Raw genomic sequence first — 143,868 nt, forward strand, 5'->3', positions numbered from 1 at the left:
AGCCTCCCTGACACTCCCTCTCTCTCCTTCTATCTCTGGATCTCTCCCTGTCTCTCCATCTGTTTTGTCCTCTGTCAACCCCTCTCTCCTTCTCTGTCACTCCCTCTCTCTCCTTCTCTCTCACTCTGTCCCTCCATCCGTCTTTCCCTCCCTGTCACTCCCACTCTCTCCTATCTCTGTCTTTCTCTCAGTCTTTCCATTTGAATTTCCCTCCCTATCACTCCCTCTCACTCGTTCTATCCCTGCCTCTCTCCCTGTCCCTCCATCTGTCTTCCCACACCCCACCCATCACTCCATCTCTCTCCTTCTATCTCTGTTCTATCTCTCTATCCCTCCATCTGTCCTTCCCTCCCTGTGACTCCATTCCTCTCCCTTTCTCTCTCTCTGTCCCTCCATCTGTCTTTCCCTCCCTGACACTCTCTCTCTCTCCTTCTCTCTCTCTCTCTCTCTGTCCCTACATCTGTCTTTCCCTCTCTGTCTCTCCCGCTCTCTCCCCCTCTCTGTCTCTCCCTCTCTCTCCTTCCATCTCTGCCTCTCTATCTCTCTGTCCATCCATCTGTCTTTACCTCTCTGTCTCTCCCTCTCTCTCCATCTTTCTCTGTCTCTCTCTCTCTGTCTTTCCATATGTCTTTCCCTTCCTGTCACTCCCTCTCTCTCCTTCCATCTCTGCCTCTCTCTCTCTGTCTCTCCAACTGCCTTTCCCTCTCTGTCTCACCCACACTCTCCTTCTCTCTCTGTCTCTGCCTCTCTCTCTGTCTCTCTGTCTCTCTCCCTCTGTCCCTCCATCTGCCTTTCCCTCCCAGTCACTCCTTCTCTCTCCTTCTATCTCTCTCACTCTCTGTCCCTCCATCTGTCATTCCCTCTCTGTTGCTCCCTCTCTCTCCTTCTATCTCTGTCTCTCTCTCTGTTCCACCATTTGTCTTTCCCTCTCTGTCACTCCCACTCTCTTTCTCTCTGTCCCTCCATCTGTCTTTCCCCCCATGTCACTCCCTCTCTCTCCTTCTATCTCAGCCTCTTCCTCTTCCTCTCTCTCTCACTCTCTGTCCCTCCATCTGTCTTTCCCTTTCTGTCACTCCCTCTCACTCCTTCTATCTCTGTCTCTCTCTCTCTATCCCTCCATCTGTCCCTCCCTCCCTGTCATTCCATCTCTCTCCTTCTCTCTCTGTCCCTCACTTTGTCCCTCCATCTGTCCTTCCCTCCCTGTCACGCCATCTCTCTCCTTCGCTCACTCTCCCTCACTTTGTCCCTCCATCAGTCTTTCCCTCTCTGTTGCTCCCTCGCTCTCCTTCTATCTCTGTCTCTCTCTCTGTTCCACCATTTGTCTTTCCCTGTCTGTCACTCCCACTCTCCTTCTCTCTGTCTCTCCCTCTCCCTCCTTCACTTTCTCGCCGTCCCTCCATCTGTCTTTCCCATCATGTCACTCCCTCTCGCTCCTTCTATCTCAGTCTCTCTCTCAATCCCTCCATCTGCCTTTCCTTGCTGTCACTCCCTCTCTCTCCTTCTATCTCTGACCCTCTCTCTCTCTGTCCATCTGTCCTTCCCTCTTTGTCTCTCCCTCTCTCTCCTTCTCTCTCTGTCTCTCACTTTGTCCCTCCGTCTGTCTTTCCCTCCCCATCACTCCCTCTCTCTATCTTTCCATCTCTGCCTCTCTCTCTGTCTTTCCCTCCCAGTCACTCCTTCTCTCTCCTTCTATCTCTGTCTCTCTGTCTGTCCCTCCACCTGTCTTGCCCTCTCTGTTGCTCCCTCTCTCTCCTTCTATCTCTGTCTCTCTGTCTGTTCCACCATTTGTCTTTCCCTCTCTGTCACTCCCACTCTCTTTCTCTCTGTCTCTCCCTCTCCCTCCTTCTCTCTCTCTCTATACCTCCATCTGTCTTTCCCCCAATGTCACTCCCTCTCTCTCCTTCTGTCTCTGTCTCTGCCTCTTCCTCTGTCTCTCTCCCTCTCGCTGTCCCTCCATCTGTATTTCACTTTCTGTCACTCCCTCTCACTCGTTCCATCTCTGCCTCTCTCCCTGTCCTTCCATCTGTCTTCCCACACCCCACCCATCACCCCATCTCTCTCCTTCTATCTCTGTCTCTATCTCTCTATCCCTCCATCTGTCCTTCCCTCCCTGTCACTCCATTTCACTCCCTGTCTCTCTCTCTCTGTCCCTCCATCTGTCTTTCCCTCCCTGACACTCCCTCTCTCTCCTTCTCTCTCTGTCTCTCTCTCTGTCCCTCCATCTGTCTTTCCCTCTCTGTCTCTCCTGCTCTCTCCCCCTCTCAGATGCTCCCGCTCGTCTTTTCCATCTCTGCCTCTCTCCCTCTCTGTCTCTCCATCTGTCTTTCCCTCTCTGTCTCTCCCGCTCTCTCCTTCCATCTCTGCCTCTCTCTCTCTACCCATCCATCTGTCTTTACCTCCATGTCTCTCCCTCTCTCTCCATCTATCTCTGTCTCTCTCTCTCTGTCTTTCCATATGTCTTTCCCTTCCTGTCACTCCCTCTCTCTCCTTCCATCTCTGCCTCTCTCTCTGTCCCTCCAACTGCCTTTCCCTCTCTGTCTCACCCACACTCTCCTTCTCTCTCTGTCTCTGCCTCTCTCTCTGTCTCTCTGCCTCTCTCTCTCTCTGTCCCTCCATCTGCCTTTCCCTCCCAGTCACTCCTTCTCTCTCCTTCTATCTCTTTCTCTCTCTCTGTCCCTCCATCTGTCTTTCCCTCTCTGTTGCTCCCTCGCTCTCCTTCTATCTCTGTCTCTCTCTCTGTCCCTCCATTTGTCTTTCCCTCTCTGTTGCTCCCTCTCTCTCCTTCGATCTCTGTCTCTCTCTCTGTTCCACCATTTGTCTTTCCCTCTCTGTCACTCCCACTCTCCTTCTCTCTATCTCTCCCTCTCCCTCCTTCACTTTCTCGCCGTCCCTCCATCTGTCTTTCCCCCCATGTCACTCCCTCTCTCTCCTTCTATCTCAGTCTCTCTCTCTGTCCCTCCATTTGTCTTTCGCTCTCTGTTGCTCCCTCTCTCTCCTTCTATCTCTGTCTCTCTCTCTGTTCCACCATTTGTCTTACCCTCTCTGTCACTCCCACTCTCCTTCTCTCTATCTCTCCCTCTCCCTCCTTCACTTTCTCACCGTCCCTCCATCTGTCTTTCCCCCCATGTCACTCCCTCTCTCTCCTTCTATCTCTGACCCTCTCTCTCTCCGTCCGTCTGTCCTTCCCTCCCTGTCTCTCCATCTCTCTCCTTTTATCTCTATCTCTCCATCTGTCTGTCCCTCTCTGTCTCTCCCTCTCTCTCCTTCTCTCTCTGTCTCACACTTTGTCCCTCCGTCTGTTTTTCCCTCCCTGTCACTCCCTCTCTCTCCTTCTATCTCTGTCTCTCCATCTGTCTTTCCCTCCCCATCACTCCCTCTCTCTCCTTCCATCTCTGTCTCTCCATCTGTTTTTCCCTCCCTGTCACTCCCTCTCTCTCCTTCCATCTCTGCCTCTCTCTGTTTCTCTGTCTCTCCAACTGCCTTTCCCTCACTGTTTCTCCCAATCTCTCCTTCTCTCTCTGTCTCTGCCTCTCTCTCTGTCCCTCCATCTGTCTTTCCCTCTCTCTCTCACCCTCTCTCTCCATCTATCTCTGTCTCTCTCTCTCTGTCTTTCCATCTGTCCTTCCCTCCCTGACACTCCCTCTCTCTCCTTCTCTCTCTGTCCCTCCATCTGTCTTTCCATCCCAGTCTCTCCCTCTCTCTCCTTCTATCACTGTCTCTCTCTCTCTGTCTTTCCATCTGTCTTTCCCTTCCTGACATTCCCTCTCCTTCCTTCCATCTCTGCCACTCTCTCTCTCTCGCTCTGTCTCTCCAACTGCCTTTCCCTCTCTGACTCTCCCAATCTCTCCTTCTCTCTCTCTCTCTCTCTGTCTCTCTCTCTCTCTCTCTCTCTGTCCCTCCATCTGTCTTTCCCTCTCTGTCTCTCCCTCTCTCTCCTTCTGTCTCTGTCTCTCGCTCTCTCCATCCCTCCATCTGTCCATCGGTCCTTCCCTTCCTGTCACTCCATCTCTCTCCTTCTATCTCTGTCTCTCTCTCTCTCTCTATCCCTCCATCTGTCCTTCCTTCACTGCCACTCCATCTCTCACCTCCCTCTGTCTCTCACTCTGTCCCTCCATCTGTCTTTCCCTCTCTGTCACTCCCTCCCTCTCCTTCTATCTCTGTCACTCCCTCTCTGTCTTTCTATTTCTGTCTCTGTCTCTCTCTCTCTGTCTCTCCATCTGTCCTTCCCTCACTGTCACTCCATCTCTCTCCTCTCTCTTTCTCTCACTCTGCCCCTCGATCTGTCTTTCCCTCTCTGTCACTCCCTCCCTCTCCTTCTATCTCTGTCTCTCTCTCTGCTGTCACTGACACTGGGAGAGAGACAGAGGGACGGAGGGTTGGATATGAAGGCATAGAGAGGGCCCGAGAGAGGGACAAACTTGGAGAGAGCGAGATTGTTGAGTTGGATGAAGAGGATAATGTAAGATACATTAACTTGATTTAATCCTTCACTGCTGTGTACACAAACATATTTGAGATAGGTATGGAGAGAAATAAAACATCGGGAGAGGGAGGAATGCAGATGAAGTTGGGGCCCAGGCGGACACTTTTGATGATCCAGAAGGAATAGCCTCCATTTTAAATATTCAGCCAGCTATTCCACTGTGGGAACCATCACACCCTCATGATATTGTTTGTGGAAATTTCATGCTGGCTTATTGGTTAATTTTTAAACCTGTGATTGATAGATTCTTGTTAACCAAAGGTATTAAGAGATAAAGGTCAAAGGTGGGATATATGGTGTTAGTTAAATCACAGATCAGCCATGATCTCATTGAATGCTGGAACAGGGTCGAGGGGTTAAATTGCCTCCTCATCTTCCTATGTCTGATGTTTTATTTCCTTCTTTCACTCTCAGACACCCTGTGTCTCCCTCTATTTCTCTCTTTCTGTCTCTCTCTCTGTCTCTATCGGACAGTGTAGAGTGAGATTCACTCTGTATCCACCCCATGATGTTCCTGTCCTGGGACTGTTGGATGGGACAGTGTAGAAGGAGCATTACTCTGTATCTAATCCATGCTGTACCTGTCTGGGGAATGTTGATGGGAGAGTGGAAACAGAGAGGTCTGGGACCAGGGTCCTCATGGGGAGGACTTAATGGTGCCTCCTAATTGACCAGTTAGCAATATTGGTGCTCCAGGGATGAAAGGGACATTGGCTGAGTGGATACGACATTGGCTGAGAGAGTGGACAATGGTTGTTTCAGACTGGAGGGAGGTATACAGTGGAGGTTTATATTAGGACCACTGATCTTTTTGATATATACTAATGACTTGGACTTGTGTTTACAGGGCATAACTTCAATGTTTGCCAATGTTTGTGACATCTGCAATGTAATAAACAGGGAAGGGACTAGTAGCAGACTTCAGGAGGAAAGAGGCAGTCTGGTGAAATGGAACACACAAGAACAAATGAATTAGGAGCAGGAGTAGGCCATTCGGCCCCTCGAGCCTGCTCTGCCATTCAATGGCTGATCTGATTGTGAACTCAACTCCACTTTCCTGTCTGTGTCCCATAACCCTTGACTCCCTAATTGATCAAAAATCTATCTAACTCAGCCTTGAATATATTCAATGATCCAGCCTCCACTGCTCTCTGGGGAAGAGAATTCCACAGACTGACCCCCCTCTGAGAGAAACACATTTCTCCTCATCTCAGTTTTAAATGGGACGTCCCTAATTTTTAAACTGTGTCCCCTAGTTCTAGTCTCAGCATCCACCCTGTCCAGTCCCCTCGGGACCTGAGATGTTTCACTCAGATCACCTCTCATTCTTCTAAACTCCAGTGGGTATAGACCCAACCTGTTCAACCTTTCCTCATAAGATAACCCCTTCATCCCAGGAATCAGCCCAGTGAACCTTCTCTGAACTACTTCGCATGCAATTACATAATTTCTTCAGTAAGGAGACCAAAAGTGTCCACAATCCTGCAGACGTCGTCTAACTTATGCCCTGTACAGCTGCAACAACACTTCCCTACTTTGATATTCTATTCACCTTGCAATAAACAACAACATTCCATTTGCCTTCCTAATCACTCGCTGTAGCTACACGGTAACATTTTGTGATTCATGTACCAGGACACCCAGATCCCTCTGTACCGTACAGTTCTGCAGTCTCTCTCCATTTCAATAATATACTGATTTTTATTCTTCCTGCTAAAGTGGACAAGCTCACATTTTCCCACATTGTACTCCATCTGACAATTCTTTGCTCACTCACTTAACTTATGGAAATCTCTTTGTAGACACTTTATGTCCTCTTGACAGCTTACTATCCAACCGATCATTGGACAGACACAGGGCAGGTTAACTTCAATGCTGAGAAATGTGAAGTGATGCATTTTGGAAGGAAGACTGAGTGATATAAACTAAATGGTACAATGTTAGAATGGGTGACAGGACAGAGAGATCTGGGATTTCATCAATATTTACCTGTTCTACCCAAAAGCTCAATATGGGGCTTGGAATCTGTGAGTTGAATTTAGCTTCATCCTGAAAAGTGTTAGCAAACGTGTTGGGAAATGTGTCAAAAGCTGTTTCCATTCAGACGTTCCTGCATTGTGGAAGTGTGAGTTATCTTTGCAGAGACAGGAAATAGAGTTGTTTGAATGGACCTGCAGGTTTTAGTTGATGCAATAAGGTGAGAATTTGAATTGTGTCCCTTCCAGATACACAGAATTGAAGGTATTTACAGAACACCACATGAAGTAGTTTACCAATGTCTGACAAACTTCAAAGACTTCAAACACATGGAAGAAGAGGAGAAGGGAACAATATACAAAACCTCAGTCAGTCAGACAACAGCAGGAGGAAAATGAATCTCTTTTTATGGGTTTTAATTTGAAGGCCTGAGCTGATGATTGAAAAAGTAGGAGTTCAAATCCCACACTGGGCTGTTGTGAATTTGAATTCTATTTTTTCTTTAAAAAAACATAAATGTGGAGTTAAAAAGCCTCTAGGTTGGAATGATTCACTCCTGTCTACTAGTGCAAAGCCCGTGTGTGTCTCAGTTTTGCTGTATTTATTAACGATTTAAGATGATGTGGCAGAATGCAACATACCCAAGTTTACCAATGACCCAAAAATAGGCAGCATTGTAAGCAGTGTAGCTGGAAGCAGAACAATGCAAAGAGATATCTGAAGTGAATGGTTAAAACTGTGGTAGATAGATTTCAATGTCAGTAAAAAAGACTAGAACAGAGTACTTTATAAATGGTGTAAAGATAGAAACACTGGAGGTCCAAAGAGACTTTGGGGGGGGTCCGTGTCCATTTGAGTGCAGTGTAGATTTACCAGAATGATAACTGGACTCCAAGGGTTAAATTACAAGGTGATATTACACAAACTGGGAATAATTCCCTGGAATTTAGGAGGATCAAGGTGATTTGATCAAAGTTGTTGAGATATTAAGGGGAACTGATGGGGTAGTTTGAGAGAAACTATTTCTGCAGCTTTGGAATATATGAACAGGAGTAGGCCATTCAGCCCATCGAGCCTGCTCCGCCATTCAAGACGATCATGGCTGATCATCCACTTCAATGTGTTTTTCCCAGACTATCCTCATATCCCTTTATGTCATTGGTATTCAGCAATCTGTCAATCTCTGCTTTAAACATACTCAATGACTGAGCTTCCACAGCCCTCTGGGATAGAGAATTCCTAAGATTCACAACCCTCTGAGTAAAGACATTTCTCCTCATCTCTGTCCCAAGTGGCTTCCCCCTTATTTTGAAATTGTGTCCCCTGGTTCTAGACTCCCGAACCAAAGGAGACATCTTACCTACATCTAACCTGTCTATCCCTTTAAGTATTTCGTATGTTTCAATAAGATCACCTCTCATTCTTCTAAACTCCAATGAGTATCGGCCCAACCTGTTCAACCATTCCTCATAAGATAACCCCTTCATCCCAGGAATCAGCCGAGTGAACCTTCTCTGAACTGGTTCCAATGCATCCAGGCCTGACCATTTATCCACTTTGAAAGTTGCCAAACACCTTAATATTTCCCTCTCACTCTGTTTATCCCATCCAATATTTCACACTCCTCCTCTTTAACTACAATATCTGCATTGTTCCCCCTCTTTTATAAAGATGGAGACAAAGTATTCATTAAGAACCGTGCCCACATCTCCCACCTCCACACACACATTCCCTTTTTGGTCCCTAATACTCTATCCTTAATTATCCTCTTGCTCTTCATTTATTTATAAAACATCTTTGTGATTTCTTTGATTTAATGGTAATATTATTTTCCGGCCATTTCTTTGCTCTCCTAATTTGATTTTTAATTTCACCCTTGTACTTTCGACACTCATCTCGGCCTCTGTGGTATTGAGCTCTCGGTATCCGACATAAGCTTCCCTCTTGTGCCTTATCGTACCCGGTTTGAACCTTGACATCCAAGGAGCTCTAGATTTCGGAGTACCACCCTGTTTGTCTTTGTGTGAACATATTTGTCATATACCCACAATACAGGACTGGGCAGATAATGGGGATTGTTACTGAGGTTGTGTTTGGGGATTTTTACTGACATCAGTGTGGATTTTAAAGTGTGTCTCCCCTTCCCTCACATCTAAAGTCTCTCAGTGTTGTTGTGTGTTGACAGCTTTTCCAGTGTCCAGTCCCTTTCAACTTTTAATAAAATCTGTGGAACACAAATAAATGTAAAGTTTCTCCCACAAGCAGTTTTGTCCTCCCTCTTTCACTGTCTTTCTCTGTCACTGCCCTATCTCTCTCTCTGTCTCTCTCAGGACTGGGCAGACACTGGGGATTGTTACTGAGGTTCTGTTGGTCATTTTTACTGACATCAGTGTGGATTGTAAAATCTGTGTGTGTGTGTGTGTGTGTGTGTGTGTGTGTGTGTGTGTGTGTGTGTGTGTGTGTGTGTGTGTGTGTGTGTGTGTGTGTGTGTGTGTGTGTCTCTGTCTGTCCCTTTATGTATGTGTCTGTGTGTGTCTGGGTGTGTGTGTGTGAGAGAGAGAGAATATCAGGGTCACCTCGCTCCATCTCTATCTCTCCTCCTCTCTCTGTTTCTCCTTCTCTCTCCCTCTCTCAATCCGCCTCTCTCATAGAAACATAGAAAATAGGAGCAGGAGCAGGCCATTCGGCCCTTTGGGCCTCTTCCGTCATTCAATAAAGATCATGACCGATGGTCTAATTCAGTACCCTGTTCCCACTTTCTCCCCATACCCCTTGATCCCTTTGACATTTAGAAATATATCTCTCTCCTCCATGAATATATTTAATGACTTGGCCTCCACTGCCTTCTGCGGTAGAGAATTCCACAGGTTCACCACCCTCTACCCCATCCATCTCTCCCCCTCTATCTCCGTCTCCACCCTCTATCTCCCTCTCCCCCTCTATCTCCCTCTCCCCCTCTATCTCCCACTCCCCCTCTATCTCCGTCTCCACCCTCTATCTCCCTCTCCCCCTCTATCTCCGTCTCCACCCTTTATCTCCCTCTCCCTCTCTATCTCACACATCCCCTCGATCTCACTCTTCCCCTCTATCTCACTCTCCCCCTCTATCTCACTCTCCCCCTCTATCTCACTCTCCCCCTCTATCTCACTCTCTCCCTCTATCTCACTCTCTCCCTCTATCTGTCTCTCCCCCCTCTATCTCACTCTCCTCCCTCTATCTCCCTCTCCCCCTCTATCTCCCACACCCCCTCAATCTGTCTCTCGCCCTCCATCTCCCTCTCTCCCTCTCCCGCTCTCTCTCCCTCTCCCCCCTATCTCCCTCTCCCCCTCTATCTCCCACTCCCCCTCAATCTGTCTCTCGCCCTCTATCTCACACACCCCAAATATCTCCCTCTCCCCCCTCTGCCCCCTATATCTCCCTCTCCCCGTCTCTCTCCCTCTGCCCCTCTCTCTCCCTCTGCCCCTCTATCTCACACACAGCCTCTATCTCACACACCCCCTCTATCTCACTCTCCCCCTCTATCTCACTCTCCCCCTCTATCTCACTCTCGCCCTATATCTGTCTCTCCCCCTCTATCTCCCTCTCTCCCTCTCCCGCTCTCTCTCCCTCTCCCCCCTATCTCCCTATCCCCCTCTATCTCCCACTCCCCCTCAATCTGTCTCTCGCCCTCTATCTCACACACCCCAAATATCTCCCTCTCCCCCCTCTGCCCCCTATATCTCCCTCTCCCCGTCTCTATCCCTCTGCCCCTCTCTCTCCCTCTGCCCCTCTCTCTCCCTCTGCCCCTCACTCTCCCTCTGCCCCTCTATCTCACTCCCCCCTCTATATCACTCGTCCTCTCTATCTGTCTCTCCCCCCACTATCTCACATACCCCCAATATCTCCCTCTCCCCCGATATCTCCCTCTCCCCCCTCTCTCTCCCTCTGCCCCCCTATATCTCCATCTCCCCGTCTCTCTCCCTCTGCCCGTCTCTCTCCCTCTGCCCCTCTATCTCACTCTGCCCCTCTATCTCACTCTCCCCCTCTATCTCACTCTCCCCCTCTATCTGTCTGTCTCTCCCTCTATCTGTCTGTCTCTCTCCCTCTATCTGTCTGTCTCTCTCCATCTGTCTGTCTCTCTCCCTCTATCTGTCTCTCTCCATCTATCTGTCTCTCTCCATCTATCTGTCTCTCCCCCCTCTATCTCCCTCTCCCCCTCCTCCTGACACTCACTCTCTCTCCATCTACCTCTGTCTCTGCCACTTTCTCTGTCTCTCTCTCTGTCCCTCCTTCTGTCTTTCCCTCTCTATCCCTATGTCTTTCTCCTTCTATCTCTCTCTCTGTCGCTCTATCTTAATCTCTCTCTCTCTGCCCCTCCATCTGCCTTTTCCTCTCTGTCTCTCCCTCTCTCTCCTTCTATCTGTGTCTCTCTCTCTCTCTGTCTCTCCATCTGTCTTTCCCTTTCTGTCTCTCCCTCTCTTTCCATCTCTCTGTCTCTGCCTCTCTCTCTGTCCCTCCATCTGTCTTTCCCTCTCGGTCACTACCTCTCTCTCCTTCTATCTCTGTCTCGCTCTCTGTTCCTCCAAATGTCTTTCGCTCTCTGCCAATCCCTCTCTCCTTCTCTCTGTCTATCCCTCTCTCTCCTTCTCTCTCTCTCGGTCCCTCCATCTGTATCCACCCCCCACCACCTGTCACTCCCTCTCTCTTCTATCTATGTCTCTCGCTCTCTATCCCTCCATCTATCCTTCCCTCTCTGTCACTCCATCTCTCTCCTTCTCTCCCTTTCTCTCCCTTACTCTCTCTCTCTGTCTTTCCATCTGTCTTTCTCTCCCTGTCACTCCCTCTCTCTCCGTCCATCTCTGCCTCTCTCTATCTCTGTCTCTCCATCTGTCTTTCCCTCTCTATGTCTGTCCATCGATCTCCTCTCTCTCTCTGTCCCTCCATTTGTCGTTCCCACTTTGTCACTTCCTCTCTCTCCTTCTATCTCTGCCTCTCACTCTCTGTCCCTCCATCTGTCTTTCCCTCTCTGTCTCTCCATCTCTCTCCTTCTATCTCTGTCTCTCTCTCTCTCTCTCCATCTGTCTTTCCCTTTCTGTCACTCCCTCTATGTCCTTCTATCTCTCTCTCTCTCTCTCTCTCTATCCCTCCATCAGTCCTTCCCTCCCTGTCACTCCATCACTCTCTCTGTCTCTCAGTCTGACCCTCTATCTGTCTTAGCCTCCCTGACACTCCCTCTCTCTCCTTCTATCTCTGTATCTCTCTCTGTCTCTCCATCTGTTTTTTCCTCTGTCAACCCCTCTCTCCTTCTCTGTCACTCCCTCTCTCTCCTTCTCTCTCACTCTGTCCCTCCATCCGTCTTTCCCTCCCTGTCACTCCCACTCACTCCTATCTCTGTCTTTCTCTCTGTCTTTCCATTTGAATTTCCCTCCCTATCACTCCCTCTCACTCATTCTATGCCTGCCTCTCTCTCTATCCCTCCATCTGTCCTTCCCTCCCTGTGACTCCATTTCTCTCCCTTTCTCTCTCCCTCTGTCCCTCCATCTGTCTTTCCCTCCCTGACACTCTCTCTCTCTCCTTCTCTCTCTCTCTCTCTCTCTCTGTCCCTCCATCTGTCTTTCCCTCTCTGTCTCTCCCGCTCTCTCCCCCTCTCTGTCTCTCCCTCTCTCTCCTTCCATCTCTGCCTCTCTATCTCTCTGTCCATCCATCTGTCTTTACCTCTCTGTCTCTCCCTCTCTCTCCATCTATCTCTGTCTCTCTCTCTCTGTCTTTCCATATGTCTTTCCCGTCCTGTCACTCCCTCTCTCTCCTTCCATCTCTGCCTCTCTCTCTCTGTCTCTCCAACTGCCTTTCCCTCTCTGTCTCACCCACACTCTCCTCTCTCTGTCTCTGCCTCTCTCTCTGTCTCTCTGTCTCTCTCCCTCTGTCCCTCCATCTGCCTTTCCCTCCCAGTCACTCCTTCACTCTCCTTCTATCTCTGTCTCACTGTCTGTCCCTCCATCTGTCTTTCCCTTTCTGTTGCTCCCTCTCTCTCCTTCTATCTCTGTCTCTCTCTCTGTTCCACCATTTGTCTTTCCCTCTCTGTCACTCCCACTCTCTTTCTCCCTGTCCCTCCATCTGTCTTTCCCCCCATGTCACTCCCTCTCTCTCCTTCTATCTCAGTCTCTGCCTCTTCCTCTCTCTCTCTCTCTGTCCCTCCATATGTCTTTCCCTTTCTGTCACTCCCTCTCTCTCCTTCTATCTCTGTCTCTCTCTCTCTATCCCTCCATCTGTCTTTCCCTCTCTGTCTCTCCCTCTCTCTCCTTCTATCTCTGTCTGTCCATCTGTCTTTCCCTCTCTGTCTCTCCATCTCTCCTTCTCTCTGTCTCTGCCTCTCTCTCTGTCTCTCTCTCTGTCCCTCCATCTGTCTTTCCCTCTCTTGCAGTCCCTCTCTCTCCTTCTATCTCTGTCTCTCACTTTGTCCCTCCTTCTGTCTTTCCCTCTCTGTCACCCTCTCTCTCCTTCTCTCTCTCTCTCTGTCCCTCCCTTTGTCTTTCCCTCCCTGTCAATCCCTCTCTCTCCTTACGTCTCTATCTCGTCCTCTCTCTCTGTCTCTCTCTCTGTCCCTCCATCTGTCTTTCCCTCCCTGTCACTCTATCTCTCTCCTTCTCTCTCTGTCTCTCACTCTGTCCCTCCATTTGTCTTTTCCTCCCTGTCATTGCCTCTCTCTCCTTCTCTCTCTCTCTGTCCCTCGATCTGTCTTTCCCTCCCTCCCTGACACTCCCTCTCACTCCTTCTCTCTCTGTCTCTCTCTCTGCTATCACTGACACTAGGAGAGCGACAGAGGGAGGGAGGGTTAGATATGACGGCATAGAGAGGGCTGTAGTGAGGGACAAATGTGGAGAGAGAGAGATTGTTGAGGTGGATGAAGAGGATAATGTAAGATATATTAATGTGATGAAATCCTTCACTGCTGTGTACACAAACATATAAGAGATAGGTATGGAGAGAAAACAAACATCGGGAGAGGGAGGAATGCAGATGAAGTTGGGTCCAGGCAGACACTTTTGATGATCCAGAAAGAATAGCCTCCATTTTAAATATTCTGTTAGCTATTCCACTGTGGTAGCCATCACACCCTCGTGACATTGTTTGTGGAAATTTCATGCTGGCTTATTGGTTAATTTTTAAACCTGTGATTGATAGATTCTTGTTAACCAAATGTATTAAGAGATAAGGGGCAAAGGTGGGATATATGGTGTAAGTTTGATCACAGATCAGCCATGATCTCACTGAATGCCAGGACGGAGGTGTGGGGTTAAATTGCATCCTCCTCTTCCAATATCCCCTGTTAAATATCCTTCTTTCTCTGTCAGTCACCCTGTCAGTCTATGTCTCTCTGTTTCTCTCTTTCTGTCTCTCTCTCTGTCTCTATCGGACAGTGTAGAGTGAGATTCACTCTGTATCCACCCCATGATGTTCCTGTCCTGGGACTGTTGGATGGGACAGTGTAGAAGGAGCATTACTCTGTATCTAATCCATGCTGTACCTGTCTGGGGAATGTTGTTGGGAGAGTGGAAACAGAGAGATCTGGGACCAGGGTCCTCATGGGGAGGACTTAATGGTGCCTCCTAATTGACCAGTTAGCAATATTGGTGCTCCAGGGATGAAAGGGACATTGGCTGAGTGGATACGACATTGGCTGAGAGAGTGGACAATGGTTGTTTCAGACTGGAGGGAGGTATACAGTGGAGGTTTATATTAGGACCACTGATCTTTTTGATATATACTAATGACTTGGACTTGTGTTTACAGGGCATAACTTCAATGTTTGCCAATGTTTGTGTCATCTGCAATGTAATAAACAGGGAAGGGACTCGTAGCAGAGTTCAGGAGGATAGAGGCAGTCTGGTGAAATGGAACACACAAGAACAAATGAATTAGGAGCAGGAGTAGGCCATTCGGCCCCTCGAGCCTGCTCTGCCATTCAATGGCTGATCTGATTGTGAACTCAACTCCACTTTCCTGTCTGTGTCCCATAACACTTGACTCCCTAATTGATCAAAAATCTATCGAACTCAGCCTTGAATATATTCAATGATCCAGCCTCCACTGGTCTCTGGGGAAGAGAATTCCACAGACTAACCACCCCTCTGAGAGAAACACATTTCTCCTCATCTCAGTCTTAAATGGGAGAGCCCTCATTTTAAACTGTGTCCCCTCGTTCTAGACTCCCCGACAAGGGGAAACATCCTCTCAGCATCCACCCTGTCCAGTCCCCTCGGGACCTGAGATGTTACACTCAGATCACCTCTCATTCTTCTAAACTCCAGTGGGTATAGACCCAACCTGTTCAACCTTTCCTCATAAGATAACCCCTTCATCCCAGGAATCAGCCCAGTGAACCTTCTCTGAACTACTTCGAATGCAATTATAGAATTTCTTCAGTAAGGAGGCCAAAAGTTTCCACATTCCTGCAGACGTCGTCTAACTTATGCCCTGTACAGCTGTAACAACACTTCCCTACTTTCATATTCTATTCACCTTGCAATAAACAACAATATTCCATTTGCCTTCCTAATCACTCGCTGTAGCTACACGGTAACATTTTGTGATTCATGTACCAGGACACCCAGATCCCTCTGTACCGTACAGTTCTGCAGTCTCTCTCCATTTCAATAATATACTGATTTTTATTCTTCCTGCTAAAGTGGACAAGCTCACATTTTCCCACATTGTACTCCATCTGACAATGTTTTGCTCACTCACTTAACCTCTGGAAATCTCTTTGAAGACACTTTATGTCCTCTTGACAGCTTACTATCCAACCTATCATTGGACAGACACAGGGCAGGTTAACTTCAATGCTGAGAAATGTGAAGTGATGCATTTTGGAAGGAAGACTGAATGATATAAACTGAATGGTACAATGTTAGAATGGGTGACAGGACAGAGAGATCTGGGATTTCATCAATGTTCCCTGTTCTACCCAAAAGCTCAATTTGGGGCTTGGAATCTGTCAGTTGAATTTAGCTTCATCCTGAAAAGTGTTAGCAAACGTGTTGGGAAATGTGTCAAAAGCTGTTTCCATTCAGACATTCCTGCATTGTGGAAGTGTGAGCGATCTTTGCAGAGACAGGAAATAGAGTTGTTTGAATGGACCTGCAGGTTTTGGTTGATGCAATAAGGTGAGAATTTGAATTGTGTCCCTTCCAGATACACAGAATTGAAGGTATTTACAGAACACCACATGAAGTAGTTTACCAATGTCTGACAAACTTCAAAGACTTCAAACACATGGAAGAAGAGGAGAAGGGAACAATATACAAAACCTCAGTCAGTCAGACAACAGCAGGAGGAAAATGAATCTCTTTTTATGGGTTTTAATTTGAAGGCCTGAGCTGATGATTGAAAAAGTAGGAGTTCAAATCCCACACTGGGCTGTTGTGAATTTGAATTCTCTTTTTTTAAAAATAAGCATAAATCTGGAATTAAAAAGCCTCGAGGTTGGAATGATTCACTCCTGTCTACTAGTGCAAAGCCCGTGTGTGTCTCAGTTTTGCTGTATTTATTAACGATTTAAGATGATGTGGTAGAATGCAACATACCCAAGTTTACCAATGACACAAAAATAGGCAGCATTGTAAGCAGTGTAGCTGGAAGCAGAACAATGCAAAGAGATATCTGAAGTGAAAGACTAAAACTGTGGTAGATAGATTTCAATGTCAGCAAAAAATACTAGAACAGAGTACTTTATAAATGGTAAAAAGATAGAAACACTGGAGGTTCAAAGAGACTTGAGGGGTCCGTGTCCATTTGAGTGCAGTGTAGATTTACCAGAATGATAACTGGACTCCAAGGGTTAAATTACGAGGTGATATTACACAAACTGGGGATTTATTCCCTGGAATTTAGGAGGATCAAGGTGATTTTATCAAAGTTGTTGAGATATTAAGGGGAACTGATGGGGTAGTTTGAGAGAAACTATTTCGGCAGCTTTGGAATATATGAACAGGAGTAGGCCATTCAGCCCATCGAGCCTGCTCCGCCATTCAATACTATCATGGCTGATCATCCACTTCAATGTGTTTTTCCCAGACTATCCTCATATCCCTTTATGTCATTGGTATTCAGCAATCTGTCAATCTCTGCTTTAAACATACTCAATGACTGAGCTTCCACAGCCCTCTGGGGTAGAGAATTCCTAAGATTCACAACCCTCTGAGTAATGACATTTCTCCTCATCTCTGTCCCAAGTGGCTTCCCCCTTATTTTGAAATTGTGTCCCCTGGTTCTAGACTCCTCAACCAGGAGAAACATCTTACCTACATCTACCCTGTCTATCTATAATGTTACCCCAGGGTCTCCACACAGCCTGTCTTCCCGTTCCCCTGCTTCTAAAGTGTCTCAGGGTCTCCTGGCACTTTCTATCTCTCTGCTTCTGTCTCTATCCCTCACTATCTCTCTGTTCTCTCTCCATTTCTATCTCTCCCCATCTCTCTGTTACTCTACCTCTGTTCCTCTCTCTCTGTCTATCACTCTCTCCCACCATGTTGGTTATCATTGGGGGTTGAGTTAAATCACAGACAAAATAAACACTTCACCTGTCTGCCCCGGAATAAATAGCAAAATTTGTGGATATTTTATGTCTGTATTCAGACAATATAGACAGGAGTGTATATTATATGATGGGATGCTGCAAATCGATTTACACTAGTACTGTCGGAAAAACAACTTAAAAAGAATTATTCACAAGTCGAGTCCAACTTAACGACAGATTTGACCCGATAAGGTAATAAATGCCAAAAGTCTGGAGTTTTTTGGAGTACGTTAAGCTTTACTCTGTCTGGCTTTCAGAAATTAAACATTACACATGCACTGCAAGATTAAAGATTATACATAGGTTAGGTTACATAGAATTTTGGAAGGACTAACAAGGCTAGGGAATATCCAATGAATGGTAGGAGCATAGGAAGTACCGAGTGTCAGAGGGATCTTGGTGTACTTGTCCATAGATCACTGAAGGCTGCAGCGCGGGTAGACAAGTTGATTAGGAAGGTATATGGGATACTTGCCTTTATTAGTTGAGGCATAGAATATAAGAACAGGGAGGTTATGATGGAGCTGTATAAAACACTGGTTAGGCCACAGCTGGAGTACTGTGTACAGTTCTGGACACCACACTATAGGAAGGATGTGATTGCACTGGAGAGGATGCAGAGGAGATTGACCAGGATGTTGCCTGGGCTGGAGCATTTCAGCTATGAAGAGAGACTGAAAAGGCTGGAGTTGTTTTCCTTAGAGCAGAGAAGGCTGAGGGGGGACCTGATTGAGGTGTACAAAATTATGAGGGGCATTGATAGGTTAGATAGGAAGAAACTTTTTCCCTTAGCGGAGGGGTCAATAACCAGGGGGCATAGATTGAAGGCAAGGGGCAGGAGGTTTAGAGGGGATTTGAGGAAAAGATTTTTCACCCGGAGGGTGTTTGGAATCTGGAACGCTCTGCCTGAAGAGGTGGTAGAGGCAGGAACCCTCACAACATTTAAGAAGTATTTAGATGAGCACTTGAAATGCCGTAGCATACAAGGCTACGGGCCAAGTGCTGGAAAATGGGACTCGAATAGGTAGGTGCTTGATGGTGGACACAGACACGATGGGCCGAATGGCCTGTTTCTGTGCTGTATAACTCTATGACTCTCACTGTCGTCATAGAATTCAGCTGAAAATTGATCAGTTACATTGTTATTTCAGTCCATATTTACAGTACACACGGTACCTTACTGTTGTAATCAAGTCATATAGTGTCTATTCATCCCACTGGGGCAAAATGTCACTGGCTCAACATTCTCACCAAATACTAAAGCATTCCACAATGCAAGACTCACAAATTCAACACAAGTTTCCTTTTCTGAGTCTCGCTGGTCTGTTCTGATTCTCTGAGGGATTACTGATGCTTATCCTCCACATGAGCAGTCGTCCTAATCCCGTGTGCCTGTCCTGCTCCCAAACCCGGCATCCACTTACAATAAGGCAAGTGATACAGGAGCGTCTCAGTGACTGAGGCAGGTGAGTCTTGAGGCTGAGCCGGGCACAGTGAGTGACCCGGGTTAATCCGACACTCCAGGGAATGTTTAAATGGAGCTTTACTCTGTATCTAACCTGTGCTGTACCTTCTCTGAGATTGTTTGATGGGGCAGTGCAGACGAGGAGAGTTATTCCTTACCCATTTTAAATATAGAGAAGTGAATATCCAAGAGATTGTTTTCAGTGTGATGAGGGTTTCTGCCTCTACCATCCTTTAGAGTCATGGAGAGATACAGCACTTATACAGGCCCTTCGGCCCACCCAGTCTGTGCCGGCCATCAACCACCCATTTTATACTAATCCTTTCAGGCAGTGAGTTCCAGACACCCACCAGCCACTGGGTGAAGAAACTATTGATGTGTTTCGTTCTGTTAAGTTTGATGTCAATGTTTCCCCAGGATGTTGATGCTGGGTGATTCAGTGATGGGATAATACTTTGAATGCCAAGGGGAGGTTGTTGGATTCTCTCTTGTTGCAGATGGTCATTGCCTGGCACTTGTGTGACGTGAATGTTACTTGTCACTGGTCGGCCCAAACCTGAATGTTGTCTGGGTCTTGGTGCATGTGGCTATGGATTGCTTCATTATCTGAGGCAAAATACTGTGGATGCTGGAAATCTGGAAAGCATCGAGCTGAATCACTAACTCTGTTTCTCTCTCCACAGATGCTGCTTGACCTGCTCAGTATTTCCAGTATTTTCTCCTGGGATCTCAGCTGAAGATGGTTGAGCCTCGGACACTACCCTGATGAACTCCTGCAGTGATGTCCTGGGACTGAGATGATTGACCTCCAACAACCAAAACCATCTTCCTTTGTGCTCGGTATGACTCCAACCAGCGGATTCCTACTGACTTCAGTTTTACTCGGGCTTTTCGATGTCACACTCGGTCAAACGCTGCCTTGATGTTAAGGTCAGTCTCTCTTCCCAGTAGCAGACAGGAGTGAATCGTTCCCTTTGACCCGTTGTACACTGAACAAGCTGTGTTTCTTCACAGCCTGATACAGGACTGTACACGGCCGATTAATGTAGCCCATCAAACACTCCCAGAGCAGCTTCAACACAGCTTAGGAACAGAGTACAGTTCCTTCAACATTCTCTCTCTGTCTCTCCCTCCTGCTATCTCTGACACGAGGAGAGAAACAGAGGGAGAGAGGGTTAGATATGAAGGCAGAGAGAGGGCTGTAGAGAGGGACAAAGTTGGAGAGAGAGAGATTGTTGAGGTGGATGAAAAGGATAATGTAAGATATATTAATTTGATGTAATCCTTCACTGCTGTGTGCACAAACATATAAGAGATAGATATGGCAGAAAAACACATCGGCAGAGGGGGAAATGTAGATGAAGTTGGGGCCCAGGCAGATACATTTGATGATCCAGAAGGAACAGTCTCCATTTTAAACATCCAGCAAGCTATTCCACTGTGGGAGCCATCACACCCTCATGATATTTGTTGTGCAAATTTCTTGCTGGCTTATTGGTTAATTTTTAAAGCTGTGATTGATAGATTCTTGTTTACCAAAGGTATTAAGAGATAAGGGGCAAAGGCAGGATATATGGTGTAAGTTACATCACAGATCAGCCAAGATCTCATTGGATGCCGGAACAGGATTGTGGGGTTAAATTGCATCCTCCACTTCCAATATCCCCTGTGAAGTATCCTTCTTTCTCTTTTAGTCACCCTGTCAGTCTATGTCTCTCTGTTCCTCTTTTTCTGTCTCTATCGGACAGTGCAGAGTGAGATTCACTCTGTATCCACCCCATGATGTTCCTGCCCTGGGAGTGTGTGATGGGACAGTGCAGAGGGAAATTTACTCTGTGTCAAACCCAACATTGTGCTTAGCTTGGGAATATTTAATGGGACAGTGTAGCTGGAGATTTACTCTGTATCCCTGGAATTTTGAAGGTTCAGGTGTGATTTGATGATTGTTTTCAAGATAATAAGGGAAACTGATGGGGTAGACAGAGAGTAACAATTCCCACTGGCTGCAGAGTCTAGAACATGGGGGCATAGTCTAAAAATATAAACCTAGTCTAAAAACCTTTCAGGAGTGAAATGAAGAAACACTTCAACACACCAGGTGTGGTATCAGTTTGAAACTCTCTTCCACAAACAGCAATTGATGCTGAGACACTTGTTAATTTTTAAATCTGAGTTTGATAGATTTTTGTTAACCAAAGGTATTAAGGGGCAAAGATAGGTACATGGAGTTAGATCACACATCAGCCATGAGCTCATTGAATGACAGAACAGGGTTGAGGGGCCAAATGGCCTCCTCCTCTTCCTCTGTCCTACGCCCAATATCCTGCGATCACTCTCTGTGTCTTGGTCTCTGTCTCCCTCTTTGTCTCTCTTTCTGTCTGTCTGTCTGTCTCTCTCTCTCTCTCCTCTCATCTGTGGAAATCCACACACATCAGTCAGCCATTTTAGGTTCATTTTCAGTGGCCATTTTATGTTCCCACAACACTGGGACATTTATCGCTGTCTATCCCAAACCGTCTCTCTTTGTAGTCTATTTGTGTCCTCCTCACAGCTTATTGTCCCACCTAGCCTAGTATCTCTCTCCTTTGCTCCGTCTCACTCACGCACTCTCCCCCCTCTCTCTCCCCCCCCATTTCTCTCTCCCCCCATTTCTCTCTTTCCCCCCACCCCCTGCAATCTCTCTTTAAGTGTCCTGTTATCACATCCTTTATTATAGATTCGACCATTTTCCCTATGACTGATGTTGGACGAACAGGTCTTTAGTTCCCTATTTTCTCCCTCCTTCCTTTTGTAAATAGTGGAGTTACATTTGCTACCTTCTAATCTGCCTCTCTCACACTGCCTCTCTCACACTGCCTCTGTCCCTCGCTATCTGTCTTACCCCCTCTCTCTCTCGCTATCTATCCCTCTCTGTCTTTTTCTCTCTCTCGCTCTATCTCTCCCTCTCTCTCTCTACCTCTGTCCATGTCTCAATTTGTGCCTCCCTCACACCATCTCTCCCTCTCTCTCTGTCTCTCTCTAGCTCTCTGTCTGCCTCTCTATGTCTGCCTCTCTGTGTCTCCTTCTCTCTCTGTGCCTCTCTCACTCTCTATCTGTCTCTCCCCCAGCTCTCTCTCTCTGTCTCTCCCTCTCTCTCTTTCTCAACCTCTGTCCATGTCTCAATTTGTGCCTCCCTCACACCATCGCTCCCTCTCTCTCTGTCTCTCTCTATCTCTCTCTCTGCCTCTCTCTCTCTCTGCCTCTCTCTCTTCAGCCTCTCCCTCTCTATCTCTCCCTCTCTCTCGCTGCCTCTGTCCACGTCTCAGTTTGTGTCTCCCCCACACTATCTCTCCCTCCCTCTCTCCCTCCCTCTCTCCCTCCCTCTCTCACTCCCTCTCTCCCTCCCTCTCTCCCTCCCTCTCTCCCTCCCTCTCTCTCTCTCTTTCTCCCTCCCTCCCTCTCTCTCTCTGTCTCTATCTCAGAGTTACAGCTCAGATGATTAACCTCTTTATCCATGTGTTATGAACACGGGACTTTGTCTCTCTCCCATTTTCCAGGATGTTGCCAGGACTGGAGAATTGTAGCTATGAGGACAGGCAGGGGTTGTTGTCCTTGGAACAGAGAAGGCTGAGGGGAGATCTGATTGAAATGTACAAAATGTTGAGGGTCCTGGATGGAGTGGAGGTGAAGGGCAGAGAACCATAGCAGAAAGGTCAGTGACGAGGGGGCATAGATTTAAAGTGATTGGTAGAAAAATTAGAGGGGAGTTGAGGAAAATCTTTTTCACCCAGAGGGTCGCGATGGTCTGGAACTCACTGCCTGAAAGGGTAGTTGAGGCAGAGACCCTCAACTCATTCAGAAGGAGTCTGGATAGACACCTCAAGTGCGGTAAGCTGCAGAGCTCAGACCAAATGCTGGAAGGTGGGATTAGAATAGGTTGATCGTTTTTCGGCTGGCACAGAGAGGATGGGCCAAGTGGCCGCTTTCTGTGCCTTAAAATTTCTATGTTGCCCTCGCCAACTCTATTTTTCCCTCTGTTACCCTCTGAATCCCAGTCTCTCCCTCTCTGTTACCCTCTGAATCCCAGTCTCTCCCTCTCCGTTACCCTCTGAATCCCAGTCTCTCCCTCTCTGTTACCCTCTGAATCCCAGTCTCTCCCTCTCTGTTACTCTCTGAATCCCAGTCTCTCCCTCTCTGTTACCCTCTGAATCCCAGTCTCTCCCTCTCTGTTACCCTCTGAATCCCAGTCTCTCCCTCTCTGTTACCCTCTGAATCCCAGTCTCTCCCTCTCTGTTACCCTCTGAATCCCAGTCTCTCCCTCTCTGTTACCCTCTGAATCCCAGTCTCTCCCTCTCTGTTACCCTCTGAATCCCAGTCTCTCCCTCTCCGTTACCCTCTGAATCCCAGTCTCTCCCCCTCTGTTACTCTCTGAATCCCAGTCTCTCCCTCCATGTTTCCCTCTGAATCCCAGAATCTCCCTCTCTGTTACCCTGTGAATCCCAGTCTCTCCCTCTCTGTTACCGTCTGAATCCCAGTCTCTCCCTCTCTGTTACCCTCTGAATCCCAGTCTCTCCCCCTCTGTTACTCTCTGAATCCCAGTCTCTCCCTCCATGTTTCCCTCTGAATCCCAGTCTCTCCCTCTCTGTTACCCTCTGAATCCCAGTCTCTCCCTCTCTGTTACCCTCTGAATCCCAGTCTCTCCCTCTCTGTTACCCTCTGAATCCCAGTCTCTCCCTCTCTGTTACCCTCTGAATCCCAGTCTCTCCCTCTCCGTTACCCTCTGAATCCCAGTCTCTCCCCCTCTGTTACTCTCTGAATCCCAGTCTCTCCCCCTCTGTTACTCTCTGAATCCCAGTCTCTCCCTCCATGTTTCCCTCTGAATCCCAGAATCTCCCTCTCTGTTACCCTGTGAATCCCAGTCTCTCCCTCTCTGTTACCGTCTGAATCCCAGTCTCTCCCTCTCTGTTACCCTCTGAATCCCAGTCTCTCCCCCTCTGTTACTCTCTGAATCCCAGTCTCTCCCCCTCTGTTACTCTCTGAATCCCAGTCTCTCCCTCCATGTTTCCCTCTGAATCCCAGTCTCTCCCTCTCTGTTACCCTCTGAATCCCAGTCTCTCCCTCTCTGTTACCCTCTGAATCCCAGTCTCTCCCTCTCTGTTACCCTCTGAATCCCAGTCTCTCCCTCTCTGTTACCCTCTGAATCCCAGTCTCTCCCTCTCTGTTACCCTCTGAATCCCAGTCTCTCCCTCTCCGTTACCCTCTGAATCCCAGTCTCTCCCCCTCTGTTACCCTCTGAATCCCAGAATCTCCCTCTCTGTTACCCTGTGAATCCCAGTCTCTCCCTCTCTCTTACCCTCTGGATCCCAGACTCTCCCTCTCTGTTACCCTCTGAGTCCCAGTCTCTCCCTCTCTGTTTCCCTCTGAATCCCAGTCTCTCCCTCTCCGTTACCCTCTGAATCCCAGTCTCTCCCTCTCTCTTACCCTCTGAGTCCCAGTCTCTCCCTCTCATTTACCCTCTGAATCCCAGTCTCTCCCTCTCTGTTACCTGACCAGAGCTTTATAAATGTTCAGCACACCCTCTCGGCTTTTGTACTCACTGTATACAGTGTAAATTGTGGTATTCCCCAGGGGTTTTCATTAGGACCACTGATCTTATTGATATATGAATGACTCAGACTGGGGTAAACAGGGCATAACTTCAACATTGTGCCATTTGCAATGTAATAAACAGTGAAGGGAATAGGAGTGGACTTCAGGAGGATAGAGGCAGTCTGGTGAAATGGTCAGACACATAGCAGGTTAACTTCAATGCTGAGAAATGTCAAATGATGCATTTTGGAAGGAAGACTGAGGAGAGGCGATATAAACTAAATGGTCCAATGTTAAAATGGGTGCAGGGACAGAGAGATCTGGAATTTCATTTGTGTCACTTTTTACATCTAAAAGATTCAATTTGGGGCTTGCAATCTCTAAGTTGAATTTAGCTTTATCCTGAAAAGTGTTAGCAAACGTGTTGGGAAATGTGTCAAAAGCTGTTTCCATTCAGACATTCCTGCATTGTGGAAGTGTGAGCTGTCTTTGCAGAGACAGGAAATAGAGTTGTTTGAATGGACCTGCAGGTTTTAGTTGATGCAATAAGGTGAGAATTTGAATTGTGTCCCTTCCAGATACACAGAATTGAAGGTATTTACAGAACACCACATGAAGTAGTTTACCAATGTCTGACAAACTTCAAAGACTTCAAACACATGGAAGAAGAGGAGAAGGGAACAATATACAAAACCTCAGACAGTCAGACAACAGCAGGAGGAAAATGAATCTCTTTTTATGGGTTTTAATTTGAAGGCCTGAGCTGATGATAGAAAAAGTAGGAGTTCAAATCCCACACTGGGCTGTTGTGAATTTGAATTCTATTTTTTCTTTAAAAAAACATAAATCTGGAGTTAAAAAGCCTCGAGGTTGGAATGATTCACTCCTGTCTACTAGTGCAAAGCCCGTGTGTGTCTCAGTTTTGCTGTATTTATTAATGATTTAAGATGATGTGGTAGAATGCAACATACCCAAGTTTACCAATGACACAAAAATAGGCAGCATTGTAAGCAGTGTAGCTGGAAGCAGAACATTGCAAAGAGATATTAATATCTTAAAGAGATGGGCAAAACTGTGACAGTTAGATTTCCATGTCAGCAAAAAAAGACTAGAACAGAGTACTTTATAAATGGTGTAAAGCTAGAAATACTGGAGGTTGAAAGAGACTTTGGGGGGTCCATGTCCATTTGAGTGCAGTGTAGATTTACCAGAATGATAACTGGACTCCAAGGGTTAAATTACAAGGTGATATTACACAAACTAGGGATTTATTGCCTGGAATTTAGGAGGATCAAGGTAATTTGTTCAAAGCTGTTGAGATATTAAGGGGAACTGATGGGGTAGTTTGGGAGAAACTATTTCAGCAGCTTGGGAACATAGGAACAGGAGTAGGCCATTCAGCCCATCGAGCCTGCTCCGCCATTCAATACGATCCTGGCTGATCATCCACTTCAATGCCTTTTTCCCAGACTGAGTTTCCACAGTCCACTGGGGTAGAGAATTCCAAAGATTCACAACCCTCTGAGTAAAAATCCGCCACTCCAGGCTAAAGGTGGTAGTAGTTTGGAACGTGTCTTCTGCACGCAAACATTGATGCAAAATCAATTGTCATTTTTAAATCGAAGGTTGATCTCATCAAATTCCTTTTGAAAATTGAAATATTCTTCTTTCGCGCTCTGTCCCTGAGTCACTCTGTTTCTGTGTGTGTGTGTGTGTTTCTGTGTGTGTTTCTGTGTGTGTGTTTCTGTGTGTGTGTTTCTGTGTGTGTTTCTGTGTGTGTGTTTCTGTGTGTGTGTGTGTGTTTCTGTGTGTGTTTCTGTGTGTGTGTTTCTGTGTGTGTGTGTTTCTGTGTGTGTGTGTTTCTGTGTGTGTGTTTCTGTGTGTGTGTGTTTCTGTGTCTGTGTGTTTCTGTGTGTGTGTGTTTCTGTGTCTGTGTGTTTCTGTGTGTGTGTTTCTGTGTGTGTGTTTCTCTGTGTGTGTGTTTCTCTGTGTGTGTGTGTTTCTGTGTGTGTGTTTCTGTGTGTGTGTGTGTTTCTGTGTCTGTGTGTGTCCATGTCTGTTTCTCTCTCCTCTCTCAGACCCTTTGTAAAGCTCCACATACATCAGTTTGCCATTTGAAGTCAGCTGCTTTTGGTTACACCGCATCTGCAGAGGTTGCACTTCCTTATGCAGGCTGGTAAAAAACCTGTATTCCGCAGTTGGCTCCAATGTTCCCGTGAAAATTTAGATGTTGTGCGTGCCCAGTTTTTTTAATGTGAGCTGTCCCTTGAAATCTTTGAAGAATCTTTGAAGACGTGTGCTATTTATTGTGGAACAGGATCTGCGTGGGACCTTTGAGGCTGCTGCACGCAGATTTGCAGGAACATTGACCAACACTCTCCATCCCAATCTCTTCCTCTTTCTCTCTGGTACTCTCTCCCCATTGCAATCCTTCCCTCTCTCTCTTATTCTCCATATCTATCCCTGTTCTTTCTCACTGTTACTCTCTCCATCTGGATGGAGGAGGAGTAAGAGAGGCATATACAGAGGCAGCTTTACTCTGTATCAAACCCCACAGTGTACCTGCCCCCTAGTTCTTGACTAGGGGGAACATCCTCCCAGCATCCGCCCTGTAAAGTCCCCTCAGAATCTTGTATGTTTCAATAAGATCACCTCTCATTCTTCTAAACTCCAATGAGTATAGGCCCAACCTGTTCCACCATTCCTCAAAGATAACCCCTTCATCCCAGGAATCAGCCGAGTGAACCTTCTCTGAACTGATTCCAATGCATCCAGGCCTGACCATTTATCCACTTTCAAAGCTGCCAAACGCCTTCATATTTCCCCTCTCACTCTGTTTATCCCATCCAATATTTCACACTCCTCCTCTTTAACTACAATCTCTGTATCGTTCCCACTCTTTTATAAAGACGGACACAGAGAATTCATTAAGAACCATGCCCACATCTCCCACCTCCACAGGTAGGAAGAAGGAGGAGAGGCAATCTAAACTAAAGGATATAGTTATAAAGGGGCTAACATTCTCTGCCTCTTCCTTTGCTCTAATATAATCCTTGATTTCTATCATTAACAATGGTTGGAACAATTAACTGAGGTTCTGTCAAGGCTTACTCACATTCTTTATCTGTGTCTCTCTGTCCCAGAGAGATGGTGAAGAAACTATTGACGTGTTTCGTTCAGTTAAGCTTTATGTCAATGTTTCCCCAGGATGTTGACGCTGGGTGATTCAGCGATGGGATAATGCTTTGAATGTCAAGGGGAGGTGGTTGGATTCTCTCATGTTGCAGATGGTCATTGCCTGGCACTTGTGTGACGTGAATGTTACTTGTCACTGGTCAGCCCAAACCTGAATGTTGTCCGGGTCTTGGTGCATGTGGCTCTGGATTGCTTCATTATCTGAGGCAAAATACTGTGGATGCTGGAAATCTGGAAAGCATCGAGCTGAATCACTAACTCTGTTTCTCTCTCCACAGATGCTGCCTGACCTGCTCAGTATTTCCATCACTTCCTGCTGGGATTTCATTATCTGAGGAGGTGTGAATGGAACTGAACACTGTGCAATCAACAGTGAACATCCCTACTTCTGACCTTACGATGGAGGGCAGGTCATTGAGGAAGCAGCTGAAGATGGATGGGCCGAGGGACACTACCCTGAGGAACTCCTGCAGTGATGTCCTGAGACTACGATGATTGACTTCCAACAACCACAACCATCTTCCTTTGTGCTCGGTATGAGTCCAACCAGCGGATTCCCACTGACTTCAGTTTTACTCGGGCTCCTCGATGTCACACTCGGTCAAACACTGCCTTGATGTTAAGGTCAGTCTCTCTTCCCAGTAGCAGACAGGAGTGAATCGTTCCCTTTGACCCGTTGTACACTGAACAAGCTGTGTTTCTTCACAGCCTGATACAGGACTGTACACGGCCCATTAATGTAGCCCATCAAACACTCCCAGAGCAGGTTCAGCACAGCTTAGGAACAGAGTACAGTTCCTTCAACTTTCTCTCTCTGTCTCTCCCTCCTGCTATCTCTGACACTAGGAGAGAGACAGAGGGAGAGAGGGTTAGATATACAGACAGAGAGAGTGCTGTGGAGAGAGACAAGGTTGGAGAGACAGAGAATGCAGGGTCGATTGAAAGGGAGAATGTAAGAGAAATTAATTTGATGTAATCCTTCACAAACATTTAAGAAGTAGGTATGGAGACAGAAACATCAGCAGAGATCTCTGTCTCTCTCTCTGTCTCTCCATCTGTCTTTCCCTCCCTGTCACTCCCTCTCTCTGCTTCTATCTCTGTCTCTGCCACTCTCTCTGTCTCTCTCTCTGTCTCTCCATCTGTCTTTCCCTCCCTGTCACACCCTCTCTCTCCTTCTATCTCTGTCTCTCTATCTCTCTGCCTCTCCATCTGTCCTTACCTCCCTGTCACTCCCTCTCTCTCCTTCTGTCTCTGTCTCTCCATCTCTCTGTCCCTCCATCTGTCTTTCCCTCCCTGACACTCTCTCTCTCTCCTTCTATCTGTATCTCTGCCTCTCTCTCTCGCTGTCCTCCATCTGTCTTTCCCTCTCTGTCACTCCCTCTCTCTCCTTCCAACTCTGCCTCTCTCTCTCTGTCTCACCATCTGTCTTTCCCTCTCTGTCTCTCCTTCTCTCTCTCTGTCTCTCCATCTGTCTTCACCCACCCCTCACTCCCTCTCTCTCCTTCTATCTCTGTCTCTGCCTCTCACTCTGTCTTTCTCTCTGTCCCTCCATCTGTATTTCCCTCTCTGTCACTCACTCTCTCCCTCTGTCCCTGTCTCTCTATCTCTCTATCCCTCCATCCATCCTTCCCTCTCAGTCACTCTCTCTCCTTCTGTCTCTGTCTCTCACTCCGTCCCTCCATCTGTCTTTCCCTTCCTGACACTCCCTCTCTCTCCTAATATCTCTGTCTCGGCCACTCTCTCTGTCTCTCTCTCTGTCACTCCTTCTGTCTTTCCCTCTCTCTCTCTCCGTCTTTCTCCTTCTATCTCTCTCTCTGCCTGTCTCTCTGTCTCTCTCTCTGTCCCTCCATCTTACTTTCCCTCTCTGTCTCTCCCTCTCTCTCCTTCTCTCTGTGTCTCTCCATCAGTCTTTCCCTCTCTGTATCTCCCTCTCTCTCCTTCTCTCTGTCTCTGCCTCTCCCTCTGTCTCCCTCTCTGTGCCTCCATCTGTCTTTCCCACTCTGTCACTCCCTCTCTCTCCTTCTATCTCTCTCTCTCTCTCTGTCTCTCCATCTGTCTTTCCCTCCCGATCACTCCCTCTCTCTCCTTCCATCTCTGCCTCTCTCTCTCTCTGTCCCTCCATTTGTCTCCCCCCCTCCACACCGTCACTCCATCTCTCTCCTTCTATCTCTGTCTCTGTCACTCTCTCTGTCTCTCTCTCGATCCCTCCATCTGTCTTTCCCTCCCTGACACTCCCTCTCTCTCCTTCTCTCTCTGTCTCTCACTCTGTCCCTCCATCTGTCTTTCCCTCCCAGTCACACCCTCTCTCTCATTCCATCTCTGCCTCTCTCTCTGTCTCTCCAACTGCCTTTCCCTCCCTGTCTCTCCCTCTCTCTCGTTCTTTCTCTGTCTCTCTCTCTATCCCTCCATCTGTCCTTCCCTCCCTGTCACTCCATCGCTCTCCTTCTCTCTCTGTCTCTCACTCTGTCCCTCCATCATTCTTTCCCTCCCTGTCATTCCCTCTCTCTCCTTCTCTCTCTGTCTCTCTCTCTCTCTCTGTCCCTCCATCTGTCTTTCAATCCCTGACACTCCCTCTCTCTCCTTCTATCTCTGTCTCTCTCCCTGTCTCTCCATCTGTCTTTCCCTCTCTGTCTCTCCCTCTCTCTCCTTTTATCTCTGTCTCTCGCTCTCTGTCTCTCCATCTGTCTTTCGCTCCCTTTCGCCCCCTCTCTCTCCTTCCATCTCTGCCTCTCTCTCTCTGTCTCTCCATCTGTCTTTCCCTCTCTGTCTCTCCCTCTCTCTCCTTCTCTCTATGTCTCTCTCTCAATCCCTCCATCTGTCCTTCCCTCTATGTCACTCCACTCTCTCCTCTATCTCTGTCTCTGCCTCTCTCTCTCTCTCTGTCCCTCCATCTGTCTTTCCCTCCCTGACACTCCCTCTCTCTCCTTCTATCTCTGTCTCTCTCTCTCTGTCTCTCCATCTGTCTTTCCCTCCCTGTAACTCCATCTCTCTCCTTCTCTCTCTGTCTCTCTCTCTCTGTCTCTCTCTCCGTCCCTACATCTGTCTTTCCCTCTCTGTCTCTCCCGCTCTCTCCTTCTATCTCTGTCTCTCTCTCTCTGTCTCTCCATCTGTCTTTCCCTCTCTGTCACTCCCTCTCTCTCCTTCTCTCTCTGTCTCTCTCTCCCTGCCCCTCCATCTGTCTTTCCCTCTCTGTCTTTCCCTCTCTCTCCTTCTCTCTCTGTCTCTCACTCTGTCCCTCCATCTGTCTTTCCCTCCCTGTCACTCCCCCTCTCTCCACTTCTCTCTCTGTCTCTCTCTCTGTCCCTCCTTCATTCTTTCCCTCCCAGACACTCCCTCTCTCTCCTTCTATCTCTTTCTCTCTCTCTCTGTCTCTCCATCTGTCTTTCCCTCCCTGTCACTCCATCTCTCTCCTTCTCTCTCTGTCTCTCTCCCTGTCCCTACATCTGTCTTTCCCTCTCTGTCTCTCCCGCTCTCTCCTTCTATCTCTGTCTCTCTCTCTCTGTCTCCCCATCTGTCTTTCCCTCTCTGTCACTGCCTCTCTCTCCTTCTCTCTCTGTCTCTCTCTCCCTGCCCCTCCATCTGTCTTTCCCTCTCTGTCTCTCCCTCTCTCTCCTTCTCTCTCTGTCTCTCACTCTGTCCCTCCATCTGTCTTTCCCTCCCAAACACTCCCTCTCTCTCCTTCTATCTCTGTCTATATCTCTCTGTCTCTCCATCTGTCTTTCCCTGCCTGTCACTCCCCGTCTCTCCTTCTATCTCTGTCTCTCTTTCAGTCTTTCCATCTGTCTTTCCCTCCCTGTCACTCCCTCTCTCTCCTTCTATCTCTGTCTCTCGCTCTCTGTCTCTCCGTCTGTCCTTCCCTCCCTGTCACTCCATCTCTCTCCTCTCTCTGTCTCTCACTCTGTCCCTCCATCTGTCATTCCCTCCCTGTCACTCCATCTCTCTCCTTCCATCTCAGCGTCTCTCTCTCTCTCTGTCTCTCCAACTGCCTTTCCCTCTCTGGTTGACTAACGGGAAGCAGAGAGTGGGGATAAATGAGTGCTATTCTGGTTGGCAATCAGTCACGAGTGGTGTGCCTCAGGGATCGGTGTTGGGACCCCAATTATTTACAATTTATATCGATGATTTGGAGTTGGGGACCACGTGTAGGGTGTTAAAGTTTGCAGATGACACTAAGTTGAGTGGCAGAGCAAAGTGTGCAGATGACTGTGAAACTTTGCAGAGGAACATAGATACATTGAGTGAGTGGGCAAAGGTCTGGCAGATGGAATACAATGTTAATAAATGTGAAGTTATTCATTTCGGTAGGAGTAACAGTAAAAAGGATTATTACTTGAATGGTAAAAAGTTGCAGCATGCTGCTATGCAGAGGGACCTGGGTGTCCTTGTGCATGAATCGCAAAAGGTTGGTCTGCAGGTACAGCAAGTAATTAGGAAGGCAAATGGAATTTTGTCCTTCATTGCGAAAGGGATTGAGTTTAAAAGCAGAGAGGTTATGTTGCAGCTGTATAAAGGTACTGGTGAGGCCGCACCTGGAGTACTGTGTGCAGTTTTGGTCTCCTTACTTGAGAAAGGATGTACTGGCACTGGAGAGGGTGCAGAGGAGGTTCACTAGGTTGATTCCAGAGTTGAGGGGGTTGGCTTATGAGGAGAGACTGAGTAGATTGGGATTATATTCATTGGAATTCAGAAGAATGAGGGGGGATCTTATAGAAACTGAAATTGAAATATTATAGAAATTGAAATATTCTTCTGTCACTCTCTGTCCCTTGGGCAGTCTGTTTGTGTGTGTGTCTGTGCATGTCGGTCTCTGTCTGTGTGTCTGTGTGTCTGTGCATGTCGGTCTGTGTGTGTGTTTCTCTGTGTGTGTCTGTGCATGTCGGTCTCTGTGTCTGTGTGTCTGTGTATGTCGGTCTGTGTGTCTGTGCATGTCGGTCTGTGTGTGTGGTTCTGTGTGTGTTTCTCTGTGTGTGGGTGTGTGTCTGGCTGTCTGTGTCTATGCCTGTTTCTCTCTCCTCTCTCAGAACCTCAGTAAAACTCCACATACATCAATTTGCTATTTTAATTTGGCTGCTTTTGGTGATACCACAACTGCAGAGGGTGCACTTCCTTCTGCAGGCTGGTAGGAAACCCATATCCCGCTCTTTAACAGCATATTCTGTCTGCTTTGTATACTAAATTGATTAATCCCTAATAATTGATCAAATCTGACATTGATTACTGTTTGAAAGTCTCCAGGTTTACTTTCCTCCCAGGGCTGATTAAAAGTTAGAGTTTCCCTCAGTGTTTTGGAAATATCAAACCCTGATCCCACACCCAGTAAAGTATTTTGCATGATGGGACGCTGCAAATGTTGTTATACTCAGTGCGCACGGTCCCTTCATGTTGTAATAAGATGTTATAATCTCTATTCAGATAACTCTCATGCCACAGGGGCAAAATTTCACTGGGTCAACATTCTGACCAAACACTAAAACATTACAGAAAGCGAGGCTCACAAATTCAACACAAGTTTCCTTTTCTGTGTCTCGCTGGTCTGTTCTGATTTTCTGTTGGGTGACATCAGCCTAGATTTTGTGTTCAGACCTGAACCCACAAACGTATAACTCAGAGGCAGGATTATTACCCACTGAGCTACAGCTGGCTCCAATGTTCCCAGAAAATTTAGTTGTTGTGCACGGCAAGTTTTTTTTGACCCATGTGCAGTCCCTTTAAATTTTTAAGAATCTTCGAAGACGTGTGTTATTTATCACGGAACAGGACCTGCGTGGCACCTTCCAGGCTGCTGCACACAGCTTTGCAGGAACACTGACCGACACTCTCCATCCCAATCTCTTCCTCTCTGGTAATCTCTCCCCATTGCTATCCTTCCCTCTCTCTGTTATTCTCTCTCTATATCTATCCCTGTCTTTCTCACTGTTACTCTCTCCATCTGGATGGAGGAGGAGAAAGAGAGGCATATATAGAGGCAGCTTTACTCGGTATCTAACCCCACACTGTACCTGTCCTGCGAGTGTTTTATAGAACAGAGAGGACAGAGATTTGCTCTGTAGATAACTCCATTCTGTACTTGGCTTGGCAGCATTTGAAGGGACAGTTTAGACGGAGCTTTACTCTGTATCCCTGGAATTTTGAAGTGTAAGGGGTGTTTAGTTTAGTTTAATGTAGAGATTCAGCACTGAAACAGGCCCTTCAGCCCACCGAGTCTGTGCCGACCATCAACCACCCATTAATACTAATCCTACACTAATTCCATATTCCTACCACATCCCCACCTGTCCCCATATTTCCCTACCACCTACCTATACTAGGGGCAATTGCTAATGGCCAATTTACCTATCAACCTGCAAGTCTTTGGCATGTGGGAGGAAACCGGAGCACCCGGTGGAAACCCACGCAGACACAGGGAGAACTTGCAAACTCCACACAGGTAGTACCTAGAATTGAACCCGGGTCGCTGGAGCTGTGAGGCTGCGGTGCTAACCACTGTGCCACTGTGCTGGGTGAATTGATCAAAGTTTACAAGACAATACTGGAAACTGATGGGGTAGATAGAGAGAAACTCTTCTCACTGGTTGGAGGAGTCTCGGACGAGGGGCACAGTCGAAAAATCGAACATTAGTCAAAGACCCTTTCAAGGGTGAAATTTATTAACACTTCTACACACAAAGGATGGTGGAATTTTGGAATTGTCTTCCACAAATAACCCCTCCCTATCTCTGCAATCTCCTCCAGCTCCACAATCCACCAATATCTCTGATCCTCTAATTCTGGCCTCTTGAACATCCCCAATTTGAATCGTTCCACCATTGGTGGCCGTGCCTTCAAGCTGCCAAGGCCCTAACTCTGGAATTCCTTTCCCAAACCTCTCCATCTCACGAACTCTCTTTCCTCTTTGAGGATTCTCCCTCAAACCAACCTCTGACCAAGTTTTTGGTCATCTGGTCTAATATCTCCTGAAGTGACTCGGTGTCAAATTTTTATTTTCTTGATTCATTTGTTGGATGTGTGCGTTAGTGGCCAGGACAGCATTTATTGCCCATTCATAATTGCCCTTGAGAAGGTGGTGTTGAGCCTCCTTCTTGAACCGCTGCAGTCCATGTGGGGTAGGTACACCCACAGTGCTGTTAGGAAGTGAGATCCAGGATTTTGACCCAGTCACAGTGAAGGAGCAGCGATATAGTTCCAAGTCAGGATGGTGTGAGACTGGAAGGGAAACTTGCAGGTGGTGGTGTTCCCATATGTGTTTCCTGTTTGTTTGCTCTCTCTCCCCCTCATTATTTCTAGACCTCCCTGTCCTCCTGTCCCTCTCTGTCATGGGAACCTAAGAACAGAAGGAAGTGGGTGCAGGAACAGAGAGACCTGGGGATGTCTGTGCACAAATTGAAGGTGGCAGAGCTAGTTGAGAAAGTGGTTAAAAGGCATATGGGATCCTCGGCTTTGTAAATGGAGGCTGAGAGTATAAAAGCAAGGAGGTTATGATGAAGCTTTATAAAACACTGCTTCATCCTCAACTAGTATTGTGTCCAATTCTGGACACCGTACTTTCGGAAGGATGTGGGGGCTTTAGAGAGGATGCAGAAAAGATTCACGAGCAAGGTTCCAGGGATGAGGGACTTCAGTTACGTGGATAGATTGGAGAAACTGGTGTTGTTCTCCATAGAGAAGAGAAACTTGAGATTAGATTTGACAGAGGTGTTCAAAATCATGAGGGGTCCTGACAGAGTAGATGTAGGAGTAGGAATGCAGCACATAGGACATTCCAGACCCATTTCTGTTCAGTGTTTACTTAAACAAGTGAATTGACCATTTAATATTTTTAACTTACAAAGATCAAGCTAGTAAATTCAACAGTGGTCACTTTGACTTCATCCCATCGTGTCGTATGTACATTCTCACATATAGCAGGTATAGCAGCACATATATAACAGGATAACAGGTATAACTGTAGTTATAGTATTCAGCTGAAAATTGATCAGTTACATTGTTATTTCAGTCCATATTTACAGTACACACGGTACCTTACTGTTGTAATCAAGTCATATAGTGTCTATTCATCCCACTGGGGCAAAATGTCACTGGCTCAACATTCTCACCAAATACTAAAGCATTCCACAATGCAAGACTCACAAATTCAACACAAGTTTCCTTTTCTGAGTCTCGCTGGTCTGTTCTGATTCTCTGAGGGATTACTGATGCTTCTCCTCCACATGAGCAGTCGTCCTAATCCCGTGTGCCTGTCCTGCTCCCAAACCCGGCATCCACTTATGTTAAGGCAAGTGATACAGGAGCGTCTCAGTGACTGAGGCAGGTGAGTCTTGAGGCTGAGCCGGGCACAGTGAGTGACCCGGGTTAATCCGACACTCCGGGGAATGTTTAAACGGAGCTTTACTCTGTATTTAAGCCATGCTGTACATTTTCTGAGAGTGTTCGATGGGGCAGTGTAGACGAGGAGAGTTATTCCTTACCCATTTTAAACATGGAGAAGTGAATATCCAAGAGATTGTTTGAAATGTGATGAGGGTTTCTGCCTCTACCACCCTTTCAGGCAGTGAGTTCCAGACACCCACCAGCCACTGGGTGAAGAAACTATTGATGTGTTTCGTTCAGTTAAGTTTGATGTCAATGTTTCCCCAGGATGTTGCCGCTGGGTGATTCAGTGATGGGATAATGCTTTGAATGCCAAGGGGAGGTGGTTGGATTCTCTCTTGTTGCAGATGGTCATTGCCTGGCACTTGTGTGACGTGAATGTTACTTGCCACTGGTCGGCCCAAGCCTGAATGTTGTCTGGGTCTTGGTGCATGTGGCTCTGGATTGCTTCATTATCTGAGGCAAAATACTGTGGATGCTGGAAATCTGGAAAGCATCGAGCTGAATCACTAACTCTGTTTCTCTCTCCACAGATGCTGCCTGACCTGCTCAGTATTTAAAGCACTTTCTGCTGGCATCTCAGCTGAAGATGGTTGGGCTGAGGACACTACCCTGATAAACTCCTGCAATGAAGGCCTGGGACTGAGATGATTGACTTCCAACAACCAAAACCATCTTCCTTTGTGCTCGGTATGATTCCAACCAGTGGAGAGATTTCCCCTGATTCCCACTGACTTCAGTTTTACTCGGGCTCCTCGATGTCACACTCGGTCAAACACTGCCTTGATGTTAAGGTCAGTCTCTCTTCCCAGTTGCAGACAGGAGTGAATCGTTCCCTTTGACCCGTTGTACACTGAACAAGCTGTGTTTCTTCACAGCCTGATACAGGACTGTACATGGCCGATTAATGTAGCCCATCAAACACTCCCAGAGCAGCTTCAGCACAGCTTAGGAACAGAGTACAGTTCCTTCAACATTCTCTCTCTGTCTCTCCCTCCTGCTATCTCTGACACTAGGAGAGAGACAGAGGGAGAGAGGGTTAGTTATGAAGGCAGAGAGAGGGCTGTAGAGAGGGACAAATTTGGAGAGAGAGAGGTTGTTGAGGTGGATGAAAAGGATAATGTAAGATATATTAATTTGATGTAATCCTTCACTGCTGTGTACACAAACATATTAGAGATAGATATGGAGAGAAAAAAAACATCAGGAGAGGGGGAAATGCAGACAATGTTGGGGCCCAGGCGTATACGTTTGATGATCCAGAAGGAATAGCCTCCATTTTAAACATCCAGCAAGCTATTCCACTGTGGGAGCCATCACACCCAAACAGGCATAGACACACACACAAACACACAGAAATACCCACACAATGATATTGGTTGTGCAAATTTCATGCTGGCTTATTGGTTAATTTTTAAATCTGTGATTGATAGATTCTTGTTTACCAAAGGTATTAAGAGATAAGGGGCAAAGGCAGGATATATGGTGTAAGTTACATCACAGATCAGCCAAGATCACATTTGATGCCGGAACAGGATTGTGGGGTTAAATTGCATCCTCCTCTTCCAATATCCCCTGTTAAATATCCTTCTTTCTCTTTTAGTCACCCTGTCAGTCTATGTCTCTCTGTTTCTCTCTTTCTGTCTCTATCGGACAGTGCAGAGTGAGATTCACTCTGTCTCCACCCCATGATGTTCCTGCCCTGGGAGTGTGTGATGGGACAGTGCAGAGGGAAATTTACTCTGTGTCAAACCCAACATTGTGCTTAGCTTGGGACTGTTTAATGGGACAGTGTAGCTGGAGATTTACTCTGTATCCCTGGAATTTTGAAGGCTCAGGTGTGATTTGATGATTGAACAAAGAACAAAGATAATTACAGCACAGGAACAGGCCCTTCGGCCCTCCAAGCCTACGCTGATCCAGATCCTCTCTCTAAACATGTCGCCTATTTTCTAAGGGTCTGTATCTCTTTTCTTCCTGCCCATTCATGTATCTGTCTAGATACATCTTAAAAGACGCCATCGTGCCCGCATCTAACACCTCCGCTGGCAACGCGTTCCAGGCACCCACCACCCTCTGCGTAAAGAACTTTCCACGCATATCCCCCCTAAACTTTTCCCCTTTCACTTTGAACTCGTGTCCTCTAGTAATTGAATCCCCCACTCTGGGAAAAAGCCTCTTGCTATCCACCCTGTCTATACCTCTCATGATTTTGGACACCTCAATCAGGTCCCCCCTCAACCTCTGTCTTTCTAATGAAAATAATCCTAATCTACTCAACCTCTCTTCATAGCCAGCGCCCTCCGTACCAGGCAAAATCCTGGTGAACCTCCTCTGCACCCTCTCCAAAGCATCCACATCCTTTTGGTAATGTGGCGACCAGAACTGCACGCAGTATTCCAAATGTGGCCGAACCAAAGTCCTATCCAACTGTAACATGACCTGCCAACTCTTGTACTCAATACCCCGTCCGATGAAGGAAAGCATGCCGTATGCCTTCTTGACCACTCTATTTACCTGCGTTGTCACCTTCAGGGAACAATGGACCTGAACACCCAAATCTCTCTGGACATCAATTTTCCCAGGACTTTTCCATTTACTGTATAGTTCACTCTTGAATTGGATCTTCCAAAATGCATCACCTCGCATTTGCCCTGATTGAACTCCATCTGCCATTTCTCTGCCCAACTCTCCAATCTATCTCTATTCTGCTGTATTCTCTGACAGTCCCCTTCACTATCTGCTACTCCACCAATCTTAGTGTCCTCTGCAAACTTGCTAATCAGTCCACCTATACTTTCCTCCAAATCATTAATGTATATCACAAACAACAGTGGTCCCAGCACGGTTCCCTGTGGAACACCACTGGTCACACATCTCCATTTTGAGAAACTCCCTTCTACTGCTACTCTCTGTCTCCTGTTGCCCAGCCAGTTCTTTATCCATCTAGCTAGTACACCTTGGACCCCAAGCGCCTTCACTTTCTCCATCAGCCTGCCATGGGGAACCTTATCAAACGCCTTACTGAAGTCCATGTATATGACATCGACAGCCCTTCCCTCATCAATCAACTTTGTCACTTCCTCAAAGAATTCTATTAAGTTGGTAAGACATGACCTTCCCTGCACAAAACCATGTTGCCTATCACTGATAAGCCCATTTTCTTCCAAATGGGAATAGATCCTATCCCTCAGTATCTTCTCCAGCAGCTTCCCTACCACTGACGTCAGGCTCACCGGTCTATAATTACCTGGATTATCCCTGCTACCCTTCTTAAACAAGGGGACAACATTAGCAATTCTCCAGTCCTCCGGGACCTCACCCGTGTTTAAGGATGCTGCAAAGATATCTGTTAAGGCCCCAGCTATTTCCTCTCTCGCTTCCCTCAGTAACCTGGGATAGATCCCATCCGGACCTGGGGACTTGTCCACCTTAATGCCCTTTAGAATACCCAACACTTCCTCCCTCCTTATGCCGACTTGACCGAGTGTAATCAAACATCTGTTCCTAACCTCAACATCCGTCATGTCCCTCTTCTCGGTGAATACCGAGATAATAAGGGAAACTGTTAGGGTAGACAGAGAGTAACAATTCCCACTGGCTGCAGAGTCTAGAACATGGGGGCACAGTCTAAAAATATAAACCTAGTCTAAAAACCTTTCAGGAGTGAAATGAAGAAACACTTCAACACACCAGGTGTGGTATCAGTTTGGAACTCTCTTCCACAAACAGCAATTGATGCTGAGACACTTGTTAATTTTTAAATCTGAGTTTGATAGATTTTTGTTAACCAAAGGTATTAAGGGGCAAAGATAGGTACATGGAGTTAGATCACACATCAGCCATGAGCTCATTGAATGACAGAACAGGGTTGAGGGGCCAAATGGCCTCCTCCTCTTCCTCTGTCCTACGCCCAATATCCTGCGATCACTCTCTGTGTCTTGGTCTCTGTCTCCCTCTTTGTCTCTCTTTCTGTCTGTCTGTCTGTCTCTCTCTCTCTCCTCTCATCTGTGGAAATCCACACACATCAGTCAGCCATTTTAGGTTCATTTTCAGTGGCCATTTTATGTTCCCACAACACTGGGACATTTATCGCTGTCTATCCCAAACCATCTCTCTTTGTAGTCTATTTGTGTTCTCCTCACAGCTTATTGTCCCACCTAACCTAGTATCTCTCTCCTTTGCTCCGTCTCACTCACGCACTCTCCCCCCTCTCTCTCCCCCCCCATTTCTCTCTCCCCCCATTTCTCTCTTCCCCCCCACCCCCCCCTCCCCGCAATCTCTCTTTAAGTGTCCTGTTATCACATCCTTTATTATAGATTCGACCATTTTCCCTATGACTGATGTTAGACGAACAGGTCTTTAGTTCCCTATTTTCTCCCTCCTTCCTTTTGTAAATAGTGGGGTTACATTTGCTACCTTCTAATCTGTCTCTCTCACTCTGCCTCTCTCACACTGCCTCTGTCCTTCGCTATCTGACTTTCCCCCCTCTCTCTCTCTCTATCTATCCCTCTCTGTCTTTTTCTCTCTCTCGCTCTATCTCTCCCTCTCTCTCTCTCTACCTCTGTCCACGTCTCAATTTGTGCCTCCCTCACACCATCACTCCCTCTCTCTCTGTCTCTCTCTATCTTTCTGTCTGCCTCTCTCTCTCTCTCTCTGCCTCTCTCTCTCTCTGCCTCTCTCTCTCTCTCTCTCTCTGTCACTCGCTCTCTCTCTTTCGCTGCCTCTGTCCACGTCTGAGTTTGTGTCGACTCCACACCATCTCTCCCTCCCTCTCTCCCTCCCTCTCTCTCTCTCTTTCTCCCTCTCTCCCTCCCTCTCTCTCTCTGTCTCTGTCTCAGAGTTACAGCTCAGATGATTAACCTCTTTATCCATGTGTTATGAACACGGGACTTTGTCTCTCTCCCATTTTCTAGGATGTTGCCAGGACTGGAGAATTGTAGCTGTGAGGATAGGCAGGGGTTGTTGTCCTTGGAACAGAGAAGGCTGAGGGGAGATCTGATTGAAATGTACAAAATGTTGAGGGTCCTGGATAGAGTGGAGGTGAAGGGCAGAGAACCATAGCAGAAAGGTCAGTGACGAGGGGGCATAGATTTAAAGTGATTGGGAGAAAAATTAGAGGGGAGTTGAGGAAAATCTTTTTCACCCAGAGGGTCGCGATGGTCTGGAACTCACTGCCTGAAAGGGTAGTTGAGGCAGAGACCCTCAACTCATTCAGAAGGAGTCTGGATCGGCACCTCAAGTGCGGTAAGCTGCAGTGCTCGGACCAAATGCTGGAAGGTGGGATGAGAATAGGTTGATCGTTTTTCGGCTGGCACAGAGAGAATGGGTGAAGTGGCCGCTTTCAGTGCCTTAAAATTTCTATGTTGCCCTCGCCAACTCGATTTTACCCTCTGTTACCCTCTGAATCTCAGTCTCTCCCTCTCTGTTACCCTCTGAATCCCAGTCTCTCCCTCTCTGTTACCCTCTGAATCCCAGTCTCTCCCTCTCTGTTACCATCTGAATCCCAGTCTCTCCCTCTCTGTTACCCTCTGAATCCCAGTCTCTCGCTCTCTGTTACCCTCTGAATCCCAGTCTCTCCCTCTCTGTTACCATCTGAATCCCAGTCTCTCCCTCTCTGTTACCCTCTGAATTCCAGTCTCTCCCTCTCTGTTACCCTCTGAATCCCAGTCTCTCCCTCTCCGTTACCCTCTGAATCCCATTCTCTCCCCCTCTGTTACTCTCTGAATCCCAGTCTCTCCCTCCATGTTTCCCTCTGAATTCCAGTCTCTCCCTCTCTGTTACCGTCTGAATCCCAGTCTCTCCATCTCTGTTTCCGTCTGAATCCCAGTCTCTCCCTCTCTGTTACCCTCTGAATCCCAGCCTCTCCCTCTCTGTTACCCTCTGAATCCCAGTCTCTCCCTCTCTCTTACCCTCTGAGTCCCAGTCTCTCCCTCTCATTTACCCTCTGAGTCCCAGTCTCTCCCTCTCTCTTACCCTCTGAGTCCCAGTCTCTCCCTCTCCGTTACCCTCTGAGTCCCAGTCTCTCCCTCTCCGTTACCCTCTGAGTCCCAGTCTCTCCCTCTCTCTTACCCTCTGAGTCCCAGACTCTCCCTCTCTGTTACCCTGTGAATCCCAGACTCTCCCTCTCTGTTACCGTCTGAATCCCAGTCTCTCCCTCTCTGTTTCCCTCTGAATCCCAGACTCTCCCTCTCCGTTACCCTCTGAATCCCAGTCTCTCCCTCTCTCTTATCCTCTGAGTCCCAGTCTCTCCCTCTCCGTTACCCTCTGAATCCCAGTCTCTCCCTCTCTGTTACCTGACCAGAGCTTTATAAATGTTCAGCACACCCTCTCGGCTTTTGTACTCACTGTACACAGTGTAAATTGTGGTATTCCCCAGGGGTTTTGATTAGGACCACTGATCTTATTGATATATGAATGACTTAGACTGGGGTGAACAGGGCATAACTTCAACATTGTGCCATCTGCAATGTAATAAACAGTGAAGGGAATAGGAGTAGACTTCAGGAGGATAGAGGCAGTCTGGTGAAATGGTCAGACACATAGCAGGTTAACTTCAATGCTGAGAAATGTCAAATGATGCATTTAGGAAGGAAGACTGAGGAGAAGCGATATAAACTAAATGGTACAATGTTAAAATGGGTGCAGGGACAGAGAGATCTGGGATTTCATTTGTGTCACTTTTTACATCTAAAAGATTCAATTTGGGGCTTGCAATCTCTAAGTTGAATTTAGCTTCATCCTGAAAAGTGTCAGCAAACGTGTTGGGAAATGTGTCAAAAGCTGTTTCCATTCAGACATTCCTGCATTGTGGAAGTGTGAGTTATCTTTGCAGAGACAGGAAATATGGTTGTTTGAATGGACCTGCAGGTTTTGGTTGATGCAATAAGGTGAGAATTTGAATTGTGTCCCTTCCAGATACACAGAATTGAAGGTATTTACAGAACACCACATGAAGTAGTTTACCAATGTCTGACAAACTTCAAAGACTTCAAACACATGGAAGAAGAGGAGAAGGGAACAATATACAAAACCTCAGTCAGTCAGACATCAGCAGGAGGAAAATGAATCTCTTTTTATGGGTTTTAATTTGAAGGCCTGAGCTGATGATTGAAAAAGTAGGAGTTCAAATCCCACACTGGGCTGTTGTGAATTTGAATTCTATTTTTTCTTTAAAAAAACATAAATCTGGAGTTAAAAAGCCTCTAGGTTGGAATGATTCACTCCTGTCTACTAGTGCAAAGCCCGTGTGTGTCTCAGTTTTGCTGTATTTATTAATGATTTAAGATGATGTGGTAGAATGCAACATACCCAAGTTTACCAATGACACAAAAATAGGCAGCATTGTTAGCAGTGGAGCTGGAAGCAGAACATTGCAAAGAGATATTAATATCTTAAAGAGATGGGCAAAACTGTGGCAGTTAGATTTCCATGTCAGCAAAAAAAGACTAGAACAGAGTACTTTATAAATGGTGAAAAGATAGAAACACTGGAGGTTGAAAGAGACTTTGGGGGGGTCCATGTCCATTTGAGTGCAGTGTAGATTTACCAGAATGATAACTGGACTCCAAGGGTTAAATTACAAGGTGACATTACACAAACTAGGGATTTATTGCCTGGAATTTAGGAGGATCAAGGTAATTTGTTCAAAGCTGTTGAGATATTAAGGGGAACTGATGGGGTAGTTTGGGAGAAACTATTTCAGCAGCTTGGGAACATAGGAACAGGAGTAGGCCATTCAGCCCATCGAGCCTGCTCCGCCATTCAATACGATCCTGGCTGATCATCCACTTCAATGTCTTTTTCCCAGACTGAGTTTCCACAGCCCACTGGAGTAGAGAATTCCAAAGATTCACAACCCTCTGAGCAAAAATCCGCCACTCCAGGCTAAAGGTGGTAATAGTTTGGAACGTGTCTTCTGCACGCACACATTGATGCAAAATCAATTGTCATTTTTAAATCGAAGGTTGATCTCATCAAATTCCTTTTGAAAATTGAAATATTCTTCTTTCGCGCTCTGTCCCTGAGTCACTCTGTTTCTGTGTGTGTGTGTGTGTGTGTTTCTGTGTGTGTGTGTGTTTCTGTGTGTGTGTGTGTGTTTCTGTGTGTGTGTTTCTGTGTGTGTGTTTCTCTGTGTGTGTGTGTTTCTGTGTGTGTGTTTCTGTGTGTGTGTTTCTCTGTGTGTGTGTGTTTCTGTGTGTGTGTGTTTCTGTGTGTGTGTTTCTGTGTGTGTGTGTGTTTCTGTGTGTGTGTGTGTTTCTGTGTGTGTGTTTCTCTGTGTGTGTGTTTCTCTGTGTGTGTGTGTTTCTGTGTGTGTGTTTCTCTGTGTGTGTGTGTGTTTCTGTGTGTGTGTTTCTGTGTGTCTGTGTGTGTCTATGTCTGTTTCTCTCTCCTCTCTCAGACCCTTTGTAAAGCTCCACATGCATCAGTTTGCCATTTGAAGTCAGCTGCTTTTGGTTTCACCGCATCTGCAGAGGTTGCACCTCCTTATGCAGGCTGGTAAAAAACATGTATTCCGCAGTTGGCTCCAATGTTCCCGTGAAACTTTAGATGTTGTGCGTGCCCAGTTTTTTTAACGTGAGCTGTCCCTTGAAATCTTTGAAGAATCTTTGAAGACGTGTGCTATTTATTGTGGAACAGGATCTGCGTGGGACCTTTGAGGCTGCTGCACGCAGATTTGCAGGAACATTGACCAACACTCTCCATCCCAATCTCTTCCTCTTTCTCTCTGGTACTCTCTCCCCATTGCAATCCTTCCCTCTCTCTCTTATTCTCCATATCTATCCCTGTTCTTTCTCACTGTTACTCTCTCCATCTGGATGGAGGAGGAGTAAGAGAGGCATATACAGAGGCAGCTTTACTCTGTATCAAACCCCACAGTGTACCTGCCCCCTAGATCTAGACTTCCCCACAAGGGGAACATCCTCCCAGCATCCGCCCTGTAAAGTCCCCTCAGAATCTTGTATGTTTCAATAAGATCACCTCTCATTCTTCTAAACTCCAATGAGTATAGGCCCAACCTGTTCCACCATTCCTCAAAGATAACCCCTTCATCCCAGGAATCAGCCGAGTGAACCTTCTCTGAACTGATTCCAATGCATCCAGGCCTGACCATTTATCCACTTTCAAAGCTGCCAAACACCTTCATATTTCCCCTCTCACTCTGTTTATCCCATCCAATATTTCACACTCCTCCTCTTTAACTACAATCTCTGTATCGTTCCCACTCTTTTATAAAGACGGACACAGAGAATTCATTAAGAACCATGCCCACATCTCCCACCTCCACAGGTAGGAAGAAGGAGGAGAGGCAATCTAAACTAAAGGATATAGTTATAAAGGGGCTAACATTCTCTGCCTCTTCCTTTGCTCTAATATAATCCTTGATTTCTATCATTAACAATGGTTGGAACAATTTACTGAGGTTCTGTCAAAGCTTACTCACATTCTTTATCTGTGTCTCTCTGTCCCAGAGAGATGGTGAAGAAACTATTGATGTGTTTCGTTCAGTTAAGTTTGATGTCAATGTTTCCCCAGGATGTTGACGCTGGGTGATTCAGTGATGGGATAATGCTTTGAATGCCAAGGGGAGGTGGTTGGATTCTCTCATGTTGCAGATGGTCATTGCCTGGCACTTGTGTGACGTGAATGTTACTTGTCACTGGTCGGCCCAAACCTGAATGTTGTCTGGGTCTCGGTGCATGTGGCTCTGGATTGCTTCATTATCTGAGGTAAAATACTGTGGATGCTGGAAATCTGGAAATCATCGAGCTGAATCACTAACTCTGTTTCTCTCTCCACAGATGCTGCCTGACCTGCTCAGTATTTCCAGCACTTTCTGCTGGGATTTCATTATCTGAGGAGGTGTGAATGGAACTGAACACTGTGCAATCAACAGTGAACATCCCTACTTCTGACCTTACGATGGAGGGCAGGTCATTGAGGAAGCAGCTGAAGATGGATGGGCCGAGGACACTAACCTGAGGAACTCCTGCAGTGATGTCCTGGGACTGAGATGATTGACCTCCAACAACCACAACCATCTTCCTTTGTGCTCGGTATGAGTCCAACCAGCGGATTCCCACTGACTTCAGTTTTACTCGGACTCCTCGATGTCACACTCGGTGTTAAGGTCAGTCTCTCTTCCCAGTAGCAGACAGGAGTGAATCGTTCCCTTTGACCCGTTGTACACTGAACAAGCTGTGTTTCTTCACAGCCTGATACAGGACTGTACACGGCCGATTAATGTAGCCCATCAAACACTCCCAGAGCAGGTTCAGCACAGCTTAGGAATAGAGTATAGTTCCTTCAACATTCTCTCTCTGTCTCTCCCTCCTGCTATCTCTGACACTAGGAGAGAGACAGAGGGAGAGAGGGTTAGATATACAGACAGAGAGAGTGTTGTGGAGAGGGACAAGGTTGGAGAGAGAGAGAATGCAGGGTCGATTGAAAGGGAGAATGTAAGAGAAATTAATTTGATGTAATCCTTCACTGCTGTGTGCACAAACATTTCAGAGATAGGTATGGAGACAGAAACATCGGGAGAGATCTCTGTCTCTCTTCCTGTCTCTCCATCTGTCTTTCCCTCCCTGTCACTCCCTCTCTCTGCTTCTATCTCTGTCTCTGCCACTCTCTCTGTCTCTCCCTCTCTGTCCTCCATCTGTCTTTCCCTCTCTGTCACTCCCTCTCTTTCCTTCTATCTCTGTCTCTCTATCTCTCTGTCGCTCCATCTGTCCTTACCTCCCTGTCACTTCCTCTCTCTCCTTCTATCTCTGTCTCTCTCTCTCTCTCTCTCTCTATCCCCCCATCTGTCCTTCCCTCCCTGTCACTCCATCTCTCTCCTGCTCTCTCTGTCTCTCACTTTGTCCCTCCATCTGTCTTTCCCTCCTTGACACTCCCTCTCACTACTTCCATCTCTGCCTCTCTCTCTCTGTCCCTCCACCTGTCTACCGCACCCCCCACCCACCCCCCGTCACTCCATCTCCCTCCTTCGATCTCTGTCTCTGCCTCTCTCTGTCTCTCTCTCAATCCCTCCATCTTTCCTTCACTCCCTGTCACTCCATCTCTCTCCCTGTCTCTCGCTCTCTCTCTGTCCCTCCATCTGTCTTTCCCTCCCTGACACTTCCTCTCTCTCCTTCTCTCTCTGTCTCACTCTCTGCCCCTCCATGTGTCTTTCCCTCGCTGTCTCTCTCCCAGTCTCTCCATCTGTCTTTCCCTCCCTGTCACTCCCTCTCTCTCCTTCTATCTCTGTCTCTCTCTCTCTCAGTCTTTCCATCTGTCTTTCCCTCCATGTCACTCCCTCTCCCTCCTTCCATCTCTGCCTCTCTCTCTCTCTCTCAGTCTTTCCATCTGTCTTTCCCTCCATGTCACTCCCTCTCTCTCCTTCTATCTCTGTCTCTCTCTCTCTGTCTCTCCATCTGTCTTTCCCTCCCTGTCACTCCCTTTCTCTCCTTCCATCTCTGTCTCTCGCTCTCAGTCTTTCCATCTGTCCTTCCCGCCCTGTCACTAGCTCTCTGTCCTTCTATCTCTGTCTATCTCACTCTGTCCCTCCATCTGTCTTTCCCTCCCTGTCACTCCATCTCTCTCCACTCTCTGTCCCTCACTCTGTCCCTCCATCTGTCTCTCCATCTGTCTTTCCCTCCCTGTCACTCCCTCTCTCTCCTTCTATCTCTGTCTCTCGCTCTCTGTCTCTCCATCTGTCCTTCCCTCCCTGTCACTACATCTCTCTCCTTCCATCTCTGCGTCTCTCTCTCTCTCTGTCTCTCCAACTGCCTTTCCCTCTCTGGTTGACTAACAGGAAGCAGAGAGTGGGGATAAATGAGTGCTATTCTGGCTGGCAATCAGTCACGAGTGGTGTGCCTCAGGGATCGGTGTTGGGACCACAATTATTTACAATTTATATCGATGATTTGGAGTTGGGGACCACGTGTAGGGTGTTAAAGTTTGCAGATGACACTAAGATGAGTGGCAGAGCAAAGTGTGCAGATGACTGTGAAACTTTGCAGAGGAACATAGATACATTGAGTGAGTGGGCAAAGGTCTGGCAGATGGAATACAATGTTAATAAATGTGAAGTTATTCATTTCGGTAGGAGTAACAGTAAAAAGGATTATTACTTGAATGGTAAAAAGTTGCAGCATGCTGCTATGCAGAGGGACCTGGGTGTCCTTGTGCATGAATTGCAAAAGGTTGGTCTGCAGGTACAGCAAGTAATTAGGAAGGCAAATGGAATTTTGTCCTTCATTGCTAAAGGGATTGAGTTTAAAAGCAGAGAGGTTATGTTGCAGCTGTATAAGGTACTGGTGAGGCCGCACCTGGAGTACTGTGTGCAGTTTTGGTCTCCTTACTTGAGAAAGGATGTACTGGCACTGGAGAGGGTGCAGAGGAGGTTCACTAGGTTGATTCCGGAGTTGAGGGGGTTGGCTTATGAGGAGAGACTGAGTAGATTGGGATTATATTCATTGGAGTTCAGAAGAATGAGGGGGGATCTTATAGAAACTGAAATTGAAATATTATAGAAATTGAAATATTCTTCTGTCACTCTCTGTCCCTTGGGCAGTCTGTTTGTGTGTGTGTCTGTGCATGTCGGTCTCTGTGTGTGTGTGTCTGTGCATGTCGGTCTGTGTGTGTGTGTCTGTGCATGTCGGTCTGTGTGTGTGGTTCTGTGTGTGTGTTTCTCTGTGTGCATGTGTGTTTCTCTGTGTGTGGGTGTGTGTGTCTGTCTGTGTCTATGCCTGTTTCTCTCTCCTCTCTCAGAACCTCAGTAAAACTCCACATACATCAATTTGCTGTTTTAATTTGGCTGCTTTTGGTGATATCACAACTGCAGAGGGTGCACTTCCTTCTGCAGGCTGGTAGGAAACCCATATCCTGCTCTTTAACAGCATATTCTGTCTGCTTTGTATACTAAATTGATTAATCCCTAATAATTGATCAAATCTGACATTGATTACTGTTTGAAAGTCTCCAGGTTTACTTTCCTCCCAGGGCTGATTAAAAGTTCGAGTTTCCCTCAGTGTTTTGGAAATATCAAACCCTGATCCCACATCCAGTAAAGTATTTTACATGATGGGACGCTGCAAATGTTGTTATACTCAGTGCGCACGGTCCCTTCATGTTGTAATAAGATGTTATAATCTCTATTCAGATAACTCTCATGCCACAGGGGCAAAATTTCACTGGGTCAACATTCTGACCAAACACTAAAACATTACAGAAAGCGAGGCTCACAAATTCAACACAAGTTTCCTTTTCTGTGTCTCGCTGGTCTGTTCTGATTTTCTGTTGGGTGACATCAGTCTAGATTTTGTGTTCGGACCTGAACCCACAAACGTATAACTCAGAGGCAGGATTATTACCCACTGAGCTACAGCTGCCTCCAATGTTCCCAGAAAATTTAGTTGTTGTGCACGGCAAGTTTTTTTTTGTCCCACGTGCAGTCCCTTTAAATTTTTAAGAATCTTCGAAGACGTGTGTTATTTATCACGGAACAGGACCTGCGTGGTACCTTCCAGGCTGCTGCACACAGCTTTGCAGGAACACTGACCGACACTCTCCATCCCAATCTCTTCCTCTCTGGTAATCTCTCCCCATTGCTATCCTTCCCTCTCTCTGTTTTTCTCTCTCTATATCTATCCCTGTCTTTCTCACTGTTACACTCTCCATCTGGATGGAGGAGGAGAAAGAGAGGCATATATAGAGGCAGCTTTACTCGGTATCTAACCCCACACTGTACCTGTCCTGCGAGTGTTTTATAGAACAGAGAGGACAGAGATTTGCTCTGTAGATAACTCCATTCTGTACTTGGCTTGGCAGCATTTGAAGGGACAGTTTGGACGGAGCTTTACTCTGTATCCCTGGAATTTTGAAGTGTAAGGGGTGTTTAGTTCAGTTTAGTTTAGAGATACAGCACTGAAACAGGCCCTTCGGCCCACCGAGTCTGTGCCGACCATCAACCACCCATTAATACTAATCCGACACTAATTCCATATTCTGACCACATCCCCACCTGTCCCCATATTTCCCTACCACCCACCTATACTAGGGGCAATTGCTAATGGCCAATTTACCGATCAACCTGCAAGTCTTTGGCATGTGGGAGGAAACCGGAGCACCTGGTGGAAACCCACGTAGACACAGGGAGAACTTGCAAACTCCACACAGGTAGTACCCAGAATTGAACCCGGGTCGCTGGAGCTGTGAGGCTGCGGTGCTAACCACTGTGCCACTGTGCTGGGTGAATTGATCAAAGTTTACAAGACAATACTGGAAACTGATGGGGTAGATAGAGAGAAACTCTTCTCAATGGTTGGAGGAGTCTCGGACGAGGGGCACAGTCGAAAAATCGAACATTAGTCGAAGACCCTTTCAAGGGTGAAATTTATTAACACTTCTACACACAAAGGATGGTGGAATTTTGGAATTGTCTTCCACAAATGACCCCTCCCTATCTCTGCAATCTCCTCCAGCTCCACAATCCACCAATATCTGCCACCCTCTAATTCTGACCTCTTGAACATCCCCAATTTGAATCGTTCCACCATTGGTGGCCGTGCCTTCAAGCTGCCAAGGCCCTAACTCTGGAATTCCTTTCCCAAACCTCACCATCTCACTAACTCTCTTTCCTCTTTGAGGATTCTCCCTCAAACCAACCTCTGACCAAGTTTTTGGTCATCTGGTCTAATATCTCCTGAAGTGACTCGGTGTCAAATTTTTATTTTCTTGATTCATTTGTTGGATGTGTGCGTTAGTGGCCAGGACAGCATTTATTGCCCATTCATAATTGCCCTTGAGAAGGTGGTGTTGAGCCTCCTTCTTGAACCGCTGCAGTCCATGTGGGGTAGGTACGCCCACAGTGCTGTTAGGAAGGGAGATCCAGGATTTTGACCCAGTCACAGTGAAGGAGCAGCGATATAGTTCCAAGGCAGGATGGTGTGTGACTTAAGGGAAACTTGAAGATGGTGGTGTTCCCATACGTGTTTCCTGTTTGTTTGCTCTCTCTCCCCCTCCTTCTTTCTCGACCTCCCTGTCCTCCTGTCCCTCTCTGTCATGGGAACCTAAGAACAGAAGGAAGTGGGTGCAGGAACAGAGAGACCTGGGGATGTCTGTGCACAAATTGAAGGTGGCAGAGCTAGTCGAGAAAGTGGTTAAAAGGCATATGGGATCCTTGGCTTTGTAAATAGAGGCTGAGAGTATAAAAGCAAGGAGGTTATGATGAAGCTTTATAAAACACTGCTTCATCCTCAACTAGTATTGTGTCCAATTCTGGACACCGTACTTTCGGAAGGATGTGGAGGCTTTAGAGAGGATGCAGAAAAGATTCACGAGCAAGGTTCCAGGGATGAGGGACTTCAGTTACGTGGATAGATTGGACAAACTGGTGTTGTTCTCCATAGAGAAGAGAAACTTGAGATGAGATTTGATAGAGGTGTTCAAAATCATGAGGGGTCCTGACAGAGTAGATGTAGGAGTCGGAATGCAGCACATAGGACATTCCAGACCCATTTCTGTTCAGTGTTTACTTAAACAAGTGAATTGACCATTTAATATTTTTAACTTACTTAACCCTTGTGTTCCCACAAAGATAAAGCCAGTAAATTCAACAGTGGCCACTTTGACTTCATCCCATCATGTCTTCTGTACATTCTCACAGGATTGCAGGTATAACTGTAGTCATAAAATTCAGCTGAAAATTGATCATTTACATTGTTATTTCAGTCCATATTTACAGTACACACGGTACCTTACTGTTGTAATAAAGTCATATAGTGTCTATTCATCCCACTGGGGCAAAATGTCACTGGCTCAACATTCTCACCAAATACTAAAGCATTCCACAATGCAAGACTCACAAATTCAACACAAGTTTCCTTTTCTGAGTCTCGCTGGTCTGTTCTGATTCTCTGAGGGATTACTGATGCTTATCCTCCACATGAGCAGTCGTCCTAATCCCGTGTGCCTGTCCTGCTCCCAAACCCGGCATCCACTTACGTTAAGGCAAGTGATACAGGAGCGTCTCAGTGACTGAGGCAGGTGAGTCTTGAGGCTGAGCCGGGCACAGTGAGTGACCCGGGTTAATCCGACACTCCAGGGAATGTTTTAACGGAGCTTTACTCTCTATCTAAGCCATGCTGCACCTTCTCTGAGAGTGTTCGATGGGGCAGTGTAGACGAGGAGAGTTATTCCTTACCCATTTTAAACATGGAGAAGTGAATATCCAAGAGATTGTTTTAAATGGGATGAGGGTTTCTGCCTCTACCACCCTTTCAGGCAGTGAGTTCCAGACACCCACCAGCCACTGGGTGAAGAAACTATTGATGTGTTTCGTTCAGTTAAGTTTGATGTCAATGTTTCCCCAGGATGTTGACGTTGGGTGATTCAGCGATGGGATAATGCTTTGAATGCCAAGGGGAGGTGGTTGGATTCTCTCTTGTTGCAGATGGTCATTGTCTGGCACTTGTGTGACGTGAATGTTACTTGTCACTGGTCGGCCCAAACCTGAATGTTGTCCGGGTCTTGGTGCATGTGGCTCTGGATTGCTTCATTATCTGAGGTAAAATACTGCAGATGCTGGAAATCTGGAAAGCATCGAGCTGAATCACTAACTCTGTTTCTCTCTCCACAGATGCTGCCTGACCTGCTCAGTATTTAAAGCACTTTCTGCTGGGATCTCAGCTGAAGATGGCTGGGCTGAGGACACTACCCTGATAAACTCCTGCAATGAAGGCCTGGGACTGAGATGATTGACTTCCAACAACCAAAACCATCTTCCTTTGTGCTCGGTATGATTCCAACCAGTGGAGAGATTTCCCATGATTCCCACTGACTTCAGTTTTACTCGGGCTCCTCGATACCACACTCGGTCAAACGCTGCCTTGATGTTAAGGTCAGTCTCTCTTCCCAGGAGCAGACAGGAGTGAATCGTTCCCTTTGACCCGTTGTACACTGAACAAGCTGTGCTTCTTCACAGCCTGATACAGGACTGTACACGGCCGATTAATGTAGCCCATCAAACACTCCCAGAGCAGCTTCAGCACAGCTTAGGAACAGAGTACAGTTCCTTCAACATTCTCTCTCTGTCTCTCCCTCCTGCTATGTCTGACACGAGGAGAGAGACAGAGGGAGAGAGGGTTAGTTATGAAGGCAGAGAGAGGGCTGTAGAGAGGGACAAAGTTGGAGAGAGAGAGATTGTTGAGGTGGATGAAAAGGATAATGTAAGATATATTAATTTGATGTAATCCTTCACCGCTGTGTACACAAACATATAAGAGATAGATATGGAGAGAAAAAAAACATCAGGAGAGGGGGAAATGCAGACAATGTTGGGGCCCAGGCGTATACGTTTGATGATCCAGAAGGAATAGCCTCCATTTTAAACATCCAGCAAGCTATTCCACTGTGGGAGCCATCACACCCAAACAGGCATAGACACACACACAAACACACAGAAATACCCACACAATGATATTGTTTGTGGAAATTTCATGCTGGCTTATTGGTTAATTTTTAAATCTGTGATTGATAGATTCTTGTTAACCAAAGGTATTAAGAGATAAGGGGCAAAGGCAGGATATATGGTGTAAGTTACATCACAGATCAGCCAAGATCACATTGGATGCCGGAACAGGATTGTGGGGTTAAATTGCATCCTCCTCTTCCAATATCCCCTGTTAAATATCCTTCTTTCTCTTTTAGTCACCCTGTCAGTCTATGTCTCTCTGTTTCTCTCTTTCTGTCTCTATCAGACAGTGCAGAGTGAGATTCACTCTGTATCCACCCCATGATGTTCCTGCCCTGGGAGTGTGTGATGGGACAGTGTAGAGGGAAATTTACTCTGTGTCAAACCCAACATTGTGCTTAGCTTGGGAATGTTTAATGGGACAGTGTAGCTGGAGATTTACCCTGTATCCCTGGAATTTTGAAGGCTCAGTTGTGATTTGATGATTGTTTTCAAGATAATAAGGGAAACTGATGGGGTAGACAGAGAGTAACAATTCCCACTGGTTGCAGAGTCTAGAACATGGGGGCATAGTCTAAAAATATAAACCTAGTCTAAAAACCTTTCAGGAGTGAAATGAAGAAACACTTCAACACACCAGGTGTGGTATCAGTTTGGAACTCTCTTCCACAAACAGCAATTGATGCTGAGACACTTGTTAATTTTTAAATCTGAGTTTGATAGATTTTTGTTAACCAAAGGTATTAAGGGGCGAAGATAGGTACATGGAGTTAGATCACACATCAGCCATGAGCTCATTGAATGACAGAACAGGGTTGAGGGGCCAAATGGCCTCCTCCTCTTTCTCTGTCCTACGCCCAATATCCTGCGATCACGCTCTGTGTCTTGGTCTCTGTCTCCCTCTTTGTCTCTCTTTCTGTCTGTCTGTATGTCTCTCTCTCTCTCCTCTCATCTGTGGAAATCCACACACATCAGTCAGCCATTTTAGGTTCATTTTCAGTGGCCATTTTATGTTCCCACAACACTGGGACATTTATCGCTGTCTATCCCAAACCATCTCTCTTTGTAGTCTATTTGTGTTCTCCTCACAGCTTATTGTCCCACCGAACCTAGTATCTCTCTCCTTTGCTCCGTCTCACTCACGCACTCTCCCCCCTCTCTCTCCCCCCCATTTCTCTCTCCCCCCATTTCTCTCTTTCCCCCCCACACCCCGCCCCCCCCCCCGCAATCTCTCTTTAAGTGTCCTGTTATCACATCCTTTATTATAGATTCGACCATTTTCCCTATGACTGATGTTAGACGAACAGGTCTTTAGTTCCCTATTTTCTCTTTCTTTCCTTTTGTAAATAGTGGGGTTACATTTGCTACCTTCTAATCTGACTCTCTCACTCTGCCTCTCTCACACTGCCTCTGTCCCTCGCTATCTGACTTTCCCCCCTCTCTCTCTCTCTATCTCTCCCTCTCTCTCTCTCTACCTCTGTCCACGACTCAATTTGTGCCTCCCTCACACCAGCGCTCCCTCTCTCTCTGTCTCTCTCTATCTTTCTGTCTGCCTCTCTCTCTCTCTCTGCCTCTCTCTCTCTCTGTCTCTCTCTCTCTCTCTCTGCCTCTCTCTCTCTCTCTCTGTCACTCCCTTGCTCTCTTTCGCTGCCTCTGTCCACGTCTGAGTTTGTGTCGACTCCACACCATCTCTCCCTCCCTCTCTCCCTCCCTCTCTCCCTCCCTCTCTCACTCCCTCTCTCCCTCCCTCTCTCCCTCCCTCTCTCCCTCCCTCTCTCCCTCCCTCTCTCCCTCCCTCTCTCTCTCTCTTTCTCCCTCTCTCCCTCCCTCTCTCTCTCTGTCTCTATCTCAGAGTAACAGCTCAGATGATTAACCTCTTTATCCATGTGTTATGAACACGGGACTTTGTCTCTCTCCCATTTTCTAGGATGTTGCCAGGACTGGAGAATTGTAGCTGTGAGGATAGGCAGGGGTTGTTGTCCTTGGAACAGAGAAGGCTGAGGGGAGATCTGATTGAAATGTACAAAATGTTGAGGGTCCTGGATAGAGTGGAGGTGAAGGGCAGAGAACCATAGCAGAAAGGTCAGTGACGAGTGGGCATAGATTTAAAGTGATTGGCAGAAAAATTAGAGGGGAGTTGAGGAAAATCTTTTTCACCCAGAGGGTCGCGATGGTCTGGAACTCACTGCCTGAAAGGGTAGTTGAGGCAGAGACCCTCAACTCATTCAGAAGGAGTCTGGATAGACACCTCAAGTGCGGTAAGCTGCAGGGCTCCAACCAAATGCTGGAAGGTGGGATTAGAATCGGTTGATCGTTTTTCGGCTGGCACAGAGAGGATGGGCCAAGTGGCCTCATTCTGTGCCTTAAAATTTCTATGTTGCCCTCGCCAACTCTATTTTGCCCTCTGTTACCCTCTGAATCCCAGTCTCTCCCTCTCTGTTACTCTCTGAATTCCAGTCTCTCCCTCTCTGTTACCCTCTGAATCCCAGTCTCTCCCTCTCTGTTACCCTCTGAATCCCAGTCTCTCCCTCTCTGTTACCCTCTGAATCCCAGACTCTCCCTCTCTGTTACCCTCTGAATCCCAGACTCTCCCTCTCTGTTACCCTCTGAATCCCAGTCTTTCCTGCTCTGTTACCCTCTGAATCCCAGACTCTCCCTCTCTGTTACCCTCTGAATCCCAGTCTCTCCCTCTGTTACCCTCTGAATCCCAGACTCTCCCTCTCTGTTACCCTCTGAATCCCAGTCTTTCCTGCTCTGTTACCCTCTGAATCCCAGACTCTCCCTCTCTGTTACCCTCTGAATCCCAGTCTCTCCCTCTCTGTTACCCTCTGAATCCCAGTCTCTCCCTTTCTGTTCCCCTCTGAATCCCAGTCTCTCCCTCTCTGTTACCCTCTGAATCCCAGTCTCTCCCTCTCTGTTACCCTCTGAATCCCAGTCTCTCCCTCTCTGTTACCCTCTGAATCCCAGACTCTCCCTCTCTGTTACCCTCTGAATCCCAGTCTCTCCCTTTCTGTTCCCCTCTGAATCCCAGTCTCTCCCTCTCTGTTACCCTCTGAATCCCAGTCTCTCCCTCTCTGTTACCCTCTGAATCCCAGACTCTCCCTCTCTGTTACCCTCTGAATCCCAGTCTCTCCCTTTCTGTTCCCCTCTGAATCCCAGTCTCTCCCTCTCTGTTACCCTCTGAATCCCAGTCTCTCCCTCTCTGTTACCCTCTGAATCCCAGACTCTCCCTCGCTGTTACCCTCTGAATCCCAGTCTCTCCCTCTCTGTTACCCTCTGAATCCCAGTCTCTCCCTCCATGTTTCCCTCTGAATCCCAGTCTCTCCCTCTCTGTTACCCTCTGAATCCCAGTCTCTCCCTCTCTGTTACCCTCTGAATCCAAGACTCTCCCTCTCTGTTACCCTCTGAATCCCAGTCTCTCCCTCCATGTTTCCCTCTGAATCCCAGTCTCTCCCTCTCTGTTACCCTCTGAATCCCAGTCTCTCCCTCTCTGTTACCCTCTGAATCCAAGACTCTCCCTCTCTGTTACCCTCTGAATCCCAGTCTCTCCCTCTCTGTTACCCTCTGAATCCCAGTCTCTCCCTCCATGTTTCCCTCTGAATCCCAGTCTCTCCCTCTCTGTTACCCTCTGAATCCCAGTCTCTCCCTCTCTGTTACCCTCTGAATCCAAGACTCTCCCTCTCTGTTGCCCTCTGAATCCCAGTCTCTCCCTCCATGTTTCCCTCTGAATCCCAGTCTCTCCCTCTCTGTTACCCTCTGAATCCCAGTCTCTCCCTCTCTGTTACCCTCTGAATCCCAGACTCTCCCTCTCTGTTACCCTCTGAATCCCAGTCTCTCCCTCTCTGTTACCCTCTGAATCCAAGACTCTCCCTCTCTGTTACCCTCTGAATCCCAGACTCTCCCTCTCCATTACCCTCTGAATCCCAGACTCTCCCTCTCTGTTACCCTCTGAATCCCAGTCTCTCCCTCTCTTTCTCTCTCTCCCTCCCTGTCTGTTTCTTTCTCTCTCGCTGTCTCTCTCTGTCTCTCAGTGTCTCTCCCTCTCTCTCTCTCTCTGCCTCTGTCCACACCTCTGTCTCTCTCACACCATCTCGCCCTCCCTCTCTCTGTCTCTCCCTCTCTCTGCCTCTCCATCTCTCTCTCTCTCTCTCTCCTTTTACTTTGTCTCTCCCTGTCTCCCTTTGTCACCCTCTGTCCATGACTCTGTTCACATCTCTCTCATTCTCTGTCTCTGCCTATCTCTCTCTCTCTCTCTTTCTTTCTCTGTCCATGACTCCATTTGTGCCTCCCTTACACCATCTCTCCCACTCTCTCTGTCTCTCTCTCTGTCCCTCCATCTGTCTTTCCCTCTCTGTCACTCCTCCTCTCTCCTTCTATCTCTGTCTCTCTCTCTCTCAATCCCTCCATCTTTCCTTCCCTCCCTGTCACTCCATCTCTCTCCTTCTCTCTCTGTCTCTCACTTTGTCCCTGTATCTGGCTTTCCCTTCCTGACACTCCCTCTCTCTCCTTCGCTTTCTGTCTCTGCCACTCTCTCTGTCTCCCTCTCTGTCTCTCCGTCTCACTCCTTCTATCTCTGTCACTCCCGCTCTCTCTCTGTCTCTCTCTCTGTCCAACCATCTGTCTTTCCTTCTCTGTCACTCCCTCTCTCTCCTTCCATCTCTGTCTCTCTCTCTGTCCCTCCATCTGTCTTCCCCCCCACCCCCCCCCCGTCACTCCCTCTCTCGCCTTCTATCTCTGTCTCTGTCTCTCTGTCTGTCCCTCAGTCTGTCTTTCCCTCTCTGTCACTCCCTCACTCTCCTATCTCTGTCTCTCTCTCTCTATCCCTCCATCTGTCCTTCCCTCCCTGTGACTCCATTTCTCTCCCTGTCTCTCTCTCTGTCCCTCCATCTGTCTTTCATTCTCTGTCTCTCCACACTCTCCTTCTATCTCTGCCTCTCTCTCTCTCTGTCTCTCCAACTGCCTTTCCCTCTCTGTCTCTCCCACCCTCTCCTTCTCTCTCAGTCTCTGCCTCTCCTTATCCCTCCATCTGTCCTTCCCTCCCTGTCACTCCATCTCTCTCCTTCTCTCTCTCTCTCTGTCCCTCCATCTGTCTTCCACCCCCCATCACTCCCTCTCTCTCCTTCTCTCTCTCTCTATCCCTCCATCTGACCTTCCCTCCCTGTCACTCCATCTCTCTCCTTCTCTCTCCGTCTCTCACTTTGTCCCTCCATCTATCTTTCCCTCTCTGTCTCTCCCTCTCACTCCTTCTATCTCTGTCTCTCACTGTGTTCCTCCATCTGTCTTTCCCTCTCTGTCTCTCCCTCTCTCTACTTCTCTCTGTCTCTGCCTCTCTCTCTGTCTCTCTCTCTGCCCCTCCATCGGTCTTTCCCTCTGTCTCTCCTTCTATCTCTGTCTGTCCATCTGTCTTTCCCTCTCTGTCTCTCCCTCTCTCTACTTATCTCTGTCTCTGCCTCTCTCTCTGCCCCTCCATAGGTCTTTCCCTCTCTGTCACTCCCTCTCTCCTTCTCTCTGTCACTCCCTCTCTCTCCTACTCTCTCTCTCTGTCCCTCCATCTGTCTTCCCCCCGTCACTCCCTCTCTCTCCGTCTCGCTCTCTCTATCCCTCCATCTGACCTTCCCTCCCTGTCACTCCATCTCTCTCCTTCTCTCTCTGTCTCTCACTTTGTCCCTCCATCTTTCTTTCCCTCTCTGTCTCTCCCTCTCACTCCTACTCTCTCTGTCTCTCACTATGTCCCTCCATCTGTCTTTCCCTCTCTGTCTCTCCCTCTCTCTCCTTCTATCTCTGTCTGTCCATCTGTCTTTCCCTCTCTGTCTCTCCCTCTCTCTCCTACTCTCTGTTTCTGCCTCTCTCTCTGTCTCTCTCTGTCTCTGACCCTCCATCTGTCTTTCCCTCACTTGCACTCCCTGTCTCTCTCCTTCTATCTCTGTCTCTCTCTTTGTCCCTCCATCTGTCTTTCCCTCCCTGTCAATCCCTCTCTCTCCTTACATCTCTGCCTCACTCTCTCTGTCCCTCCATCTGTCTTTCCCTCTCTGGCTCTCCGTCTCTCTCCTTCTCTCACTGTCTCTGCCTCTCTCTCTGTCCCTCCATCTGTCTTTCCCTCCCTGACACTCCCTCTCACTCCTTCTCTCTCTGTCTCTCTCTCTGCTATCACTGACACTAGGAGAACGACAGAGGGAGGGAGGGTTCGATATGACGGCATAGGGAGGGCTGCAGTGAGGGTCTAACGTGGAGAGAGAGAGAGATTGTTGAGGTGGATGAAGAGGATAATGTAAGATATATTAATTTGATGAAATCCTTCACTGCTGTGTACACAAACATATTTGAGATAGGTATGGAGAGAAAATCCATGCTGTACCTGTCTGGGGAATGTTGATGGGAGAGTGGAAACAGAGAGGTCTGGGACCAGGGTCCTCATGGGGAGGACTTAATGTTGCCTCCTAATTGACCAGTTAGCAATGTTGGTGCTCCAGGGATGAAAGGGACATTGGCTGAGTGGATACGACATTGGCTGAGAGAGTGGACAATGGTTGTTTCAGACTGGAGGGAGGTATACAGTGGAGGTTTATATTAGGACCACTGATCTTTTTGATATATACTAATGACTTGGACTAGTGTTTACAGGGCATAACTTCAATGTTTGCCAATGTTTGTGACATCTGCAATGTAATAAAAGGAAAGGGACTAGTAGCAGACTTCAGGAGGAGAGAGGCAGTCTGGTGAAATGGAACACACAAGAACAAATGAATTAGGAGCAGGAATAGGCCATTCGGCCCCTCGAGCCTGCTCTGCCATTCAATGGCTGATCTGATTGTGAACTCAACTCCACTTTCCTGTCTGTGTCCCATAACCCTTGACTCCCTCATTGATCAAAAATCTATCGAACTCAGCCTTGAATATATTCAATGATCCAGCCTCAACTGCTCTCTGGGGAAGAGAATTCCACAGACTGACCCCCCTCTGAGAGAAACACATTTCTCCTCATCTCAGTCTTAAATGGAACGTCCCTAATTTTTAAACTGTGTCCCCTAGTTCTAGTCTCCCCAACAAGGGGAAACATCCTCTCAGCATCCACCCTGTCCAGTCCCCTCGGGACCTGAGATGTTTCACTCTGATCACCTCTCATTCTTCTAAACTCCAGTGGGTATAGACCCAACCTGTTCAACCTTTCCTCATAAGATAACCCCTTCATCCCAGGAATCAGCCCCGTGAACCTTCTCTGAACTACTTCGAATGCAATGAAATAACTTCTTCAGTAAGGAGACCAAAAGTGTCCACATTCCTGCAGACGTCGTCTAACTTATGCCCTGTACAGCTGTAACAACACTTCCCTACTTTGATATTCTATTCACCTTGCAATAAACAACAACATTCCATTTGCCTTCCTAATCACTCGCTGTAGCTACACGGTAACATTTTGTGATTCATGTACCAGGACACCCAGATCCCTCTGTACCGTACAGTTCTGCAGTCTCTCTCCATTTCAATAATATACTGATTTTTATTCTTCCTGCTAAAGTGGACAAGCTCACATTTTCCCACATTGTACTCCATCTGACAATGTTTTGCTCACTCACTTAACCTCTGGAAATCTCTTTGTAGACACTTTATGTCCTCTTGACAGCTTACTATCCAACCTATCATTGGACAGACACAGGGCAGGTTAACTTCAATGCTGAGAAATGTGAAGTGATGCATTTTGGAAGGAAGACGGAGTGATATAAACTAAATGGTACAATGTTAGAATGGGTGACAGGACAGAGAGATCTGGGATTTCATCAATGTTCCCTGTTCTAACCAAAAGCTCAATTTGGGGCTTGGAATCTGTGAGTTGAATTTAGCTTCATCCTGAAAAGTGTCAGCAAACGTGTTGGGAAATGTGTCAAAAGCTGTTTCCATTCAGACATTCCTGCATTGTGGAAGTGTGAGTTATCTTTGCAGAGACAGGAAATATGGTTGTTTGAATGGACCTGCAGGTTTTGGTTGATGCAATAAGGTGAGAATTTGAATTGTGTCCCTTCCAGATACACAGAATTGAAGGTATTTACAGAACACCACATGAAGTAGTTTACCAATGTCTGACAAACTTCAAAGACTTCAAACACATGGAAGAAGAGGAGAAGGGAACAATATACAAAACCTCAGTCAGTCAGACATCAGCAGGAGGAAAATGAATCTCTTTTTATGGGTTTTAATTTGAAGGCCTGAGCTGATGATTGAAAAAGTAGGAGTTCAAATCCCACACTGGGCTGTTGTGAATTTGAATTCTATTTTTTCTTTAAAAAAACATAAATCTGGAATTAAAAAACCTCTGGGATGGAATGATTCACTCCTGTCTACGAGTGCAAAGCCCGTGTGTGTCTCAGTTTTGCTGTATTTATTAATGATTTAAGATGATGGGGTAGAATGCAACATACCCAAGTTTACCAATGACACAAAAATAGGCAGCATTGTAAGCAGTGTAGCTGGAAGCAGAACATTGCAAAGAGATATTAATATCTTAAATAAATGGGCAAAACTGTGGTAGTTAGATTTCAATGTCAGCAAAAAAAGACTAGAACAGAGTACTTTATAAATGGTGAAAAGATAGAAATACTGGAGGTTGAAAGAGACTTTGTGGGGGGGTCCATGTCCATTTGAGTGCAGTGGAGATTTACCAGAATGATAACTGGACTCCAAGGGTTAAATTACGAGGTGATATTACACAAACTAGGGATTTATTGCCTGGAATTTAGGAGGATCAAGGTAATTTGTTCAAAGCTGTTGAGATATTAAGGGGAACTGATGGGGTAGTTTGGGAGAAACTATTTCAGCAGCTTGGGAACATCGGAACAGGAGTAGGCCATTCAGCCCATCGAGCCTGCTCCACCATTCAATACGATCCTGGCTGATCATCCACTTCAATGCCTTTTTCCCAGACTGAGTTTCCACAGCCCACTGGGGTAGAGAATTCCAAAGATTCACAACCCTCTGAGTAAAAATCCGCCACTCCAGGCTAAAGGTGGTAGTAGTTTGGAACGTGTCTTCTGCACGCAAACATTGATGCAAAATCAATTGTCATTTTTAAATCGAAGGTTGATCTCATCAAATTCCTTTTGAAAATTGAAATATTCTTCTTTCGCGCTCTGTCCCTGAGTCACTCTGTTTCTGCGTGTGTGTGTGTGTGTGTGTGTTTCTGTGTGTGTGTTTCTGTGTGTGTGTGTGTGTTTCTGTGTGTGTGTGTTTCTGTGTGTGTGTGTTTCTGTGTGTGTGTTTCTCTGTGTGTGTGTGTGTCTGTGTGTGTGTGTTTCTGTGTGTGTGTTTCTGTGTGTGTGTGTGTGTGTGTCTGTGTGTGTGTGTTTCTGTGTGTGTGTTTCTGTGTGTGTGTGTCTGTGTGTGTGTGTTTCTGTGTGTGTGTGTTTCTGTGTGTGTGTTTCTGTGTGTGTGTGTCTGTGTGTGTCTGTGTCTGTGTGTGTGTGTGTGTGTGTGTGTTTCTGTGTGTGTGTTTCTCTGTGTGTGTGTGTGTTTCTGTGTGTGTGTGTTTCTGTCTGTGTGTTTCTGTGTGTTTCTCTGTGTGTGTGTGTGTTTCTGTGTGTGTGTTTCTGTGTGTGTGTTTCTGTCTGTGTGTGTGTTTCTGTCTGTGTGTGTGTTTCTGTCTGTCTGTGTGTTTCTGTGTGTTTCTCTGTGTGTGTGTGTGTTTCTGTGTGTGTGTTTCTCTGTGTGTGTTTCTCTGTGTGTGTGTGTGTTTCTGTGTGTGTGTGTTTCTGTGTGTGTGTTTCTGTGTGTGTGTGTTTCTGTGTGTGTGTTTCTGTGTGTGTGTTTCTCTGTGTGTGTGTTTCTGTGTGTCTGTGTGTGTCTATGTCTGTTTCTCTCTCCTCTCTCAGACCCTTTGTAAAGCTCCACATACATCAGTTTGCCATTTGAAGTCAGCTGCTTTTGGTTTCACTGCATCTGCAGAGGTTGCACTTCCTTATGCAGGCTGGTAAAAAACATGTATTCCGCAGTTGGCTCCAATGTTCCCGTGAAAATTTAGATGTTGTGCGTGCCCAGTTTTTTTAACGTGAGCTGTCCCTTGAAATCTTTGAAGAATCTTTGAAGACGTGTGCTATTTATTGTGGAACAGGATCTGCGTGGGACCTTTGAGGCTGCTGCACGCAGATTTGCAGGAACATTGACCAACACTCTCCATCCCAATCTCTTCCTCTTTCTCTCTGGTACTCTCTCCCCATTGCAATCCTTCCCTCTCTCTCTTATTCTCCATATCTATCCCTGTTCTTTCTCACTGTTACTCTCTCCATCTGGATGGAGGAGGAGAAAGAGAGGCATATACAGAGGCAGCTTTACTCTGTATCAAACCCCACAGTGTACCTGCCACCTAGTTCTAGACTTCCCCACAAGGGGAACATCCTCCCAGCATCCGCCCTGTAAAGTCCCCTCAGAATCTTGTATGTTTCAATAAGATCACCTCTCATTCTTCTAAACTCCAATGAGTATAGGCCCAACCTGTTCCACCATTCCTCAAAGATAACCCCTTCATCCCAGGAATCAGCCGAGTGAACCTTCTCTGAACTGATTCCAATGCATCCAGGCCTGACCATTTATCCACTTTCAAAGCTGCCAAACACCTTCATATTTCCCCTCTCACTCTGTTTATCCCATCCAATATTTCACACTCCTCCTCTTTAACTACAATCTCTGTATCGTTCCCACTCTTTTATAAAGACGGACACAGAGAATTCATTAAGAACCATGCCCACATCTCCCACCTCCACAGGTAGGAAGAAGGAGGAGAGGCAATCTAAACTAAAGGATATAGTTATAAAGGGGCTAACATTCTCTGCCTCTTCCTTTGCTCTAATATAATCCTTGATTTCTATCATTAACAATGGTTGGAACAATTAACTGAGGTTCTGTCAAGGCTTACTCACATTCTTTATCTGTGTCTCTCTGTCCCAGAGAGATGGCGAAGAAACTATTGATGTGTTTCGTTCAGTTCAGTTTGACGTCAATGTTTCCCCAGGATGTTGATGCTGGGTGATTCAGTGATGGGATAATGCTTTGAATGCCAAGGGGAGGTGGTTGGATTCTCTCTTGTTGCAGATGGTCATTGCCTGGCACTTGTGTGACGTGAATGTTACTTGCCACTGGTCGGCCCAAGCCTCAATGTTGTCCGGGTCTTGGTGCATGTGGCTCTGGATTGCTTCATTATCTGAGGCAAAATACTGTGGATGCTGGAAATCTGGAAAGCATCGAGCTGAATCACTAACTCTGTTTCTCTCTCCACAGATGCTGCCGACCTGCTCAGTATTTCCAGCACTTCCTGCTGGGATTTCATTATCTGAGGAGGTGTGAATGGAACTGAACACTGTGCAATCAACAGTGAACATCCCTACTTCTGACCTTACGATGGAGGGCAGGTCATTGAGGAAGCAGCTGAAGATGGATGGGCCGAGGACACTACCCTGAGGAACTCCTGCAGTGATGTCCTGGGACTGAGATGATTGACCTCCAACAACCACAACCATCTTCCTTTGTGCTCGGTATGAGTCCAACCAGCAGATTCCCACTGACTTCAGTTTTACTCGTGCTCCTCGATGTCACACTCGGTCAAACGCTGCCTTGATGTTAAGGTCAGTCTCTTCCCAGTAGCAGACAGGAGTGAATCGTTCCCTTTGACCCGTTGTACACTGAACAAGCTGTGTTTCTTCACAGCCTGATACAGGACCGTACACGGCCGATTAATGTAGCCCATCAAACACTCCCAGAGCAGGTTCAGCACAGCTTAGGAACAGAGTACAGTTCCTTCAATATTCTCTCTCTGTCTCTCCCTCCTGCTATCTCTGACACGAGGAGAGAAACAGAGGGAGAGAGGGTTAGATATGCAGACAGAGAGAGTGTTGTGGAGAGGGACAAGGTTGGAGAGAGAGAGATTGCGGGGTCGATTGAAAGGGAGAATGTAAGAGAAATTAATTTGATGTAATCCTTCACAAACATTTAAGAGATCGGTATGGAGACAGAAACATCGGGAGAGATCTCTGTCTCTCTCTCTGTCTCTCCATCTGTCTTTCCCTCCCTGTCACTCCCTCTCTCTGCTTCTATCTCTGTCTCTGCCACTCTCTCTGTCTCTCTCTCTCTGTCTCTCCATCTGTCTTTCCCTCCCTGTCACTCCCTCTCTCTCCTTCTATCTCTGTCTCTCTATCTCTGTCCCTCCATCTGTATTTCCCTCCCTGACACTCCCTCTCTCTCCTTCTATCTGTATCACTGCCTCTCTCTCTCGCTGTCCTCCATCTGTCTTTCCCTCTCTGTCACTCCCTCTCTCTCCTTCTTTCTCTGTCTCTCTCTCTATCCCTCCATCTGTCCGACCTCCCTGTCACTCCATCTCTCTCCTTCCAACTGTCTGTCTCACCATCTGTCTTTCCCTCTCTGTCTCTCCTTCTCTCTCTCTCTGTCTCTCCATCTGTCCTCACCCACCCCTCACTCCCTCCCTCTCCTTCTATCTCTCTCTCTGCCTCTCTCTCTGTCTCTCTCTCTGTCCCTCCAGCTGTCTTTCCCTCTCTGTCTCTCCGTCTTTCTCCGTCTATCTCTGTCTCTGCCTGTCTCTCTGTCTCTCTCTCTGTCCCTCCATCTGACTTTCCCTCTCTGTCTCTCCCTCTCTCTCCTTCCATCTCTGTCTCTCTCTCTGTCTCTCTATCAGTCTTTCCCTCTCGGTATCTCCCTCTCTCTCCTTCTCTCTCTGTCTCTGCCTCTCTCTCTGTCTCTCCCTCTGTCCCTCCACCTGTCTTTCCCTCTCTGTCACTCCCTCTCTTTCCTTCTATCTCTGTTTCTCTCTCTGTTCCTCCATTTCTCTTGCCCTCTCTGTCACTCCCTCTCTCCTTCTCTCTGTCTGTCCCTCTCTCTCCTTCTCTCTCTCTCTCTGTCCCTCCAGCTGTCTCCCCCCCGCCCCCCAGTCACTCCCTCTCTCTCCTTCTATCTCTCTCTGCCTCTCTCTCTGCCTCTCTCTCTGCATCTCTCTCTGCCTCTCTCTCTGTCTCTCTCTCTGTCCCTCCATCTGTCTTTCCCTTTCTGTCACTCCCTCTCTCTTCTTCTATCTCTGTCTCTCTCTCTGCTTTCACTGACACTAGGAGAGAGACAGAGGGAGGGAGGGTTCGATATGAAGGCATAGAGAGGGCTGTAGAGAGGGACAAACTTGGAGAGAGAGAGATTGTTGAGGTGGATGAAGAGGATAATGTAAGATATATTAATTTGATGTAATCCTTCACTGCTGTGCACACAAACTTATTTGAGATATGGATGGAGAGAAAGAAAACATCGGGAGGGGGAGAAATGGAGATGAAGTTGGGGCCCAGGCGGACACTTTTGATGATCCAGAAGGAATAGCCTCCATTTTACATAGTCAGCAAGCTGACTACCCACCCCCCTCCCCCACACCGTCACTCCATCTCTCTCCTTCTATCTCGGTCTCTGTCTCTCTCTCTCTGTCTCTCTCTCTCTGTCCCTCCATCTGCCTTTCTCTCTCTGTCACTCCCTGTCTCTCCTTCCATCTCTGCCTCTCTCTCTCTGTCCCTACATCTGTCTACCCCCCACCTCACTCCCCGTCACTCGATCTCTCTCCTTTGATCTCTGTCTCTGCCTCTCTCTGTCTCTCTCTCTATCCCTCCATCTTTCCTTCAGTCCCTGTCACTCCATCTCTCTCCCTGTCTCTCTCTCTCTCTCTGTCCCTCCATCTGTCTTTCCCTCCCTGACACTCCCTCTCTCTCCTTCTCTCTCTGTCTCACTCTCTGCCCCTCCATGTGTCTTTCCCACGCTGTCTCTCTCTCTCTCTCTTTCCAACTGCCTTTCCCTCTCTGTCTCTCCCTCTCTCTCCTTCTATCTCTGTCTCTCTCTCTCTCTGTCCCTCCATCTGTCTTTCCCTCTCTGTCTCTCCCTCTCTCTCCTTCTACCTCTGTCTCTCTCGCTCTCTCTCTTTCCATCTGTCTTTCCCTCCCTGTCACACCCTCTCTCTTCTTCCATCTCTGCCTCTCTCTCTGTCTCTCCAACTGCCTTTCCCTCTCTGTCTCTCCCTCTCTCTCCTTCTTTCTCTGTCTCTCTCTCTGCCCCTCCATCTGTCTTTCCCTGTCTGTCTCTCCCTCTCTCTCCTTCTATCTCTGTCTCTCTCTGTCTCTCCATCAGTCTTTCCCTCTCTGTCTCTCCCTCTCTCTCCTTCTCTCTATGTCTCTCTCTTTATCCCTCCATCTGTCCTTCCCTCTATGTCACTCCATTCTCTCCTTCTATCTCTGTCTCTGCCTCTCTCTCTCTCTCTGTCCCTCCATCTGTCCTTCACTCCCTGTTATTCCCTTTCTCTCCTTCTCTCTCTGTCTCACTCTCTGCCCCTCCATGTGTCTTTCCCACGCTGTCTCTCTCTCTCTCTCTCTTTCCATCTGTCTTTCCCTCTCTGTCACTCCCTCTCTCTCCTTCCATCTCTGCCTCTCTCTCTGTCCCTCCATCTGTCTTTCCCTCTCTGTCTCTCCCTCTCTCTCCTTCTACCTCTGTCTCTCTCTCTCTCTCTCTTTCCATCTGTCTTTCCCTCCCTGTCACACCCTCTCTCTCCTTCCATCTCTGCCTCTCTCTCTGTCTCTCCAACTGCCTTTCCCTCTCTGTCTCTCCCTCTCTCTCCTTCTTTCTCTGTCTCTCTCTCTGTCCCTCCATCTGTCTTTCCCTCTCTGTCTCTCCCTCTCTCTCCTTCTATCTGTCTCTCTCTCTCTGTCTCTCCATCAGTCTTTCCCTCTCTGTCTCTCCCTCTCTCTCCTTCTCTCTCTGTCTCTCTCTTTATCCCTCCATCTGTCCTTCCCTCTATGTCACTCCATTCTCTCCTTCTATCTCTGTCTCTCTCTCTATCCCTCCATCTGTCCTTCACTCCCTGTCATTCCATCTCTCTCCTTCTCTCTCTGTCTCTCTCTCTCTGTCCCTCCATCTGTCTTTCCCTCCCTGACACTCCCTCTCTCTCCTTCTCTCTCTGTCTCTCTCTCTGTCCCTCCATCTGTCTTTCCCTTGCTGTCTCTCCATTCTCTCCTTCTATCTCTGTCTCTGTCTCTCTCTCTATCCCTCCATCTGTCCTTCCCTCCCTGTCACTCCATCTCTCTCCTTCTCTCTCTGTCTCTCTCTCTCTGTCCCTCCATCTGTCTTTCCCTCCCTATCACTCCCTGTCTCTCCTTCTCAATCTGACGCTCTCTCTCTCTGTCTCTCCATCTGTCCTTCCCTCCCTGTCACACCGTCTCTCTCCTTCTCTCTCTGTCTCTCTCTCTCTGTCCCTCCATCTGTCTTTCCCTCCCTGTCACTCCCTCTCTCTCCTTCTCAATCTGACGCTCTCTCTCTCTGTCTCTCCATCTGTCCTTCCCTCCCTGTCACTCCATCTCTCTCCTCTCTCTGTCTCTCTCTCTGTCTCTCCATCTGTCATTCCCTCCCTGTCACTCCATCTCTCTCCTTCCATCTCTGCGTCTCTCTCTCTCTCTGTCTCTCCAACTGCCTTTCCCTCTCTGGTTGACTAACAGGAAGCAGAGAGTGGGGATAAATGAGTGCTATTCTGGCTGGCAATCAGTCACTAGTGGTGTGCCTCAGGGATCGGTGTTGGGACCACAATTATTTACAATTTATATCGATGATTTGGAGTTGGGGACCATGTGTAGGGTGTTAAAGTTTGCAGATGACACTAAGATGAGTGGCAGAGCAAAGTGTGCAGATGACTGTGAAACTTTGCAGAGGAACATAGATACATTGAGTGAGTGGGCAAAGGTCTGGCAGATGGAATACAATGTTAATAAATGTGAAGTTATTCATTTCGGTAGGAGTAACAGTAAAAAGGATTATTACTTGAATGGTAAAAAGTTGCAGCATGCTGCTATGCAGAGGGACCTGGGTGTCCTTGTGCATGAATTGCAAAAGGTTGGTCTGCAGGTACAGCAAGTAATTAGGAAGGCAAATGGAATTTTGTCCTTCATTGCTAAAGGGATTGAGTTTAAAAGCAGAGAGGTTATGTTGCAGCTGTATAAGGTACTGGTGAGGCCGCACCTGGAGTACTGTGTGCAGTTTTGGTCTCCTTACTTGAGAAAGGATGTACTGGCACTGGAGAGGGTGCAGAGGAGATTCACAAGGTTGATTCCAGAGTTGAGGGGGTTGGTTTATGAGGAGAGACTGAGTAGATTGGGATTATATTCATTGGAATTCAGGAGAATGAGGGGGGATCTTATAGAAACTGAAATTGAAATATTATAGAAATTGAAATATTCTTCTGTCACTCTCTGTCCCTTGGGCAGTCCGTTTGTGTGTGTGTCTGTGCATGTCGGTCTCTGTGTCTGTGTGTCTGTGCATGTCGGTCTCTGTGTCTGTGTGTGTGTGTGTCTGTGCATGTCGGTCTGTGTGTGTGGTTCTGTGTGTGTATGTCTCTGTGTGTGTGGTTCTGTGTGTGTGTTTCTCTGTGTGTGGGTGTGTGTCTTGCTGTCTGAGTCTATGCCTGTTTCTCTCTCCTCTCTCAGAACCTCAGTAAAACTCCACATACATCAATTTGCTATTTTAATTTGGCTGCTTTTGGTGATACCACAACTGCAGAGGGTGCACTTCCTTCTGCAGGCTGGGAGGAAACCCATATCCCGCTCTTTAACGGCATATTCTGTCTGCTTTGTATACGAAATTGATTAATCCCTAATAATTGATCAAATCTGACATTGATTACTGTTTGAAAGTCTCCAGGTTTACTTTCCTCCCAGGGCTGATTAAAAGTTCGAGTTTACCTCAGTGTTTTGGAAATATCAAACCCTGATCCCACACCCAGTAAAGTATTTTACATGATGGGACGCTGCAAATGTTGTTATACTCAGTGCGCACGGTACCTTCATGTTGTAATAAGATGTTATAATCTCTATTCAGATAACTCTCATGACACAGGGGTAAAATTTCACTGGGTCAACATTCTGACCAAACACTAAAACATTACAGAAAGCGAGGCTCACAAATTCAACACAAGTTTCCTTTTCTGTGTCTCGCTGGTCTGTTCTGATTTTCTGTTGGGTGACATCAGCCTAGATTTTGTGTTCAGACCTGAACCCACAAACGTATAACTCAGAGGCAGGATTATTACCCACTGAGCTACAGCTGGCTCCAATGTTCCCAGAAAATTTAGTTGTTGTGCACGGCAAGTTTTTTTTGACCCATGTGCAGTCCCTTTAAATTTTTAAGAATCTTCGAAGACGTGTGTTATTTATCACGGAACTCGACCTGCGTGGTACCTTCCAGGCTGCTGCACACAGCTTTGCAGGAACTTGACCGACACTCTCCATCCCAATCTCTTCCTCTCTGGTAATCTCTCCCCATTGCTATCCTTCCCTCTCTCTGTTCTTCTCTCTCTATATCTATCCCTGTCTTTCTCACTGTTACTCTCTCCATCTGGATGGAGGAGGAGAAAGAGAGGCATATATAGAGGCAGCTTTACTCGGTATCTAACCCCACACTGTACCTGTCCTGCGAGTGTTTTATAGAACAGAGAGGACAGAGATTTGCTCTGTAGATAACTCCATTCTGTACTTGGCTTGGCAGCATTTGAAGGGACAGTTCAGATGGAGCTTTACTCTGTATCCCTGGAATTTTGAAGTGTAAGGGGTGTTAAGTTTAGTTTAGTTTAGAGATACAGCACTGAAACAGGCCCTTTGGCCCACCGAGTCTGTGCCGACCATCAACCACCCATTAATACTAATCCTACACTAATTCCATATTCCTACCACATCCCCACCTGTCCCCATATTTCCCTACCACCTACCTATACTGGGGGCAATTGCTAATGGCCAATTTACCGATCAACCTGCAAGTCTTTGGCATGTGGGAGGAAACCGGAGCACCCGGTGGAAACCCACGCAGACACAGGCAGAACTTGCAAACTCCACACAGGTAGTACCCAGAATTGAACCCGGGTCGCTGGAGCTGTGAGGCTGCGGTGCTAACCACTGCGCCACTGTGCTGGGTGAATTGATCAAAGTTTACAAGACAATACTGGAAACTGATGGGGTAGATAGAGAGAAACTCTTCTCACTGGTTGGAGGAGCCTCGGACGAGGGGCACAGTCAAAAAATCGAACATTAGTCAAAGACCCTTTCAAGGGTGAAATTTATTAACACTTCTACACACAAAGGATGGTGGAATTTTGGAATTGCCTTCCACAAATGACCCCTCCCTATCTCTGCAATCTCCTCCAGCTCCACAATCCACCAATATCTGCCATCCTCTAATTCTGACCTCTTGAACATCCCCAATTTGAATCGTTCCACCATTGGTGGCCATGCCTTCAAGCTGCCAAGGCCCTAACTCTGGAATTCCTTTCCTAAACCTCTCCATCTCACTAACTCTCTTTCCTCTTTGAGGATTCTCCCTCAAACCAACCTCTGACCAAGTTTTTGGTCATCTGGTCTAATATCTCCTGAAGTGACTCGGTGTCAAATTTTTATTTTCTTGATTCATTTGTTGGATGTGTGCGTTAGTGGCCAGGACAGCATTTATTGCCCATTCATAATTGCCCTTGAGAAGGTGGTGTTGAGCCTCCTTCTTGAACCGCTGCAGTCCATGTGGGGTAGGTACACCCACAGTGCTGTTAGGAAGGGAGATCCAGGATTTTGACCCAGTCACAGTGAAGGAGCAGCGATATAGTTCCAAGGCAGGATGGTGTGTGACTTAAGGGAAACTTGCAGGTGGTGGTGTTCCCATACGGGTTTCCTGTTTGTTTGCTCTCTCTCCCCCTCCTTCTTTCTAGACCTCCCTGTCCTCCTGTCCCTCTCTGTCATGGGAACCTAAGAACAGAAGGAAGTGGGTGCAGGAACAGAGAGACCTGGGGATGTCTGTGCACAAATTGAAGGTGGCAGAGCTAGTCGAGAAAGTGGTTAAAAGGCATATGGGATCCTTGGCTTTGTAAATAGAGGCTGAGAGTATAAAAGCAAGGAGGTTATGATGAAGCTTTATAAAACACTGCTTCATCCTCAACTAGTATTGTGTCCAATTCTGGACACCGTACTTTCGGAAGGATGTGGAGGCTTTAGAGAGGATGCAGAAAAGACTCACGAGCAAGGTTCCAGGGATGAGGGACTTCAGTTACGTGGATAGATTGGAGAAACTGGTGTTGTTCTCCATAGAGAAGAGAAACTTGAGATGAGATTTGATAGAGGTGTTCAAAATCATGAGGGGTCCTGACAGAGTAGATGTAGGAGTAGGAATGCAGCACATAGGACATTCCAGACCCATTTCTGTTCAGTGTTTACTTAAACAAGTGAATTGACCATTTAATATTTTTAACTTACTTAACCCTTGTGTTCCCACAAAGATAAAGCCAGTAAATTCAACAGTGGCCACTTTGACTTCATCCCATCATGTCTTCTGTACATTCTCACAGGATTGCAGGTATAACTGTAGTCATAAAATTCAGCTGAAAATTGATCATTTACATTGTTATTTCAGTCCATATTTACAGTACACACGGTACCTTACTGTTGTAATAAAGTCATATAGTGTCTATTCATCCCACTGGGGCAAAATGTCACTGGCTCAACATTCTCACCAAATACTAAAGCATTCCACAATGCAAGACTCACAAATTCAACACAAGTTTCCTTTTCTGAGTCTCGCTGGTCTGTTCTGATTCTCTGAGGGATTACTGATGCTTATCCTCCACATGAGCAGTCGTCCTAATCCCGTGTGCCTGTCCTGCTCCCAAACCCGGCATCCACTTACATTAAGGCAAGTGATACAGGAGCGTCTCAGTGACTGAGGCAGGTGAGTCTTGAGGCTGAGCCGGGGGCAGTGAGTGACCCGGGTTAATCCGACACTCCAGGGATTCTTTAAACGGAGCTTTACTCTGTATCTAACCCGTGCTGTACCTTCTCTGAGAGTGTTCGATGGGGCAGTGCAGACGAGGAGAGTTATTCCTGACCCATTTTAAATATAGAGAAGTGAATATCCAAGAGATTGTTTTAAATGTGATGAGGGTTTCTGCCTCTACCATCCTTTAGAGTCATCGAGAGATACAGCACTTATACAGGCCCTTCGGCCCACCCAGTCTGTGCCGGCCATCAACCACCCATTTTATACTAATCCTTTCAGGCAGTGAGTTCCAGACACCCACCAGCCACTGGGTGAAGAAACTATTGATGTGTTTCGTTCAGTTAAGTTTGATGTCAATGTTTCCCCAGGATATTGATGCTGGGTGATTCAGTGATGGGATAATGCTTTGAATGCCAAGGGGAGGTGGTTGGATTCTCTCTTGTTGCAGATGGTCATTGCCTGGCACTTGTGTGACGTGAATGTTACTTCCCAAGCCTGAATGTTGTCTGGGTCTTGGTGCATGTGGCTATGGATTGCTTCATTATCTGAGGCAAAATACTGTGGATGCTGGAAATCTGGAAAGCATCGAGCTGAATCACTAACTCTGTTTCTCTCTCCACAGATGCTGCTTGAACTGCTCAGTATTTCCAGTATTTCCTCCTGGGATCTCAGATGAAGATGGTTGAGCCTCGGACACTACCCTGAGGAACTCCTGCAGTGATGTCCTGGGACTGAGATGATTGACCTCCAACAACCACAACCAACATCCTTTGTGCTCGGTATGACTCCAACCAGCGGATTCCCACTGACTTCAGTTTTACTCGGGCTCCTCGATGTCACACTCGGTCAAACGCTGCCTTGATGTTAAGGTCAGTCTCTCTTCCCAGTAGCAGACAGGAGTGAATCGTTCCCTTTGACCCTTTGTACACTGAACAAGCTGTGTTTCTTCACAGCCTGATACAGGACTGTACACGGCCGATTAATGTAGCCCATCAAACACTCCCAGAGCAGGTTCAGCACAGCTTAGGAACAGAGTATAGTTCCTTCAACATTCTCTCTCTGTCTCTCCCTCCTGCGATGTCTGACACTAGGAGAGAGACAGAGGGAGAGAGGGTTAGATATGAAGGCAGAGAGAGGGCTGTAGAGAGGGACAAAGTTGGAGAGAGAGAGATTGTTGAGGTGGATGAAAAGGATAATGTAAGATATATTAATTTGATGTAATCCTTCACTGCTGTGTACACAAACAGAAAGAGATAGTTTTGGCAGAAAAACACATCGGCAGAGAGGGAAATGTAGATGATGTTGGGGCCCAGGCAGATACATTTGATGATCCAGAAGGAACAGCCTCCATTTTAAACATCCAGCAAGCTATTCCACTGTGGGAGCCATCACACCCTCATGATATTTGTTGTGCAAATTTCTTGCTGGCATATTGGTTAATTTTTAAAGCTGTGATTGATAGATTCTTGTTAACCAAAGGGATTAAGAGATAAGGGGCAAAGGCAGGATATATGGTGCAAGTTACATCACAGATCAGCCAAGATCTCATTTGATGCCGGAAGACAGTTGTGGGGTTAAATTGCATCCTCCTCTTCCAGTATCCCCTGTGAAGTATCCTTGTTTCTCTTTTAGTCACCCTGTCAGTCTATGTCTCTCTGTTTCTCTCTTTCTGTCTCTCTCTTTGTCTCTATCGGACAATGTCGAGTGAGATTCACTCTGTATCCACCCCATGATGTTCCTGTCCTGGGACTGTTGGATGGGACAGTGTAGAAGGAGCATTACTCTGTATCTAATCCATGCTGTACCTGTCTGGGGAATGTTGATGGGAGAGTGGAAACAGAGAGGTCTGGGACCAGGGTCCTCATGGGGATGACTTAATGGTGCCTCCTAATTGACCAGTTAGCAATATTGGTGCTCCAGGGATGAAAGGGACATTGGCTGAGTGGATACGACATTGGCTGAGAGAGTGGACAATGGTTGTTTCAGACTGGAGGGAGGTATACAGTGGAGGTTTATATTAGGATCACTGATCTTTTTGATATATACTAATGACTTGGACTTGTGTTTACAGGGCATAACTTCAATGTTTGCCAATGTTTGTGACATCTGCAATGTAATAAAAGGGAAGGGACTAGAAGCAGACTTCAGGAGGACAGTGGCAGTCTGGTGAAATGGAACACACAAGAACAAATGAATAAGGAGCAGGAGGAGGCCATTCGGCCCTTCGAGCCTGCTCTGCCATTCAATGGCTGATCTGATTGTGAACTCAACTCCACTTTCCTGTCTGTGTCCCATAACCCTTGACTCCCTAATTGATCAAAAATCTATCGAACTCAGCCTTGAATATATTCAATGATCCAGCCTCCACTGCTCTCTGGGGAAGAGAATTTTACAGACTGACCCCCCTCTGTGAGAAACACATTTCTCCTCATCTCAGTTTTAAATGGGACGTCCCTAATTTTTAAACTGTGTCCCCTAGTTCTAGTCTCCCCAACAAGGGGAAACATCCTCTCAGCATCCACCCTGTCCAGTCCCCTCGGGACCTGAGATGTTTCACTCAGATCACCTCTCATATTTCTAAACTCCAGTGGGTATAGACCCAACATGTTCAACCTTTCCTCATAAGATAACCCCTTCATCCCAGGAATCAGCCCAGTGAACCTTCTCTGAACTACTTCGAATGCAATTATATAATTTATTCAGTAAGGAGACCAAAAGTGTCCACAATCCTGCAGACGTCGTCTAACTTATGCCCTGTACAGCTGTAACAACACTTCCCTACTTTGATATTCTATTCACCTTGCAATAAACAACAACATTCCATTTGCCTTCCTAATCACTCGCTGTAGCTACACGGTAACATTTTGTGATTCATGTACCAGGACACCCAGATCCCTCTGTACCGTACAGTTCTGCAGTCTCTCTCCATTTCAATAATATACTGATTTTTATTCTTCCTGCTAAAGTGGACAAGCTCACATTTTCCCACATTGTACTCCATCTTCCAATTCTTTGCTCACTCACTTAACCTATGGAAATCTCTTTGTCGACACTTTATGTCCTCTTGACAGCTTACTATCCAACCTATCATTGGACAGACACAGGGCAGGTTAACTTCAATGCTGAGAAATGTGAAGTGATGCATTTTGGAAGGAAGACTGAGTGATATAAACTAAATGGTACAATGTTAGAATGGGTGACAGGACAGAGAGATCTGGGATTTCATCAATGTTACCTGTTCTACCCAAAAGCTCAATTTGGGGCTTGGAATCTGTGAGTTGAATTTAGCTTCATCCTGAAAAGTGTTAGCAAACGTGTTGGGAAATGTGTCAAAAGCTGTTTCCATTCAGACATTCCTGCATTGTGGAAGTGTGAGCTATCTTTGCAGAGACAGGAAATAGAGTTATTTGAATGGACCTGCAGGTTTTAGTTGATGCAATAAGGTGAGAATTTGAATTGTGTCCCTTCCAGATACACAGAATTGAAGGTATTTACAGAACACCACATGAAGTAGTTTACCAATGTCTGACAAACTTCAAAGACTTCAAACACATGGAAGAAGAGGAGAAGGGAACAATATACAAAACCTCAGTCAGTCAGAAAACAGCAGGAGGAAAATGAATCTCTTTTTATGGGTTTTAATTTGAAGGCCTGAGCTGATGATTGAAAAAGTAGGAGTTCAAATCCCACGCTGGGCTGTTGTGAATTTGAATTTTGTTTTTTCTAAAAATAAACATAAATCTGGAATTAAAAATCCTCTAGGTTGGAATGATTCACTCCTGTCTACTAGTGCAAAGCCCGTGTGTGTCTCAGTTTTGCTGTATTTATTAACGATTTAAGATGATGGGGTAGAATGCAACATACCCAAGTTTACCAATGACACAAAAATAGGCAGCATTGTAAGCAGTGTAGCTGGAAGCAGAACAATGCAAAGAGATATCTGAAGTGAATGGTTAAAACTGTGGTAGATAGATTTCAATGTCAGTAAAAAAGTCCAGAACAGAGTACTTTATAAATGGTGAAAAGATAGAAACACTGGAGGTTCAAAGAGAGTTGAGGGGTCCATGTCCATTTGAGTGCAGTGTAGATTTACCAGAATGATAACTGGACTCCAAGGGTTAAATTACGAGGTGATATTACACAAACTGGGAATAATTCCCTGGAATTTAGGAGGATCAAGGTGATTTCATCAAAGTTGTTGAGATATTAAGGGGTCCTGATGGGGTAGTTTGCGAGAATCTATTTCGGCAGCTTTGGAATATATGAACAGGAGTAGGCCATTCAGCCCATCGAGCCTGCTCCGCCATTCAAGACGATCATGGCTGATCATCCACTTCAATGTGTTTTTCCCAGACTATCCTCATATCCCTTTATGTCATTGGTATTCAGCAATCTGTCAATCTCTGCTTTAAACATACTCAATGACTGAGTTTCCACAGCCCTCTGGGATAGAGAATTCCTAAGATTCACAACCCTCTGAGTAATGACATTTCTCCTCATCTCTGTCCCAAGTGGCTTCCCCCTTATTTTGAAATTGTGTCCCCTGGTTCTAGACTCCCGAACCAAAGGAGACATCTTACCTGCATCTACCCTGTCTATCCCTTTAAGTATTTAGTATGTTTCAATAAGATCACCTCTCATTCTTCTAAACTTCAATGAGTTTAGGCCCAACCTGTTCAACCATTCCTCATAAGACAACCCCTTCATCCCAGGAATCAGCCGAGTGAACCTTCTCTGAACTGGTTCCAATGCATCCAGGCCTGACCATTTATCCACTTTGAAAGTTGCTAAACACCTTAATATTTCCCTCTCACTCTGTTTATCCCATCCAATATTTCACACTCCTCCTCTTTAACTACAATATCTGCATCGCTCCCCCTCTTTTATAAAGATGGAGACAAAGTATTCATTAAGAACCGTGCCCACATCTCCCACCTCCACACACACATTCCCTTTTTGGTCCCTAATACTCTATCCTTAATTATCCTCTTGCTCTTCATTTATTTATAAAACATCTTTGTGATTTCTTTGATTTAATGGTAATATTATTTTCCGGCCATTTCTTTGCTCTCCTAATTTGATTTTTAATTTCACCCTTGTACTTTCTCCACTCATCTCGGCCTCTGTGGTATTGAGCTCTCGGTATCCGACATAAGCTTCCCTCTTGTGCCTTATCGTACCCGGTTTGATCCTTGACATCCAAGGAGCTCTAGATTTCGGAGTACCACCCTGTTTGTCTTTGTGTGAACATATTTGTCATATACCCACAATACAGGACTGGGCAGATAATGGGGATTGTTCCTGAGGTTGTGTTTGGGGATTTTTACTGACATCAGTGTGGATTTTAAAGTGTGTCTCCCCTTCCCTCACATCTAAAGTCTCTCAGTGTTGTTGTGTGTTGACAGCTTTTCCAGTGTCCAGTCCCTTTCAACTTTTAATAAAATCTGTGGAACACAAAGAAATGTAAAGTTTCTCCCACAAGCTGTTTTGTCCTCCCTCTTTCACTGTCTTTCTCTGTCACTGCCCTATCTCTCTCTCTGTCTCTCTCAGGACTGGGCAGACACTGGGGATTGTTACTGAGGTTCTGTTGGTCATTTTTACTGACATCAGTGTGGATTGTAAAATCTGTCTGTGTGTGTGTGTGTGTGTGTGTGTGTGTGTGAGAGAGAGAATATCAGGGTCACCTCGCTCCATCCTATCTCTCCTTCTCTCTCTGTTTCTCCTTCTCTCTCCCTCTCCCAATCTGCCTCTCTCATAGAAACATAGAAAATAGGAGCAGGAGCAGGCCATTCGGCCCTTTGGGCCTGCTCCGTCATTCAATAAAGATCATGACCGATGGTCTAATTCAGTACCCTGTTCCCACTTTCTCCCCATACCCCTTGATCCCTTTGACATTAAGAAATATATCTCTCTCCTCCATGAATATATTTAATGACTTGGCCTCCACTGCCTTCTGCGGTAGAGAATTCCACAGGTTCACCACCCTCTACCCCATCCATCTCTCCCCCTCTATCTCCGTCTCCACCCTCTATCTCCGTCTCCACCCTCTATCTCCGTCTCCACCCTCTATCTCCCAATTCCCCTCTATCTCACTCTCCTCCTCTATCTCACTCTTCCCCTCTATCTCACTCTCCCCCTCTATCTCACTCGTCCCCTCTATCTGTCTCTCCCTCCACTATCTCACACACCCCCAATATCTCCCTCTCCCCCTCTATCTCACTCTCCCCCTCTATCCCACTCTCCCCCTCTATCTCACTCTCGCCCTCTATCTCACTCTCTCCCTCTATCTGTCTCTCCCTCTCTATCTCCCACTCCCCCTCGATCTGTCTCTCGCCCTCTATCTCACACACCCCCAATATCTCCCTCTCCCCCTATATCCCCCTCTCCCCCCTCTCTCCCTCTGCCCCCCTATATCTCCCTCTCCCCGTCTCTCTCCCTCTGCCCCTCTCTCTCCCTCTGCCCCTCTATCTCCCCCTCCCCCTCTATCTCCCACTCCCCCTCGATCTGTCTCTCGCCCTCTATCTCACATACCCCCAATATCTCCCTCTCCCCCTATCTCTCCCTCTCCCCCCTCTCTCTCCCTCTGCCCCCCTATATCTCCCTCTCCCCGTCTCTCTCCCTCTGCCCCTCTCTCTCCCTCTGCCCCTCTCTCTCCCTCTGCCCCTCTATCTCACTCCCCCCTCCATCTCCCTCTGCCCCCTTTCTCTCCCTCTCCCCATCTCTCTCCCTCTGCCCCTCTCTCTCCCTCTGCCCCTCTCTCTCCCTCTGCCCCTCTATCTCACTCTCCCCCTCTATCTCACTCTCCCCCTCTATCTGTCTGTCTCTCCCTCTATCTGTCTGTCTCTCCATCCATCTGTCTGTCTCTCTCCCTCTATCTGTCTCTCTCCATCTATCTGTCTCTCCCCCCTCTATCTCCCTCTCCCCCTCCTCCTGACACTCACTCTCTCTCCATCTACCTCTGTCTCTGCCACTCTCTCTGTCTCTCTCTCTGTCCCTCCTTCTGTCTTTCCCTCTCTATCTCTATGTCTTTCTCCTTCTATCTCTCTCTCTGTCGCTCTATCTTAATCTCTCTCTCTCTGCCCCTCCATCTGCCTTTTCCTCTCTGTCTCTGCCTCTCTCTCCTTCTATCTGTGTCTCTCTCTCTGTCTCTCCATCTGTCTTTCCCTTTTTGTCTCTCCCTCTCTCTCCATCTCTCTCTGCCTCTCTCTCTGTCCCTCCATCTGTCTTTCCCTCTCGGTCACTCCCTCTCTCTCCTTCTATCTCTGTCTCGCTCTCTGTTCCTCCAAATGTCTTTCCCTCTCTGCCAATCCCTCTCTCCTTCTCTCTGTCTATCCCTCTCTCTCCTTCTCTCTCTCTCGGTCCCTCCATCTGTATCCCCACCCCCCCCACCACCTGTCACTCCCTCTCTCTCCTTCGATTTATGCCTCTCGCTCTCTATCCCTCCATCTATCCTTCCCTCTCTGTCACTCCATCTCTCTCCTTCTCTCCCTTTCTCTCCCTTACTCTCTCTCTCTGTCTTTCCATCTGTCTTTCTCTCCCTGTCATTACCTCTCTCTCCGTCCATCTCTGCCTCTCTCTATCTCTGTCTCTCCATCTGTCTTTCCCTCTCTATGTCTGTCCATCGATCTCCTCTCTCTCTCTGTCCCTCCATTTGTCGTTCCCTCTCTGTCACTTCCTCTCTCTCCTTCTATCTCTGCCTCTCACTCTCTGTCCCTCCTTCTGTCTTTCCCTCTCTGTCTCTCCATCTCTCTCCTTCTATCTCTGTCTCTCTCTCTCCATCTGTCTTTCCCTTTCTATCACTCCCTCTCTCTTTCCTTCCATCTCTGCCTCTCTCTGTCTCTCCATCTGTCTTTCCCTTTCTGTCACTCCCTCTCTGTCCTTCTATCTCTCTCTCTCTCTCTCTCTAGCCCTCCATCAGTCCTTCCCTCCCTGTCACTCCATCACTCTCTCTGTCTCTCAGTCTGTCCCTCTATCAGTCTTAGCCTCCCTGACACTCCCTCTCTCTCCTTCTATCTCTGTATCTCTCTCTGTCTCTCCATCTGTTTATTCCTCTGTCAACCCCTCTCTCCTTCTCTGTCACTCCCTCTCTCTCCTTCTCTCTCACTCTGTCCCTCCATCCGTCTTTCCCTCCCTGTCACTCCCACTCTCTCCTATCTCTGTCTTTCTCTCTGTCTTTCCTTGTGAATTTCCCTCCCTATCACTCCCTCTCACTCGATCTATCCCTGCCTCTCTCCCTGTCCCTCCATCTGTCTTCCCACACCCCACCCATCACTCCGTCTCTCTCCTTCTATCTCTGTCTCTATCTCTCTATCCCTCCATCTGTCCTTCCCTCCATGTGACTCCATTTCTCTCCCTTTCTCTCTCTCTCTGTCCCTCCATCTGTCTTTCCCTCCCTGACACTCTCTCTCTCTCCTTCTCTCTCTCTCTCTCTCTGTCCCTCCATCTGTCTTTCCCTCTCTGTCTCTCCCGCTCTCTCCCTCTCTCTGTCTCTCCCTCTCTCTCCTTCCAACTCTGCCTCTCTGTCTCTATGTCCATCCATCTGTCTTTCCCTCTCTGTCTCTCCTGCTCTCTCCCCCTCTCTGTCTCTCCCTCTCTCTCCTTCCAACTCTGCCTCTCTGTCTCTATGTCCATCCATCTGTCTTCACCTCTCTGTCTCTCCCTCTCTCTCCATCAATCTCTGTCTCTCTCTCTCTGTCTTTCCATATGTCTTTCCCTTCCTGTCACTCCCTCTCTCTCCTTCCATCTCTGCCTCTCTCTCTCTGTCTCTCCAACTGCCTTTCCCTCTCTGTCTCACCCACACTCTCCTTCTCTCTCTGTCTCTGCCTCTCTCTCTGTCTCTCTGTCTCTCTCCCTCTGTCCCTCCATCTGCCTTTCCCTCCCAGTCACTCCTTCTCTCTCCTTCTATCTCTGTCTCACTCTCTGTCCCTCCATCTGTCATTCCCTCTCTGTTGCTCCCTCTCTCTCCTTCCATCTCAGTCTCTCTCTCTGTTCCACCATTTGTCTTTCCCTCTCTGTCACTCCCACTCTCTTTCTCTCTGTCCCTCCATCTTTCTTTCCCCCCATGTCACTCCCTCTCTCTCCTTCTATCTCAGTCTCTGCCTCTTCCTCTCTCTCTCTCTCTCTCTCTCTCTCTGTCCCTCCATCTGTCTTTCCCTTTCTGTCACTCCCTCTCTCTCCTTCTATCTCTGTCTCTCTCTCTCTATCCCTCCATCTGTCCCTCCCTCCCTGTCATTCCATCTCTCTCCTTCTCTCTCTGTCCCTCACTTTGTCCCTCCATCTGTCCTTCCCTCCCTGTCACGCCATCTCTCTCCTTCGCTCACTCTCCCTCACTTTGTCCCTCCATCAGTCTTTCCCTCTCTGTTGCTCCCTCGCTCTCCTTCTATCTCTGTCTCTCTCTCTGTTCCACCATTTGTCTTTCCCTCTCTGTCACTCCCACTCTCCTTCTCTCTGTCTCTCCCTCTCCCTCCTTCACTTTCTCGCCGTCCCTCCATCTGTCTTTCCCATCATGTCACTCCCTCTCGCTCCTTCTATCTCAGTCTCTCTCTCAATCCCTCCATCTGTCTTTCCTTGCTGTCACTCCCTCTCTCTCCTTCTATCTCTGACCCTCTCTCTCTCTGTCCATCTGTCCTTCCCTCTCTGTCTCTCCCTCTCTCTCCTTCTCTCTCTGTCTCTCACTTTGTCCCTCCGTCTGTCTTTCCCTCCCTGTCACTCCCTCTCTCTCCTTCTATCTCTGTCTTTCTCTCTGTCTCTCCATCTGTCTTTCCCTCCCCATCACTCCCTCTCTCTCCTTCCATCTCTGCCTCTCTCTCTGTCTTTCCCTCCCAGTCACTCCTTCTCTCTCCTTCCATCTCTGCCTCTCTCTCTGTCTTTCCCTCCCAGTCACTCCTTCTCTCTCCTTCCATCTCTGTCTCTCTCTCTGTCCCTCCATCTGTCTTTCCCTCTCTGTTGCTCCCGCTCTCTCCTTCTATCTCTGTCTCTCTGTCTGTCCCTCCATCTGTCTTTCCCTCTCTGTTGCTCCATCTCTCTCCTTCTATCTCTGTCTCTCTGTCTGTTCCACCATTTGTCTTTCCCCTTCTGTCACTCCCACTCTCTTTCTCTCTGTCTCTTCCTCTCCCTCCTTCTCTCTCTCTCTATACCTCCATCTGTCTTTCCCCCAATGTCACTCCCTCTCTCTCCTTCTATCTCTGTCTCTGCCTCTTCCTCTGTCTCTCTCTCTCTCGCTGTCCCTCCATCTGTCCTTCCCTCCCTGTCACTCCATCTATCTCCTTCGCTCTCTCTCCCTCACTTTGTCCCTCCATCAGTCTTTCCCTCTCTGACACTCCCTCTCTCTCCTTCTATCTCTGTATCTCTCTCTGTCCCTCCATCTGTTTTTCCCTCTGTCAGCCCCATTCTCCTTCTCTGTCTCTCCCTCTCTCTCACTCTGTCCCTCCATCCATCTTTCCCTCCCTGTCACTCCCTCGCTCTCCTGTCTCTATCTTTCTCCCTGTCTTTCCATCTGTATTTCCCTCCCTATCACTCTCTCTCACTCGTTCCATCTCTGCCTCTCTCCCTGTCCCTCCATCTGTCTTCCCACACCCCACCCATCACCCCATCTCTCTCCTTCTATCTCTGTCTCTATCTCTCTATCCCTCCATATGTCTTTCCCTCCCTGACACTCCCTCTCACTCCTTCTCTCTCTGTCTCTCTCTCTGTCCCTCCATCTGTCTTTCCCTCCCTGTCTCTCCCGCTCTCTCCCCCTCTCTGACGCTCCCGCTCTTCTCTTCCATCTCTGCCTCTCTCTCTCTCTGTCCCTCCAACTGCCTTTCCTTCTCTGTCTCATCCACACTCTCCTTCTCTCTCTTTCTCTGCCTCTCCCTCTGTCTCTCTGTCTCTCACTCTCTGTCCCTCTATCTGCCTTTCCCTCCCAGTCACTCCCTCTCTCTCCTTCTATCTCTTTCTCTCTCTCTGTCCCTCCATTTGTCTTTCCCTCTCTGTTGCTCCCTCTCTCTCCTTCTATCTCTGTCTCTCTCTCTCTGTTCCACCATTTGTCTTTCCCTCTCTGTCACTCCCACTCTCCTTCTCTCTATCTCTCCCTCTCCCTCCTTCACTTTCTCGCCGTCCCTCCATCTGTCTTTCCCCCCATGTCACTCCCTCTCGCTCCTTCTATCTCAGTCTCTCTCTCTGTCCCTCCATTTGTCTTTCCCTCTCTGTTGCTCCCTCGCTCTCCTTCTATCTCTGTCTCTCTCTCTGTTCCACCATTTGTCTTACCCTCTCTGTCAATCCCACTCTCCTTCTCTCTATCTCTCCCTCTCCCTCCTTCACTTTCTCACCGTCCCTCCATCTGTCTTTCCCCCCATGTCACTCCCTCTCTCTCCTTCTATCTCTGACCCTCTCTCTCTCCGTCCGTCTGTCCTTCCCTCCCTGTCTCTCCATCTCTCTCCTTTTATCTCTGTCTCTCCATCTGTCTGTCCCTCTCTGTCTCTCCCTCTCTCTCCTTCTCTCTCTGTCTCACACTTTGTCCCTCCGTCTGTCTTTCCCTCCCTGTCACTCCCTCTCTCTCCTTCTATCTCTGTCTTTCTCTCTGTCTCTCCATCTGTCTTTCCCTCCCCATCACTCCCTCTCTCCCCTTCCATCTCTGTCTCTCCATCTGTCTTTCCCTCCCTGTCACTCCCTCTCTCTCCTTCCATCTCAGCCTCTCTCTGTTTCTCCAACTGCCTTTCCCTCTCTGTTTCTCCCAATCTCTCCTTCTCTCTCTGTCTCTGCCTCTCTCTCTGTCTCTCTCTCTGTCCCTCCATCTGTCTTTCCCTCTCTGTCTCTCTCTCTCTATCTCTCCATCTCTCTTTCCCTCCCAGTCACTCCCTCTCTCTCCTTCTATCACTGTCTCTCCATCTGTCTTTCCCTCCCCGTCACTCCCTCTCTCTACTTCCATCTCTGCCTCTCCCGCTGTCTCTCCATCTGTCTTTCCCTCTCTGTCTCTCCCTCTCTCTCCTTCTTTCACTGTCTCTCTCCCTCTGTCTTTCCATCTGTCTTTCCCTCCCTGTCCCTCCCTCTCTCTCCTTCCATCTCTGCCTCTATCTCTCTCTCTGTCCCTCCATCTGCCTTTCCCTCTCTGTCTCTCCCAATCTCTCCTTCTCTCTCGTTCTCTGCCTCTCTCTCTGTCTCTCTCTCTGTCCCCCCATCTGTCTTTGCCTCTCTGTCTCTCCCTCTCTCTCCTTCAATCTCTGTCTGTCTCTCTCTATCTCTCCATCTCTCTTTCCCTCCCAGTCACTCCCTCTCTCTCCTTCGATCACTGTCTCTCCCTCTCTGTCTTTCCATCTGTCTTTCCGTCCCTGTCACTCCCCCTCTCTCCTTCCATCTCTGCCCCTCTCTCTTTCTCTCTGTCTCTCCAACTGCCTTTCCCTCTCTGTCTCTCCCAATCTCTCCTTCTCTCTCTCTCTCTGTCTCTCTCTCTGTCTCTCTCTCTGTCCCTCCATCTGTCTTTCCCTCTCTGTCACTCCCACTCTCCTTCTCTCTATCTCTCCCTCTCCCTCCTTCACTTTCTCGCCGTCCCTCCATCTGTCTTTCCCCCCATGTCACTCCCTCTCGCTCCTTCTATCTCAGTCTCTCTCTCTGTCCCTCCATTTGTCTTTCCCTCTCTGTTGCTCCCTCGCTCTCCTTCTATCTCTGTCTCTCTCTCTGTTCCACCATTTGTCTTACCCTCTCTGTCAATCCCACTCTCCTTCTCTCTATCTCTCCCTCTCCCTCCTTCACTTTCTCACCGTCCCTCCATCTGTCTTTCCCCCCATGTCACTCCCTCTCTCTCCTTCTATCTCTGACCCTCTCTCTCTCCGTCCGTCTGTCCTTCCCTCCCTGTCTCTCCATCTCTCTCCTTTTATCTCTGTCTCTCCATCTGTCTGTCCCTCTCTGTCTCTCCCTCTCTCTCCTTCTCTCTCTGTCTCACACTTTGTCCCTCCGTCTGTCTTTCCCTCCCTGTCACTCCCTCTCTCTCCTTCTATCTCTGTCTTTCTCTCTGTCTCTCCATCTGTCTTTCCCTCCCCATCACTCCCTCTCTCCCCTTCCATCTCTGTCTCTCCATCTGTCTTTCCCTCCCTGTCACTCCCTCTCTCTCCTTCCATCTCTGCCTCTCTCTGTTTCTCCAACTGCCTTTCCCTCTCTGTTTCTCCCAATCTCTCCTTCTCTCTCTGTCTCTGCCTCTCTCTCTGTCTCTCTCTCTGTCCCTCCATCTGTCTTTCCCTCTCTGTCTCTCTCTCTCTATCTCTCCATCTCTCTTTCCCTCCCAGTCACTCCCTCTCTCTCCTTCTATCACTGTCTCTCCATCTGTCTTTCCCTCCCCGTCACTCCCTCTCTCTACTTCCATCTCTGCCTCTCCCGCTGTCTCTCCATCTGTCTTTCCCTCTCTGTCTCTCCCTCTCTCTCCTTCTTTCACTGTCTCTCTCCCTCTGTCTTTCCATCTGTCTTTCCCTCCCTGTCTCTCCCTCTCTCTCCTTCCATCTCTGCCTCTATCTCTCTCTCTGTCCCTCCATCTGCCTTTCCCTCTCTGTCTCTCCCAATCTCTCCTTCTCTCTCGTTCTCTGCCTCTCTCTCTGTCTCTCTCTCTGTCCCCCCATCTGTCTTTGCCTCGCTGTCTCTCCCTCTCTCTCCTTCAATCTCTGTCTGTCTCTCTCTATCTCTCCATCTCTCTTTCCCTCCCAGTCACTCCCTCTCTCTCCTTCGATCACTGTCTCTCCCTCTCTGTCTTTCCATCTGTCTTTCCGTCCCTGTCACTCCCCCTCTCTCCTTCCATCTCTGCCCCTCTCTCTTTCTCTCTGTCTCTCCAACTGCCTTTCCCTCTCTGTCTCTCCCAATCTCTCCTTCTCTCTCTCTCTCTCTGTCTCTCTCTCTGTCTCTCTCTCTGTCCCTCCATCTGTCTTTCCCTCTCTGTCACTCCCTCTCTCTCCTTCTGTCTCTGTCTCTCTCTCTCTCTCCATCCCTCCATCTGTCCTTCGGTCCTTCCCTTCCTGTCACTCCATCTCTCTCCTTCTCTCTCTGTCTCTCTCTTGGTCTCTCCATCTGTCTTCCCACCCAGCCCCATTACTCCATCTCTCTCCTTCTATCTCTGTCTCTCTCTGTCCCTCCATCTGCCCTTCCTTCACTGTCACTCCATCTCTCTCCTCTCTCTGTCTCTCACTCTGTCCCTCCATCTGTCTTTCCCTCTCTGTCACTCCCTCCCTCTCCTATCTGTCTCTATCTCTGCTATCACTGACACTAGGAGAGAGACAGAGGGACGGAGGGTTAGATATGAAGGCATAGAGAGGGCTGTTGAGAGAGACAAACTTGGAGAGAGAGTGAGATTGTTGAGTTGGATGAAGAGGATAATGTAAGACATATTAACTTGATTTAATCCTTCACTGCTGTGTACACAAACATATTTGAGATAGGTATGGAGAGAAAAAAAACATCGGGAGAGGGAGCAATGCAGATGAAGTTGGGGCCCAGGCGGACACTTTTGATGATCCAGAAGGAATAGCCTCCATTTTAAATATTCAGCCAGCTATTCCACTGTGGGAACCATCACACCCTCATGATATTGTTTGTGGAAATTTCATGCTGGCTTATTGGTTAATTTTTAAACCTGTGATTGATAGATTCTTGTTAAACAAATGTACTAAGAGAAAAGGGGCAAAGGTAGGATATATGGTGTAAGTTTGATCACAGATCAGCCCTGATCTCATTGAATGCAGGAACAGAGTTGTGAATTGCATCCTCCTCTTCCAATATCCCCTGTGAAATATCCTTCTTTCTCTGTCAGTCACCCTGTCAGTCTATGTCTCTCTGTTTCTCTCTTTCTGTCTCTCACTCTGTCTGTTTCGGACAGTGTAGAGTGAGATTCACTCTGTATCCACCCCATGATGTTCCTGACCTGGGACTGTTGGATCGGACAGTGGAGAAGGAGCATTACTCTGTATCTAATCCATGCTGTACCTGTCTGGGGAATGTTGATGGGAGAGTGGAAACAGAGAGGTCTGGGACCAGGGTCCTCATGGGGAGGACTTAATGGTGCCTCCTAATTGACCAGTTAGCAATATTGGTGCTCCAGGGATGAAAGGGACATTGGCTGAGTGGATACGACATTGGCTGAGAGAGTGGACAATGGTTGTTTCAGACTGGAAGGAGGTATACAGTGGAGGTTTATATTAGGACCACTGATCTTTTTGATATATACTAATGACTTGGACTTGTGTTTACAGGGCATAACTTCAATGTTTGCCAATGTTTGTGACATCTGCAATGTAATAAAAGGGAAGGGACTAGTAGCAGACTTCAGGAGGATAGAGGCAGTCTGGTGAAATGGAACACACAAGAACAAATGAATTAGGAGCAGGAGTAGGCCATTCGGCCCCTCGAGCCTGCTCTGCCATTCAATGGCTGATCTGATTGTGAACTCAACTCCACTTTCCTGTCTGTGTCCCATAACCCTTGACTCCCTAATTGATCAAAAATCTATCGAACTCAGCCTTGAATATATTCAATGATCCAGCCTCCACTGCTCTCTGGGGAAGAGAATTCTACTGTCTGACCCCCGTCTGAGAGAAACACATTTCTCCTCATCTCAGTTTTAAATGGGACGTCTCTAATTTTTAAACTGTGTCCCCTAGTTCTAGTCTCCCCAACAAGGGGAAACATCCTCTCAGCATCCACCCTGTCCAGTCCCCTTGGGACCTGAGATATTTCACTCAGATCACCTCTCATTCTTCTAAACTCCAGTGGGTATAGACCCAACCTGTTCAACCTTTCCTCATAAGATAACCCCTTCATCCCAGGAATCAGCCCAGTGAACCTTCTCTGAATTACTTCGAATGCAATTATATAATGTCTTCAGTAAGGAGACCAAAAGTGTCCACAATCCTGCAGACGTCGTCTAACTTATGCCCTGTACAGCTGTAACAACACTTCCCTACTTTGATATTCTATTCACCTTGCAATAAACAACAACATTCCATTTGCCTTCCTAATCACTCGCTGTAGCTACACGGTCACATTTTGTGATTCATGTACCAGGACACCCAGATCCCTCTGTACCGTACAGTTCTGCAGTCTCTCTCCATTTCAATAATATACTGATTTTTATTCTTCCTGCTAAAGTGGACAACCTCACATTTTCCCACATTGTACTCCATCTGCCAATTTTTTCCTCACTCACTTAACCTATGGAAATCTCTTTGCAGACACTTTATGTCCTCTTGACAGCTTACTATCCAACCTATCATTGGACAGACACAGGGCAGGTTAACTTCAATGCTGAGAAATGTGAAGTGATGCATTTTGGAAGGAAGACTGAGTGATATAAACTAAATGGTACAATGTTAGAATGGGTGACAGGACAGAGAGATCGGGGATTTCATCAATGTTCCCTGTTCTACCCAAAAGATTCAATTTGGCGCTTGGAATCTGTGAGTTGAATTTAGCTTCATCCTGAAAAGTGTTAGCAAACCTGTTGGGAAATGTGTCAAAAGCTGTTTCCATTCAGACATTCCTGCATTGTGGAAGTGTGATCTATCTTTGCAGAGACAGGAAATAGAGTTGTTTGAATGGACCTGCAGGTTTTGGTTGATGCAATAAGGTGAGAATTTGAATTGTGTCCCTTCCAGATACACAGAATTGAAGGTATTTACAGAACACCACATGAAGTAGTTTACCAATGTCTGACAAACTTCAAAGACTTCAAACACATGGAAGAAGAGGAGAAGGGAACAATATACAAAACCTCAGTCAGTCAGACAACAGCAGGAGGAAAATGAATCTCTTTTTATGGGTTTTAATTTGAAGGCCTGAGCTGATGATTGAAAAAGTAGGAGTTCAAATCCCACACTGGGCTGTTGTGAATTTGAATTTTGTTTTTTCTAAAAATAAACATAAATCTGGAATTAAAAAGCCTCTGGGATGGAATGATTCACTCCTGTCTACTAGTGCAAAGCCCATGTGTGTCTCAGTTTTGCTGTATTTATTAACGATTTAAGATGATGTGGTAGAATGCAACATACCCAAGTTTACCAATGACACAAAAATAGGCAGCATTGTAAGCAGTGTAGCTGGAAGCAGAACAATGCAAAGAGATATCTGAAGTGAATGGTTAAAACTGTGGTAGATAGATTTCCATGTCAGTAAAAAAAGACTAGAACAGAGTACTTTATAAATGGTGAAAAGATTGAAACACTGGAGGTTCAAAGAGACTTGAGGGGTCCGTGTCCGTTTGAGTGCAGTGTAGATTTACCAGAATGATAACTGGACTCCAAGGGTTAAATTACAAGGTGATATTACACAAACTGGGAATAATTCCCTGGAATTTAGGAGGATCATGGTGATTTGATCAAAGTTGTTGAGATATTAAGGGGAACTGATGGGGTAGTTTGCGAGAAACTATTTCTGCATCTTTGGAATATAGGAACAGGAGTAGGCCATTCAGCCCATCTAGCCGGCTCCGCCATTCAATACTATCATGGCTGATCATCCACTTCAATGTGTTTTTCCCAGACTATCCTCATATCCCTTTATGTCATTGGTATTCAGCAATCTGTCAATCTCTGCTTTAAACATACTCAATGACTGAGCTTCCACAGCCCTCTGGGATAGAGAATTCCTAAGATTCACAACCCTCTGAGTAATGACATTTCTCCTCATCTCTGTCCCAAGTGGCTTCCCCCATATTTTGAAATTGTGTCCCCTGGTTCTAGACTCCTCAACCAGGAGAAACATCTTACCTGCATCTACCCTGTCTATCTGTAACATTACCCCAGGGTCTCCACACAGCCTGTCTCCCCGTCCCCCTGCTTCTAAAGTGTCTCAGGGTCTCCTGGCACTTTCTTTCTCTCTGCTTCTGTCTCTATCCCTCACTATCTCTCTGTTCTCTCTCCATTTCTATCTCTCCCTATCTCTCTGTTACTCTATCTCTGTTCCTCTCTCTCTGTCTATCACTCTCTCCCACCATGTTGGTTATCATTGGGGGTTGAGTTAAATCACAGACAAAATAAACACTTCACCTGTCTGCCCCGGAATAAATAGCAAAATGTGTGGATATTTTCTGTCTGTATTCAGACAATATAGACAGAAGTGTATATTATATGATGGGATGCTGCAAATCGATTTACACTAGTACTGTCGCAAAAACAACTTCAAAAGAATTATTCACAAGTCTAGTCCAACTTAACGAAAGATTTGACCCGATAAGGTAATAAATGCCAAAAGTCTGGAGTTTTTTGGAGTACGTTAAGCTTTACTCCGTCTGGCTTTCAGAAATTAAACATTACACATGCACTGCAAGATTAAAGATTATACATAGGTTCGGTTACATAGAATTTTGGAAGGACTAACAAGGCTAGGGAATATCCAATGAATGGTAGGATCATAAGAAGTACTGAGTGTCAGAGGGATCTTGGTGTACTTGTCCATAGATCACTGAAGGCTGCAGCGCAGGTAGACAAGGTGGTTAGGAAGGTATATGGGATACTTGCCTTTATTAGTTGAGGCATAGAATATAAGAACAGGGAGGTTATGACGGAGCTATATAAAACACTGGTTAGGCCACAGCTGGAGTACTGTGTACAGTTCTGGGCACCACACTATAGGAAGGATGTGATTGCACTGGAGAGGATGCAGAGGAGATTGACCAGGATGTTGCCTGGGCTGGAGCATTTCAGCTATGAAGAGAGACTGAAAAGGCTGGAGTTGTTTTCCTTAGAGCAGAGAAGGCTGAGGGGGGACCTGATTGAGGTGTACAAAATTATGAGGGGCATTGATAGGTTAGATAGGAAGAAACTTTTTCCCTTAGCGGAGGGGTCAATAACCAGGGGGCATAGATTGAAGGCAAGGGGCAGGAGGTTTAGAGGGGATTTGAGGAAAAGATTTTTCTCCTGGAAGGTTATTGGGTGATTTGATGAAGGTTTACAAAATAATAAGGGAAACTGATAGGGTGGACTGAGAGTAAATATTCCCTTTGGCTGCAGAGTCAGGAACTTGGGGCATAGTCAAAATATATAAACAGTGGCCACTTTGACTTCATCCCATCGTGTCGTATGTACATTCTCACATATAGCAGGTATAGCAGCACATATATAACAGGATAACAGGTATAACTGTAGTTATAGTATTCAGCTGAAAATTGATCAGTTACATTGTTATTTCAGTCCATATTTACAGTACACACGGTACCTTACTGTTGTAATCAAGTCATATAGTGTCTATTCATCCCACTGGGGCAAAATGTCACTGGCTCAACATTCTCACCAAATACTAAAGCATTCCACAATGCAAGACTCACAAATTCAACACAAGTTTCCTTTTCTGAGTCTCGCTGGTCTGTTCTGATTCTCTGAGGGATTACTGATGCTTATCCTCCACATGAGCAGTCGTCCTAATCCCGTGTGCCTGTCCTGCTCCCAAACCCGGCATCCACTTACATTAAGGCAAGTGATACAGGAGCGTCTCAGTGACTGAGGCAGGTGAGTCTTGAGGCTGAGCCGGGCACAGTGAGTGACCCGGGTTATTCCGACACTCCAGGGAATGTTTAAACTGAACTGTACTCTGTATCTAACCTGTGCTGTACCTTCTCTGAGATTGTTTGATGGGGCAGTGCAGACGAGGAGAGTTATTCCTTACCCATTTTAAATATAGAGAAGTGAATATCCAAGAGATTGTTTTAAGTGTGATGAGGGTTTCTGCCTCTACCATCCTTTAGAGTCATAGAGAGATATAGCACTTATACAGGCCCTTCGGCCCGCCCGGTCTGTGCCGGCCATCAACCACCCATTTTATACTAATCCTTTCAGGCAGTGAGTTCCAGACACCCACCAGCCACTGGGTGAAGAAACTATTGACGTGTTTCGTTCTGTTAAGTTTGATGTCAATGTTTCCCCAGGATGTTGACGCTGGGGGATTCAGTGATGGGATAATGCTTTGAATGTCAAGGGGAGGTGGTTGGATTCTCTCTTGTTGCAGATGGTCATTGCCTGGCACTTGTGTGACGTGAATGTTACTTGTCACTGGTCGGCCCAAGCCTGAATGTTGTCCGGGTCTTGGTGCATGTGGCTATGGATTGCTTCATTATCTGAGGCAAAATACTGTGGATGCTGGAAATCTGGAAAGCATCGAGCTGAATCACTAACTCTGTTTCTCTCTCCACAGATGCTGCCTGACCTGCTCAGTATTTAAAGCACTTTCTGCTGGGATCTCAGCTGAAGATGGTTGGGCCTCGGACACTACCCTGATAAACTCCTGCAATGAAGGCCTGGGACTGAGATGATTGACTTCCAGCAACCAAAACCATCTTCCTTTGTGCTCGGTATGATTCCAACCAGTGGAGAGATTTCCCCCGATTCCCACTGACTTCAGTTTTACTCGGGCTCCTCGATGTCACACTCGGTCAAACGCTGCCTTGATGTTAAGGTCAGTCTCTCTTCCCAGCAGCAGACAGGAGTGAATCGTTCCCTTTGACCCGTTGTATACTGAACATGCTCTGCTTCTTCACAGCCTGATACAGGACTGTACACGGCCGATTAATGTAGCCCATCAAACACTCCCAGAGCAGCTTCAGCACAGCTTAGGAACAGAGTACAGTTCCTTCAACATTCTCTCTCTGTCTCTCCCTCCTGCTATCTCTGACATTAGGAGAGAGACAGAGGGAGAGAGGGTTAGATATGAAGGCAGAGAGAGTGCTGTAGAGAGGGACAAATCTGGAGAGAGAGAGGTTGTTGAGGTGGATGAAAAGGATAATGTAAGATATATTAATTTGATGTAATCCTTCACTGCTGTGGACACAAACATATAAGAGATAGATATGGAGAGAAAAAAACATCGGGAGAGTGGGAAATGCAGACAATGTTGGGGCCCAGGCGGATAATGTTGATGATCCTGAAGGAACAGTCTCCATTTTAAACATCCAGCAAGCTATTCCACTGTGGGAGCCATCACACCCAAACAGGCATAGACACACACACAAACACACAGAAATACCCACACAATGATATTGGTTGTGCAAATTTCATGCTGACTTATTGGTTAATTTTTAAATCTGTGATTGATAGATTCTTGTTAACCAAAGGTATTAAGAGATAAGGGGCAAAGGCAGGATATATGGTGTAAGTTACATCACAGATCAGCCAAGATCTCATTGGATGCCGGAACAGGATTGTGGGGTTAAATTGCATCCTCCTCTTCCAGTATCCCCTGTGAAGTATCCTTCCATCTCTCTCAGTCACCCTGTCAGTCCATGTCTCTCTGTTTCTCTCTTTCTCTCTCTCTCTCTGTCTCTATCGGACGGTGCTGAGTGAGATTCACTCTGTATCCACCCAATGATGTTCCTGCCCTGGGAGTGTGTGATGGGACAGTGTGGAGGGAAATTTACTCTGTGTCAAACCCAACATTGTGCTTGGCTTGGGAATATTTAATGGGACAGTGTAGCTGGAGATTTACTCTGTATCCCTGGAATTTTGAAGGCTCAGGTGTGATTTGATGATTGTTTTCAAGATAATAAGGGAAACTGATGGGGTGGACAGAGAGTAACAATTCCCACTGGCTGCAGAGTCTAGAACATGGGGGCATAGTCTAAAAATATAAACCTAGTCTAAAAACCTTTCAGGAGTGAAATGAAGAAACACTTCAACACACCAGGTATGGTATCAGTTTGGAACTCTCTTCCACAAACAGCAATTGATGCTGAGACACTTGTTAATTTTTAAATCTGAGTTTGATAGATTTTTGTTAACCAAAGGTATTAAGGGGCAAAGATAGGTACATGGAGTGAGATCACACATCAGCCATGAGCTCCTTGAATGACAGAACAGGGTTGAGGGGCCAAATGGCCTCCTCCTCTTCCTCTGTCCTACGCCCCATATCCTGCGATCACGCTCTGTGTCTTGGTCTCTGTCTCCCTCTTTGTCTCTCTTTCTGTCTGTCTGTCTGTCTCTCTCTCTCTCCTCTCATCTGTGGAAATCCACACACATCAGTCAGCCATTTTAGGTTCATTTTCAGTGGCCATTTTATGTTCCCACAACACTGGGACATTTATCGCTGTCTATCCCAAACCATCTCTCTTTGTAGTCTATTTGTGTCCTCCTCACAGCTTATTGTCCCACCTAACCTAGTATCTCTCTCCTTTGCTCCGTCTCACTCACGCACTCTCCCCCCTCTCTCTCCCCCCCATTTCTCTCTCCCCCCATTTCTCTCTTTCCCCCCCACCCCCCCCGCAATCTCTCTTTAAGTGTCCTGTTATCACATCCTTTATTATAGATTCGACCATTTTCCCTATGACTGATGTTAGACGAACAGGTCTTTAGTTCCCTATTTTCTCCCTCCTTCCTTTTGTAAATAGTGGGGTTACATTTGCTACCTTCTAATCTGACTCTCTCACTCTGCCTCTCTCACACTGCCTCTGTCCCTCGCTATCTGTCTTTCCCCCCTCTCTCTCTCTCTATCTCTCCCTCTCTCTCTCTCTACCTCTGTCCACGACTCAATTTGTGCCTCCCTCACACCATCGCTCCCTCTCTCTCTGTCTCTCTCTATCTTTCTGTCTGCCTCTCTCTCTCTCTCTGCCTCTCTCTCTCTCTGTCTGCCTCTCTCTCTCTCTGCCTCTCTCTTTCTGCCTCTCTCTCTTTCTCTCTGCCTCTGTCTCTCTCTCTCTGTCACTCCCTCTCTCTCTTTCGCTGCCTCTGTCCACGTCTGAGTTTGTGTCGACTCCACACCATCTCTCCCTCCCTCTCTCCCTCCCTCTCTCTCTCTCTTTCTCCCTCTCTCCCTCCCTCTCTCTCTCTGTCTCTATCTCAGAGTTACAGCTCAGATGATTAACCTCTTTATCCATGTGTTATGAACACGGGACTTTGTCTCTCTCCCATTTTCTAGGATGTTGCCAGGACTGGAGAATTGTAGCTATGAGGATAGGCAGGGGTTGTTGTCCTTGGAACAGAGAAGGCCCTCTCCAACTATCTCTGTCTCTGCCACTCTCTCTGTCTTTCTCTCTGTCCCTTCATCTGTCTTTCCCTCTCTGTCACTCCTCCTCTCTCCTTCGATCTCTGTCTCGCTCTCTCTGTCCCTCCATCTTTCCTTCCCTCCCTGTCACTACATCTCTCTCCTTCTCTCTCTGTCTCTCACTTTGTCCCTCCATCTGGCTTTCCCTTCCTAACACTCCCTCTCTCTCCTTCTCTCTCTGTCTCTGCCACTCTCTCTGTCTCTCTCTCTCTGTCCCTCCATCTGTCTTTCCCTCTCTGTCTCTCCGTCTCACTCCTTCTATCTCTGTCACTCCCGCTCTCTCTCTGTCTCTCTCTCTGTCCCTCCATCTGTCTTTCCTTCTCTGTCTCTCCCTCTCTCTCCTTCTATCTCTGCCTCTCCATCTGCCTTTCCCTCTCTGTCTCTCCCTCTCTCTCCTTCTCTCTCTGTCTCACTCTCTGTCTCTCTCTCTCTGTCCCTCCATCTGTCCTTCCCTCCCTGTAACTCCATCTCTCTCCCTGTCTCTCTCTGTCTGTCCCTCCATCTGTCTTTCCCTTTCTTTCTCTCCACACTCTCCTTCTATCTCTGTCTCTCTCGCTCTCTGTCTTTCCATCAGTCTTTCCCTTCCTGTCACTCCCTCTCTCTCCTTCCATCGATGCCTCTCTCACTCTCTGTCTCTCCAACTGCCTTTCCCTCTCTGTCGCTCCCATTCTCTCCTTCTCTCTCTGTCTCTGCCTCTCTTTATCCCTCCATCTGTCCTTCCCTCCCTGTCACTCCATCTCTCTCCTTCTCTTTATCTCTCACTCTGTCCTTCCATCTGTCTTCCCCTCTCTGCCACACCCTCTCTCGCCTTCTCTCTCTGTCTCTGCCACTCTCTCTGTCTCTCTCTCTGTCCCTCCATCGGTCTTTCCCTCTCTGTCACTCCCTCTCTCCTTCTCTCTTTCTCTCCCTCTCTCTCCTTCTCTTTCTCTCTATCCCTCCATCTGACCTTCCCTCCCTGTCACTCCATCTCTCTCCATCTCTCACTTTGTCCCTCCATCTGGCTTTCCCTCTCTGTCGCTGCCTCTCCTTCCTTCTATCTCTGTCTGCAAATCTGTCTTTCCCTCTCTGACACTCCCTCTCTCTCCTTCTCTCTCTGTCTCTGCCACTCTTTCTGTCTCACTCTCTGTACCTCCATCAGTCTTTCCCTCTCTGTCACTCCCTCTCTCCTTCTCTCTGTCTCTCCCTCTCTCTCCTTCTCTCTCTCTCTGTCCCTCCATCTGTCTTCCCACACCCGTCACTCCCTCTCTCTCTGTCTCTCTCTCTCTATCCCTCCATCTGACCTGCCCTCCCTGTCACTCTATCTCTCTCTGTCTCTCACTGTTTCCCTCCATCTGTCTTTCCCTCTCTGTCTCTCCATCTCTCCTTCTCTCTGTCTCTGCCTCTCTCTCTGTCTCTCTCTCTGTCCCTCCATCTGTCTTTCCCTCTCTTGCAGTCCCTCTCTCTCCTTCTATCTCTGTCTCTCACTTTGTCCCTTCTTCTGTCTTTCCCTCTCTGTCACCCTCTCTCTCCTTCTCTCTCTCTCTCTGTCCCTCCATCTGTCTTTCCCTCCCTGTCGATCCCTCTCTCTCCTTACATCTCTATCTCGTCCTCTCACTCTGTCTCTCTCTCTGTCCCTCCATCTGTCTTTCCCTCCCTGTCACTCTATCTCTCTCCTTCTCTCTCTGTCTCTCACTCTGTCCCTCCATTTGTCTTTTCCTCCCTGTCATTGCCTCTCTCTCCTTCTCTCTCTCTCTGTCCCTCGATCTGTCTTTCCCTCCCTCCCTGACACTCCCTCTCACTCCTTCTCTCTCTGTCTCTCTCTCTGCTATCACTGACACTGGGAGAGCGACAGAGGGAGGGAGGGTTAGATATGACGGCATAGAGAGGGCTGTAGTGAGGGACAAATGTGGAGAGAGAGAGATTGTTGAGGTGGATGAAGAGGATAATGTAAGATATATTAATTTGATGAAATCCTTCACTGCTGTGTACACAAACATATAAGAGATAGGTATGGAGAGAAAACAAACATCGGGAGAGGGAGGAATGCAGATGAAGTTGGGTCCAGGCAGACACTTCTGATGATCCAGAAAGAATAGCCTCCATTTTAAATATTCAGTAAGCTATTCCACTGTGGTAGCCATCACACCCTCGTGACATTGTTTGTGGACATTTCATGCTGGCTTATTGGTTAATTTTTAAACCTGTGATTGATAGATTCTTGTTAACCAAAGGTATTAAGAGATAAGGGGCAAAGGTGGGATATATGGTGTAAGTTTGATCACAGATCAGCCATGATCTCATTGAATGCCGGGACGGAGGTGTGGGGTTAAATTGCATCCTCCTCTTCCAATATCCCCTGTTAAATATCCTTCTTTCTCTGTCAGTCACCCTGTCAGTCTATGTCTCTCTGTTTCTCTTTTTCTGTCTCTCTCTCTGTCTCTATCGGACAGTGTAGAGTGAGATTCACTCTGTATCCACCCCATGATGTTCCTGTCCTGGGAGTGTTGGACGGGACAGTGTAGAAGGAGCATTACTCTGTATCTAATCCATGCTGTACCTGTCTGGGGAATGTTGATGGGAGAGTGGAAACAGAGAGGTCTGGGACCAGGGTCCTCATGGGGAGGACTTAATGGTGCCTCCTAATTGACTAGTTAGCAATATTGGTGCTCCAGGGATGAAAGGGACATTGGCTGAGTGGATACGACATTGGCTGAGAGAGTGGACAATGGTTGTTTCAGACTGGAGGGAGGTATACAGTGGAGGTTTATATTAGGACCACTGATCTTTTTGATATATACTAATGACTTGGACTTGTGTTTACAGGGCATAACTTCAATGTTTGCCAATGTTTGTGTCATCTGCAATGTAATAAACCGGGAAGGGACTAGTAGCAGACTTCAGGAGGATAGAGGCAATCTGGTGAAATGGAACACACAAGAACAAATGAATTAGGAGCAGGAGTAGGCCATTCGGCCCCTCGAGCCTGCTCTGCCATTCAATGGCTGATCTGATTGTGAACTCAACTCCACTTTCCTGTCTGTGTCCCATAACCCTTGACTCCCTAATTGATCAAAAATCTATCGAACTCAGCCTTGAATATATTCAATGATCCAGCCTCCACTGGTCTCTGGGGAAGAGAATTCCACAGACCCCCCCCCCCCCCCCTCTGAGAGAAACACATTTCCCTTCAGCTCAGTTTTAAATGGGATGTCCCTAATTTTTAAACTGTGTCCCCTAGTTCTAGTCTCCCCAACAAGGGGAAACATCCTCTCAGCATCCACCCTGTCCAGTCCCCTCGGGACCTGAGATGTTTCACTCAGATCACCTCTCATTCTTCCAAACTCCAGTGGGTATAGACCCAACCTGTTCAACCTTTCCTCATAAGATAACCCCTTCATCCCAGGAATCAGCCCAGTGAACCTTCTCTGAACTACTTCGAATTCAATTATATAATTTCTTCAGTAAGGAGACCAAAAATGTCCACAATCCTGCAGACGTCGTCTAACTTATGCCCTGTACAGCTGTAACAACACTTCCCTACTTTGATATTCTATTCACCTTGCAATAAACAACAACATTCCATTTGCCTTCCTAATCACTGGCTGTAGCTACACGGTAACATTTTGTGATTCATGTACCAGGACACCCAGATCCCTCTGTACCGTACAGTTCTGCAGTCTCTCTCCATTTCAATAATGTACTGATTTTTATTCTTCCTGCTAAAGTGGACAAGCTCACATTTTCCCACATTGTCCTCCATCTCCCAATTTTTTGCTCACTCACTTAACCTCTGGAAATCTCTTTGTAGACACTTTATGTCCTCTTGACAGCTTACTATCCAACCTATCATTGGACAGACACAGGGCAGGTTAACTTCAATGCTGAGAAATGTGAAGTGATGCATTTTGGAAGGAAGACTGAGTGATATAAACTAAATGGTACAATGTGAGAATGGGTGACAGGACAGAGAGATCTGGGATTTCATCAATGTTCCCTGTTCTACCCAAAAGCTCAATTTGGCGCTTGGAATCTGTGAGTTGAATTTAGCTTCATCCTGAAAAGTGTTACCAAACGTGTTGGGAAATGTGTCAAAAGCTGTTTCCATTCAGACATTCCTGCATTGTGGAAGTGTGAGCTGTCTTTGCAGAGACAGGAAATAGAGTTGTTTGAATGGTCCTGCAGGTTTTAGTTGATGCAATAAGGTGAGAATTTGAATTGTGTCCCTTCCAGATACACAGAATTGAAGGTATTTACAGAACACCACATGAAGTAGTTTACCAATGTCTGACAAACTTCAAAGACTTCAAACACATGGAAGAAGAGGAGAAGGGAACAATATACAAAACCTCAGTCAGTCAGACAACAGCAGGAGGAAAATGAATCTCTTTTTATGGGTTTTAATTTGAAGGCCTGAGCTGATGATTGAAAAAGTAGGAGTTCAAATCCCACACTGGGCTGTTGTGAATTTGAATTCTCTTTTTTCTAAAAATAAGCATAAATCTGGAATTAAAAAACCTCTGGGATGGAATGATTCACTCCTGTCTACTAGTGCAAAGCCCGTGTGTGTCTCAGTTTTGCTGTATTTATTAACGATTTAAGATGATGTGGTAGAATGCAACATACCCAAGTTTACCAATGACACAAAAATAGGCAGCATTGTAAGCAGTGTAGCTGGAAGCAGAACAATGCAAAGAGATATCTGAAGTGAATGGTTAAAACTGTGGTAGATAGATTTCCATGTCAGTAAAAAAGACCAGAACAGAGTACTTTATAAATGGTGAAAAGATAGAAACACTGGAGGTTCAAAGAGACTTGAGGGGTCCATGTCCGTTTGAGTGCTGTGTAGATTTACCAGAATGATAACTGGACTCCAAGGGTTAAATTACAAGGTGATATTACACAAACTGGGGATTTATTCCCTGGAATTTAGGAGGTTCAAGTTGATTTGATCAAAGTTGTTGAGATATTAAGGGGAACTGATGGGGTCGTTTGAGAGAAACTATTTCGGCAGCTTTGGAATATAGGAACAGGATTAGGCCATTCAGCCCATCTAGCCGGCTCTGCCATTCAAGACGATCATGGCTGATCACCCACTTCAATGTGTTTTTCCCAGACTATCCTCTTACCCTTTATGTCATTGGTATTCAGCAATCTGTCAATCTCTGCTTTAAACATACTCAATGACTGAGCTTCCACAGCCCTCTGGGATAGAGAATTCCTAAGATTCACAACCCTCTGAGTAATGACATTTCTCCTCATCTCTGTCCCAAGTGGCTTCCCCCTTATTTTGAAATTGTGTCCCCTGGTTCTAGACTCCTCAACCAGGAGAAACATCTTACCTGCATCTACCCTGTCTATCTATAATGTTACCCCAGGGTCCCCACACAGCCTGTCTCCCCGTCCCCCTGCTTCTAAAGTGTCCCAGGGTCTCCTGGCACTTTCTATCTCTCTGCTTCTTTCTCTATCCCTCACGATCTCTCTGTTCTCTCTCCATTTCTATCTCTCCCTATATCTCTGTTACTCTACCTCTGTTCCTCTCTCTCTGTCTATCACTCTCTCCCACCATGTTGGTTATCATTGGGGGTTGAGTTAAATCACAGACAAAATAAACACTTCACCTGTCTGCCCCGGAATAAATAGCAAAATGTGTGGATATTTTATGTCTGTATTCAGACAATATAGACAGGAGTGTATATTATATGATGGGATGCTGCAAATCGATTTACACTAGTACTGTCGGAAAAACAACTTAAAAAGAATTATTCACAAGTCTAGTCCAACTTAACAGAAGATTTGACCCGATAAGGTAATAAATGCCAAAAGTCTGGAGTTTTTTGGAGTACGTTAAGCTTTACTCTGTCTGGCTTTCAGAAATTAAATATTACACATGCACTGCAAGATTAAAGATTATACATAGGTTAGGTTACATAGAATTTTGGAAGGACTAACAAGGCTAGGGAATATCCAATGAATGGTAGGATCATAGGAAGTACCGAGTGTCAGAGGGATCTTGGTGTACTTGTCCATAGATCACTGAAGGCTGCAGCGCAGGGAGACAAGGTGGTTAGGAAGGTATATGGGATACTTGCCTTTATTAGTTGAGGCATAGAATATAAGAACAGGGAGGTTATGATGGAGCTATATAAAACACTGGTTAGGCCACAGCTGGAGTACTGTGTACAGTTCTGGGCACCACACTATAGGAAGGATGTGATTGCACTGGAGAGGATGCAGAGGAGATTGACCAGGATGTTGCCTGGGCTGGAGCATTTCAGCTATGAAGAGAGACTGAAAAGGCTGGAGTTGTTTTCCTCAGAGCAGAGAAGGCTGAGGGGGGACCTGATTGAGGTGTACAAAATTATGAGGGGCATTGATAGGTTAGATAGGAAGAAACTTTTTCCCTTAGCGGAGGGGTCAATAACCAGGGGGCATAGATTGAAGGCAAGGGGCAGGAGGTTTAGAGGGGATTTGAGGAAAAGATTTTTCACCCGGAGGGTGTTTGGAATCTGGAACGCTCTGCCTGAAGGGGTGGTAGAGGCAGGAACCCTCACAACATTTAAGAAGTATTTAGATGAGCACATGAAATGCCATAGCATACAAGGCTCCGGGCCAAGTGCTGGAAAATGGGACTAGAATAGGTAGGTGCTTGATGGTGGACACAGACACGATGGGCCGAAGGGCCTGTTTCTGTGCTGTATAACTCTATGACTCTAACTGTCATCATAAAATTCAGCTGAAAATTGATCAGTTACATTGTTATTTCAGTCCATATTTACAGTACACACGGTACCTTACTGTTGTAATAAAGTCATATAGTGTCTATTCATCCCACTGGGGCAAAATGTCACTGGCTCAACATTCTCACCAAATACTAAAGCATTCCACAATGCAAGACTCACAAATTCAACACAAGTTTCCTTTTCTGAGTCTCGCTGGTCTGTTCTGATTCTCTGAGGGATTACTGATGCTTATCCTCCACATGAGCAGTCGTCCTAATCCCGTGTGCCTGTCCTGCTCCCAAACCCGGCATCCGCTTACACTCAGGCAAGTGATACAGGAGCGTCTCAGTGACTGAGGCAGGTGAGTCTTGAGGCTGAGCTGGGCACAGTGAGTGACCCGGGTTAATCCGACACTCCAGGGATTGTTCAAACGGAGCTTTACTCTGTATCTAACCCGTGCTGTACCTTCTCTGAGAGTGTTTGATGGGGCAGTGCAGACGAGGAGAGTTATTCCTTACCCATTTTAAATATAGAGAAGTGAATATCCAAGAGATTGTTTTAAATGTGATGAGGGTTTCTGCCTCTACCATCCTTTAGAGTCATCGAGAGATGCAGCACTTATACAGGCCCTTCGGCCCGCCCAGTCTGTGCCGGCCATCAACCACCCATTTTATACTAATCCTTTCAGGCAGTGAGTTCCAGACACCCACCAGCCACTGGGTGAAGAAACTATTGATGTGTTTCGTTCTGTTAAGTTTGATGTCAATGTTTCCCCAGGATGTTGACGCTGGGGGATTCAGTGATGGGATAATGCTTTGAATGCCAAGGGGAGGTGGTTGGATTCTCTCTTGTTGCAGATGGTCATTGCCTGGCACTTGTGTGACGTGAATGTTACTTGCCACTGGTCGGCCCAAACCTGAATGTTGTCTGGGTCTTGGTGCATGTGGCTATGGATTGCTTCATTATCTGAGGCAAAATACTGTGGACGCTGGAAATCTGGAAAGCATCGAGCTGAATCACTAACTCTGTTTCTCTCTCCACAGATGCTGTCTGACCTGCTCAGTATTTAAAGCACTTTCTGCTGGGATCTCAGCTGAAGATGGTTGGGCTGAGGACACGACCCTGATAAACTCCTGCAATGAAGGCCTGGGACTGAGATGATTGACTTCCAACAACCAAAACCATCTTCCTTTGTGCTCGGTATGATTCCAACCAGTGGAGAGATTTCCCACGATTCCCACTGACTTCAGTTTTACTCAGGCTCTTCGATGCCACACTCGGTCAAACGCTGCCTTGATGTTAAGGTCAGTCTCTCTTCCCAGTAGCAGACAGGAGTGAATCGTTCCCTTTGACCCGTTGTACACTGAACAAGCTGTGCTTCTTCACAGCCTGATACAGGACTGTACACGGCCGATTAATGTAGCCCATCAAACACTCCCAGAGCAGGTTCAGCACAGCTTAGGAACAGAGTACAGTTCCTTCAACATTCTCTCTCTGTCTCTCCCTCCTGCTATCTCTGACATTAGGAGAGAGACAGAGGGAGAGAGGGTTAGATATGAAGGCAGAGAGAGGGCTGTAGAGAGGGACAAAGATGGAGAGAGAGAGGTTGTTGAGGTGGATGAAAAGGATAATGTAAGATATATTAATTTGATGTAATCCTTCACTGCTGTGTACACAAACATATAAGAGATAGATATGGAGAGAATAAAAACATCAGGAGAGGGGGAAATGCAGACAATGTTGGGGCCCAGGCGTATACGTTTGATGATCCAGAAGGAATAGCCTCCATTTTAAACATCCAGCAAGCTATTCCACTGTGAGAGCCATCACACCCAAACAGGCATAGACACAAACACAAACACACAGAAATACCCACACAATGATATTGTTTGTGCAAATTTCATGCTGGCTTATTGGTTAATTTTTAAATCTGTGATTGATAGATTCTTTTTAACCAAAGGTATTAAGAGATAAGGGGCAAAGGCAGGATATATGGTGTAAGTTACATCACAGATCAGCCAAGATCACATTGCATGCCGGAACAGGATTGTGGGGTTAAATTGCATCCTCCTCTTCCAATATCCCCTGTAAAATATCCTTCTTTCTCTGTCAGTCACCCTGTCAGTCTATGTCTCTCTGTTTCTCTCTCTCTGTCTGTTTCGGACAGTGTAGAGTGAGATTCACTCTGTATCCACCCCATGATGTTCCTGCCCTGGGAGTGTGTGATGGGACAGTGTAGAGGGAAATTTACTCTGTGTCAAACCCAACATTGTGCTTGGCTTGGGAATGTTTAATGGGACAGTGTAGCTGGAGATTTACTCTGTATCCCTGGAATTTTGAAGGCTCTGGTGTGATTTGATGATTGTTTTCAAGATAATAAGGGAAACTGATGGGGTAGACAGAGAGTAACAATTCCCACTGGCTGCAGAGTCTAGAACATGGGGGCATAGTCTAAAAATATAAACCTAGTCTAAAAACCTTTCAGGAGTGAAATGAAGAAACACTTCAACACACCAGGTGTGGTATCAGTTTGGAACTCTCTTCCACAAACAGCAATTGATGCTGAGACACTTGTTAATTTTTAAATCTGAGTTTGATAGATTTTTGTTAACCAAAGGTATTAAGGGGCAAAGATAGGTACATGGAGTTAGATCACACATCAGCCATGAGCTCATTGAATGACAGAACAGGGTTGAGGGGCCAAATGGCCTCCTCCTCTTCCTCTGTCCGACGACAAATATCCTGCGATCACTCTCTGTGTCTTGGTCTCTGTCTCCCTCTTTGTCTCTCTTTCTGTCTGTCTGTCTGTCTCTCTCTCTCTCTCCTCTCATCTGTGGAAATCCACACACATCAGTCAGCCATTTTAGGTTCATTTTCAGTGGCCATTTTATGTTACCACAACACTGGGACATTTATCGCTGTCTATCCCAAACCATCTCTCTTTGTAGTCTATTTGTGTCCTCCTCACAGCTTATTGTCCCACCTAACCTAGTATCTCTCTCCTTTGCTCCGTCTCACTCACGCACTCTCCCCCCTCTCTCTCCCCCCCCATTTCTCTCTCCCCCCATTTCTCTCTTTCCCCCCCCACCCCCCCGCAATCTCTCTTTAAGTGTCCTGTTATCACATCCTTTATTATAGATTCGACCATTTTCCCTATGACTGATGTTAGACGAACAGGTCTTTAGTTCCCTATTTTCTCCCTCCTTCCTTTTGTAAATAGTGGGGTTGCATTTGCTCCCTTCTAATCTGACTCTCTCACTCTGCCTCTCTCACACTGCCTCTGTCCCTCGCTATCTGACTTTCCCCCCTCTCTCTCTCTCTATCTCTCCCTCTCTGTCTTTTTCTCTCTCTCGCTCTATCTCTCCCTCTCTCTCTCTCTACCTCTGTCCACGTCTCAATTTGTGCCTCCCTCACACCATCACTCCCTCTCTCTCTGTCTCTCTCTATCTTTCTGTCTGCCTCTCTCTCTCTCTCTGCCTCTCTCTCTCTCTGCCTCTCTCTCTCTCTCTCTCTGTCACTCGCTCTCTCTCTTTCGCTGCCTCTGTCCACGTCTGAGTTTGTGTCGACTCCACACCATCTCTCCCTCCCTCTCTCCCTCCCTCTCTCTCTCTCTTTCTCCCTCTCTCCCTCCCTCTCTCTCTCTGTCTCTGTCTCAGAGTTACAGCTCAGATGATTAACCTCTTTATCCATGTGTTATGAACACGGGACTTTGTCTCTCTCCCATTTTCCAGGATGTTGCCAGGACTGGAGAATTGTAGCTATGAGGATAGGCAGGGGTTGTTGTCCTTGGAACAGAGAAGGCTGAGGGGAGATCTGATTGAAATGTACAAAATGTTGAGGGTCCTGGATAGAGTGGAGGTGAAGGGCAGAGAACCATAGCAGAAAGGTCAGTGACGAGGGGGCATAGATTTAAAGTGATTGGGAGAAAAATTAGAGGGGAGTTGAGGAAAATCTTTTTCACCCAGGGGGTCGTGATGGTCTGGAACTCACTGCCTGAAAGGGTAGTTGAGGCAGAGACCCTCAACTCATTCAGAAGGAGTCTGGATCGGCACCTCAAGTGCGGTAAGCTGCAGTGCTCGGACCAAATGCTGGAAGGTGGGATGAGAATAGGTTGATCGTTTTTCGGCTGGCACAGAGAATGGGTGAAGTGGCCTCTTTCAGTGCCTTAAAATTTCTATGTTGCCCTCGCCAACTCGATTTTACCCTCTGTTACCCTCTGAATCTCAGTCTCTCCCTCTCTGTTACCCTCTGAATTCCAGTCTCTCCCTCTCTGTTACCCTCTGAATCTCAGTCTCTCCCTCTCTGTTACCCTCTGAATCCCAGTCTCTCCCTCTCTGTTACCCTCTGAATCCCAGTCTCTCCCTCTCTGTTACCATCTGAATCCCAGACTCTCCCTCTCTGTTACCCTCTGAATTCCAGTCTCTCCCTCTCTGTTACCCTCTGAATCCCAGTCTCTCCCTCTCTGTTACCCTCTGAATTCCAGTCTCTCCCTCTCTGTTACCCTCTGAATCCCAGTCTCTCGCTCTCTGTTACCCTCTGAATCCCAGTCTCTCCCTCTCTGTTACCCTCTGAATCCCAGTCTCTCCCTCTCCGTTACCCTCTGAATCCCATTCTCTCCCCCTCTGTTACTCTCTGAATCCCAGTCTCTCCCTCCATGTTTCCCTCTGAATCCCAGACTCTCCCTCTCTGTTACCCTCTGAATCCCAGACTCTCCCTCTCTGTTACCGTCTGAATCCCAGTCTCTCCATCTCTGTTTCCGTCTGAATCCCAGTCTCTCCCTCTCTGTTACCCTCTGAATCCCAGCCTCTCCCTCTCTGTTACCCTCTGAATCCCAGTCTCTCCCTCTCTCTTACCCTCTGAGTCCCAGTCTCTCCCTCTCATTTACCCTCTGAGTCCCAGTCTCTCCCTCTCCGTTACCCTCTGAATCCCAGTCTCTCCCTCTCTCTTACCCTCTGAGTCCCAGTCTCTCCCTCTCCGTTACCCTCTGAATCCCAGTCTCTCCCTCTCTGTTACCTGACCAGAGCTTTATAAATGTTCAGCACACCCTCTCGGCTTTTGTACTCACTGTATACAGTGTAAATTGTGGTATTCCCCAGGGGTTTTGATTAGGACCACTGATCTTATTGATATATGAATGACTCAGACTGGGGGAAACAGGGCATAACTTCAACATTGTGCCATCTGCAATGTAATAAACAGTGAAGGGAATAGGAGTAGACTTCAGGAGGATAGAGGCAGTCTGGTGAAATGGTCAGACACATAGCAGGTTAACTTCAATGCTGAGAAATGTCAAATGATGCATTTTGGAAGGAAAGCTGAGGAGAAGCGATATAAACTAAATGGTACAATGTTAAAATGGGTGCAGGGACAGAGAGATCTGGGATTTCATTTGTGTCACTTTTTACATCTAAAAGATTCAATTTGGGGCTTGCAATCTCTAAGTTGAATTTAGCTTCATCCTGAAAAGTGTTAGTAAACGTGTTGGGAAATGTGTCCAAAGCTGTTTCCATTCAGACATTCCAGCATTGTGGAAGTGTGAGTTATCTTTGCAGAGACAGGAAATAGAGTTGTTTGAATGGACCTGCAGGTTTTGGTTGATGCAATAAGGTGAGAATTTGAATTGTGTCCCTTCCAGATACACAGAATTGAAGGTATTTACAGAACACCACATGAAGTAGTTTACCAATGTCTGACAAACTTCAAAGACTTCAAACACATGGAAGAAGAGGCGAAGGGAACAATATACAAACCCTGAGACAGTCAGACAACAGCAGGAGGAAAATGAATCTCTTTTTATGGGTTTTAATTTGAAGGCCTGAGCTGATGATTGAAAAAGTAGGAGTTCAAATCCCACACTGGGCTGTTGTGAATTTGAATTCTATTTTTTCTTTAAAAAAACATAAATCTGGAGTTAAAAAGCCTCTAGGTTGGAATGATTCACTCCTGTCTACTAGTGCAAAGCCCGTGTGTGTCTCAGTTTTGCTGTATTTATTAATGATTTAAGATGATGTGGTAGAATGCAACATACCCAAGTTTACCAATGACACAAAAATAGGCAGCATTGTAAGCAGTGTAGCTGGAAGCAGAATATTGCAAAGAGATATTAATATCTTAAAGAGATGGGCAAAACTGTGGCAGTTAGATTTCCATGTCAGCAAAAAAAGACTAGAACAGAGTACTTTATAAATGGTGTAAAGCTAGAAATACTGGAGGTTGAAAGAGACTTTGGGGGGTCCATGTCCATTTGAGTGCAGTGTAGATTTACCAGAATGATAACTGGACTCCAAGGGTTAAATTACGAGGTGACATTACACAAACTAGGGATTTATTGCCTGGAATTTAGGAGGATCAAGGTAATTTGTTCAAAGCTGTTGAGATATTAAGGGGAACTGATGGGGTAGTTTGGGAGAAACTATTTCAGCAGCTTGGGAACATAGGAACAGGAGTAGGCCATTCAGCCCATCGAGCCTGCTCCGCCATTCAATACGATCCTGGCTGATCATCCACTTCAATGCCTTTTTCCCAGACTGAGTTTCCACAGTCCACTGGGGTAGAGAATTCCAAAGATTCACAACCCTCTGAGTAAAAATCCGCCACTCCAGGCTAAAGGTGGTAGTAGTTTGGAACGTGTCTTCTGCACGCAAACATTGATGCAAAATCAATTGTCATTTTTAAATCGAAGGTTGATCTCATCAAATTCCTTTTGAAAATTGAAATATTCTTCTTTCGCGCTCTGTCCCTGAGTCACTCTGTTTCTGTGTGTGTGTGTGTGTTTCTGTGTGTGTTTCTGTGTGTGTTTCTGTGTGTGTTTCTGTGTGTGTGTGTTTCTGTGTGTGTGTGTTTCTCTGTGTGTGTGTTTCTGTGTGTGTGTGTGTGTTTCTCTGTGTGTGTGTGTGTTTCTGTGTTTCTGTGTGTGTGTGTCTGTGTGTGTGTGTTTCTGTGTGTGTGTTTCTGTGTGTGTGTGTGTGTTTCTCTGTGTGTGTGTGTGTTTCTGTGTTTCTGTGTGTGTGTGTTTCTGTGTGTGTGTTTCTGTGTGTGTGTTTCTGTGTGTGTGTGTCTCTGTGTGTGTGTGTCTGTGTGTGTGTGTTTCTGTGTGTGTGTTTCTCTGTGTGTGTGTGTGTTTCTGTGTGTGTGTGTTTCTGTGTGTGTGTTTCTGTGTGTCTGTGTGTGTCTATGTCTGTTTCTCTCTCCTCTCTCAGACCCTTTGTAACGCTCCACATACGTCAGTTTGCCATTTGAAGTCAGCTGCTTTTGGTTTCACCGCATCTGCAGAGGTTGCACTTCCTTATGCAGGCTGGTAAGAAACATGTATTCCGCAGTTGGCTCCAATGTTCCCGTGAAAATTTAGATGTTGTGCGTGCCCAGTTTTTTTAACGTGAGCTGTCCCTTGAAATCTTTGAAGAATCTTTGAAGACGTGTGCTATTTATTGTGGAACAGGATCTGCATGGGACCTTTGAGGCTGCTGCACGCAGATTTGCAGGAACATTGACCAACTCTCTCCATCCCAATCTCTTCCTCTTTCTCTCTGGTACTCTCTCCCCATTGCAATCCTTCCCTCTCTCTCTTATTCTCCATATCTATCCCTGTTCTTTCTCACTGTTACTCTCTCCATCTGGATGGAGGAGGAGAAAGAGAGGCATATACAGAGGCAGCTTTACTCTGTATCAAACCCCACAGTGTACCTGCCCCCTAGATCTAGACTTCCCCACAAGGGGAACATCCTCCCAGCATCCGCCCTGTAAAGTCCCCTCAGAATCTTGTATGTTTCAATAAGATCACCTCTCATTCTTCTAAACTCCAATGAGTATAGGCCCAACCTGTTCCACCATTCCTCAAAGATAACCCCTTCATCCCAGGAACCAGCCGAGTGAACCTTCTCTGAACTGATTCCAATACATCCAGGCCTGACCATTTATCCACTTTCAAAGCTGCCAAACACCTTCATATTTCCCCTCTCACTCTGTTTATCCCATCCAATATTTCACACTCCTCCTCTTTAACTACAATCTCTGTATCGTTCCCACTCTTTTATAAAGACGGACACAGAGAATTCATTAAGAACCATGCCCACATCTCCCACCTCCACAGGTAGGAAGAAGGAGGAGAGGCAATCTAAACTAAAGGATATAGTTATAAAGGGGCTAACATTCTCTGCCTCTTCCTTTGCTCTAATATAATCCTTGATTTCTATCATTAACAATGGTTGGAACAATTTACTGAGGTTCTGTCAAGGCTTACTCACATTCTTTATCTGTGTCTCTCTGTCCCAGAGAGATGGTGAAGAAACTATTGATGTGTTTCGTTCAGTTCAGTTTGATGTCCATGTTTCCCCAGGATGTTGATGCTGGGTGATTCAGTGATGAGATAATGCTTTGAATGCCAAGGGGAGGTGGTTGGATTCTCTCATGTTGCAGATGGTCATTGCCTGGCACTTGTGTGACGTGAATGTTACTTGTCACTGGTCGGCCCAAACCTGAATGATGTCTGGGTCTTGGTGCATGTGGCTCTGGATTGCTTCATTATCTGAGGCAAAATACTGTGGATGCTGGAAATCTGGAAAGCATCGAGCTGAATCACTAACTCTGTTTCTCTCTCCACAGATGCTGCCTGACCTGCTCAGTATTTCCAGCACTTCCTGCTGGGATTTCATTATCTGAGGAGGTGTGAATGGAACTGAACACTGTGCAATCAACAGTGAACATCCCTACTTCTGACCTTACGATGGAGGGCAGGTCATTGAGGAAGCAGCTGAAGATGGATGGGCCGAGGACACTAACCTGAGGAACTCCTGCAATGATGTCCTGAGACTGAGATGATTGACTTCCAACAACCACAACCATCTTCCTTTGTGCTCGGTATGACTCCAACCAGCGGATTCCCACTGACTTCAGTTTTACTCGGGCTCCTCGATGTCACACTCGGTCAAACACTGCCTTGATGTTAAGGTCAGTCTCTCTTCCCAGTAGCAGACAGGAGTGAATCGTTCCCTTTGACCCGTTGTACACTGAACAAGCTGTGTTTCTTCACAGCCTGATACAGGACTGTACACGGCCGATTAATGTAGCCCATCAAACACTCCCAGAGCAGGTTCAGCACAGCTTAGGAACAGAGTATAGTTCCTTCAACATTCTCTCTCTGTCTCTCCCTCCTGCTATCTCTGACACTAGGAGAGAGACAGAGGGAGAGAGGGTTAGATATGAATGCAGAGAGAGGGCTGTAGAGAGAGACAAAGTTGGAGAGAGAGAGATTGTTGAGGTGGATGAAAAGGATAATGTAAGATATATTAATTTGATGTAATCCTTCACTGCTGTGTACACAAACAGAAAGAGATAGATATGGAGAGAAAAAAAACATCAGGAGAGGGGGAAATGCAGACAATGTTGGGGCCCAGGCGTATACGTTTGATGATCCAGAAGGAATAGCCTCCATTTTAAACATCCAGCAAGCTATTCCACTGTGGGAGCCATCACACCCAAACAGGCATAGACACAAACACAAACACACAGGAATACCCACACAATGATATTTGTTGTGCAAATTTCATGCTGGCTTATTGGTTAATTTTTAAATCTGTGATTGATAGATTCTTGTTAACCAAAGGTATTAAGAGATAAGGGGCAAAGGCAGGATATATGGTGTAAGTTACATCACAGATCAGCCAAGATCACATTGGATGCCGGAACAGGATTGTGGGGTTAAATTGCATCCTCCTCTTCCAATATCCCCTGTTAAATATCCTTCTTTCTCTGTCAGTCACCCTGTCAGTCCATGTCTCTCTGTTTCTCTCTTTCTGTCTCGCTCTCTCTGACTGTCTCTATCGGACAGTGTAGAGTGAGATTCACTCTGTATCCACCCCATGATGTTCCTGCCCTGGGAGTGTGTGATGGGACAGTGTAGAGGGAAATTTACTCTGTGTCAAACCCAACATTGTGCTTGGCTTGGGAATATTTAATGGGACAGTGTAGCTGGAGATTTACTCTGTATCCCTGGAATTTTGAAGGCTCAGGTGTGATTTGATGATGGTTTTCAAGATAATAAGGGAAACTGATGGGGTGGACAGAGAGTAACAATTCCCACTGGCTGCAGAGTCTAGAACATGGGGGCATAGTCTAAAAATATAAACCTAGTCTAAAAACCTTTCAGGAGTGAAATGAAGAAACACTTCAACACACCAGGTGTGGTATCAGTTTGGAACTCTCTTCCACAAACAGCAATTGATGCTGAGACACTTGTTAATTTTTAAATCTGAGTTTGATAGATTTTTGTTAACCAAAGGTATTAAGGGGCAAAGATAGGTACATGGAGTTAGATCACACATCAGCCATGAGCTCATTGAATGACAGAACAGGGTTGAGGGGCCAAATGGCCTCCTCCTCTTCCTCTGTCCTACGACAAATATCCTGCGATCACTCTCTGTGTCTTGGTCTCTGTCTCCCTCTTTGTCTCTCTTTCTGTCTGTCTGTCTGTCTCTCTCTCTCTCCTCTCATCTGTGGAAATCCACACACATCAGTCAGCCATTTTAGGTTCATTTTCAGTGGCCATTTTATGTTCCCACAACACTGGGACATTTATCGCTGTCTATCCCAAACCATCTCTCTTTGTAGTCTATTTGTGTTCTGCTCACAGCTTATTGTCCCACCTAACCTAGTATCTCTCTCCTTTGCTCCGTCTCACTCACGCACTCTCCCCCCTCTCTCTCCCCCCCCATTTCTCTCTCCCCCCATTTCTCTCTTCCCCCCCACCCCCCCCCGCAATCTCTCTTTAAGTGTCCTGTTATCACATCCTTTATTATAGATTCAACCATTTTCCCTATGACTGATGTTAGACGAACAGGTCTTTAGTTCCCTATTTTCTCCCTCCTTCCTTTTGTAAATAGTGGGGTTACATTTGCTACCTTCTAATCTGTCTCTCTCACTCTGCCTCTCTCACACTGCCTCTGTCCTTCGCTATCTGACTTTCCCCCCTCTCTCTCTCTCTATCTATCCCTCTCTGTCTTTTTCTCTCTCTCGCTCTATCTCTCCCTCTCTCTCTCTCTACCTCTGTCCACGTCTCAATTTGTGCCTCCCTCATACCATCACTCCCTCTCTCTCTGTCTCTCTCTATCTTTCTGTCTGCCTCTCTCTCTCTCTCTGCCTCTCTCTCTCTCTGCCTCTCTCTCTCTCTCTCTCTCTGTCACTCGCTCTCTCTCTTTCGCTGCCTCTGTCCACGTCTGAGTTTGTGTCGACTCCACACCATCTCTCCCTCCCTCTCTCCCTCCCTCTCTCTCTCTCTTTCTCCCTCTCTCCCTCCCTCTCTCTCTCTGTCTCTGTCTCAGAGTTACAGCTCAGATGATTAACCTCTTTATCCATGTGTTATGAACACGGGACTTTGTCTCTCTCCCATTTTCTAGGATGTTGCCAGGACTGGAGAATTGTAGCTGTGAGGATAGGCAGGGGTTGTTGTCCTTGGAACAGAGAAGGCTGAGGGGAGATCTGATTGAAATGTACAAAATGTTGAGGGTCCTGGATAGAGTGGAGGTGAAGGGCAGAGAACCATAGCAGAAAGGTCAGTGACGAGGGGGCATAGATTTAAAGTGATTGGCAGAAAAATTAGAGGGGAGTTGAGGAAAATCTTTTTCACCCAGAGGGTCGTGATGGTCTGGAACTCACTGCCTGAAAGGGTAGTTGAGGCAGAGACCCTCAACTCATTCAGAAGGAGTCTGGATAGACACCTCAAGTGCGGTAAGCTGCAGTGCTCGGACCAAATGCTGGAAGGTGGGATGAGAATAGGTTGATCGTTTTTCGGCTGGCACAGAGAGAATGGGTGAAGTGGCCGCTTTCAGTGCCTTAAAATTTCTATGTTGCCCTCGCCAACTCGATTTTACCCTCTGTTACCCTCTGAATCTCAGTCTCTCCCTCTCTGTTACCCTCTGAATTCCAGTCTCTCCCTCTCTGTTACCCTCTGAATCTCAGTCTCTCCCTCTCTGTTACCCTCTGAATCCCAGTCTCTCCCTCTCTGTTACCATCTGAATCCCAGACTCTCCCTCTCTGTTACCCTCTGAATTCCAGTCTCTCCCTCTCTGTTACCCTCTGAATCCCAGTCTCTCCCTCTCTGTTACCCTCTGAATTCCAGTCTCTCCCTCTCTGTTACCCTCTGAATCCCAGTCTCTCGCTCTCTGTTACCCTCTGAATTCCAGTCTCTCCCTCTCTGTTACCCTCTGAATCCCAGTCTCTCGCTCTCTGTTACCCTCTGAATTCCAGTCTCTCCCTCTCTGTTACCCTCTGAATCCCAGTCTCTCGCTCTCTGTTACCCTCTGAATCCCAGTCTCTCCCTCTCTGTTACCCTCTGAATCCCAGTCTCTCCCTCTCCGTTACCCTCTGAATCCCATTCTCTCCCCCTCTGTTACTCTCTGAATCCCAGTCTCTCCCTCCATGTTTCCCTCTGAATCCCAGACTCTCCCTCTCTGTTACCCTCTGAATCCCAGACTCTCCCTCTCTGTTACCCTCTGAATCCCAGTCTCTCCATCTCTGTTTCCGTCTGAATCCCAGTCTCTCCCTCTCTGTTACCCTCTGAATCCCAGCCTCTCCCTCTCTGTTACCCTCTGAATCCCAGTCTCTCCCTCTCTCTTACCCTCTGAGTCCCAGTCTCTCCCTCTCATTTACCCTCTGAGTCCCAGTCTCTCCCTCTCATTTACCCTCTGAGTCCCAGTCTCTCCCTCTCCGTTACCCTCTGAATCCCAGTCTCTCCCTCTCTCTTACCCTCTGAGTCCCAGTCTCTCCCTCTCCGTTACCCTCTGAATCCCAGTCTCTCCCTCTCTGTTACCTGACCAGAGCTTTATAAATGTTCAGCGCACCCTCTCGGCTTTTGTACTCACTGTATACAGTGTAAATTGTGTTATTCCCCAGGGGTTTTGATTAGGACCACTGATCTTTTTGATATACACTAATGACTTGGACTTGTGTTTACAGGGCATAACTTCAATGTTTGCCAATGTTTGTGACATCTGCTATGTAATAAACCGGGAAGGGACTAGTAGCAGACTTCAGGAGGATAGAGGCAGTCTGGTGAAATGGAACACACAAGAACAAATGAATAAGGAGCAGGAGTAGGCCATTCGGCCCCTCGTGCCTGCTCTGTCAGTCAATATGATCATGATTGATCTGATAGTGACTTTAACTCCATTTTCCTGCCTGCCCCCCATAACCCTTGACTCCCTTGTAAATTCATTGACCCAACCTCCACTGCTCTCTGGGGAAGAGAATTCCAAAGCCTAACCAACCTCTGGGAGAAAGAAGTCTTCCTTAGCTCAGTCTTAAATGGCAGACCCTTTATTTTTAAAAGGTGCCCCCTCGTTCAAGACTCCTCCACAAGGGAAACATCCTCCCAACATCCGCCCTGTCAAGTCCCCTCAGAATCTTGTATGTTTCAATAAGATCACCTCTCATTCTTCTAAAGTCCAATGAGTTTAGGCCCAACCTGTTCAACTATTCCTCATAAGACAACCCCTTCATCCCAGGAATCAGCCGAGTGAACCTTCTCTGAACTGATTCCAATGCATCCAGGCCTGACCATTTATTCACTTTCAAAGATGCTAAACACCTTAATATTTCCCTCTCACCCTGTTTATCCCATCCAATATTTCACACTCCTCCTCTTTAACTACAATGTCTGCATTGTTCCCCCTCTTTTATAAAGATGGAGACAAAGTATTCATTAAGAACCGTGCCCACATCTCCCACCTCCATACACACATTCCCTTTCTGGTCCCTAATACTCTATCCTTAGTTATCCTCTTGCTCTTCATGTATTTATAAAACATCTTTGTGCTTTCCTTGATTTTACTTGGTAATATTATTTTCCGACTATCTTTTTGCTTTCCTAATTTTCTTTTTAATTTCACCCCTGCACTTTCTTCACTCCTCTCGGCTTTCTGTGGTATTGAGCTCTCGGTATCTGACATAAGCTTGCCTTTTGTGCCTTATTCTACCTGGTTTGATTCTTGCTATCTAAGGGGCTCTAGATTTGGGAGTCTCACCCTGTTTGTCTTTGTGGGAAAATATTTGTTCTCAACCCTCTCAGGGAGTCGAGGGTTCTGCAGAGCAGGCCTGAAAGAGGAGTTGAGTGTTGATACAGATCAGTCATGATCTTATTGAATGGCAGGGCAGGCTCAAGGGGCAGAATGGCCTACTCCTGCTCCTACTTCTTGTGGTCTTGTGTCCAGTTCAATATCTCCTTTAGTGACTTGGTGCCAAATTGTTATTATGTTTTATTCATTTGTTGGATGTGTTCATTACTGGCGATGCCAGCATTTTATTGCCCATCACCAATTGCCGTTGAACCTTCTTGAACCGCTGCAGTCCATGTGGGGTAGGTACACCCACAGTGCTGTTAGGAAGTGAGATCCAGGATTTTGACCCAGTGACAGTGAAGGAATGGTGATATAGTTCCAAGTCAGGATGGTGTGAGACTGGAAGGGAAACTTGAAGATGGTGGTGTTCCCATATGTGTTTCCTGTTTGTTTGCTCTCTCTCCCCCTCATTATTTCTAGACCTCCCTGTCCTCCTGTCCCTCTGTGTTATGGGAACCTAAGAACAGAAGGAAGTGGGTGCAGGAACAGAGAGACCTGGGGATGTCTGTGCACAAATTGAAGGTGGCAGAGCTAGTTGAGAAAGTGGTTAAAAGGCATATGGGATCCTCGGCTTTGTAAATGGAGGCTGAGAGTATAAAAGCAAGGAGGTTATGATGAAGCTTTATAAAACACTGCTTCATCCTCAACTAGTATTGTGTCCAATTCTGGACACCGTACTTTCGGAAGGATGTGGGGGCTTTAGAGAGGATGCAGAAAAGATTCACGAGCAAGGTTCCAGGGATGAGGGACTTCAGTTACGTGGATAGATTGGAGAAACTGGTGTTGTTCTCCATAGAGAAGAGAAACTTGAGATTAGATTTGATAGAGGTGTTCAAAATCATGAGGGGTCCTGACAGAGTAGATGTAGGAGTAGGAATGCAGCACATAGGACATTCCAGACCCATTTCTGTTCAGTGTTTACTTAAACAAGTGAATTGACCATTTAATATTTTTAACTTACTTAACCCTTGTGTTCCCACAAAGATCAAGCTAGTAAATTCAACAGAGGTCACTTTGACTTCATCCCATCGTGTCTTATGTACATTCTGACAGGATAGCAGGTATAACTGTAGTCATAAAATTCAGCTGAAAATTGATCAGTTACATTGTTATTTCAGTCCATATTTACAGTACACACGGTACCTTACTGTTGTAATCAAGTCATATAGTGTCTATTCATCCCACTGGGGCAAAATGTCACTGGCTCAACATTCTCACCAAATACTAAAGCATTCCACAATGCAAGACTCACAAATTCAACACAAGTTTCCTTTTCTGAGTCTCGCTGGTCTGTTCTGATTCTCTGAGGGATTACTGATGCTTATCCTCCACATGAGCAGTCGTCCTAATCCCGTGTGCCTGTCCTGCTCCCAAACCCGGCATCCACTTACATTAAGGCAAGTGATACAGGAGCGTCTCAGTGACTGAGGCAGGTGAGTCTTGAGGCTGAGCCGGGCACAGTGAGTGACCCGGGTTAATCCGACACTCCGGGGAATGTTTAAACGGAGCTTTACTCTGTATTTAAGCCATGCTGTACCTTCTCTGAGAGTGTTCGATGGGGCAGTGCAGATGAGGAGAGTTATTCCTTACACATTTTAAACATGGAGAAGTGAATATCCAAGAGATTGTTTTAAATGTGATGAGGGTTTCTGCCTCTACCACCCTTTCAGGCAGTGAGTTCCAGACACCCACCAGCCACTGGGTGAAGAAACTATTGATGTGTTTCGTTCTGTTAAGTTTGATGTCAATGTTTCCCCAGGATGTTGATGCTGGGTGATTCAGTGATGGGATAATGCTTTGAATGCCATGGGGAGGTGGTTGGATTCTCTCTTGTTGCAGATGGTCATTGCCTGGCACTTGTGTGACGTGAATGTTACTTGTCACTGGTCGGCCCAAACCTGAATGTTGTCCGGGTCTTGGTGCATGTGGCTATGGATTGCTTCATTATCTGAGGCAAAATACTGTGGATGCTGGAAATCTGGAAAGCATCGAGCTGAATCACTAACTCTGTTTTTCTCTCCACAGATGCTGCCTGACCTGCTCAGTATTTCCAGTATTCTCTCCTGTGATCTCAGCTGAAGATGGTTGAGCCTCGGACACTACCCTGAGGAACTCCTGCAGTGATGTCCTGGGACTGAGATGATTGACCTCCAACAACCACAACCATCTTCCTTTGTGCTCGGTATGAGTCCAACCAGCGGATTCCCACTGACTTCAGTTTTACTCTGTCTCCTCGATACCACACTCGGTCAAACGCTGCCTTGATGTTAAGGTCAGTCTCACTTCCCAGCAGCAGACAGGAGTGAATCGTTCCCTTTGACCCGTTGTACACTGAACAAGCTGTGTTTCTTCACAGCCTGATACAGGACTGTACATGGCCGATTAATGTAGCCCATCAAACACTCCCAGAGCAGGTTCAGCACAGCTTAGGAACAGAGTACAGTTCCTTCAACATTCTCTCTCTGTCTCTCCCTCCTGCTATCTCTGACACGAGGAGAGAGACAGAGGGAGAGAGGGTTAGATATGCAGAAAGAGAGAGTGTTGTGGAGAGTGACAAGGTTGGAGAGAGAGAGATTGCGGGGTCGATTGAAAGGGAGAATGTAAGAGAAATTAATTTGATGTAATCCTTCACTGCTGTGTGCACAAACATTTAAGAGATAGGTATGGAGACAGAAACATCGGGGGAGATCTCTGTCTCTCTCTCTCTGTCTCTCCATCAGTCTTTCCCTCTCTGTCTCGCCAACTCTCTCCTTCTCTCTCTGTCTCTCTCTCTGTCTCTCCATCTGTCTTTCCCTCTCTGTCTCGCCAACTCTCTCCTTCTCTCTCTGTTTCCCTCTCTGTCTCTCTATCTGTCTTTCCCTCTTTGCCTCTCCCTCTCTCTCCTTCTCTTTCTGTCTCTGCCTCTCTCTCTGTCCCTCCATCTGTCTTTCCCTGTATGTCACTCCCGCTCCGTCCTTCTATCTCTGTCTCTATCTCTGTTCGTCCATCTGTCTTTCCCTCTCTGTCTCTCCCTCTCTCTCCTTCTATCTCTGTCTCTCTCTCTCTATCTCTCCATCTGTATTTCCCTCCCCCCCATCCCTCCATCTCTCTCCTTCTCTCTCTGTCTCTCTCTCTCTCTGTCCCTCCTTTTGTCTTTCCCTCCCTGACACTCCCTCTCTCCCCTTCTCTCTCTGTCTCTCTCTCTGTCTCTCCATCTCTCTTTCCCATTCTCTCACTCCCTCTCTCTCCTTCCATCTCTGCCTTTCTCTGTCTCTCCATCTGTCTTTCCCTCTCTGTCACTCCCTCTATGTCCTTCCATCGCTCTCTCTCTCTCTATCCCTCCATCTGTCCTTCCCTCCCTGTCACTCCATCTCTCTCCTTCTCTCTCTGTCTCTCAGTCTGTCCCTCTATCTGTCTTTGCCTCCCTGACACGCCCTCTCTCTCCTTCTATCTCTGTATCTCTCTCTGTCTCTCCATCTGTTTTTCCCTCTGTCACCCCCTCTCTCCTTCTCTGTCTCTCCCTCTTTCTCCTTCTCTCTCACTCTGTCCCTCCATCCGTCTTTCCCTCCCTGTCACTTCCTCTCTCTCCTATCTCTGTCTTTCTCTCTGTCTTTCCATCTGTATTTCCCTCCCTATCACTCCCTCTCACTCGTTCCATCTCTGCCTCTCTCCCTGTCCCTCCATCTTTCTTCCCACCCCCCACCCATCACTCTATCTCTCTCCTTCTCTATCTGTCTCTCTCTCTCTATCCCTCCATCTGTCCTTCTCTCCCTGTCACTCCATTTCTCTCCCTTTCTCTCTCTCTCTGTCCCTCCCGCTCTCTCCCCCTCTCTGTCTCTCCCGCTCTCTCCTTCCATCTCTGCCTCTCTCTCTCTCTGTCTCTCCATCTGTCATTACCTCTCTGTCTCTCCCTCTCTCTCCATCGATCTCTGTCTCTCTCTCTCTGTCTTTCCATATGTCTTTCCCTCTCTGTCTCACCCACACTCTCCTTCTCTCTCTCTCTGCCTCTCTCTCTGTCTCTCTCTCTGTCTCTCTCTCTCTGTCCCTCCATCTGCCTTTCCCTCCCATTCACTCCTTCTCTCTCCTTCTATCTCTGTCTCTCTCTCTGTCCCTCCATCTGTCTTTCCCTCTCTGTTGCTCCCTCTCTCTCCTTCTATCTGTCTCTCCCTCTCCCTCCCCTCGATCTCACTCTCGCCCTCTGTCTCCCTCTCCCCCTCTGTCTCCCTCTCCCCCTCTGTCTCCCTCTCCCCCTCTATCTCACACACCCCCTCTATCTCACACACCCCCTCTATCTCACACGCCCCCTCTATCTCACACACCCCCTCTATCTCACTCTCCCCCTCTATCTCATACACCCCCTCTATCTCATACACCCCCTCTATCTGCCTCTCCCCCTCTATCTGCCTCTCCCCCTCTTTCTCACTCTCCCCCTCTATCTCACACAACCCCTCTATCTCACACAACCCCTCTATCTCACACTCCCCCTCTATCTCACTCTCCCCCTCTATCTCACTCTCCCCCTCTATCTCACACTCCCCCTCTATCTCACACAACCCCTCTATCTCACACTCCCCCTCTATCTCACTCTCCCCTCCATCTCACACAACCCCTCTATCTCACACTCCCCCTCTATCTCACACACCCCCTCTATCTCACTCTCCCCCTCTATCTCACTCTCCCCCTCTATCTCACACAACCCCTCTATCTCACACAACCCCTCTATCTCACACTCCCCCTCTATCTCACTCTCCCCTCTATCTCACACAACCCCTCTATCTCACTCTCCCCCTCTATCTCACACACCCCCTCTATCTCACACAACCCCTCTATCTCACACAACCCCTCTATCTCACACTCCCCCTCTATCTCACACTCCCCCTCTATCTCACACTCCCCCTCTATCTCACACAACCCCTCTATCTCACACAACCCCTCTATCTCACTCTCCCCCTCTATCTCACTCTCCCCCTCTATCTGCCTCTCCCCCTCTATCTGCCTCTCCCCCTCTATCTCACACTCCCCCTCTATCTCACACTCCCCCTCTATCTCACACTCCCCCTCTATCTCACACTCCCCCTCTATCTCACACACCCCCTCGATCTCACTCTCCCTCTCTATCTCACACTCTCCCTCTATCTCACTCTCCCCCTCTATCTCACTCTCGCTCTCTCTCTGTCTCTCTCACTGCCTCTCTCTCTACCTCTTCCTGTCTCTCTCTCTCTGTTTCTCTCTCTCTTTGTGTCTCTCTGTCTGTTGCTCTCTCTCTGTCGCTCCTCTCTCTCTCTGTCCATGACTCTGTTTGTGACTCTCTCACACCATTTCTCTCTCTCTGCCTCTGTCTCTCTGCCTCTCCCTGTCTCTCTCTCTCTCTCTGTGTCTCAGTTTCCCCAATCTCTCACCATAGGACAGTCCCGTCATCCCGGGAACAAGTCTGGTGAACCTTAATTGCACTCCCTCTCTGGCAATAATATCCTTCCTAAGGTAAGGGGACCAAAACTGCACACAGTACTCCAGGTGTGGTCTAACCAAGGTTCTATGTGATTGAAGCAAGACTTCACTACTCCTGTACTCAAATCCTCTTGTGATAAAGACTAACATCCCATTAGCCTTCTGAATTGCATTCTGCACCTGCATGTTAGTTTTCAGTGACTTATTGACGGGGACACCCAGGTCGCTTTGTACATCTACGCTTTCTAATCTCTTACCATTTAATAAATACTCAATTCCACCATCCCGGGTGTGATCAGATACTCTGTCCCTTCGTAAACCATTTCCTGTCCCTCCAACAGCTTGTGCCACTGCCCTATTTATCGGTGTGTTTTCCCCTTCTGATGATGTTGAATTTGTTAGTGGCTTTTCTCCGACTGAAGTTGTTGTATTTGTTCGGTTTTTTTAGTCCTCGGGAAGATGTTCTTTTCCTATTGAACTAACCTTGCATTAGTGAGGAGTCAGTCTCTGAAATAAATGTCCCAGTGCTGCTGTAACATAAAATGGCCACCGTGAACAAACCTAAAATGGCTGACTGATGTTATGAGAGAGGAGGGAACGAGAGACAGACAGACAGACAGAAAGAAAGACAATCTGTAACCTCATGGCCCGGCATATCCCCCACTCTACCATTACCATCAAGCCAGGAGACCAACCCCGGTTCAGTGAAGTGTGCAGGAGGGCATGCCAGGAGCAGCACCAGGCAAACCTCAAAATGAGGTGTCAACCTGGTGAAGCTACAACCCAGGACTATCTGCGTGCCAAACTGCGTAAGCAGCATGCGATAGACAGAGCCAAGCGATCCCATAACCAACGGATCAGATCTAAGCTCTGCAATCCTGCCACATCCAGAGAAAAGGAGTGATCAGCATGATGAGATTGCTGGAGATTTATGTTCCTGGTAATCTCTCCATCTCTATCTCTCCTTCCTCTGTCTTTTACTCTCTCAAGCCCTGTCTCACCTCTCTGTTCCTCTTTATCCATGTGTTACGAACACTGGACTTTGTCTTTCTCCCATCTTCACTCTTCATCTCAACTTCTCCCTCTGTTACCCTCTGAATCACAGTCTCTCCCTCTCCGTTATCCTCTGAATCCCAGTCTCTCCCTCTCCGTTATCCTCTGAATCACAGTCTCTCCCTCTCTGTTACCCTCTGAATCCCAGTCTCTCCCTCTCCGTTATCCTCTGAATCACAGTCTCTCCCTCTCTGTTACCCTCTGAATCCCAGTCTCTCCCTCTCTGTTACCCTCTGAATCACAGTCTCTCCCTCTCTGTTACCCTCTGAATCCCAGTCTCTGCCTCTCTCTCTCTCTCTCTCCCTCCCTCTCTGTTTCTTTCTCTCTCTCTGGCTCTCTCTGTCTCTCAGTGTCTCTCCCTCTCTCTCTCTGCCTCTGTCCATGCCTCTGTCTCTCTCACACCATCTCGCTCTCCCTCTCTCTGTCTCTCCCTCTCTCTGCCTCTCCATCTCTCTCTCTCTCTCCTTCATTTACTTTGTCTCTCCCTATCTCTCTTTCTTACCCTCTGTCCATGACTCTGTTTACATCTCTCTCTCTCTCTCTCTCTCTCTCTCTCTCTGTCTCTGTCCATGACTCCATTTGTGCCTCCCTTACACCATCTCTCCCACTCACTCTGTCTCTCCCTCTCTCTCTCTGTATCTCCCTCTCCCTCTCTGTCTCTCCCTCTCCCTCTCTGTATCTCCCTCTCCTTCTCTGTCTCTCCCTCTCCCTCTCTGTATCTGCTTTCTCTCTCTGTCTCTCCCTCTCTCTGCCTCTCCATCTCTCTCTCTCTCCTTCTTTTACTTTGTCTCTCCCTATCTCTCTTTCTCACCCTCTGTCCATGACTCAGTTTGCATCTCTCTCATTCTCTGTCTCTGCCTATCTCTCTCTCTCTCTCTCTCTCTCACTGTCTCTAGCCATGACTCCATTTGTGCCTCCCTTACACCATCTCTCCCACTCTCTCTGTCTCTCTCTGTCTCTCTCTGTCTCACTCTCTGTCTCTCTCTCTCTGTCTCTCTCTCTGTCCCTCCATCTGTCTTTCCCTCTCTGTCACTCCCTCTCTCTCCAACTATCTCTGTCTCAGCCACTCTCTCTGTCTCTCTCTCTGTCCCTGCATCTGTCTTTCCCTCTCTGTCACTCCTCCTCTCTCCTTCTATCTCTGTCTCTCTCTCTCTATCCCTCCATCTTTCCTTCCCTCCCTGTCACTCCATCTCTCTCCTTCTCTCTCTGTCTCTCACTTTGTCCCTCCATCTGGCTTTCCCTTCCTGACACTCCCTCTCTCTCCTTCTCTCTCTGTCTCTGCCACTCTCTCTGTCTCCCTCTCTGTCCCTCCATCTGTTTTTCCCTCTCTCTCTCCCCGTCTCACTCCTTCGATCTCTGTCACTCCGGCTCTCTCTCTGTCTCTCTCTCTGTCCCTCCATCTCTCTTTCCTTCTCTGTCTCTCCCATGCTCTCCTTCTATCTCTTTCTCCCCATCTGTCTTTCCCTCTCTGTCTCCCCCTCTCTCTCCTTCTCTCTCTGTCTCTCTCTCTGTCTCTCTCTCTGTCCCTCCATCTGTCTTTCACTCTCTGTCACTCCCTCTCTCTCCTTCTCTCTCTGTCTCTCACTTTGTCCCTCCATCTGCCTTTCACTTCCTGACACTCCCTCTCTCTCCTTCTCTCTCTGTCTCTGCCACTCTCTCTGTCTCCCTCTCTGTCCCTCCATCTGTTTTTCCCTCTCTCTCTCCCCGTCTCTCTCCTTCTTTCTCTGTCTCTGTCTCTCTGTCTGTCTTTCCCTCTCTGTCACTCCCTCACTCTCCTATCTCTGTCTCTCTCTCTCTATCCGTCCATCTGTCCTTCCCTCCCTGTCTCTGCATCTCTCTCCTTCTATCTCTGTCTCTCCCTCTCTCTCTCCTTCTCTCAATTTGTCCCTCCGTCTGTCTTTCCCTCCCTGTCACTCCCTCTCTCTCCTTCTATCTCAGCCCCTATCTCTCTCACTCTGTCACTCCAACTGCCTTTCCCTCTCTGTCTCTCCCAATCTCTCCTTCTCTCTCTGTCTCTGCCTCTCACTCTGTCTCTTTCTCTATCTCTCCATCTGTCTTTCCCTCTCTGTCTCTCCCTCTCTCTCCTTCTTTCACTGTCTCTCTCTCTCTGTCTTTCCATCTGTCTTTCCCTCCATGTCACACCCGCTCTCTCCTTCCATCTCTGCCTCTCTCTCTGTCTCTCCATCTGTCTTTCTCTCTGTCTCTCCATCTGTCTTTTCCTCCCCATCACTCCCTCTCTCTACTTACATCTGTGCCTCTCTCTCTGTCCCTCCATCTGTCTTCCCACCCCCTCCCCATCACTCCATCTCTCTCCTATCTCTGTCTCTCTCTCTCTCTATCCCACCATCTGTCCTTCTCGCTCTGTCACTCCATTTCTCGCCCTGTCTCTCTCTCTCTATCCCTCCATCTGTCTTTCCCTCCCTGACACTCCCTCTCTCTCCTTCTATCTCAGCCTTTATCTCTCTCACTCTGTCTCTCCAACTGCCTTTCCCTCTGTCTCTCCCATTCTCTCCTTCTCTCTTTGTCTCTGCCTCTCTCTCTGTCTCTCTCTCTGTCCCTCCATCTGTCTTTCCCTATCTGTCTCACCCTCTCTCTCTTTCTCTCTCTGTCTGTCTCTCTCTCTGTCCCTCCATCTGTCTTTCCCTCCCTGTCACTCCCTCTCTCTCCTTCCAACTCTGCCTCTCTCTCTGTCTCTCCATCTGTCTTTCCCTCTCTGTCTCTCCCTCTCTCTCCTTCTATCACTGTCTCTCTCTCTCTATCTTTCCATCTGTCTTTCCCTCCCTGTCACTCCCTCTCTCTCCTTCCATCTCTGCCACTCTCTCTCTCTCTGTGTCTTTCCAACTGCCTTTCCCTGTCTGTCTCTCCCAATCTCTCTTTCTCTCTTTGTCTCTGCCTCTCTCTCTGTCTCTCTCTCTGTCCTTCCATCTCTCTTTCCATCTCTGTCACTCTCTCTACCTCTCCATCTCTCTTTCCCTCCCAGTCACTCTCTCTACCTCTCCATCTCTCTTTCCCTCCCAGTCACTCCCTCTCTCTCTTTCAATCTCTGTCTCTCCCTGTCTCTCCTTCTCTCACTGTCTCTCTCTCTCTGTCTTTATCTCCGTCCTTCCCTCCCTGACACTCCCTCTCTCTCCTTCTATCACTGTCTCTCTCTCTCTATCTTTCCATCTGTCTTTCCCTCCCTGTCACTCCCTCTCTCTCCTTCCATCTCTGCCACTCTCTCTCTCTCTCTGCCTTTCCAACTGCCTTTCCCTGTCTGTCTCTCCCAATCTCTCTTTCTCTCTTTGTCTCTGCCTCTCTCTCTGTCTCTCTCTCTGTCCCTCCATCTCTCTTTCCATCTCTGTCACTCTCTCTACCTCTCCATCTCTCTTTCCCTCCCAGTCACTCCCTCTCTCTCTTTCAATCTCTGTCTCTCTCTCTGTCCCTCCATCTGTCTTTCCCTCCATGTCACACCCTCTCTCTCCTTCCATCTCTGCCTCTCTCTCTGTCTCTCCATCTGTCTTTCCCTCTCTGTCTCTCCCTCTCTCTCCTTCCATCACTGTCTCTCCCTCTCTGTCTTTCCATCTGTCTTTCCCTGCCTGTCACTCCCTCTCTCCTTCCATCTCTGCCCCTCTCTCTCTCTCTGTCTCTCCAACGGCCTTTCCCTCTCTGTCTCTCTCTCTGTCCCTCCATCTCTCTTTCCATCTCTGTCTCTCCCTCTCTCTCCTTCTATCTCTGTCTCTCTCTCTATCTCTCCATCTCTCTTTCCCTCCCAGTCACTCCCTCTCTCTCTTTCAATCACTGTCTCTCTCTCTCTGTCTTTCCATCTGTCTTTCCCTCCCTGTCACTCCCTCTCTCTCCTTCCATCTCTGCCCATCTCTCTCTCTGTCTCTCCAACTGCCTTTCCCTCTCTGTCTCTCCCAATCTCAACTTCTCTCTCTGTCTCTGCCTCTGTCTCTGTCTCTCTCTCTATCCCTCCATCTGTCTTTCCCTCCCTGACACTCCCTCTCTCTTCTTCCATCTCTGCCTCTTTCTCTATCTCTCCATCTGTCTTTCCCTCTCTGTCTCTCCCTCTCTCTCCTTCTTTCAATGTCTCTCTCTCTCTGTCTTTCCTTCCGTCCTTCCCTCCCTGACACTCCCTCTCTCTCCTTCCATCTCTGCCTCTCTCTCTGTCTCTCCATCTGTCTTTCCCTCTCTGTCTCTCCCTCTCTCTCCTTCCATCACTGTCTCGCTCTCTCTGTCTTTCCATCTGTCTTGCCCTCCCTGTCACTCCCTCTCTCCTTCCATCTCTGCCCCTCTCTCTCTCTCTCTGTCTCTCCAACGGCCTTTCCCTCTCTGTCTCTCTCTCTGTCCCTCCATCTCTCTTTCCATCTCTGTCTCTCCCTCTCTCTCCTTCTATCTCTGTCCCTCTCTCTATCTCTCCATCTCTCTTTCCCTCCCAGTCACTCCCTCTCTCTCTTTCAATCACTGTCTCTCTCTCTCTGTCTTTCCATCTGTCTTTCCCTCCCTGTCACTCCCTCTCTCTCCTTCCATCTCTGCCTCTCTCTCTGTCTCTCCATCTGTCTTCCCCTCTCTGTCTCTCCCAATCTCTCCTTCTCTCTCTGTCTCTGCCTCTCTCTCTGTCCCTCCATCTGTCTTTCCCTCTCTGTCTCACCTTCTCTCTCCTTCTATCTCTGTCTCTATCTCTCCATCTCTCTTTCCCTCCCAGTCACTCCCTCTCTCTCCTTCTCTCTCTGTCTCTCTCCTGGTCTCTCCATCTGTCTTCCCACCCACCCCCATCACTCCATCACTCTCCTTCTATCTCTGTCTCTCTCTCTCTATTCCTCCATCTGTCCTTCCTTCACTCACTCGATCTCTCTCCTCTCTCTGTCTCTCACTCTGTCCCTCCATTTGTCTTTCCCTCTCTGTCACTCCCTCCCTCTCCTTCTATCTCTGTCACTCCCTCTCTCTCTTTCTATTTCTATCTGTCTCTCTCTCTCTGTCTCTCCATCTGTCCTTCCCTCACTGTCACTCCATCTCTCTCTTCTCTCTGTCTCTCACTCTGTCTCTCCATCTGTCTTTCCCTCTCTGTCACTCCCTCTCTGTACTTCTATCTCTGTCTCTCTCTTTCTGTCTCTCCATCTGTCCTTCCCTCACTGTCACTCCATCTCTCTCCTCCCTCTGTCTCTCACTCTGCCCCTCCATCTGTCTTTCCCTCTCTGTCACTCCCTCCCTCTCCTTCTATCTCTGTCTCTCTCTCTGCTATCACTGACACTGGGAGAGAGACAGAGGGACGGAGGGTTAGATATGAAGGCATAGAGAGGGCAGTAGAGAGGGACAAACTTGGAGAGAGAGAGAGATTGTTGAGTTGGATGAAGAGGATAATGTAAGATATATTAACTTGATTTAATCCTTCACTGCTGTCGACACAAACATATTTGAGATAGGTATGGAGAGAAAAAAAACATCGGGAGAGGGAGGAATGCAATTGAAGTTGGGGCCCAGGCGGACACTTTTGATGATCCAGAACGAATAGCCTCCAGTTTAAATATTCAGCCAGCTATTCCACTGTGGGAACCATCACACCCTCATGATATTGTTTGTGGAAATTTCATGCTGGCTTATTGGTCAATTTTTAAACCTGTGATTGATAGATTCTTGTTAACCAAAGGTATTAAGAGATAAGGGGCAAAGGTGGGATATATGGTGTTAGTTAGATCACAGATCAGCCATGATCTCATTGAATGCCGGGACGGAGGTGTGGGGTTAAATTACATCCTCCTCTTCCAATATCCCCTGTTAAATATCCTTCTTTCTCTGTCAGTCACCCTGTCAGTCTCTGTCTCTCTGTTTCTCTCTTTCTGTCTCTCTCTCTGTCTCTATCGGACAGTGTCGAGTGAGATTCACTCTGTATCCACCCCATGATGTTCCTGCCCTGGGACTGTTGGATGGGACAGTGTAGAAGGAGCATTACTCTGTATCTAATCCATGCTGTACCTGTCTGGGGAATGTATTTGGGAGAGTGGAAACAGAGAGGTCTGGGACCAGGGTCCTCATGGGGAGGACTTAATGGTGCCTCCTAATTGACCAGTTAGCAATATTGGTGCTCCAGGGATGAAAGGGACATTGGCTGAGTGGATACGACATTGGCTGAGAGAGTGGACAATGGTTGTTTCAGACTGGAGGGAGGTATACAGTGGAGGTTTATATTAGGACCACTGATCTTTTTGATATATACTAATGACTTGGACTTGTGTTTACAGGGCATAACTTCAATGTTTGCCAATGTTTGTGTCATCTGCAATGTAATAAACAGGGAAGGGACTAGTAGCAGACTTCAGGAGGATAGAGGCAGTCTGGTGAAATGGAACACACAAGAACAAATGAATTAGGAGCAGGAGTAGGCCATTCGGCCCCTCGAGCCTGCTCTGCCATTCAATGGCTGATCTGATAGTGAACTCAACTCCACTTTCCTGTCTGTGTCCCATAACCCTTGACTCCCTAATTGATCAAAAATCTATCGAACTCAGCCTTGAATGTATTCAATGATCCAGCCTCTACTGCTCTCTGGGGAAGAGAATTCCACAGACTGACCCCCCTCTGAGAGAAACACATTTCTCCTCATCTCAGTTTCAAATGGGACGTCCCTAATTTTTAAACTGTGTCCCCTAGTTCTAGTCTCCCCAACAAGGGGAAACATCCTCTCAGCATCCACCCTGTCCAGTCCCCTCGGGACCTGAGATGTTTCACTCAGATCACCTCTCATTCTTCTAAACTCCAGTGGGGATAGACCCAACCTGTTCAACCTTTCCTCATAAGATAACCCCTTCATCCCAGGAATCAGCCCAGTGAACCTTCTCTGAACTACTTTGAATACAATTATATAATTTCTTCAGTGAGGAGACCAAAAGTGTCCACAATCCTGCAGACGTCGTCTAACTTATGCCCTGTACAGCTGTAACAACACTTCCCTACTTTGATATTCTATTCACCTTGCAATAAACAACAACATTCCATTTGCCTTCCTAATCACTCGCTGTAGCTACACGGTAACATTTTGTGATTCATGTACCAGGACACCCAGATCCCTCTGTACCGTACAGTTCTGCAGTCTCTCTCCATTTCAATAATATACTGATTTTTATTCTTCCTGCTAAAGTGGACAAGCTCACATTTTCCCACATTGTACTCCATCTCCCAATGTTTTGCTCACTCACTTCACCTCTGGAAATCTCTTTGTAGACACTTTATGTCCTCTTGACAGCTTACTATCCAACCTATCATTGGACAGACACAGGGTAGGTTAACTTCAATGCTGAGAAATGTGAAGTGATGCATTTTGGAAGGAAGACTGAGTGATATAAACTAAATGGTACAATGTTAGAATGGGTGACAGGACAGAGAGATCTGGGATTTCATCAATGTTCCCTGTTCTACCCAAAAGCTCAATTTGGGGCTTGGAATCTGTGAGTTGAATTTAGCTTCATCCTGAAAAGTGTTCGCAAACGTGTTGGGAAATGTGTCAAAAGCTGTTTCCATTCAGACATTCCTGCATCGTGGAAGTGTGAGCTGTCTTTGCAGAGACAGGAAATAGAGTTGTTTGAATGGACCTGCAGGTTTTAGTTGATGCAATAAGGTGAGAATTTGAATTGTGTCCCTTCCAGATACACAGAATTGAAGGTATTTACAGAACACCACATGAAGTAGTTTACCAATGTCTGACAAACTTCAAAGACTTCAAACACATGGAAGAAGAGGAGAAGGGAACAATATACAAAACCTCAGTCAGTCAGACAACAGCAGGAGGAAAATGAATCTCTTTTTATGGGTTTTAATTTGAAGGCCTGAGCTGATGATTGAAAAAGTAGGAGTTCAAATCCCACGCTGGGCTGTTGTGAATTTGAATTTTGTTTTTTCTAAAAATAAACATAAATCTGGAATCAAAAAACCTCGAGGATGGAACGATTCACTCCTGTCTACTAGTGCAAAGCCCGTGTGTGTCTCAGTTTTGCTGTATTTATGAACGATTTAAGATGATGTGGCAGAATGCAACATACCCAAGTTTACCAATGACACAAAAATAGGCAGCATTGTAAGCAGTGTAGCTGGAAGCAGAACAATGCAAAGAGATATCTGAAGTGAATGGGCAAAACTGTGGTCGATAGATTTCCATGTCAGTAAAAAAGACCAGAACAGAGTACTTTATAAATGGTGAAAGGATAGAAACACTGGAGGTTCAAAGAGACTGGAGGGGTCCATGTCCATTTGAGTGCAGTGTAGATTTACCAGAATGATAACTGGACTCCAAGGGTTAAATTACAAGGTGATATTACACAAACTGGGAATAATTCCCTGGAATTTAGGAGGTTCAAGGTGATTTGATCAAAGTTGTTGAGATATTAAGGGGAACTGATGGGGTAGTTTGCGAGAAACTATTTCGGCAGCTTTGGAATATAGGAACAGGAGTAGGCCATTCAGCCCATCGAGCCTGCTCCGCCATTCAATACTATAATGGCTGATCATCCACTTCAATGTGTTTTTCCCAGACTATCCTCATATCCCTTTATGTCATTGGTATTCAGCAATCTGTCAATCTCTGCTTTAAACATACTCAATGACTGAGCTTCCACAGCCCTCTGGGATAGAGAATTCCTAAGATTCACAACCCTCTGAGTAATGACATTTCTCCTCATCTCTGTCCCAAGTGGCTTCCCCCTTATTTTGAAATTGTGTCCCCTGGTTCTAGACTCCTCAACCAGGAGAAACATCTTACCTACATCTACCCTGTCTATCTGTAATGTTCCCCAAGGGTCTCCACACAGCCTGTCTCCCCGTCCCCCTGCTTCTAAAGTGTCTCAGGGTCTCCTGGCACTTTCTATCTCTCTGCTTCTGTCTCTATTCCTCAGTATCTCTCTGTTGCTCTACCTCTGTTCCTCTCTCTCTGTCTATCACTCTCTCCCACCATGTTGGTTATCATTGGGGGTTGAGTTAAATCACAGACAAAATAAACACTTCACCTGTCTGCCCCGGAATAAATAGCAAAATGTGTGGATATTTTATGTCTGTATTCAGACAATATAGACAGGAGTGTATATTATATGATGGGATGCTGCAAATCGATTTACACTGGTACTGTTGGAAAAACAACTTAAAAAGAATTATTCACAAGTCTAGTCCAACTTAACGACAGATTTGACCCGATAAGGTAATAAATGCCAAAAGTCTGGAGTTTTTTGGAAAACGTTAAGCTTTACTCTGTCTGGCTTTCAGAAATTAAACATGACACATGCACTGCAAGATTAAAGATTATACATAGGTTAGGTTACATAGAATTTTGGAAGGACTAACAAGGCTAGGGAATATCCAATGAATGGTAGGATCATAGGAAGTACCGAGTGTCAGAGGGATCTTGGTGTACTTGTCCATAGATCACTGAAGGCTGCAGCGCAGGTAGACAAGGTGGTTAGGAAGGTATATGGGATACTTGCCTTTATTAGTTGAGGCATAGAATATAAGAACAGGGAGGTTATGATGGAGCTGTATAAAACACTGGTTAGGCCACAGCTGGAGTACTGTGTACAGTTCTGGGCACCACACTATAGGAAGGATGTGATTGCACTGGAGAGGATGCAGAGGAGATTGACCAGGATGTTGCCTGGGCTGGAGCATTTCAGCTATGAAGAGAGACTGAAAAGGCTGGAGTTGTTTTCCTTAGAGCAGAGAAGGCTGAGGGGGGACCTGATTGAGGTGTACAAAATTATGAGGGGCATTGATAGGTTAGATAGGAAGAAACTTTTTCCCTCAGTGGAGGGGTCAATAACCAGGGGGCATAGATTGAAGGCAAGGGGCAGGAGGTTTAGAGGGGATTTGAGGAAAAGATTTTTCTCCTGGAAGGTTATTGGGTGCTTTGATGAAGGTTTACAAAATAATAAGGGAAACTGATAGGGTGGACTGAGAGTAAATATTCCCTTTGGCTGCAGAGTCAGGAACTTGGGGTATAGTCAAAAATATAAACAGTGGCCACTTTGACTTCATCCCATCGTGTCGTATGTACATTCTCACATATAGCAGGTATAGCAGCACATATATAACAGGATAGCAGGTATAACTGTAGTTATAGTATTCAGCTGAAAATTGATCAGTTACATTGTTATTTCAGTCCATATTTACAGTACACACGGTACCTTACTGTTGTAATCAAGTCATATAGTGTCTATTCATCCCACTGGGGCAAAATGTCACTGGCTCAACATTCTCACCAAATACTAAAGCATTCCACAATGCAAGACTCACAAATTCAACACAAGTTTCCTTTTCTGAGTCTCGCTGGTCTGTTCTGATTCTCTGAGGGATTACTGATGCTTATCCTCCACATGAGCAGTCGTCCTAATCCCGTGTGCCTGTCCTGCTCCCAAACCCGGCATCTGCTTACATTAAGGCAAGTGATACAGGAGCGTCTCAGTGACTGAGGCAGGTGAGTCTTGAGGCTGAGCCGGGCACAGTGAGTGACCCGGGTTAATCCGACACTCCAGGGACAGTTTAAACTGAACTGTACTCTGTATCTGACCCGTGCTGTACCTTCTCTGAGATTGTTCGATGGGGCAGTGCAGACAAGGAGACTCTGATAGGGTGGACTCTCTTCCACAAACAGCAATTGATGCTGAGACACTTGTAAATTTTTAAATCTGAGACTGATAGATTTTTTTAACCAGCGGTATTAAGAGATAAGGGGCAAAGGTGGGATATATGGTGTTAGTTAGATCACAGATCAGCCCTGATCTCACTGAATGCTGGAACAGGGTCGAGGGGTTAAATTGCCTCCTCACCTTCCTATGTCTGATGTTAAATATCCTTCTTTCACTCTCAGACACCCTGTCTGTCTGTGTCTCCCTCTATTTCTCTCATTCTCTCTCTCTCTCTGTCTGTTTCGGACAGTGCAGAGTGAGATTCACTCTGTATCCACCCCATGATGTTCCTGTCCTGGGACTGTTGGATGGGACAGTGTAGAAGGAGCATTACTCTGTATCTAATCCATGCTGTACCTGTCTGGGGAATGTTGTTGGGAGAGTGGAAACAGAGAGGTCTGGGACCAGGGTCCTTATGGGGAGGACTTAATGGTGCCTCCTAATTGACCAGTTAGCAATATTGGTGCTCCAGGGATGAAAGGGACATTGGCTGAGTGGATACGACATTGGCTGAGCGAGTGGACAATGGTTGTTTCAGACTGGAGGGAGGTATACAGTGGAGGTTTATATTAGGACCACTGATCTTTTTGATATATACTAATGACTTGGACTTGTGTTTACAGGGCATAACTTCAATGTTTGCCAATGTTTGTGACATCTGCAATGTAATAAACCGGGAAGGGACTAGTAGCAGACTTCAGGAGGATAGAGGCAGTCTGGTGAAATGGAACACACAAGAACAAATGAATAAGGAGCAGGAGTAGGCCATTCGGCCCCTCGTGCCTGCTCTGTCAGTCAATATGATCATGATTGATCTGATAGTGACTTTAACTCCATTTTCCTGCCTACCCCCATAACCCTTGACTCCCTTGTAAATTCATTGACCCAACCTCCACTGCTCTCTGGGGAAGAGAATTCCAAAGCCTAACCAACCTCTGGGAGAAAGAAGTCTTCCTTATCTCAGTCTTAAATGGCAGACCCTTTATTTTTAAAAGGTGCCCCCTCGTTCAAGACTCCTCCACAAGGGAAACATCCTCCCAACATCCGCCCTGTCAAGTCCCCTCAGAATCTTGTATGTTTCAATAAGATCACCTCTCATTCTTCTAAACTCCAATGAGTTTAGGCCCAACCTGTTCAACTATTCCTCATAAGATAACCCCTTCATCCCAGGAATCAGCCTAGTGAACCTTCTCTGAACTGATTCCAATGCATCCAGGCCTGACCATTTATTCACTTTCAAAGATGCTAAACACCTTAATATTTCCCTCTCACCCTGTTTATCCCATCCAATATTTCACACTCCTCCTCTTTAACTACAATGTCTGCATTGTTCCCACTCTTTTATAAAGACGGAGACAAAGTATTCATTAAGAACCGTGCCCACATCTCCCACCTCCATACACACATTCCCTTTTTGGTCCCTAATACTCTATCCTTAGTTATCCTCTTGCTCTTCATGTATTTATAAAACATCTTTGTGCTTTCCTTGATTTTACTTGGTAATATTATTTTCCGACGATCTTTTTGCTTTCCTAATTTTCTTTTTAATTTCACCCCTGCACTTTCTTCACTCCTCTCGGCTTTCTGTGGTATTGAGCTCTCGGTATCTGACATAAGCTTCCCTTTTGTGCCTTATTCTACCTGGTTTGATTCTTGCTATCTAAGGGGCTCTAGATTTGGGAGTCTCACCCTGTTTGTCTTTGTGGGAAAATATTTGTTCTCAACCCTCTCAGGGAGTCGAGGGTTCTGCAGAGCAGGCCTGAAAGAGGAGTTGAGTGTTGATACAGATCAGTCATGATCTTATTGAATGGCAGGGCAGGCTCGAGGGGCTGAATGGCCTACTCCTGCTCCTACGTCTTGTGTTCTTGTGTCCAGTTCAATATCTCCTTTAGTGACTTGGTGCCAAATTGTTATTATGTTTTATTCATTTGTTGGATGTGTTCATTACTGGCGATGCCAGCATTTTATTGCCCATCACCAATTGCCGTTGAACCTTCTTGAACCGCTGCAGTCCATGTGGGGTAGGTACACCCACAGTGCTGTTAGGAAGTGAGATCCAGGATTTTGACCTAGTGACAGTGAAGGAATGGTGATATAGTTCCAAGTCAGGATGGTGTGAGACTGGAAGGGAAACTTGCAGGTGGTGGTGTTCCCATATGTGTTTCCTGTTTGTTTGCTCTCTCTCCCCCTCCTTCTTTCTAGACCTCCCTGTCCTTCTGTCCCTCTCTGTCATGGGAACCTAAGAACAGAAGGAAGTGGGTGCAGGAACAGAGAGACCTGGGGATGTCTATGCACAAATTGAAGGTGGCAGAGCTAGTTGAGAAAGTGGTTAAAAGGCATATGGGATCCTCGGCTTTGTAAATGGAGGCTGAGAGTATAAAAGCAAGGAGGTTATGATGAAGCTTTATAAAACACTGCTTCATCCTCAACTAGTATTGTGTCCAATTCTGGACACCGTACTTTCGGAAGGATGTGGGGGCTTTAGAGAGGATGCAGAAAAGATTCACGAGCAAGGTTCCAGGATGAGGGACTTCAGTTGCGTGGATAGATTGGAGAAACTGGTGTTGTTCTCCATAGAGAAGAGAAACTTGAGATTAGATTTGATAGAGGTGTTCAAAATCATGAGGGGTCCTGACAGAGTAGATGTAGGAGTAGGAATGCAGTACATAGGACATTCCAGACCCATTTCTGTTCAGTGTTTACTTAAACAAGTGAATTGACCATTTAATATTTTTAACTAACTTAACCCTTGTGTTCCCACAAAGATCAAGCTAGCAAATTCAACAGTGGCCCCTTTGACTTCATCCCATCGTGTCTTATGTACATTCTGACAGGATTGCAGGTATAACTGTAGTCATAAAATTCAGCTGAAAATTGATCAGTTACATTGTTATTTCAGTCCATATTTACAGTACACACGGTACCTTACTGTTGTAATCAAGTCATATAGTGTCTATTCATCCCACTGGGGCAAAATGTCACTGGCTCAACATTCTCACCAAATACTAAAGCATTCCACAATGCAAGACTCTCAAATTCAACACAAGTTTCCTTTTCTGAGTCTCGCTGGTCTGTTCTGATTCTCTGAGGGATTACTGATGCTTATCCTCCACATGAGCAGTCGTCCTAATCCCGTGTGCCTGTCCTGCTCCCAAACCCGGCATCCACTTATGTTAAGGCAAGTGATACAGGAGCGTCTCAGTGACTGAGGCAGGTGAGTCTTGAGGCTGAGCCGGGCACAGTGAGTGACCCGGGTTAATCCGACACTCCAGGGACAGTTTTAACGGAGCTTTACTCTGTATCTAACCCGTGCTGTACCTTCTCTGAGAGTGTTCGATGGGGCAGTGTAGACGAGGAGAGTTATTCCTTACCCATTTTAAATATGGAGAAGTGAATATCCAAGAGATTGTTTTAAATGTGATGAGGGTTTCTGCCTCTACCATCCTTTAGAGTCATAGAGAGATACAGCACTTATACAGGCCCTTCGGCCCACCCAGTCTGTGCCGGCCATCAACCACCCATTTTATACTAATCCTTTCAGGCAGTGAGTTCCAGACACCCACCAGCCACTGGGTGAAGAAACTATTGATGTGTTTCGTTCAGTTAAGTTTGATGTCAATATTTCCCCAGGATGTTGATGCTGGGTGATTCAGCGATGGGATAATGCTTTGAATGCCAAGGGGAGGTGGTTGGATTCTCTCTTGTTGCAGATGGTCATTGCCTGGCACTTGTGTGACGTGAATGTTACTTGCCACTGGTCGGCCCAAACCTGAATGTTGTCCGGGTCTTGGTGCATGTGGCTCTGGATTGCTTCATTATCTGAGGCAAAATACTGTGGATGCTGGAAATCTGGAAAGCATCGAGCTGAATCACTAACTCTGTTTCTCTCTCCACAGATGCTGCTTGACCTGCTCAGTATTTAAAGCACTTTCTGCTGGGATCTCAGCTGAAGATGGTTGGGCCTCGGACACTACCCTGATAAACTCCTGCAATGAAGGCCTGGGACTGAGATGATTGACTTCCAGCAACCAAAACCATCTTCCTTTGTGCTCGGTATGATTCCAACCAGTGGAGAGATTTCCCACGATTCCCACTGACTTCAGTTTTACTCGGGCTCCTCGATACCACACTCGGTCAAACGCTGCCTTGATGTTAAGGTTAGTCTCTCTTCCCAGTAGCAGACAGGAGTGAATCGTTCCCTTTGACCCGTTGTCCACTGAACAAGCTGTGTTTCTTCACAGCCTGATACAGGACTGTACACGGCCGATTAATGTAGCCCATCAAACACTCCCAGAGCAGGTTCAGCACAGCTCAGGAATAGAGTACAGTTCCTTCAACTTTCTTTCTCTGTCTTCCTCTCTCTGTCTCTCCCTCCTGCTATCTCTGACACGAGGAGAGAGACAGAGGGAGAGAGGGTAAGAAATGCAGAAAGAGGGAGTGTTGTGGAGAGGGACAATGTTGGAGAGAGAGAGATTGCGGGGTCGATTGAAAGGGAGAATGTAAGAGAAATTAATTTGATGTAATCCTTCACTGCTGTGTGCACAAACATTTCAGAGCTAGATATGGAGACAGATACATTGGGAGAGATCTCTGTCTCTCTCTCTGTCTCTCCATTTGTCTTTCCCTCTCTGTCTCTCCCACTCTCTCCTTCTCTCTCTGTCTGTCTCTCCATCTGTCTTTCCCTCTCTGTCTCTCCCTGTCTCTCCTTCTCTTTCTGTCTCTGCCTCTCTCTCTGTCTCTATCTCTGTTCATCCATCTGTCTTTCCCTCTCTGTCTCTCCCTCTCCTTCTATCTCTGTCTCTCTCTCTGTCCCTCCATCCCTCACACACCCCTTCTATCTCACAAACCCCCTCTATCTCACTCTCCCCCTCTATCTCACACTCCCCCTCTATCTCACACTCCCCCTCTATCTCCCTCTCCCCCCTCTATCTCACACTCCCCCTCTATCTCACACTCCCCCTCTATCTCACACTCCCCCTCTATCTCACACTCCCCCTCTATCACATACACCCCCTCTAACTCACACTCCCCCTCTATCTCACACTCCCTCTCTATCTCACACTCGCCCTCTATCTCACACTCCTCCTCTATCTCACTCTCCCCCTCTATCTCACTCTCCCTCTCTCTCTGTCTCTCTCACTGCCTCTCTCTCTATCTCTTCCTGTCTCTCTCTCTCTGTTTCTCTCTCTCTTTGTGTCTCTCTGTCTGTTGCTCTCTCTCTCTCTCTCTCTCTGTCCATGACTCTGTTTGTGTCTCTCTCACACCATTTCTCTCTCTCTGCCTCTGTCTCTCTGCCTCTCCCTGTCTCTATATCTCTCCCTGTGTCTCATTTTCCCCAACCTCTCACCATAGGACAGTCCAGTCATCCCGGGAACAAGTCTGGTGAACCTTCATTGCACTCCCTCTCTGGCAATAATATCCTTCCTAAGGTAAGGGGACCAAAACTGCACACAGTACTCCAGGTGTGGTCTAACCAAGGTTCTATGTGATTGAAGCAAGACTTCACTACTCCTGTACTCAAATCCTCTTGTGATAAAGACTAACATCCCATTAGCCTTCTGAATTGCATTCTGCACCTGCATGTTAGTTTTCAGTGACTTATTGACGGGGACACCCAGGTCGCTTTGTACATCTACACTTTCTAATCTCTTACCATTTAATAAATACTCAATTTCACCATCCCGGGTGTGATCAGATACTCTGTCCCTTCGTAAACCATTTCCTGTCCCTCCAACAGCTTGTGCCACTGCCCTATTTATCGGTGTGTTTTCCCCTTCTGATGATGTTGAATTTGTTAGTGGCTTTTCTCCGACTGAAGTTGTTGTATTTGTTAGGTTTTTTTAGTCCTCGGGAAGCTGTTCTTTTCCTGTTGAAATTGTTGCATTTGTTGGTGTTTATTTCTCTTGTTGAAGTTGTTGTTGCATTTGTTGGTGTTTTTCTCCTGTTGAGGTTGTTGTTGCATTTGTCGGTGTTTTTTCTCATGTTGAAGTTGTTGTTGCATTTGTTGGTGTTTTTTCTCCTGTTGAGGTTGTCGCGGAATTGATTTGAAAAACACGTTTGCTAACACTTTTCGGGATGAGAAGCTACATTCAACTGAACCCCAGGACCCGTTTCTCTGTCACGTTTAAAGCACTAACCTTGCATTAGTGAGGAGTCAGTCTCTGAAATAAATGTCCCAGTGCTGCTGTAACATAAAATGGCCACCGTGAACAAACCTAAAATGGCTGACTGATGGTCTGAGCGAGGAGGGAACGAGAGACAGAAAGACAGACAGAAAGAAAGACAATCTGTAACCTCATGGCCCGGCATATCCCCCACTCTACCATTACCATCAAGCCAGGAGACCAACCCCGGGTCAGTGAAGTGTGCAGGAGGGCATGCCAGGAGCAGCACCAGGCAAACCTCAAAATGAGGTGTCAACCTGGTGAAGCTACAACCCAGGACTATCTGCGTGCCAAACTGCGTAAGCAGCATGCGATAGACAGAGCTAAGCGATCCCATAACCAACGGATCAGATCTAAGCTCTGCAATCCTGCCACATCCAGAGAAAAGGAGTGATCAGCATGAAGAGACTGCTGGAGATTTATGTTCCCGGTAATCTCTCCATCTCTATCTCTCCTTCCTCTGTCTTTTACTCTCTCAAGCCCTGTCTCACCTCTCTGTTCCTCTTTATCCATGTGTTACGAACACTGGACTTTGTCTTTCTCCCATCTTCACTCTTCATCTCAACTTCTCCCTCTGTTACCCTCTGAATCCCAGTCTCTCCCTCTCTGTTACCCTCTGAATCACAGTCTTTCCCTCTCCATTACCCTCTGAATCCCAGTCTCTCCCTCTCCGTTACCCTCTGAATCCCAGTCTCTCCCTCTCTGTTACCCTCTGAATCCCAGTCTCTCCCTCTCCGTTACCCTCTGAATCACAGTCTCTCCCTCTCTGTTACCCTCTGAATCCAAGTCTCTCCCTCTCTGTCTCTCTCTCCCTCCCTCTCTGTTTCTTTCTCTCTCTCTGGCTCTCTCTGTCTCTCAGTGTCTCTCCCTCTCTCTCTCTCTGCCTCTGTCCATGCCTCTGTCTCTCTCACACCATCTCACCCTCCCTCTGTCTGCCTCTCCATATCTCTTTCTCTTTCTCTCTCCTTCTTTTAGTTTGTCTCTCCCTATCTTTCTTTCTCACCCTCTGTCCATGACTCTGTTTACATCTCTCTCTCTCTCTGTCTCTTTCCATGACTCCATCTGTGCCTCCCTTACACCATCTCTCCCACTCACTCCGTCTCTCCCTCTCTCTCTCTGTATCTCCCTCTCCCTCTCCCTCTCTGTATCTGCTTTCTCTTTCTGTCTCTCCCTCTCTCTTCCTCTCCATCTCACTCACTCTCTCTCCTTCTTTTACTTTGTCTGTCCCTATCTCTCTTTCTCACCCTCTGTCCATGACTCTGTTTACATCTCTCTCATTCTCTGTCTCTGCCTATCTCTCTCTCTCTCTCTTTCCATGACTCCATTTGTGCCTCCCTTACACCATCTCTCCCACTCACTCCGTCTCTCCCTCTCTCTCTCTGTATCTCCCTCTCCCTCTCCCTCTCTGTATCTGCTTTCTCTTTCTGTCTCTCCCTCTCTCTTCCTCTCCATCTCACTCACTCTCTCTCCTTCTTTTACTTTGTCTGTCCCTATCTCTCTTTCTCACCCTCTGTCCATGACTCTGTTTACATCTCTCTCATTCTCTGTCTCTGCCTATCTCTCTCTCTCTCTCTTTCCATGACTCCATTTGTGCCTCCCTTACACCATCTCTCCCACTCACTCTGTCTCTCCCACTCTCTCCCTCTCTCTGTCTCTATCTCTGTCCCTTCATCTGTCTTTCCCTCTCTGTCACTCCTCCTCTCTCCTTCTATCTCTGTCTCTCTCTCTCTATCCCTCCATCTTTCCTTCCCTCCCTGTCACTCCATCTCTCTCCTTCTCTCTCTGTCTCTCTCTCTGTCCCTCCATCTGCCTTTCCCTCCCTGTCTATCCATCTCACTCCTTCTATCTCTGTCTCTCCATTTGTCTTTCGCTCTCTGTCTCTCCCTCTCTCTCCTTCTCTCTCTGCCTCTCTCTCTGTCTCTCTCTCTGTCCCTCCATCTGTCTTTCCTTCTCTGTCTCTCCCTCTCTCTCCTTCTATCTCTGTCTCTCCATTTGTCTTTCGCTCTCTGTCTCTCCCTCTCTCTCCTTCTCTCTCTGCCTCTCTCTCTGTCTCTCTCTCCCTGTCCCTCCATCTGTCTTTCACTCTCTGTCATTCCCTCTCTCTCCTTCTATCTCTGTCTCTTTCTCTGTCCCTCCATCTGTCTTTCCCCCCCATCACTCCCTCTCTCTCCTTCGATCTCTGGCTCTGTCTCTCTGTCTGTCCCTCTGTCTGTCTTTCCCTCTCTGTCACTCCCTCACTCTCCTATCTCTGTCTCTCTCTCTCTATCCCTCCATCTGTCCTTCCCTCCCTGTAACTCCATCTCTCTCCCTGTCTCTCTCTGTCTGTCCCTCCATCTGTCTTTCCCTCTCTGTCTCTCCACACTCTCCTTCTATCTCTGTCTCTCTCACTCTCTGTCTTTCCATCTGTCTTTCCCTCCCTGTCACTCCCTCTCTCTCCTTCCATCGCTGCCTCTCTCTCTCTCTGTCCCTCCAACTGCCTTTCCCTCTCTGTCTCTACCACTCTCTCCTTCTCTCTCTGTCTCTGCCTCTCTCTATCCCTCCATCTGTCCTTCCCTCCCTGTCACTCCATCTCACCTTCTCTGTTTCTCACTCTGTCCCTCCATCTGTCTTCCCCTCTCTGACACTTCCTCTCTCTCCTTCTCTCTCTGTCTCTGCCACTCTCTCTGTCCCTCCATCGGTCTTTCCCTCTCTGTCACTCCCTCTCTTCTCTCTGTCTCTCCCTCTCTCTCCTTCTCTCTCTCTCTGTCCCTCCATCTGTCTTCCCCCACAACCTGTCACTCCATCTCACTCCTTCTATCTCTGTCTCTGCCACTCTCTCTCTCTCTCTCTGTCTCTCCATCTGTCTTTCCCTCTCTGTCTCTCCGTCTCACTCCTTCTATCACTGTCACTCCCGCTCTCTCTCTCTCTCTGTCCCTCCATCTGTCTTTCCTTCTCTGTCTCTCCCTCTTTCTCCTTCTATCTCTGCCTCTCCATCTGTCTTTCCCTCTCTGTCTCTCCCTCTCTCTCCTTCTCTCTCTGCCTCTCTCTCCCACTCTCTCTGTCTCTCCGTCATTCTGTCCTTCTCTGTCAGTCCCACTCTCTCCAACTATCTCTCTCTCTCTCTCTCTGTCTTTCCCTCTCTGTCACTCCTCCTCTCTCCTTCTATCTCTGTCTCTCTCTCTCTATCCCTCCATCTTTCCTTCCCTCCCTGTCACTACATCTCTCTCCTTCTCTCTCTGTCTCTCTCTCTGTCCCTCCATCTTTCTTTCCTTCTCTGTCAGTCCCACTCTCTCCAACTATCTCTCTCTCTCTCTCTGTCTTTCCCTCTCTGTCTCTCCGTCTCACCCCTTCCCTCTCTGTCTCTCCCTCTCTCTGCCTCTCTCTCTGTCTCTCTCTCTGTATCCCTCCATCTGTCCTTCAATCCCTGTAACTCCATCTCTCTCACTGTCTCTCTCTCTGTCCCTCCATCTGTCTTTCCCTCTCTCTCTCCCCGTCTCACTCCTACTATCTCTGTCACTCCAGCTCTCTCTGTCTCTCTCTCTGTCCCTCCATCTGTCTTTCCTTCTCTGTCTCTCCCTCTCTCTCCTTCTATCTCTGTCTCTGCCTCTCTCTATTCCTCCATCTGTCCTTCCCTCCCTGTCACTTCATCTCTCTCCTTCTCTCTGTTTCTCACTCTGTCCCTCCATCTGTCTTTCCCTCTCTGTCACTCCCTCACTCATTCTCTCTGTCACTCCCTCACTCTCCTTCTCTCTCTCTCTGTCCCTCCATCTGTCTTCCCCCCCTGTCACACCCTCTCTCTCCTTCTCTCTGTCTCTGCCTCTCTCTCTGTCTCTCTCTCTGTCCCTCCATCTGTCTTTCACTCTCTGTCACTCCCTCTCTCTCCCTCTATGTCTGTCTCTCTGTCTGTCCCTCCATCTGCCTTTCCCTCTCTGTCACTCCCTCACGCTCATA

This window comes from Heterodontus francisci, unplaced genomic scaffold, assembly GCF_036365525.1.
Source record: "Heterodontus francisci isolate sHetFra1 unplaced genomic scaffold, sHetFra1.hap1 HAP1_SCAFFOLD_249, whole genome shotgun sequence".
Classification (NCBI taxonomy): Eukaryota; Metazoa; Chordata; class Chondrichthyes; order Heterodontiformes; family Heterodontidae; genus Heterodontus; species Heterodontus francisci.